Source organism: Arachis hypogaea, chromosome 6 (genome assembly GCF_003086295.3).
Source record: "Arachis hypogaea cultivar Tifrunner chromosome 6, arahy.Tifrunner.gnm2.J5K5, whole genome shotgun sequence".
Classification (NCBI taxonomy): domain Eukaryota; kingdom Viridiplantae; phylum Streptophyta; class Magnoliopsida; order Fabales; family Fabaceae; genus Arachis; species Arachis hypogaea.
In genome coordinates this window covers 3,028,362-3,172,540 of record NC_092041.1, presented here as the reverse complement: position 1 = coordinate 3,172,540, position 144,179 = coordinate 3,028,362, and the positions used below count along the sequence as shown (strand labels likewise).

Below are 144,179 nucleotides of genomic sequence, written 5' to 3'. Positions count from 1 at the left end.
TGAATGCTCTTCTCCCTCAGACATTTTAAATATGAGCAACAAACCTAATTGTAAATTAAATAACTAATTAAACAAAACTAATAAATCGACTTTGCTCAATGCTTGTTCATACAAAAGACACATGTGACATCTAGTCTACTTTAATAGAAAATGGCACATAATTTTTTTCAAAATTCAATGCATTATGAAATTGATCCACTTTTATCGAGAAAAACTGGTATGGCAATCATAAAGGCCACTTCATTTAAAAATACACTTTGTTAACTCTAAAATTGTACATCCTCAACCGATGCAAACAACCAAACAAAGCTTTAAAAAGGAAAATAAATAAATAAATAAAATGACACAAACTATGAAGTAATAAATACATCATTACATGCTAACAGGGTTACTTAGACCTGGTTTGTAAAGTCACTTATATAGAAATACATATATGACAAACATGTTTGAAATTTACTTTTTCTTTAGCAATGCTCTTTAGAAAATAGAAAAACGCCTCCAAAAACTGAAAGCCGCAGGGACCGGTTTGTAAGTCAACAATGCAAGGGCATTCTAGAGCTTTCTGAGCTTTCGCCTCATATAGTCTACAACAACATCAACAATAAGCAAATATAAGAGTACTAGCAGTGAATGAATTAAAGTGTAAGTTGATCACTATCAATGCTGAAACAAAGCAAATGCTTCATTAAGCAAAGGACTCCAAATGTAATAACCATAGAGCAAGACAAGCTAATTGACCAAGGACATATTTGATTTCAATTTATATAACAAAAGTTATTTCACCAAGTCATTATCAATGATAGATAATATAATTCTAGGTAGCACCAACAACTTCATTGCATTAACATTAACCGGTAAGCAACTCTAACATGCACTAATATCACTTGTATTACCTCAACTTCTCTCATTCTATCAAATCCACATTCTCATTTCTTCCATGTATCAAACCTTAACTACTTATTGAATCTGGCAATAAACCATGGGTAACTGTAAAATTGAAATGTAGTTCTTATCTTCACCTGCAATAAGAAATAAATTAAAATAGAAATGGGTAACTGTAAAAATAGCTTACTAATTGACTATGTGAAAAAGTATTGTCTCCCCTACTTCCAATTATAGTAAAACATAATGATAAATACAAATGAAAAACCCAAGTGTAAAGAAGGAAATCAAAAAGTAAAGAGAAAAGAGATCACCTACTGTGTTAGATAGCAACAACAAAGGTTGTAGTGGTGGTGATGATGGCGGTGGTGGGTTGGTAGCGGCGGCAGCAAAAGAGAGACCAGAGAGGAATGGTAGCGGCGGCAGCAAGGGAGAGATGATACTAAGGTATAACTTAGAAGTTGTAGAAGTTGATGACAGTGAGCGACACCGGAACCACGGAACTACCCTACGGAGAGTTGTTTGACGACGGCGGCAATGACGATAGCAGTGGTGGCCTGATGGGTTGGTAGCAGCGGCAACAGGGGAAAGACGAGAGAGGAATGTCGTTGGCCGTTGCTGTGCTAGAAATTGACGACAGTGAGCGATGGAGAATAGTTCGACGATGGCGACTGTGACGGTGGCAGCGGTGGGTTGGTTGCAGCGGCAGCAGGGGAGAGAAGAGAGAGGATGTTAAAACGGTGACCAGGGGTTTTGCATTTTTCACATTTTTCAATTTTTTGAGTTTTGAAGATTGAAGTTATTGATGTGAATAAACCAATTTTAATGTGGTTTAAAACTAAACTGAACTATAAAAATCGATTTTTAATAAACCGATTTTCATAAAAACTATCGTTTCAGTTCAGCTTTTTATTTGAAAAAATTGGTTTATTTAAAACAGTTTCAATTTAGTTCAGTTCAGTTCAGTGAAATCAGATTTTTTTTGCACACCCCTAAGTTACACCTACTTCTACTACTAATCTTTCACATCTAGGAGTCGTAGTTCAACCAAAAGTAGATTATGCTATCTTTTGATTTCTACTTGAACAAACAGCAAAGCTTTCTTAATTCTTACTACAAACTGCACAATAAAAGAATCAAAATTCTAAAATAAAAAGAACCAAAATAAATAAAAAAACAAAGAATAAAATTGATGCTGTAACACCCTAATATTTTTAAATTAGGTTTAAGCCTTATCTGGATTATATTGGTCGTCAATATTCAAATTTTACGAAATTTTTTTATGTGTCTAACTTTTATTAGAATTGTTACTAGTTGAAAAATATAAATGAATCTAGAGATACTAGCATGAAAAATGGGTGTGCTAAACTATAAAGGCAAAAATAATGACAAACTTTACTCATCAAATAATCATAAAAATAGAAACATCATAACCACAATTGTAGTCACTCAATAAAGATAAAACAAGACACACAAAAATCATAATTCTCTCAATTTGCATAACTATGACTAAAACAATCGCCTATTCTCCTTCCTTAATATGAATTTGGGTAAGTGCTTAATATTCCGTATCTACGCCCTTGATATCTCTCTCCTAATAGTGCACTGGTCTTTTCTTTTCAACTCTGTCAAGCTGTGTATTATTTCGTGTCGCGTCGTTCCTGAAGATGGTACAAAGAGAAGGGTAAGAAAACAAAAATTTCTCAATAGTTTATCTATATGGTATCATCGTATCCATCCCTAGCCACTCCGAGTTAAAAAAAAGTGATGATACAATTTTGTTCAATTATTTTTTTTAAAAGTCTTTGTTAGTCGGAGTGGTATAACTTTTAGATACTTCTCATTTACTTATGTTATGACACATGTGACTTATGACTGAATACCGATAACATTAGATCATACATATTGCAAACACATAAACCTTGACTTGGTTTCTCTTAACATTCTCCTAACTTCTCTTTACATGAAAAAAAAAGCAATCCCTTGATGACCAAAAAACTCTTATGTAATGCATGGAATAGACTTTAAATTTTTTTAAGTATTTTTTTAATATTACTTTGATTTTGGAAGGTATTGAGCTTAAATCGGTATAAAAATATGGGAGTCTCATTCCCTTACCGAAGGTTCTTATCCCAAAAGTTTTGGCAATCACCTTTTCTTACCGAAGGATCATCTCGATCGATCACCTTCCCTTACCAAAGGATCATGTCGATATCTTGTCTTTAGGGGTCAACTTCCCTTACTAAAGGATCATTCCTTCAGTTCTTTAATGCACATAAGATGGTTATTATAATGCATAATGTGTATGAAATAAAGAGACATTATATCATGATATACAATGCTAATATCTATATTCAAAAATATTTAAGATATGTCATATAAAAAAGTAGTATAAAACTCCTACCTCAAGTGAAGTTCTTATATATATTTCAATGCAAATAGACACGATTCGTTAGTGAAGAAAGACTTGTTCTATGGCTAGACTTTGTGTATGTTTTGATGTAGGTATGAATCTTCGACTAAATAAAAAGAAAATCTCCATATTCCATAGTATGCATAGTTCAGAGAGGATATCTTTTTGAACAATATATGAGTGAAATTTGTGAATAGTTTGACAAGGGGTTTAGAGTGAGAATAAGGAAGTGAGAAGTAATAATGATTTTTCTTATAATGAAGTGGAGAAAGTATATGAATGATAAATTATAGAAATAATAGAAGATAGATTACCTAAAATGTTTTGTATATAAAAAAGGAAAGAGAATGAAAAAGAAAGGACTCAAATAGCTCTTACGTATGTACAAATCGTGTTAGGAGAATGTAACTCACGTTTAGGTGAAATCTCCAATATGAATCGTTACTTTACAAGCCGTATAAAATTTTCTATGTTTGGAATTTGGAATATCTATTAGATGCAAATTTATAGATAATTGAGTTAACATAAAAAAGAAAACTTTGAATGAAGTCAATTGGATAACTACAGCTTGAGATATTCACGAAATACTGTTAGTATATCAGGCTGGTTGGTTAGAGCGTGATTTTCTACTATGAACGTGTAACATATTTATCTACCTAATTTAATTTGAATTTGAATTTACATTGAACTTAAAGAATAAAGCTAATTTTCTTATCTTTTCATGTAACCAAATATCATTCAAATCTAATAAATATAGAATTAATTATAACTATATTTTAAAAGGTTATTTTTTGTTTGTTAGAAATTTACTAAAAGTAGCATTTTTATATTTTTAAATTTTAAATTAGATATGTTAGTTTTTAAGTGCATTATCTTCTAATATTTTATCATGAAGTTAAAATTCAAATGATTATAAATTTAATTAATTAAATAATAAACATAATTAAAAAAACTGCGAAGTTACATATGCATTGATAAGAGAATGAAAATGAAAATAAAACAAATTAAGTAATTAATAAAAGCAACTTACTTTTAATAAAAAGAGAATTAGGAGCACCGAAAGAGAAGAGTGAAGGGAGTTATGAAGAGGAGAATGAAGGATGATGATCCGAATTATTTTTATCAGTATTTCTCGCTGAAAGGAGTGAGTTTGGTGGGGGTGACGGTGCCACTTCTCGGGGTGGCGTTTATCGACAACTACAGGATGAGGGTGGGTATGATGTGGGTGTTGTGAGTGTTGCGTTGTTGGTGCTCAATGGTGTGGGTGTTAAGTGATGCGTTGTTGGTGTTTATTGATACGGGTGTTGTTCTTTGAGGCAGCATTTGTTTATAAACATAGAATACTAAGACAGAAATATAAAGATATAAAATCATATTTAACAGATGAGACATAAAAAGAAATATTGTGTTTAAAACACTAAAATGTATTTTGTGTCCTTCTTAATAAGAAAGATACTAAGACACTAATAAGAGACAACTTATTTTTTAATTTTTTTATTTCTATTAATTTTTCATAATTATATTTGAATCATTATATTTTTCTTTATAAAGTCTTTGTATGAAAAACATAATAGTAAATTGAACTTTTACAATTTATTTTTTATATTTAATTTATTATCAAATAAAATAAAAAAGACTAATTTTTGTATTTATATTTTTTATGTCTTGTTTTATTTTCATATCTAAATATAACCTAAAAGTTGTTTTGTTTATGTGCGTGAATGCTTTATTAGGTAGTTGATATTGATTGTATTTGTATATGTATAAAAAAAGTGGTGGCTAGTTTTAGTTTGTAAATACTATTTTGTAATTTTTATGTATATTAGCCAATGACATTTGTCTGTTGATAAAGTATTTTCTAAAATTGTAATTTAATTATCAATAATGCTAAGAAACTAAGAGAAAATCTAGCAAAAAACCTACCAACTCCTATTGGGTTGGAACCTTGAAGCCCACTTCATCTCAGCAACATTCAAAATTCATCCCAGGTAAACAAAATTAATCGTAACTAAACCCTCCCCTCTCTTCTCACTGTTTCACCTCAGCATCACTCCAAAACCATTCACGGCAGCGCCATACAACCAGGTTCATTGCAGAACATTCTCCTCTACCGTCAACGGATGTAGCGCCTCCGTCCTTCAAGTGCGGGAAACAGCCGGCCTCAAAGCTTAGCCCAGAACGCTGCAACGCCTCCATCCCATCAACGTGCTACCTGGTGCGTTAACCAGAAGTTCGCCCATCTCCACCGGAGTGACATCGTGCCACCCACGTGCAAGGAATTAAGGGGTTCTCATTCTCAACAAGAGTGCGCCGTTGCTGCTACATGTCGTTGTCACAGTGTCGTTGAAGCCTTCCTGCTCTTAGGGGTGGCAATGAGTAGGGTATGGTAGGATTTGGATCCAACCCTAACCCTACCCGCGGGTTGAGAATATCCCAACCCTAACCCTACCCGCTCTTAACCCGCAGGTACCCGACTCTACCCGTGGGTTACCAAAAATATATAACATTATTATATAACTTGATGATAATTTAAAATAGAACTGATTTTTATGTAAAAAAAATATTAAATTATCTATTATGATTTTCTTTTAGTGGTTAAAGATCTTTTGCATTTAGTGAGAGATCTTTGATTCAACATCCACTTAAAACATATTTTTATATAAGTATATAACATAAACATATATAGAGTGCGGGTTGGTCGGGTAGGGTTGAGGCTCAACCCGTACCCTACCTGACCCGCACGAGAACCCTACCCGTATCCTACCCTACCCCGCTGCGAATCGGGTTGGCAACCCTACCTGATCGGGTGGGGTCGGGTTGGGTACCCGCGAATAGGGTACATATTGCCATCCCTACCTGCTCTGCTCCGACGAATGCAGTAGGACGTCTCCTGTTCCAACCTTGAAACCTTGCCTGACAGTACTAATTGGTTAGTGTTTAATCATTGGTGTTGATTGATGTACAGTTTGAGTACCATGGATAATACTTGTTGGATGTTACTTCTGATTTGGGTATAATTAAGGAATTGTTAGATGTTACTTCTGATTTGGGTCTTATATGGTGTTACTTGATTTGGGTTTTATATAGCAGCAACAATAGTGTATAATTAAGGACTTGTTGGATGTTGCTTCTGATTTCATCTGCAGGTTTTATTAAAAGATTTGAGCAAGGTGTTATGTAATAGTTTCTTGTGAATTTTTGTGTTTTCATATTCAACTATTTTTCCTTTTATATTGAAATTGTGAAGTTGCTGAAATCCTATTTCAATGCGCTGGATGACTAAAAACGGTATGTTTCTTGCCTCTTATTCTACGAGTTTGATTACATTGAACGAACTAATGTTTGCATGTTACTGTTTTGATACGTTTGTTTACAACGCAGTGATTTTTTAAGTGAATGTTACTTCTGATAGGCAATAGGATGTTTTTTTTCATTACGAATTGGATGATTTTGGATATGTTTTTTGAGTTTTCATGTGTTAAGTATTTACGAATGCGTGTACTTAATTAAGAAGTGAATGGCTTTTGTTTTCTTAGATATTCTTCAGCAGGTTTCATGTGTTAAGAATTTGTGACTGTCTGTATTTAGTGATGAAATTGTGGATGTCTCTAGTTCATTAAGCAATGCAGTGCCTTATTATACTAAAAACTGTATGTTTCTTGCCTCTTATTCTAGGTGTTTGATTACATTGAACGAACTAATACTTGTAGATTACTATTTTGATCCGTTTGTTTACAACGTAGTGGTTTTTAAGAGGATGTTGCTTCTGATAGGCATTAGGAAGTTTCTTTTCATTGCAATTTAGATGGCTCTGGATATGTTTTCTGAGTTTCCATGTGTTAAACATTTGCGAATGCGTGTACTTAATTGAGAAGTGAATGACTTTTACTTTCTTAGATATTTCTCAACAGGTTTCATGTGTTAAGAATTTGCGACTATCTATATTTAGTGATAAAATTGTGGATGTTTCTAGTTCATTAAGCAATGCATTGCCTTATTATACTAAAAACTGTATGGTTCTTGCCTCTTATTCTAGGTGTTTGATTACATTGAACGAACTAATGCTTGCATGTTACTATTTTGATAGGTTTGTTTACAATGCAGTGATTTTTTCCCATCTGTATTGATCGTCATTGGTAGTTGTATGCCTTTGAAGTCCCTCAAAAAAGGTTGTGGGTACTGTATAGTATACATTCTAGAGCGCATAATGATGAACAGTTGAAATAGATACTTATGCGGCAAGCATATATTACCCAATTAGTGCAACAATATCCTCACTTGTTAAACATGTAACATAGCTAAAGTGTAGTTGCTTTCTAGGGGAGAATTATTGAAGACGTAGCTAGTGTCGATGCCCGCATACGAGCCCACAGAGAACAGCTTGACTCGTTTCTATGCCAACGTCCCAAAACAACCTAACCGGTCAGTTGAACTGCCACCTATCAATAATCTTACTAGCAATTCACTTGATATCGATACTTAATCGTGTGGTTAAAAATAATATTTCTATTTATACATGTAGCTGTGATTGTGATGTATAAGTGATCAAGTTCATGAAGTACTGGAGTCTAGATAAACCCTTGCAATTTTGGGACAAGGTGAATTTAAAAATCCTATTACAATTAAGATGCACCTCTTTCCGATTAATTACTTTCTCGCTTTCAAATCTCCCGCTCGCATACGATTTTGCCATTCAGGACGTTTTGCAGGAATTCTGGAAGAAAATTAAATTAGAAATAGTGATGGATCCTCATAATTCACTCATTGAAGAGGCTCTAGAGGCATTGGACGACCATCTTGTACGCCGCAACCAGCTGGGAAACAAGACTAAGGCGGTGAAATCACCTTTCACAGCACCGAGCACAAAGACCATGCTGCAGCGTGTGGGGTTACCCATGAGAAAGCCATGCAAGGGAGAAAGACAACGAAAGAAGAAAGATGCCTAGGTAAAAATCATGAAAATACAAGGAAAATGCAAGACCAGAGTTTTTCAAATAAATTAAGTTAAAAAATATCTAATTAGCATGAATAAGAAATATTCACATAACACATTGTCATAAAATTTTCTAGAATGCAAGACCAGCCTATCCAACATACCTTAGACCCCTCTTGAATAACAACTTCACCCACACTCAATTCTTCATTGCCTTCGGTTGAATTGATCAATGTGCTATTCAATCCGCCTTCTGGGGTTGAAAACTCCATGGACGATGCTCTCTTTCGAAAGCCTTGCACAGCAACAGTAGATTCTTTGTGAAGAAAACGCTCGGTGTGATGGTCTTTGCGGGAGAACAAGGACGTTATCGAGTCGGGAACGCAACCTGAACCACGCTCACGAACGTCACCGCCAATGGCGGCACTCACCGGGGAGAAGCAACGAGGGAGCCATGGGGTGAATGATTTGATGAAGAGGATGGGGGCAATTGATGAGTAGAAGAGTGAAAGGTTGCACTGCAACTGAAAACAACTTGTACCACGATCAATCGTAGCACCGCTAATGGCAGCACAGACCGAGGGTTACCGAGAAGGGAGTGCCGGGAGAGGATGGTTAGATGGAGGAGGTTGGCGTCTTTGATGTTTGGAATAGAGAACTGATGCACCGCAGCCATGGAGAAAGAGAGAGGGTGAAGACTCGAAAGCCTTGAGTGCACTTCCTTTATTCCCGTCGAAATTTTTGAACATATCATTCAAAACCTGATTTTGGCATAAAAATCAATTAATAACAAATCTTTTAAATTATAAATGAATAAAATTAATTAAGATAATTATAATTAATTGAGTTGTTCAATTTTTAACGGATTAAAAATTAGTTCTATATATTTTTTCTTTAATTATTTATAAAATGACACATTGCCTTAAAGATACTGAGACATTAAGTAATTATATTTTACAAAATGGTAATCTTAACATTTCTTATTTTTTGTTGGTGAGAATCTATCTTAATTAAATGACTTGCCCGATACATGGACTACTATATATATATGAAATGATAAATCAATTCCCAATTTCCCATCCATAAAATCCCAATAGAGGTTAAACAGGTAGGGGAAGGTATTGAAGAGGCTTCAATGTGGTAGATCCAATCATTAATTCTTTAATTAATTGGTTCACTGACGGAGGCATGGTTGAATGTATATATATTTGTGGGCATGGTTGGATTGTGTGATTGCATAATGGTACTACTACTCTGCTTATTATACATATACGTATACATATCCTAAAAGGACAAATGTACTACGTGGACCTTAATCTCTTTCCTTTCTCTTTATGTCAGATGTGATACACTCTCAGTAAAATTAATAAAATGTCTGCTCTAGTGTCTAAAAATTATTATCTAATTATTAAAAAAATTAAATAATTAATTTTAAGTTTAAAAATATAAAAATTTTAAATATTTAAAATTTATTATATAAAATAAGCTAACTAAAAATTAGAAAAATAAAAAATATTATAGAATTAACCAATTAATAAATACTTTATTGGTTATTAGTTTAAGCTACTTCGATATATGTTAATAAATTTTAATTCCAATTACCACATTTGATATGTAATGCATCTAAGATTGCATATTTAATAGATTTTAAAAAGGAAAGGTGAGTTAAAGTAATTTATAGTTTTTGCTCCATTTTTATTTTCAGTGCATAAATAAAATGTTGCATAAGAGAAAATTAAAAAATGTATCTTCATGTCTAATCAGTAGAAGCTAATGATACATTTTACATTATTGTTGTTCTTAAACAAATAATGAATTATAGCCTAACCAAATGTATGCTCACCTTAATTTTATAGGGATTATTACCAGTGTTTGAAGAGATCATATTAGGGGTGGACAAAAAATTCTGCGTGAGGCATCTGTATAATAATTTTAGAAAAAAATTTCTTGATTTGGAGTTGAAAAATAGAATGTGGCAGGGTGCTAAGACAACTCATTAGAGGAATTGGGAGAAGGAAATGAAATTTCTGAAATTTGTGAATAAGGGGGCATTTCGACATCTAAATGGCATTCCACCCAGGCTTTGGTCCGTTCTAGATTTACTTTTCATTCAAAATATGATAGCCTTGTTAATAACATGAGTGAAAGTTTTAATGTTGTCATAATAGAGGTAAGATAAAAACCTATTGTAACCATGTTAGAGGATATTAGGGTGTATTTGATGACTAGATGGGCTTCCAATAAAGATAGGATCAAAATTACGAGAGAAACTTTATGCCAATAATTAGGAAAAAATTGGAGAAAAAGACAAGGTTAGCTAGAGACTAGAGGCCATACTGGTCAACTGCTAATACATATAAGGTTATGTGTGGATTAGATAAATTTGTTCTGGATCTGGCTGCTGTTGAGTGTTCTTGCAGGAAGTGGCAAATGAGTGGCATTCCATGTTCCCATGCCATCAATTGCATTAGCTTCAAGGGACTTGATTTGGAATCCTATGTGAATGACTTCTACAAGAAGGATGCTTACTTGAAGTGCTACCATGAGATGATACACCCTCTGAATGGATCGGATCTATCAGAGAGAACTCAATATAATGATGTCATGCCACCTCCATATAGGAGGTCAAGTCACAGACCTGTGAAGAAGAGAAAGCGAGGACTTGGAAATGAGGAGAATAAAAGCCAGAATTACCTATCACGGAGGGGTCAAATTCAAAGATACTCCAACTATGGTGCTGTAAGACATAAGAAGGGGGGCTGCAAAAGCCTAAGAATAGTGTATATGCTATTATGTTCTAGGGTTTACTTCATATTGTGCTATGTATATATTTTACTAATTATTTATGTATTCAACTCTTGATTCTTTTTATATAATTTTCATTACCTTCATATGTTCAAATCTCATCCATACTACAAGCTGCCAAAGCTCCTAAGAGAGGGAGAAAGCTTACATCCAAACAACTCCCTGGTCAAACAGTTCAAACAGAAAAGAAAAGAAAGAATTCATTCTCACAACCCAACCTTCTAGCAACTTAGCCCAAGAAACCAGTTTCAAAGCCCAAGAAATCAGCAGCTCAGCCTAAGAAGGCATCAACTCAACCTAACAACCAAGTCTAGTCCAACCCTAAAGCATCTTCAACCCAACCATTGGCTAAGAACAAGAGTGCAATAGCAGCAACCTCCTCTAGCAAGAAATAGTCACTGAGTTAAGCAACTGAGAGAAAGAGGCATTTTTCTGTCATCCAGACTGGTGCACCACATGTTCTTCTACAGAAGCTCAAGCTAATGGCGAAATTACCTCCGAGTGAATGGAAAAATCTTTAGATATTGCTAGTTATGTTTTTTTGTTATCAATGTGTTACTTAGATGAAAACAATGTTTAGTTAGAAACAATACTTTATGCACACTATCTTGATTCCTATTTTTTGGTATTTAGGTATTTCAGCACACTTGGTCTTGAGTCCTATATTTTGTTTCAGTGGCATGACATCCATTCTAAGCTATGGTATCAACTTAGACTTGTGTAATCCATAGGTTGAATTGTGTTTGTTTTAACTTGTTTTTAATTGAAATTGGCCATTAGGTCATTACTGGATTTACAAATCTCATTCCTACAAATTACTCTACTGAAATTGGCCATTAAGGTCACAAAAGAAAACATAACAGATGATACACTATTAAGCAGGTTCACAAATGATACATCATTAAACATCACTTTCAGTAATTACTTCAAACAGGTTCACAAATGATCACAAATTATCCTCAAAATTTACCCATAGAACACAATATTTTCTTAAAATTGCCTAACTAATCATCTATAATTAAAGTGCATTCCATATGGTTGCCTCAACTTATATGGATTCTGTAGCAACAAAAATAAAAATCCAATCCAGCCAACAATCCTTAAAGCAGCAACAATCCTAAGCTTCCATTCAACATCCTTCAATATCGATTTTAAGCTTGTAATCTTCCACCTGGTTCTTGCAATTTTAGCGTCTTACTGAGCTTCTTCAAGTTTTGGATCTGCCCAACGAAAAAAATTACGATCATCTTGAACTTGACAGAAGCCAGAACATAGGTGAAAAAGCATCAAATTCCCAAACTCAACTTCGCAAATGAGGAGGAACAACAACATACCTATAGTATATGCAACCCTAAAATCATTGGCCTGGGTTATCCTTCGTTGATGAAATTCGCAGAATTGGCCTCTCTTTATGTTTGCATAGCAACTCCTTTGCAGCTGAACAACCTCGGGAAGACCGTGAACTCTCCATTGAGCTTCTAAAGAAGACGATTATGTTATCCTCTTCACATGCTGCTCCCTTATTTATTTCTTTCATCATTTATCTATTTATTATTATTATATTAAAAAATGAGTAACGGACACTAAAGAATTAAGGGGTGAAATTGTCTGAAGGACAATTTTGAAACCAACTCGAACCTTAGGGACGATTTTGTATGCAAAAAAAGTTGGAGACAAAAATTTTTTTTAACCTATACATTAGAAACCAAAATCGTACTTAACCCAAATAATATTATTGTTTTCTAAATTCAACAATAGATATTCTACGTATATAGTTTGTTAACAAAGATCAAGTGCAAACATATCAAAGTCATTAAGTAGTATTATTTTTATAATTATCACAATACCTAGGTCAAAATAGTTTAAGTTAACATGTTCAAAGTTTCTTTCAAAATATTTACTGTTTGATCTTGCATTGAGAGTTACCTTATTAAAGCTCAAAATATTTGAGTTTTGGTAATATTAGGTTTACATAGTCTAACAAGTTCGATATATAGCTTGAGTTTTAGTTTTGAGTTTTTTTATTGTATGTATTTATCATTTTCCCCCACAGCGGAGTAATAATATAATCTTTTACTAACTAATAATTAAAGTTAGAGAATAATATAATGAATTAATGATTAAAATTGTCTCTCAAATTTTATCTATTATAATTAAATTAGACTTTTAAATTCTCACTCAATTAAATTAATCTCCAAAATTTTTAATATCAATCAAATTCATTCTTATTCAATCATCCAAACTTCATTATTTTCACTTTTTTGAGGAGGAATTTTGTGTGAGTTTTAAATATCATAAAGTTATGATCTTTTTTGAAATCCTTTAAACTCAAAATTTCTATTTTTATCTTTGTTCTTTGTGAATTTTTTCTAATCTCCTAACAAAAAATATAAATTCGTTATTCGATAAACTTAAATTATTGTCAGAATCATTTTTCAATGGTTTTATTTTAGACTAAAAATTTTTCTCATCTCAATTTATTATATGTCATTTTATCTAGGTTGTTACTTCAGTTATGATGATACTTTTAGTTTTCCACTCTTTTATAAGACTTCTAAAAATTTTTTTCACTAACACTTGTTCGAAAATGGTTCATTCGCATAGAATCCAAATTGTTAACGATAATTGAGAATCTCTACATATTTCATCAATATTTTCTCCTTTTTTCATATAGAACATTTCATACTCTTTTCTTAACATATCAATCATTGCTTCCTTCACTTATTTTGTGTCTTTATGTGTGACTTAGAGTTTATGCAAATCTCTTTTGTTGTTTTGTATCTTGAAACTTTTGAAATTTTTCAAAGCTAATAACATAATGCATCATATTGATTGTATTAGCATTGAGCTCTACCTTTTTCTTGTCTTTATTAGTCCACTCGTTCTCTTCTTCATGAACCATACCTCCTTTTTTGGAATGTCCAGACCATTCATGATTATCTTCTAAATATTGTAATTTATGGATTGCACAAATATTCTCATTTTTTTTCAATAGTTATAGCTTTTGTAATTGAAAAATGATGGTCTGTTGTTAAATTTTTCTTTGGTAAGTGTGTAAGTCACCACATTTACTCTCATGTTGATTATTTGGATCTTTTCTCAAAATTATTAGACTTGATTTTTGAGTTCTTGACTTTTATACTAATTGATGGTTATTAGTGTCTCTGTATACAATGTGTAGAAGATATTTTATTTTTATCTCATAAAAACTTAAAACAAAAAAGAGAAACTTGCATCACCATATATCCGGGTTCAATCACTTAGTACAATGTGATCTATATACAGCCTTTACTACAATAATGATAAATTTTTTATTATAATTTTAAAAAAATTATAATCACCTATTTTTTAGGATTCTTTCTAATCTTACTAAGTAACACCCAAATTTCTAACTAAATCTGTCATTACTAAATTAACCTAACTTATATGTCTCTATTAAATACTCTCTCAACTTATAATAAAAAAAACCTCTCAAAAACTCGTGACACAAAATAAAAAATATTATTAATATTATTATAAAACCTTAAGTTTTTTTTCTTGAATAACCTTAATAAGAGTTGTTAAAATACTTCTTGATAAAAAATTATTTAATTATTAACCTTTGTTTTGAAATGTGTGATATGACCAGAATACCCATCAAAATACTCAAAGAGATGTAGTACGACTACTAGGACTTAATATCACAAGCCGTCAACATGATATATATAAATCAAATTTAATAAATTTGATTTACTATCTTAGTAATTTGAATTTGATTGATTCAATTTTTATGTATTGAATAAATCTAATTTATTTGATTTGATTTTATATAATTATGTTTAAGATAAAATGTATAACCAATTTTAGTTTAGAACATTTGTATAATGTTAATCTTTATCTATTTTAGTAACATAAATTATCTAAATATATTTATCGTCATCAAAAATAATATTATTATTTTCTAAACTCAATAATAGATATTCTGCGTATATAATTTTTTTGACAAAAATCAAATGCACACATATATCAAAGTCATTAAGTAGTAATATTTTTAAAATTATCATAATACTTAAGTTAACATGCATGTTTAGAGTTTCGTCTTCAAAGTATTTACTGTTTCATCTTGCATTGAGAGTTACCTTAAATTCAAAATATTTGAGTTTTGGTAATATTAGGTTTACATAGTCTAACAAGTTCGATATATAGCCTGAGTTTCAGTTTTGAGTTTTTTTTATTGTAAGTATTTATCATTTTTCCCCTCAGAGGATTAATAATATAATCTTTACTGATTAATTAAAGTTAGAGAATATAATGAGTTAATGATTAAAATTGTCTCTCAGATTTTACATGTTATAACCAAATTGGACTTTCAAATAAATTTCTCACTCAATTAAATTAATCTCCAAAATTTTCAATATCAATCAAATTTATCGCTATTCAATCATCAAAACTTTATTATTTTCACTTTTCTGAGGAGGGGTTTTGTGTGAGTTTTAAATCTCACAAAACTTTGACTATGTTGAATTTAAATAAAAAATCAACCACTAAATTAATTATTTAATTTATTTACATATATAAATATAAAATACACATTTCAAATATATAACAATATATATCAAATATGTGGTAGCTAATTTCGTGACAAATTTTTTGGTGTGCGCATAATATTTTTGTTAAACTTAATTATTGTATAATTTTGAACCCTACAAATTTAAAATATAATTTTAAAATATATTAAAATTTTTTATAAATGAGTTTAATTTTTCTAAAATATATATTTTTTTAAAAACTCCCACACAAAACAAATTAAAGAAAAGGAAGAAAAAACGAATCCAATATAAAAAGAGAAAAAATAGGATATTCAATCCCTTCTAGAGTGGTTGTGAACAATAGTGAAGAAACCAACAAAAACAACAAATGAACATTAAATATTTAAGAATTGTAAATAAATCATAAAAATATTTCATGAAAAATTGAAATTATCACAATCCATAAGAAATCTCCCACAAATAAGTTAAAATATGGGATTTTGAACGGAAAATCTGGCAGGATGAAATTTATCGATTTGAAAATTTTGAATGACAAATTTGAATTCATGAATATTTGGACGATTAATTTAATTAAAATTAAAGGTGAAATTCCAAAGATTATTTAACAACTTATTCATAATACAATATTTATTTTTTTAATTAAGTTATGTACCAATTACCATTTGATTAATTTCATCTGAACTAAATATGATCCTGTATATATATATGAGGGACTTTTTTTTTTGCACATCTTATAAAACCCAAACCTTAAATTTCAAGTTAAAAATCCAAATGATCACAACTAATATATACGAATTTAATTTTGGTGCTCTATCAGTGTAAAACTATTTTACACGTACATCTAATCACATTATGCCGTATTAGTAAAAATAATTATTTTTTATATTAATTGCGTGAATGGTCACCTAAAAAATTGGTTGTAATTGCACGATATTTTACACAGTTCAATGCATCAAAATTAAACTATATATATTTAGGTGTATCAAGATTTTAGTAGTAGCTAGTTCAAATAGCATAGTCATTACATACTTAATTAAGAGGTTGTAGATTCAAGTATTCCTATCTTTAAAAAAAAAAAAAGATTTTAGTAGGTGTTTGCAGTATTTTTAATGGTTGATATGAATGATAGAATATATAGATAATTAATATTAATAAGTGAAAGTATGATGCATAAAGTAAAAAAGAGGAGATAGGTAGCTAGCTGTAAGCGATGATGCATTAAACAGGAAATAGGTACATAGATATGGTACAAATGAATAGGTGTGATTTTTAAACAACATCAATAATGGATATGTATCATGTATGTGTATTTATTACAGTCATTTTCTTCGTCAGCTGGTAGCAGAGGAAATTTAATTGGGAACATGAAATGAGGTGTATATATAAAGTTACCTTTCTTAACCCAATTGCTACTACATACTCAATTTCTCATCTGGTTCACTATTCCTTACAATAATATGGACCAAAAGAAGCCACCAATTAGAAACAGTGTTTCTATGTATATTGTGTTATTATTATTAGGGTTTGTGATTGGTGGAGTGAAAGTAGTTGAAGGTCGAGCTTTCTTTGTATTTGGAGATTCATTGGTTGACAATGGAAACAATAACTACCTTGCAACGACTGCAAGAGCTGATTCATACCCTTATGGCATTGATTTTCCATCTCACACACCCACTGGCCGCTTCTCCAATGGCCTTAACATCCCTGACCTTATCAGTTACTTAATTACATCTTTCATTTTCATATTAATTTCACTCAATGCAAATCCATCTATATATAAATTAATAATTGTATGTTTGTAGGTGAGAAACTTGGGTCAGAACCGACATTGCCATATTTGAGTCCAGCGCTTGACGGAGAAAGACTACTCGTTGGTGCCAACTTCGCTTCAGCTGGAATCGGCATTCTCAATGACACTGGAGTTCAGTTTGTAAGTAGTTTTTTTTTTTTTTTTTTTATCAAAGATAAGGAGACTTGAACCCATAATTTTTTAAGTGAATATAGAAAAACTATGTCATTTAAACTATAACTCATTGGCAGTTTGTAAATGATTTAAACTTATATTTATTCTGCATTTTCATTTTTAAGATATTTTATTTACAGAATTTATAAAAAAAAAGGGAAAATATCGAAAATGAAAACATAACATATAAATACAGAGATATATATATATTTCATTAGTAGGTTATTAACTGTATGGTATTGAATTATTATTAATGAATGCAGATAAACATAATAAGAATAATGAGGCAATTGCAGTACTTTGAGCAGTATCAGGAGAGAGTAAGTGGATTAATCGGAGAAGAAGGAGCAAGAAGACTGGTGAACGAAGCATTGGTTCTGATAACGTTGGGTGGCAATGATTTTGTCAACAACTATTTCTTGTTACCCTTCTCTGCCAGATCCAGACAATTTGCCATACCGGATTATGTTGTATACCTCATCTCTGAGTATCGCAAAATTCTTGTGGTAATTCCATTTTATTGGCTTATTTGAACCTTCAACTTATATATTTAAAATGAAATATCCAAAAATGCTATACATATATTTTTTTGGTAGTGGGAAATTATTGCTTTACCCTCAATCATTCAAGAATACTTATACCAAATTTATGCTTTTAAATTAGTAACGAATAAATTCTTCTTTTTTATGAGTAGATTTTGCTATCTTAAATTGATAATACTTTATAATATTCGAATTAAATGATAAATATTATATACCTCACTTCAGTATAAATTACTCTGGTATATTTTATATTTTTATAATAAAAATAATAAATTAAAAGTAAAAAACATAAAAATTTATCTTTTATATAGTACTATAAAAAAATAAAATAATATATATAAGATATCATTTCTCACTAACTGTAGCAATGATAAGTTTATTATTGTAGTACTAATGTACTATGTGTATGTGTAACCATATTATAAAAGTATAAATGCAAAATTAATGTATGTTGTCGACTTGCCGTCTCTCACAAAGTCAAGTTTAGATCCTTGAATTAAAATATAAAATAAATGCATGCAGAGGCTATATGAATTGGGAGCAAGAAGGATTATGGTAACTGGTACAGGACCATTAGGTTGTGTTCCAGCAGAGTTATCTCAACATAGCAGAAATGGAGAATGTTATGCACCGCTTCAAGAAGCTGCTGATTTGTTCAACCCTCAACTCTTTCAACTCATTAATCAACTCAACTCTGAAATTGGTTCTGATGTCTATATTTCTGCAAATGCCTTTGCCATGAATATGGATTTTATTGGTAATCCACAACAATTTGGTACGTCAATATATTTTATTCAAAGGAATTAAGTACAATGACTCCTTATTATTGCATGCATTAATAATATTACCCAACCCATACCCAAGTGTAGATAGATAGATAGAGTTAAATAATTGTGATATCAATAGTTGGTTTCCACTTTACTACTGGAATATAATTGTAGTACAGTTGGGTAGTGGGTACAAATATTGTTTAACTTGGTTGTTGAGTGGAATTAATGTCTCTGTAAATATATCATTCAAATTATTTTATTTAACATTCATTAGCTGATATTTTATATACAAATTAAAGTAAACAATAAAAAGAATAAGCACCCACTCTAAAATAATGGGGCCTTTACGAATTAGGTTTGTCCTATTCACTGACCTTACCTTACCCTTTTGGATATTTTGTTATTTTTCTTGCTATAAATGAAGGAAAGCTAATCTGATTGGAAACATGATGGTTTTTACTTGACTTGGTAAAAAACACAATTATTTTCCCATGACTCCAGAAATAATTGATTCAAGTTGTAACGGTGCAGGATTTATAACATCAAAAGTAGCATGCTGTGGTCAAGGACCGTACAATGGGATTGGACTATGCACACCAATATCAAACTTGTGTCCAAACAGGGATTTGTATGCATTCTGGGACCCCTTCCATCCCAGCGAGAGAGCCAACAGAATCATTGTTGACAGGTTCATGATCGGTGACTCCACATACATGCATCCCATGAATCTCAGCACCGTTATGCTCTTGGATTCATCATCCACCTAGCTACCTACTTATAATAATATTATTATGTTATTAATTGCGTATCATTTGTCTATTAGTTAGTATTATAAGAAATTTATTGGAAAACAGTGCAATTCGTAAAGAATTTTGTTTATTTCAGAAAGACGGATAGAGTAAATCATTGTTGTGTTTCTATAGTGAGCTTTTTTTTTTTTTTTTCTGTTAAGACTTCTACTATTGTAGCTTGATACGCTATAAATATATTCAAATCTATTGTCACTTATAGTTTTTGTCCATTTTGGGTTTTAATGGGCTTTAGATTGGAGATTCAACAATGGGCTTTAATCTTTGAGTTCAACTAACTGAAATTTGTTCTTATTTTCGGCTGAAATGCTGAATGGCCTTTATTTTATGCAAACTTTGACTATTGACCCAAAGAAAAAGAAACACTAAATAAACAAAGAAAAGCCTATCTCAATAAGTACCAAAAAAAAAAAACCCATCTCAATTAAATTATGAATCACGTCCAAAGAAAATAAAAAAATTAAATTAAATTATGAAAACAATAATGTATTACTTATCCTTGACCTAATTTACTTTAGCTTATTTTTTCTTTTTCTCAATTTGACTTGAACGTTGGAATATCTTTTGCATGTATTCTCATTTGTGGTGCTTAAATTCAATCGACGTATATTCTCTAAAAAAGAAGCCTACCAAAATTAAAATTGTTATTGCTCGACAATATCATCACAAACGGAACAATAATATATATGAAAAAGTATGAGAAGCCAATGTTATTAATGTATAGTGTGTACAATAAAATTAAATTATAGTCAATTAATTAATTTTAAATATTTGCTAATTTGAAATTTAAAACAAATTAGGATTGTCGTCCATTATAAGAACACAAAAGCGAAGACCCTCTCTCTTTGACCGGTGTTACCACACAAAAATGAAGACCCTTTCTCTCAACATTGTTACTTCCTTCTCTTCTTTTCTCGTCTTTTTTCACCGGGAGAGTTCCAACTGATGCCGACGTCCGCATCGGCGACCGCCCAGCAGCACCTTCCGATCGTGTGGGTCATACTCGCGGTACCGCATCAATCCTACAACGACTCCGTGCCGACGACACTACCGCACACTCCAACCGATGCTGTCACGGGTTCCGCATATGCCGCTAAAAGCTCAACGACGCTGTTGTTTGAATTAACCGTGTGAGTATGATAGATGTAACATACACGTGCTTGAAGACAATATCAAATCAAACACTCAATTGCTTACTTTTAATTCTCACTCATGTCTCTTCATCTGTTCAAGCTTTTTTTCTATTTTTTGTTTCTCCAATTTTATGGTTACATCAAATTATAAGACTCATGTGTCAAATTATACATTTTTCTTTTTTTTTAATAAAAATTAAATTATTGGATGATCATAGTTGTTTCTTCTGTTTATTCATTTTCTTCTTCTATTTTAATGGTCAATTTAGGATGGTCATTTTAGTAGGTATGCAGATGATTATTTTAATTTTTATGTAGATGCTTATTTCGATTGGATTGGATTTAGTTATATATAATTAAAATATGTTAGATGTTCAATTTATTAGATATGCGGATGATTATTTTTATCCTTAAGTGGATGGTTATTTTTACTAAGGGTGAGTGGCGTGTGGCAAGCCAAGTAACGACGGTAAAATGGGATGATTATTGATAAAGATGGATTGGCCACCGGTTGAAAAAAAAAGTATTAGAGCAAAAAATTTTAGTAAATTAGAATTTCAGATAGTTATTTTTTTTAAAATAATTAACTGAATTTTTAAAAATTTAAAATTTAAATTTGAGAATTTAAAATTTAATGTGAAATAACATTGTACACACTGTCAAAATTCTTCATCGGCTCTCTAACGAAATTCATTATATATATATATATATATATATATATATATATATATATATATATAATTCTAATGTATTTTCTTTATTTATTTTTTGAGTTAAACCCTAAAATTATTCTTGCTATTGGCATTTTTTTATCAATTTAGTTTCTTAAATTCTAATTGTACTACTTTAATTTCTCATATTTAAAAAAAATACAAGCTAGTCTCAACACTTTTTCTGTTAAATATAATCTAACGTTGTGAGGAACTAATTTAATATATTTTTTTTGAATTTGAGAGATTAAAGTAGTACAATTAGAATATCAATAATTAAACTAATGCAAATCGCCAATCTTAGGGCCAGAGGTTAACTCTGAATTCATTTCCCCATTTAAGCTTTTTGGTTTAGGAGGAGTAATTATTAATTAACTAACAAGGGCTGATTTTCACACGTGTGTAGAAAGTTGTTCACTGAAGGTGAAACTAGCTTGAAAAACTGAAAATGAAAGAAACACACAAGTTGATTGAGGTTTGAGGAGGGTAGCTGTAAGTTGCGACCAAACGCCACCTTATTTATGTTGATCACATGACCCAATGATCCCTATCCTCATTGACCCCACCCACCCATTAATTCAATTCAATATTCATTCCTATACTTAGCACTTTAGAACCACATCATGTAGCTTTGGCCCATTTAAATTTAAATTTTACCTCCTAATTCAACAAATTGCATGAGAGTGACCGTAGAGTTTAGCATAATAGAAAACCCACAATGATTAGCCATCAATAGAGAAGTCATGCTCTTAATGTGTTTGATGAAATGTTTCTTTGATCTTTATCGGTTTTACATCGCTGCCTAATTTCATGACGCTTAAGGGAACTTGCGGTTCCCCATAATTTAGGCATGTCTGAGAATTAAGCCACCATTTAGAATCAACAAATTAAATTCATCAAACTAAAGTAAAGCGACTTGAATAAGATTGGATCATGTGATCAACACTACATTGTTTTTCAAGTTTCAACCTGTGGGATCTTCCAAAACTAGTCATCATTATCCAATTATTGTGGAATATTCCGACACCAAGGAGTTAATGTTATTTGAATTTTCCAGTAAGATGCTACCATTTATAATCACTTTCCGTAATATGAATACTGGTCCACTTAGATTTAGACCGAGTTCAGGATGAATCTTTTGAGATTAATTAATTATTAGAATATAATAATATAGTTCAAATTATTATAGTGAAGAACATATACATGAGGCTTTGATTTCATCGCACACTAGCTTTTGAGTCAGTGTCAAATCAACAAACTAGATTCCACAATTGGCTATACACCAAAGCTGGCAGAGCATATAACTCGCATTCTATGCCCCTGAAACTACTATAGTTTTAAATGTATCAACGCACTTTGATATCAACTACTATGTTATTAACTACTTTTCTTATGTAGCTACTCTTTCATTCTCGCATTAATGGATTTAAATCCTCTATCTCCTCTTTTCGACTTTCCATTCCAAGCTCTCAATAATAATAACAATAAAAATAAAAACTAAAGTACTAATTCTTAGTTTCTTACCACTTTATATTACGGTGTAAATTCAAGTGCAGTCGACTTCACGTGAAATTAATACCTGAGAGACTTTAGATGATTTGACTGATTTGACTAAATTTTCATATAACGGCTCTCAGATATCAACTTCACATGAAGTCGACTTCACCTGAGTTTTCACCTTATATTATATATTGAATTGCTACTTTAATTTATTTGGTTAGTCTTGATAAACAATGATGTTAAATATACATAAAAAAATCAATCACTAAATTAAATATTCGTATAAAATATATGTTTAAATACAAAATACACATTAAAAATAAGTTATAAATAGATAATAACTGATTTGATTATTGATTATTTATGAATATATAACTTTTTTGTTTGACAAATTAGATACAAACACAAATAGAAACTCATTCAATTCGTAACATACTAGGATGAAAACTACGTTAACTTCACGTGAAGTTGATAGTTGAAAGCGGTTAAATGATTTGACTGATTTGACTAAATCTTTATCTAACAGTTCTCAACTATCAGCTTCATATGAAATTAACTGTACATGAGTTTTCACTAAATCCTAGTCTTTTGTTTGCCTATGCAAATATATATTACGCGGAATTATATGGCCTATTATTGATGCCATGGTGAAGCAGTAATATTACATGAAGTTGTGGTAACTGATAAAAAAGCATACATAGAATTCCACAATGTAATTTTATTTTTGATGGTTTTGGTGAATTTAAGAATCAGAAACTTAAGAGAGTCAGCAATGCAATTATTTGAAGTACTTTCCCTCCTCCTCTTCCTCCTTATTCTTGATTCGGCGGTTTGCTTTAATTCTTGAGAGGTGGTAGAACAACACATTTATGAATGTAGTTTTACACAAAGAGATAGATAGAGTTATCAATCTCTCACACAGTCACATCAGAATACAACACTACCTAGTACCTTATATTATATTATATATACCCTTTTCCAATCTCCATGCAAACCACAACACCACTTATCATATACAAAATTAAACTAGAATAACCAACCTAGCTATTTGTTCGTTATTCATACACTAAGCTATGGCTAGTTATTGTATAATGATAAGCTTAATGGTTGTGTTTCTTCTTGGTTCTTGTTCTTGTTTTGTTAATGCTCAACCAAGAGCATTCTTTGTTTTTGGTGACTCATTAGTGGATAGTGGCAACAACGATTTCTTGGCAACCACCGCTAGAGCGGATGCACCACCCTATGGGATCGATTATCCGACGCACCGACCGACCGGACGCTTCTCTAACGGCCTCAACATCCCTGATTTAATCAGTATGGTCCAGCAGTTTTAATTTGCATGGTTTATTTGTTGTAACTAAATTAATTAATTAAGTATGATTGATGTAGGTCTTGAGCTTGGGTTAGAGCCTACTCTGCCATACTTGAGCCCGTTACTTGTTGGAGAGAAGCTTCTAATTGGTGCTAATTTTGCATCCGCTGGCATTGGAATTCTCAATGACACCGGAATTCAGTTTGTGAGTATTAGTGCAATGAGTTTAATTTTTATTAAATTCTTGTGTTAGTTTTTATTTATTATGCTTGTCTTTTTTAAGTTAGTTATGTTTATCTTTCTTTAAAAGAATCATCTAGAGATTCTAGTTGTTTTGACTTATTTTAAAGTTCAAAATCAATTTAGCAATTAGTATAATTAGGTATAATTGTTCTTCCAAAACAATAATAAACAATAAAATTTCTTCATCTTTCCTTTTCTTATTCTTTTCGTAGTTTTATTAATTTTGATGCAACAGTAAATTGTTAATCACATTCAATGATTTGGCAGTTGCACATTATCCACATAGAGAAGCAACTGAAGCTGTTCAGAGAATACCAAGCACGGTTGAGTGCACACATTGGAGCAAGTGGAGCAAGAAACCACGTGAACAGAGCACTGTTCCTAATCACACTGGGTGGCAACGACTTCGTCAACAACTACTACCTAGTCCCCTATTCAGCAAGATCACGCCAGTTCTCTCTCCCGGATTACGTGCGGTACCTGATTTCAGAGTATCGGAAAGTTCTGAGGAATCTGTATAATCTGGGAGCAAGAAGGGTGCTTGTGACGGGAACAGGACCAATGGGGTGTGTTCCAGCGGAATTGGCAATGAGAAGCAGAACGGGTGATTGCGACGTTGAACTCCAGAGAGCTGCTGCATTATACAATCCCCAACTCGTTGAAATGATCAATTCTCTCAACCAAGACATTGGTTCTCATGTCTTCATTGCTGCTAATGCATATAGAATGCACATGGATTTCATTTCCAACCCTAGAGCTTATGGTATGCACACAACTACCACTTTTTACCTTTTATTTTATAATAGGTAAAAACTCAGGTGCAGTCAACTTCACGTGAAGGTGATAGTCGAGAGTCGGTTATCAACTTCACGTGAAGTCGACTGGAGCTGAGTTAATAGGTATTGCGATTGATTTTGCAATTTGGGCCTGACAGGATTTGTAACCTCAAAGATAGCATGCTGTGGACAAGGGCCATATAATGGTATTGGGCTGTGCACACCAGCCTCAAACCTATGCCCAAACAGAGACCTATGCGCATTTTGGGACCCATTCCACCCATCAGAGAGGGCTAGCAGAATCATAGTCCAACAGATCCTCAGAGGCACCAATGAGTACATGCACCCCATGAACCTCTCCACCATCATGGCCCTTGATTCAAGGAATTAAATTTAAATAAATAATGCTGATCAATAAATTACATATATAATCTGTGTGTGCTCCCACCCTTTTTTTTTTGTTTGTTTTTTAAGATAAAGTTTAATTAGTGACCCTTTCTTCTTCTCATGATAATGTTCCCAAGCTAGTGTGCCTAAGTTATAATGTACTGGTTTGTTCAACAAAAGAAAAAAAAAATTGTAATGTTGGTGTTTTGCCAGTATAATAAAACGCAAGTCGTCGAATTCCCTTTCATTGCATTGGGGTGCGACAACCTCTTTTTGTTCAGATTAATTATTGTTCATTATTTGTGATTTTATGAATGCGATGTATTTGAAAACTATATAATCGTGTTTTTTTCTTCATTATGAGCCATAAATAGAATATATGCATGCGCTGATGTTAATAGCTAGTAATGTGAGATCCCATTAATTTACAAAAATGAAAATGACACAACGAGATACTTAAGAGGGGAATCGTCGTCATACTAACTCATAATATCAAATGTTAAATGCTGATATTTTAATTTTTGAAAAAATTAGATAATCAATATTAATTAATTTTTCTTTTTTTCCCGCAAGAAGTATTAACTTATTAGATTTCAAGGTGGTTATTAGCTTGTTGGAGAAGAATGATAAACTTTTAATTGATAATATGATTCAATCAAATTGGTGGTGAAAATATTTACAAGAGACTAGAATGCTCAAATAAATAATAGTCTAAAAAATATGAAGATTAAAATTAATTAATGCCATATTATAGACGTCTGTTAAATCATTTATTTATAATTTTTGGACCAAGTCCTGGTAAGAGATAGGCATATATCATTCCGAATAAATTTATTAAAGAATTTTGCTTCTCACAAATAAATTAAGTTATAAGCTTTTTTGTCAACACAAAATTCTGTTAAATTACAATATAATTCTGTTAAGTATTTTGACCCTCTTAACTAGACATCTCAACTCTCAAGTAGTGATCAAAATATATTAATGGAAATATATAATATTTCTATTAATAAAATACAACTGTTGAGTTATATAGTATTAGTCATGTTCTTACTATTAAAAAAAAGTTTTTACTAACCTAGTTATGTTCTAAAAGTACATTTTAAAAATACCATTAAAAGAAATGTTTAACTAAAGTTATTAAAAAATAATTTTCTTTTTTTTTACATTTTCAATTCTTTGAATATATTAAAAACTTAAAAATTTTATTTATTATACTCTTAATATATGTGCTTAGAATATAAGTTAGCAAATTTTTTTTAAAAAAATAATACATATTTAAATGATATATTTTTTTTCTATTTGATAAATGTATACTCTCATTCTTTGTAAGATTAAAATAACCTATTTTTTAATCCTCTTGACCAAAATATCTTTTAATAATCATTATAATGATATATATAAATAATAATTAGAGTAAAGTATCGTTTTTGTTCCAACGTTCGGGATAAATCCTATTTATGTCCCTAACGTTTAAATCGTCCTATTTGTATCCCTAACGTTTGTAAAAGTGATTCAATGTTATCCTGTCGTCAATTACACATCATGAATGCTTTAGTTTGAGTTTTAAAAATCTCTTCTTGAAGTTAGAATACAAATATCTGGGATAGAATCGATGATCCACTCCGAAAAATAACTCATCAAAAGTTAAAACTAATTCCTATAACATTTACATAATTCACTTTTCTATGACATAATTGAATCTAAACACAAATAGTGAGTATAATATTAAAATCGAACACATCCAAGTGAGACCTAATTGAGAATGAATACATCAAAGTGAGAATAATTGAAAAATATAATCTGATTTGTTAGTATAACTGATAGTAGGATAACATTGAATCACTTTTATAAACGTTAGGGATACAAATAGGACGATTTAAACGTTAGAGACACAAATAGGACTTACCCCAAACGTTAGGACAAAAACAATACTTTATTATAAATGATATAAATATAAATACAACAATAAAGCAGCCTTATTCCACTAAGTGACGTTGGCCACATGAATCAAACGACGTCATTAAACTTAATCAAGTATATCATGTCTACAAAAAGACCGTCATTTACGTGTAGATCTCGTTTGACCACCTCGTTAATGGTCTTCTTAGGTCTTTCTTTGTCTTTCACCCCTTATCCATCTTCCATCTCATCCACCCTTCTCACTAGGTGTTCTGTCGGTCTTCTTCTCACATGTCTAAACCACATGAGACGCGATTCTACCATCTTTTTCATAATAGGTGCTACTCTAACTCTCTCTCTCTTATATCTTAGTTCCTTATTCTATTCAATCGCGTATGACTACTCATTCATCTTAACATCTTTATCTCTATCACACTTAGCTTATGTTCGTGCTCTCCTTTTGCCGCTGAACACTCTGTACCATAAAGCATAGCCGGTATGATAGCAATATGATAGAATTTACCTTTAAGTTCTAAAAGTACTTTTTTGTCACATATAAAACTAGATGCACTCCACCATTTTGACCAATCTGCTTGTATCCTATGACTACATCTTGTTCAATCTCTACTATCTTTTATGATGCACTCAAGATATTTAAAACTTTTAACTTTTCGTAGGATGTTTTCTCCAATCTTCACTTCTGTATTAAGATTTTTTCTTCAGCGGCTAAATTTGCATTCCATATATTGCGTCTTGGTACGACTTATGTACAGATCATACACTTCTAGAGCTTCTCTACATAAATCCAACTTTTTATTTAGGTCTTTCCTTAACTCTCTCATAAGGACGATATCATCAGCAAAAAGCATGCACCATAGCATAGGCTCTTGGATATGCTTAGTGAGTACTTCCAAGACTAATGTAAAAATGTATGGACTTAAAGATGATCTCTGGTGTAATCCTATACCATAATACTTATTTTTAATTGCACGAATATATGTGATCTCTACTCTTTTCTTTTCCAAAACCTTCCATAGAATTAAACTTCCCTTGGCATCCTATCGTATGTTTTTTCTAAATTAATAAACACCATAAATAATATAAATATAAATATATATCTATTATTAATTTAATAAAATTTATTTGTATTTAATATTTTTTCAAACATACATAAAAATCAAATTAAATATTTTTATAATAATTTAAAATATTTTTATTATTATTATTATTTGAATCAATCAAATAATTATTATTGAATGATATTTTGGTCAAATGGACTAAAAAATATGTTATTTAATATTATAGAAAAAGAGATGTCATTTAAAGATACTATAGAAAAGAAAAGTGTCTTTTTCTCTAGTATTAATATATAAGATTCGAATAACTATGGTTCAAAATAAATACAAATATATATATATATATATATATATATATATATATATATATATATATATATATATATATATATATATAGAAAAACCTTCATTGTCATTACCTAGTAATCTACACTTTTGTAGGAACAAAAACGATATTTGATAAAAAAGACGTGAAGTTAGTGTATGTATAGTCTAACCGATGATGATGATATATAATTATTGATAGTATATATGTCTAAAACGATAGTGGATTAATGCATGGCATGAAGGAATAGTCAATGTTGAAATGAAGTTTATTATGAGGCTAATATATTTGGAGCAATTAATTAGGGGCAGTGCATGTGCGCAGAGTGTATATGTGACAATAATGTAGGAACATGTTGGCTCACTCATTCATACAAAAAGTGAGGGCATGAAAGCGCAATCTTAGCACAAATTCATTTAAGGAACGCACCAACTTTAGGAGGTGGCAACCTTAGAACATTGCTCACATTATTAATACATAGGTCCAACACACCACTCATCACTCTTTTATTTCACATTAACTCGGCCTCCAAATGCGTTATGGAGTAATTAACATCCTTTTCAATTTTCATTTTCACTTTCAATTAACCCATAACCAAAAACTATAACCCAATCGTGAATTAATCATTTTTTATTCAAATTCCCGCAGCAGTATAACATTTTAATCAAGTTAATTAAATAGAATTAAATAGTGGTATTTTTAGTAATAAATTCTAAATGCTTAATTGTATATAGTTCAATCAAACCTTGAAACAGACGGCATTGTTCATATTTGCCAGGGAATTTCAGAATCTTACAGGAGTTAGTGGGGTAACCAGTGAGTTACGTTGCAGTTCATGTACGTTTAAATTTACGAATTTATTTTTGTACGTGATTGAATAGGCTGAAAAGTTAGTTGAAGAAAGTATCAATTATAGATCAAATTAACACAATGTCTCTGGTTGAAGGAATGTTAGTTGAACCGTTTCTCCAGCCAAATTATGTGAACAAGATATTAGGTGTAGAGTGGTTGGTATTATAAAGTCTATACAGCTCATACTTTTTTTTTTTTACTTTGATCGTATATTATATTACCAATTACAATGAAAAGTGGTCCTTATTAATCATATCATTACTAACTATAACTTGCTTATAACTTCTATTAGTCTTCCTTCCTGATAAAGAAAAAAAAACTAATAATAAACAAAAAGATAAAAAATTAAAACAAAAAAAAGAATTGAAATTGAAGATAGAAAACAAAATAAAAAGTTGAAATTAAATATAAAGAGAATTATTTATTTTTTTGTCCAATTTTTTTTTGTTGATGCAACAAGAAAAAAACATCTCAACCTAACTTGTTGACATTATAGTTTGGAAATTAAATCAAAATAACTTACTCAACTTTCTATCTATATTGCTTGATACAACAATAGAGTGACTTATTCAACTTAATTTATCCACACTATAATTTTATCACAAAACTCAAAAAGAGTTCTTTTTTACTTTTTATACCTATAATCACTTAACAGCAACTACAATAATTTATGAGATATTTATAATATCTTATTAGGTTAAATAAAAAAAAATTTAAATTCTCTAACATAAAATCCAAGTTAGTAACTAAATAAATAAAACTAAAATACATAAAATTAAATTAAATATTCTAATATTTAAAATATAAACTAATAACTACTAAATAATACTTAAATTTATCATATCACGAACATTTAAATGAAGCACATATCATCACTTCTAGAAATCTAAAAAAAATATTCAATCCCAATATAATCTCTATGTGTAATATAACTTTACTATTAAAATTATGGTTGATGAATTTAATTCCACTAATAAGAAAAGCAGTTTAATTTTTCTTCTTCTTTAATTCCGACCGACTTCCAATTAACTTCCAAAAGTAAAAAAAGGTGTATGGAATAATAATTTTGAACTAACTTTTTTTTTAGGTTCAACAATGTAGAACATACATGTCGTTCTTAAAATTCTGAAACCAAGACATAATAATGCTTAATCAACCCAAATAATTATCACTTTTGTATTAACTATTAAGGCTAAGGCTCATTGTTAATAATATCGTGCTAGCTATTAATAAGCTCAACATTGTTTGTTTTCCGTCCACATGTAAAATATGGTAGAATGCATGAGATGCAAAAATTAAAACAAAGTTTTTTTATTTATTTATTTTTCGATTCATTTATGACTTTTTATTGTTAGTAGTATAAAATTTTTGTGGTCTATAATGACAATTATTTTGGTGTGGTCCAATGATAAAGTTCTCAGCTTTGGGCTTTAACTAGTTGAATTTATACAGTAACTTCTACGATACATGTGACTCGGTAATTGCTAGTAGTTGATTCGAAATCCCTTTAATTTCCAGTAAGCAATAATAATATACCATATATCCTCACTTTTTTTTTTTGTTTTTTTTGTGAGGAGAGAGAATGGTTAGATATATCTGTGCTGGGTGCCACCATGGATTCAACCAATCTCTGTAAATGTAACTTTCTTTTTGTTTTACCCCTTTGTGTAAATATGTGTTTGGAATTAATAAATAAATAATAACCGAAAAATAATATATAGATTGAATCTGCGTAAATATAAATGTAATAGTATTTGAAATATATAATTGAGTAAAATACATTATTTCATAAAAAACATAATTTTTCAATAATGTTAATTGTAAATAAAAAAATTAGCTACTAAATTAATTATTCATATAAAATATATATTAAAATAAATTAAATAATATACATTTATACATAAATATATAATAATTAATTTTTTAATTAATTTTTAATATATATGTAATATTTTTATTATTTAAATATAATAGATTTATAAAAAAATAAATTCTCTTTTATATAAATGTCAACCACTATATTTATTTTATATTTCACTTAATTCTTAAAATGTCGGGTGATTTAAGTGATAGGAATACTCATTCAATTAATATAGCGTTTCTTGGTAAATTAGTTTAGAATTGCTTTATTAATAATAAAGACAAGTTATGAATTCAAGTTATAATGCATAAATATTTTTAAATTTATTTTTTTTAGCAACAACAGACAGAACACTTCAGCCATTTGAAAGAATATTCTCAAAACATTTGATGCTCTCAAGGATGGGTTCAGATAGAATATTGGGGATGTGCAGTAATTTGTGTGGTATGTTGCGTAGATTCTTTTTGGAAGATTTTATGATCTTGTTTCCTATGTTCATATATCAGAATCTGATTTTGTAGCGACAGATTTGTGACATGATGGATCTTGGGAGGTAGAGAGACTTGCATCGACAATTTCTTTTGAGGTCAAGCATTTCATTCACTACTTGCACTATTCGACTTTGACTGACATGGAACCGAGGTGGAGTTGGTGGCCTGCAGGGACAAAAAGGTATAGTGTAAAGGTTATCATTGGTTGTTAAAGAATAAATTGAAATAAAATGAAAATAGCAATCGAAACTGATTTTGGCACTTGAAGCTTTCGAAAAAAGATCAAATTGATTGCGTGGTTTGGGTTTATAACGCTCTCCTGATATAGGTCTTCTGCTTCAGGCAGCATCTACCTAGTTCAGTTATGTACCAGAGATGCAATGCGACTCCGAAGATAGTAGAACATTGCCTTAGAGATTGTGTATATTTCAAAATTATTTGCCAAATGCTAGATCCTTGTGTTATTGATTCGGTTGAAGGTTTTTCTATAGAAGCCTGGTTTCGAAAGGTCATGTCTGGTAAAGAGGCTCCTTTAAGAGCCGGAGTGTGGTGGTTGTAGAGGCATAGGTGCAATGACATTTTTAATGCTAAAAATTATTTGACAGATCATAAGGTAGTTGCTCTCATCAGAAGCACGGTCATGAATCTAAAATTATATATGAACATGTGTACTTTTTTTAGTACTTCTAGAAACTGCTTGTCCTTAAAATCTCCTGTATATAATAATTTTGAAGTTAATTATGATACTAGTTTGTTTACTGATTTGAGTTTGGCTGAATTTGGTTATCTTATTAGAAATTCATTCTAACGAGATTGGATTATGAGTTGCTCTGGTAGCTCTCTTCCCTAACCCATTCTCTAACGTGAATTTTTTGTACTTTGGAGGGGCCTTGTTTTAATTTGGAATTGCAAATTAAGAAACATAGTGTGTGAAATGGATTGTTTGAACATTTTTTTATCTTTTGTACGACTCTTTTGATGAGTATAAATATGAAATTGTTGATTTAGTTAATAAAATTTAGGAACTGTTATTAAGATCATAGTACGTGTAATTTGATTGGATATGTAAAAAAGCAAATAAAATTGTTAATTAAATAGTTAGATATAACATTGAAAATAATTTCAATTATGTTATTTGGTATGAGTATTGTAAATTATAAAGTTCTCTAATAAATCATTATATCTGATTTAAGATAGATATTTTATTTTGTGTTTTCTTTTATTATTTAGAAAAAAAAAACACATGCACTAGCTAGAGAAAGTGTTAAGCAGCAATCAAAATTTGCATATTATTTTTTAAAAGAGTATATTATATGAATGAGGTCAAAAGGATGACTAATAAGTCTTTTTAATAAACGTTATTATTAGCTCAATAGTTAATAAATGTTGCTTTATTTACATTTAAGGTTGAAATCTTGTGTACTCTTTTTTTTTTTGTTTAAAAAAAACATTATTTTCTGGTAACTACTTGTGTTATAAATGGTTGTCTTTATTTAAAGAATTTAGATAGTTGCACACTTAATAATGATATGTGTTACATTGAGGTGTTATTTTGATGGCTTTGAATTATTTTCTCCACCTCATGATGGGTCTTGAGATCTTTGTAATATGTACCCCCAAAAAAAAGGTTTTCACATCTAATGTTAAAAAGAATATAAACAAAATTCTTAGAAACCAATATTATCCGGTTAACATTGATAGCTAATATTCAACATAAAAGAATGAAAGTTTAAAGCTCTTAAAAACAAGATCTCTGAAGTTTAATTAAAAAAAATTCAAAATTCAAACTTAAAAGAATCTTAGGTTTAGTGAGCTTCATGATACTAAGTTTGTTTAGCAATCCGTTGGCTGAAAGCCTGAAATTAATTGCTATAATGTTAATTTCTTAGTATTATTCCAATTCAACTTTATATCTTGAAATATTTTTTTTATTATTTTGTCATCAATGACAATATAATAAAAAATATCAAAACATTAAGAGTTTTTAACTATTAATTTTGTTAAGTACATCATGTATATAGCATAGGATATTAGCTCGGTAAAAAACTCAAGACTAATTAATTTCTAAATTGATTATTGTTATGACAGTTATGTTTTTATTATTAGAATTTCTCGTTCTTACCATTAATAGTAAATTTAATGGTAATGTTAACTGCTAAATTTAACGATCAATAATTCTAAACGTATTTCTAACAGTGAAAAGTATAGTGTGTGGTCAATTACTATTCATTTTCTTACCATCCAAGTTATTGTTATGATCTCTTGCACTATTAATTTTTATGTTATGCAATCTTTAATAAAACTATGAAAGGTTAAGAAAAGAAAAGATAACAATTTGTTATTGTAGTTATATAAAGAACAAATACTATCCATTTATACTAAATAGATTATGAATTTTAAAATAGCTAAATGAACTAAATTTTTTAGATAATTTTATTAGACAAACATAAGTATAATAAATTTAGAAAAAGATAAACATAATAAATTTTGTTTATAATAAAAAATAACAATAATTTATTCTATTTGTTGGGCTCACTTTATTGTTAGGCTGATTTTGTTTTGTTACGATGTTTTTTTGGTGTTGTCAAGAGAAGAATGGTTTAATAATCATCTTCTTTATTTATTCTTGCCGCGTCTTCTTGTTCAAGGCAATGTGTACTAAAAAATCTTGATAGTATCAGAGCTTCAAGTTGAAATTAAAGATCTATGGCTTCTCATAATGAAGATTCTGATAACTCCACCAGAAGTAATATCAGAAATTCTATCAACCACATCATATCTACAACTCCTATCACTATGCTTTCTAATAAGAGAAGTGTAACTATCATAACAAAAATCAATTTAGAAACTAACTAATCTTAAGTTTCTTGATATGATGAACTAATCTCACTATATGCATGCTGTGTTTAACAAAATTCACAGGAAAACAACCACATGCGAATTTTTATCATTTTTTTGAAGAATAATATAACCCAATAGAATTTTCATAGGAATTATTTAGTTTAATAATTAAGTTAATTATAGTATAATTAAAATAAAATAAATTTGCCATTTTTTAGTTATATCATATAATAAAAATAATAAAATCAAATTCTCAAATGTTAAATAAAATTACAATAAAATTTTGAAAATAAATAACATTGCTAAATAATTTCTATTTGAAATAATATATAGGCTTTCCTATATTCAAGTATTATATCTTTATCATAAAGAAAATATGATGGCTATTTGAATATTGTTGTTGGGTCTCGATTCTTTTTTTTCTTATTTTAGTTTAATAATATATAATTTTGAGATAAAGATTTTTATTTAAGGATGACAATGGATATTCATAGAAATAGAGATTCTTCTTACACTGTTTGTCTCTATTTAAAAAATTACTTTCTATTTTATATTTTTATTATATTTTTTGTTATAGGTCTCCATTTATTTATGGATTTAGTATCCGTGATTATTAAATTTAAAAAATAAAAAAAATAAAATTATGATAAAATCTTATACAATTCAATTAAAATGTATTAAATTAAAGACAATTATATAACAATATTGATCGACGATCATAATTCGACAATAATACTTTCATTTTATAATAATACAAATTGAAATTATTAATTAGTGCAAATTTAGATATTATACATATCATTAATTTATTTTTAAATAAAAAAATTAAACATAAAAGAATTTAGAATTTTACGTTAATTTATAAGACATATGTTTTATTTCTGTCCTCAACCGATCTGAGATTTCGTAATTCTTTTATTATGTAATTTTAAATATTCACTTAAATGTTTATGAGTTAAAAGTAAAAAATGGAAACAAAAAATTAAATGATATTAACTAATAAATAAAATGACTATTATATGATATTATTTTTATTTGAAAAATAATAATTAAAAACTGTTAAATAATAATTTAATTAATATACATAATTGACCTCCTAATTATACTCATTATGAAATCGTAATAATTGTAAAAAAGTTCATTATTGTTAAGCGGCGGCCTAGCTAAAAAACTTCTTGCATAGAGAGAATAATTATTAAAGGAATAGGAAAATTGATTAACCGAGACTTGCTTGGATCGGACGTGTAACACTGTAACCACTTGAATATGAAAACGAAGGTTCCTTGTAAATTTTAACAGCCCGGAGAATAGAGATAGAGAGAGAAAGATAATAAAATAAAGAATTTATTTAAAAAACAAAACAAAAGCTCAACATATTAAGATAAAGCATCGATACAAAAATATTAGATAGATAAAATAAATTAATTTTTAATCATTTTCAACAAATAATGTCATCAACAATTCAAAAAATTAAATATCATTTAATTTTTTATAATTCTTGATAGATTTGTTGACTACTTTTGTAGCATCTATTTTTTTTATTTAAAAAAAATCTGTCATTTTTTTTCATCTAAATAAAGAATTTAATTTTAATTTATTTATAATATAAAATATTTTATACTCTAATTATATTTATTTTTTCAAATTATTATTTATATAATTAATATAAAAAATAATTATTTTTATTAATTTTAAAATAAATTATAAAATGTTATATACATCATAGAAATGAAAAAAAGATATTTATACCGTAAAAAATGTAAGAAAGATGTATAGAAAAACTTAGTATAAATATCATTTGTCACATAATAATATATATGTTGTCATTATATTAGTAAAAATGATTTTTTTTTTAAATTTAATAGCCTAGAAATAGAGAGAAGACAATAATACAATAATATATACGCATGCGCATGAATATGTATTGTATATAAACAAATTTCAGTAGTCAGCAATTCAGCATTTTTAATAAAATTTTAGCCAATATTTGATAAGTATCAGGGCTTTAATTAATACTTTATTGTATTTAAATTTTATTTTTTGAATTTACATTAAAAAATACTAATACTGATCTATTGATGTTCATCACAAATAATAAAATTTATTGGCCTTCTAGCACTATTAACTATATATATTATATTAAAAATATTATTAGTATATTAAAATTAACTATTAAAATTAGTCACTAATATATTTGTATATAAATATATGTATAATTTAATTTATTTTTAATATATATTTATATTTAACATATATTTTATACGTATAATTGACTTTTATAACTGATTTTAGTATACAAAAAATATAATTTATATATATTAATAAAGGTAGAAACTCAAGTCAATTGACTTCACGTAAAATAATAGTTAAATCAGTCAAATCACTTAACAATTCTTAATTCTCAACTTCACGTGAAGTCAACTATACTTAAGTTTTTAGTGTTAATAAATCATGCATCATCATATGGTGAACCAATAATATGACATAATGCATTTGAGTGGTTTGATATGACCGCCAATTCGAAGGCTTTTGTATCCAATCTACTACCTATGCAACTACCTGCACTTGAATCGTGGGCCATGCACATTTCAATATAATTAATTTACTTTCTAAAATAAAGCCCCAAGAGTATATATAAATATAAGAGGGTGAAGTTGCAGTTACACTCAAGTAGTTCACTATATTCTGATCATCACTTGAAATGGCTAGGTGTATGGTGTGGATATGTTACATTGTGATGGCAATAGTAGGAAGCAGTTTAATAGGAGCAACAGAGGGAGCAAGAGCATTCTTTGTGTTTGGGGATTCACTAGTGGATAATGGGAATAACAACTTCTTAGCAACTACTGCAAGAGCAGATGCTCCTCCTTATGGCATTGATTACCCTACTCGCAGACCCACTGGCCGTTTCTCCAATGGCTTAAACATTCCTGATTTTATCAGTACGCTTTTCATTTCTTATCCATTTTTCGTACTCATCTAAGGAGTTGTGAATTCGAATCTACCTATTTTCAATAAAAAAAATATGTGATTTTTCAGGTCAGGCACTTGGGGCAGAACCCACATTGCCGTACTTGGATCCGGAGCTCAACGGAGATAGATTGCTCGTCGGTGCCAACTTTGCTTCTGCTGGCATTGGAATCCTTAATGATACTGGAATCCAATTTGTAAGTCAAATTATATTATATCAAACTAGGGTTTAATTTCTTCGCCATTAGGTCTGGTCATTATCATAAAGAGACAACTTTTTACGTCTTTATCCATTATATTATTACCAAATATTAATGTCTCTTTCTATAATTTTCAATTCGCTTTTTCTAATACTACTCATGCTTTTTAACGTCAATATTCTCTATTTATATTATTAGGTGGAAACTCAGCTGCAGTTGACTTCACGTGAAGTTGATATCTAAAAACTGCTAGATGATTTGATTGATTTGACTAAATTTTCATATAACGGCTTTCAGATATCAACTTCACATAAAGTCGACTTCATATGAATTTTCACCATATTATTAATGTTCAAATTAAATGAGATATCTGAAGTTTTCTAATTGTGTTAGGTAAACATCATAAGAATATACAGGCAGTTACAATACTTCGAAGAATACCAGCAAAGAGTGAGTGCACTGATTGGATCTGAGGAGGCTCAGCGCTTAGTGAATGGAGCGTTGGTGCTTATCACTCTTGGTGGCAATGATTTCGTTAACAACTATTATTTGATCCCTTATTCTGCTAGATCCCGCCAATACAATTTACCTGACTATGTTAGGTATTTGATATCCGAGTATAAGAAGGTTCTCAGGGTATGTAATTATCATTTCTATTTATGTATTTTCTTCATCATTTATTTATTTTCTTCATCATTACTTCCCCTTTTTTCCTAACACTTTATTACTGGTCAAACTTATGCTACCTACTATATAACTGCACATGTGTTTGCTATACTAATATAATACTTGTCACAATCTTTGTCGTTAGATAATTAGTATTTTTTATATTCATCTTATATTTTAATTAATATTAGTCAATTTATATTTTTAAATTAAAAATATTATTTTTTTAATACTTTTTGGAAAATGTCAGGAATCAACCGTCTTAGTAATAAAAAGTGGATATATAATTAGTTAGTATTAAATACAAGACGAAGATGAGAGAAAAAATATTACTCATTTAATATTTTTTTTCTATTTTGTATAATATAATTTATGGAAAAATCTAGGAGCCAGCAGTTTTATTGAATTTTGGCCAGCATGTAACCAACAGGGGAATGTGAGCCATTGGATGAAATCTCATACCAATCTCACACCATCAAATCATCATTGATAGTTAGTTAATGGCTAACAATCACAAAAATTGCTGGTCCCTAGCATTGCTCATAATTTATTTACTAATAATTAACTTAGTGTGTGATTTATGGCATTCCCGCTAATTTGATTTGTTTTCTCCAAAAGAAGAAGTGATAAGTCAGATCTTATCATTATGACCTAATTAATTAAGAAAAAGTATATCGAACTAATTTTAGTTGGTTAGTATTAATTAATTTTTAATTATAAAAATTTTATTTTTATTATTTTTAAAAATTCAATATTTATCATTTAGAATATAATATTTGAATTTAAAATTTAAAATAAATAAAATAATTTTAAAAAATTAACTAATGTTAGTTGAAAAAAAAGTAAGTTCTATAGTATTATAGATATTCTTTAAGGTGGATTTCACGTGAAGTTAATAGTTGAGAGCCGTTAGATGAAATCATCAAACGGCTCTCAGTTATCAATTTCACGTGAACCATTCCTTAATTTAAAAAGAAAACAAAAAGACGTGTTTAATTTGCTAATTATTATTACATTTGATTTGTATTTCAGAGGCTATACGATATCGGAGCACGGCGGGTACTGGTGACGGGAACGGGTCCATTGGGGTGTGTTCCGGCGGAATTGGCCCAAAGAAGCAGGAATGGGGAATGTGCAACTGATCTGCAAGAAGCTGCTGCATTGTTTAATCCCCAACTTGTTCAAATTATTGGTCAACTCAATAGTGAAATTGGTTCCAACATCTTCATTGGAGCCAACACTCAACAAATGAGCAATAACTTCATCACTAATCCTACAGCATATGGTAATATAATTGCCTACCTCATTGCCTCTTCTATAATATTAATTACCCCACATTAATAACTATTATATAATTTGATAGGGACATATAAATTTGACTTATATTTATATAGGACCACCCGTGCTAATTAATAATAACTATATATATCAAAAGTAGCTGGCTATACGAGTGTTGAACTTATTCTCTTATTAGGTTAGAATATGATATTATTAGGTTAATCTGATAATATATTTTTGAAGAATATTTTTAGGTGAGTGGTCCAATATTATTAGATTAAATGATGCTAATTCTATTCTAGAATAAAGATCGAATATATTTAACATAATTTTAAAAAGAATAAAATGACAAATAAATCTTTTTGAAGATTTATATTTTGGATAGATTAGTTTTTTAAAAAAAATATTGATAAAGTCTTTTAAATTTTTTAGCTAATTTAAAAATAGTGTGTCCACATCTGCTATTTTAAAATATTTTATTGATATTTTGTTTAATTTGTTCGAAGTATAAATTTTAAAAAATTTATTTATCATTTTACATTTTTAAAAATTAATCCGTGAAATAAAAGATATCTCGTCCTTATAAATATTTTACTCATTTTATTCTCAAAAAATGTAGAATTTTATGCATGGTTAAAATTCAGATCATTGAATTACTCTAGATAAGATGATTCACGAAGTTTAACTAACAATATTATTAAGTATCTAGAATCTAAGTCCATGAATAGATTCTTATCATATATATATATATATATGGTGAATGTTATGGTGCCTATAATGTGGTGCCTATTTACTAAAAAGAGTTAAAAGTTATTATTTTATTTAAAAGATATAAAAATAAATAATTTTTAAAAAATTAAAATTTACTACAAAAAATAAGTTAGACAATATTTAGACAAAAACTCATAAGTACCATAGAATTGGCCTACATATATATATCTAGAGAAATTACAAAAATTGATAAAAATCTGAGTACTAATAAACAAATATCAATAACTAGTTCTCTCGATTCAGGAATGGACAACATATTATTATTAATTAGTTGAGACAAAACTAGCTCACCTGTCACATGCATAGGCAGCAGAAAAAGAAATTTCTTAATTTGTCTTAATTAACGATGCTGCCAGCTTTTGATCATTTATGAATACAGGTATAGATAAATGTAGCTAGTAGCTAGAGAGTATAAGACACATATATGATAATAATACTTACTTAAAGTCCAATACATATAAATCAAAGAATTAATTAAGTGTATGTGCAATAATAACAAGAAATGAATTGTTGTGTGTATGCAGGATTCGTTACATCAAAAGTAGCATGCTGTGGTCAAGGACCCTACAATGGAATAGGACTATGCACAGTGTTATCAAACTTGTGCCCAAACCGTGACGCATACGCATTTTGGGATCCATTCCATCCATCAGAAAGAGCCAACAGTATAATTGTTCAACAGATCTTGTCGGGAACCACAGAGTATATGTATCCGTTTAATCTCAGCACTGCTTTGGCCTTGGACTCCATGAAGAACTAGATCAGATAATCAAGGGATATTTATGTCATTTTTAATACTACTCTACTTTTATATGTATGGGTTGTAGTAGCTAATTTAATTTTTTTGGAATAATAATGTCGTCTTGAAAATTAGTTTCGAGCAAGAAAAGCCAAAGTACTCTCCAGGTTATGTGTACCGTATAATGTATTTGATTCATGGATGAAGAAGAATTCTCTCATTTGCACCTTCATTTCTCTTATCTCTTCATCAACCATATAAAATACGCAAAATAATTCATTCTTAATTTTCAGTAAGAACGACTATTTTTTTAGAAAAATGTTAGACTAATATTTTTAGTATTAAAAAAAGAGTTTAATTTTAATATAATGATAGTGTAAAATATTTTACACAGTCGTACAATTATAATCGTTCTTTTGAATGACTATTTATACCGTCAATATCAAAAGTAGTTAATTATTTTTGTTAATATGACATTATGTGATTGAATACAGTGTATAATAGTTTTACACTGATGTATCAAAATTAAATTTATTTAAAAATAAAAATTAGTTCAAAGACAAGATTAAAGTTTAAAAAATTGTAATTCGTCCAATAATTTTATTTTATTTTAATTTGTTTCTTACACTATCCTCTAATCCGACAAGTCAATAAATAATTTATCGCAAATTAGTAGTTAAATTATTGCGAATTAATTAATAAATTACTGTATACACAAGAACAATTTAAACTCTGACATTTGTTAGGTGAATAATTAAATTAATTATTCGAATTTAATTATTTTGTTACTATATATATTGATTGATGATTACAAGTAATTAGCTTCCTTCAACACTTGAATTACGTAGCCTTTTTTTTTAATCATATGAATTGGCTCGTCTTTAATCACAGACATTACGAACTCACTCATACTACATTCACACACGAAATATTTATGAATTCCATTCATTACTCAGCCAAATTTTAAATTCGAATGTATTTATTGTAAGGTAAAAATAATGACCACTACACCAAAATCTTGGTACAATTACTTAGACATTTAGCCTCCTTGATCCCAAATCTAGTCTAAAGTGGTGTGTGAAAAGCAATATATACTTTTCCTTAATAATTCACATTTGATAATTAGGAAAGCTTTGGCGTAGGAGTTCGAAATAAGAGACAGTTGGCTCAAAATACAAATGTTGGATTCGTGAGCGGAATAATACATCAACTATATATATAGCACCCAAAAATAACATGACCTATATTAAAAGCATGCACAATATCCAACAGGAAACATACCAGTTTTCATCTCTTTTTTCTAGTTTTACAATGTCCTCTGGGCGGTGGAAATAATTTCTATTTACACTTGTCACATGCCACATGCACTTTGAGAACCATAAACCCAAATCAGACAACCTAAAAGTTTTCATTTAATAATAAGCAGCTATAAAATGGGTTGAATTCGTGATGTTTGTTCCACATACACACACATAGTGGCTCATCAAATGATGGCATTCCCATTCCCATCAAGTAGTTTTATTATTATGACATGTTTGGTTGTGATTTTCTTAGTGGCGGGAAGTGAGGCGGCTAAGTCTAATAATAAGGCGAGGGCTTTCTTTGTATTTGGAGACTCACTTGTTGATAGTGGCAACAACAACTATTTAGTCACAACTGCAAGAGCTGATTCCCCTCCTTATGGCATTGACTATCCAACTGGCAGACCAACTGGCCGTTTCTCCAACGGCCTCAACATTCCTGACCTTATTAGTTAAGTCTCCCATCTTTAAATACATTAACTGTTTTTTACTATATTATTTTCTTAAACTTAAAAAAATATTTTAAACAAAAAAAAATAATGTAGTTTCTTTAATAAATTTTTTAAATTTATTTAAATTTTTTGGATTAATCAATGCTGAAGGGATTATTAATGCAATTAGAAAGAATGAGAGAATAAAGAGGGAATTGGCTGAATTTGAGTATGAGTAATGCTATATTTTTTTGTCAGTAATAATTTGTATTTATATTTATAGGTATTTTGCACATAAGAAATATATAATTTGTATTTATATTTATTAGAGTTTTGTACATATAAATCAATACAATTTGTACTTATATTTTTTAAAATTTATACACATGATTTAATAAAATTTATTTGTTAAAAATGATTTAATATTTATACTGATCAAATGATAGTCAAAACTATTAAAAATTATTGAGCCCAAAATTTTTTTTAGTATTATTGAATTGGACTTGCAAATACTAAACTATACTAGTCTATGACTTAAATACACAGATCACAAAGAAAAAAGTAGCATTCATTATCTAAACCTAACTAAAATAATATAATTTTTTTTTGAAAAAATCTCAAGAATTAGTATTTTTATTAAAATTTAACTAACATTTAACTATTAAAAAAAATATAAAATTTTATACTATTGAATATAATCTTACACTATTAAAAATATTAATAATAACTACAAATAACAAAATATACTAACCCTTAACACTACTGAATATTCTTTACTAATAAAGTTTCCTAACTAGCTTCCGTCTGTTTACTAATTGTATTCTATCTCTTGTAACTATCCTTTACAAATAATGCATGCATTCAACTTATTTTCTCACTTTTGAGCTAACTAATTTAATTTGGAAATTAATTATATATGACATGTGTTAATATTCATATTTTATAGAAATAGTTGGTAACAAAAAAAAATTTAATCAAAATCAGTTATAATTTATCTTATTTAACATTCATTAATTATTGCGACAATTAATTAATGTTAAATAAAACAAGTTGTAACTATTTTTTTTTTGTTTTCGTAACGTTACCGTACTTTTAAAAGATTTTACTAATAATAAAGTAACAAGTGCATTAAAGAATGCAAATAATATAAATTTTCTTTGTAAACCATATAATAATAAGGTTCTGATATTTTGGTGATATTGAATGCATAAACATCCTTCTTACCACTTACGAGAAAGTTTCAATTTTGAGTTAACTGTTTCCGTTGACTTTCTCAGGTCAACAACTTGGCGCAGAGTCGGTGTTGCCGTACTTAAGTCCAGAGCTAAGGGGAGAGAAGCTTCTAAATGGTGCCAATTTTGCTTCCGCTGGAATTGGCATCCTTAATGACACCGGAGCTCAGTTTGTAAGTCATATACACACGTGATTAAATATTAATCTAGCTATTAGTTAATTAAAAATGAAGTGCTAATAACACTGTTAATGACTTAATATACAACTTGCAGTTAAATATAATTAGAATGTATAGACAATTGGATTATTTTGGAGAATACCAGCGACGAGTGAGTGGTCAAATTGGAGCAGCACGAACTAAGACACTGGTGAATCAAGCATTGGTCTTAATCACTGTTGGTGGTAACGATTTTGTAAACAATTACTACTTGGTACCTTATTCTGCAAGGTCTCGCCAATATTCCCTTCCAGATTATGTCAAATTTCTCATTATAGAATACAGGAAACTCTTGCAGGTAATAAATTAAATGACTTTACAATAATGTATGTGTAATAATAACTTTTATTAGGTAGACAAATGAAATTATGAATTTGAATGCAGAGACTATATGATCTAGGAGCACGTAGAGTACTTGTGACAGGAACTGGACCATTAGGTTGCGTGCCAGCAGAACTAGCCATGCGTGGAACAAATGGGGGATGTTCTGCTGAACTTCAACGTGCTGCATCATTGTACAACCCTCAGCTAGTACATATGATCCAAGGACTCAACAAAAAAATTGGCAAAGATGTTTTCATTGCGGCAAATACCGGAGAAATGCACAATAATTTCGTTAATAACCCCAAAGCTTTTGGTAAACTACCTATCCGATCATAATTAAGTTAGTCTTGGTGCAAATTATAACTCAATCTATTAATTAAATTTAATGCGTATTTTGTAACAATATTATTTTAGTGCAGCAATACTAATATTAGAGAGACAAAAAAAAAGCTAAAATTTATTTTATTTAATATCATTAGTTATTACAATAATTAATAAATAATAAATAAAATAAGTTTGGACTAATTTTAGCTAATTTTTTCTGTTATCAAACATTTTTTATTTTAGTACATGTGACATAAATTAATTGAAAAAGGTACAAAAATACTATATGCGTGCTAAAAATTAGCCAATATATATTTGTATATAAATATATATTATTTAAATAATTTTTAATGTTTATTTTATATTTTAACATATATTTTATGCTGATATTTGATTTAGTGACTGATTTTTTGTGTACACTTAATATGTTCGAAGAAAATAAATCATTTTATTTATTCTAAAGGAACTTAAGAAAGTCTCGTATACTAATATATTTAAAAAAAAAAATTAGCAGAATTTATTATTTTTGACTAATATTTTTAATTATTAATCTAATTTTTTTAGTTTAATAATTTAATAACATAATTTTAGTCTAAATTTTTAAATATTATTATTTAATTAATGACAAAAAATTAATAAATTCGGTTAGTATTTTTCATTTTTCATTTAAGGCACCAATTATAATTGAGATTTATAATTATATCCTTATTTTTGGGCAGGGTTTACGACATCACAAATTGCTTGTTGTGGGCAAGGACCATACAATGGGATTGGGCTGTGCACATCACTTTCTAACCTATGTCCAAATAGAAACTTGTATGCTTTTTGGGATCCATTCCATCCATCTGAAAAGGCCAACAAACTAATTGTGCAACAAATTATGTCTGGTTCTACAAAATACATGAACCCCATGAACCTCAGCACAGTCCTGGCTTTGGATTCTACTTCTACCACATAATCTCCTTTCTTCTCCATATATGACGATATTTGTTTGGAATTGTTTATTTTTATTAATTTGTAATTGTATCAAGTTATTTAATATTTATTGTGTCATGACTCTAATAGTCTTTATGGTTCAATTCATCAATAAACTCTTCACAAGATATATATATTTGAGTATTTGACACACTATGATTTTCTTCCATTTTTTTAATCATCAAATTCACTGGTGAAATTCATCATTGTGCAAGAGATATACATATTAAAGCTAGCTTTTTAGTATAAAGAAACATGCGAAAAGTTATCAAATTGTAATTTCTTTTGATTTTGTCTTGTTATATAAATTGTGATACTATTAAAAATAAAATCATATATATCGGTTATAAATTGATTATACGCTTACGAATCAAAAATTAATATTTGATATATCTGATATAGATCGATTATATACTATAATTTGGCTATCGACATTATAAATCAGAAATTAATATTAATATCACATAAACCGTTTTCAAACATCTTTATTTCTTATTATTAGCATGATTATAACTGATATCAGCTAGTGACATACATAAACTTTATAAAAAGGTAAGTGTTCATACCCTGGCCCAACGACAAAGGCCCAGGTCCAAATAAAAAGCCTAATCTGAAGGATTAGGCCTAGCTAAGTACCGACCTTCACGTAAGAAGTCGGTATCAACCACGACTTGGTCTGAAGAAGTCGGATGTGAGATTAGCTGGCAGATAAACACTCATTCAAATGAGTAACCGCCCCTAAAATCTCTCTAACCGCTTCATAAAGTCGTATCTTAACCTCCCCAAGATAATGGGGCGGTTAACACCCTAAAGATACGGCACTACTCCAACGGTGGTTATTGGCTCACCACTATAAATACACTGACACCCCTCAGGTATCTCTAAGCCCAATACTCTCTAGACCTGCTCACACTCTTGCTAACTTAGGCATCGGAGTGTCTTTGCAGGTACCACCCCCCATTCACTCACGTGTATAAGTCGGAAGGAGGCTCCAGCGTGCAAACCAACTCGGAGCTCACCATCTTTCGGACGATTGGGCCATCCCACGCCATCTATTCTATTAATCTCCGGTTATCCACCGTAACATTGGTGCCGTTGCCGGGGACCCGAGAGATCATCCATTGATGGCGGACAGATCCCACGAAGAAGGCCATGTGGAAACAGATTCCGGACAAGAGAATCTGGACATGAGTAATAACGATGCGGATCTAGCCCTACACCAGGAAGTTAATAATCAACATAGAGAAGGCACCTCCGGAGTGAAGAACCCGAAGGTAAATTCCTCAGATGGGCGCGAATCAGAAAAAGGCGGACCATCCCACGTAGCTGAACTAATGGGATTAGTACACAGCCGCCTGGAACAATTAGAGCAAGAGCGGGAGAAGCAAAAGGAAACTGAAAAGTACCTCAAAGAGGAGATGGAGCGGCGAAAAGAGTTAGAAAGAAAACTCTTACAGCTAGAATCTTCCCTCAAGAATCACAACTCCCGCGACGAACAAGAAGAACAACTCTTGGGCGGAGGAGATCCTTTCAGCGAGGACATAATGAGGGCAAAAGTTCCGAGAAACTTCAAAAGCCTTGATATGGACCTTTACGATGGAACCACGGACCCAAAGCATCATCTAAGCAACTTCAAAAGTCGGATGTATCTAGCTGATGCTTCCGACGCTACTCGATGCAAAGCTTTCCCGACCACTTTATCAAAAGCGGCGATGAAGTGGTTCAATAGCCTTCCCCCAAGATCGATCACTAGCTTTGAAGACCTCTCAAGGAAGTTCTTGATGAGGTTATCAATTCAGAAAGACAAGGTGAAGCATGCACCGAGCCTCTTGGGAGTGAAACAGGAGGTCGGAGAATCTTTACGAGCCTATATGGAAAGGTTCAATAAAGCTTGTTTGGAGATCCAAGACTTGCCCACAGAGGCAGTCATAATGGGGTTAGTCAATGGGCTTAGAGAAGGTCCCTTCTCACAGTCCATATCTAAAAGACACCCCGTTTCTCTAAGTGGTGTACAAGAAAGGGCTGAAAAGTACATCAACATGGAAGAAAACGCCAAGTTAAGAGACCCGAGCTGGCGATCTGGACCCCCTCCATCAATTAAAGAGAGGGAGAGGGAAGCCAAGAAAAAGGAAGAACTCGGTCTCGAGAGGCCCAGGAAATATCACTCTTATACTCCTCTAAAATCTTCTATAGTGGATGTATACAGAGAGATTTGCCACACTGAAAGGCTGCCACCCCCTAGACCCATTAAAAATAAAAAAGGGGGGAGCCGCAGAGATTATTGCGAGTACCATAAAATATATGGTCACTCCACTAACGACTGTTACGACCTTAAGAATGTGATAGAAAAGCTGGCTAGAGAAGGTCGGCTCGATAGATATCTCATGGAAAGGTCGGACAATCACGGAAAGAGAAAGCGAGAAGATATGGATAGAAGAGACCCACCGCCGCAGTCTCCAGATAGACATATCCATATGATCTCAGGAGGATTTGCGGGAGGGGGGCTCACTAAATCCTCTCGCAAAAGACATCTCAAAAGAGTCTATCAAGTCGGGGAAGAGTCACCCGACCCCCCCACTATTTCGTTCACAAAAGAAGATGGGCAAGGGATAATCCCCGGGCACGACGATCCCGTGGTGATAACTATGATCCTAGCCAATGCCCATCTCCACCGAACTCTAGTGGACCAAGGAAGCTCGGCGGACATCCTCTTCAAACCTGCTTTCGACAAGCTTGGGTTAGATGAGAAAGAATTGAGAGCCTACCCCGACACCCTATATGGATTAGGGAACACGCCAATAAAACCACTAGGATTTTTACCCCTTCACACCACTTTCGGAAAAGGGGAAAAATCAAAGACTCTGAGTATAGACTTCATAGTCATTGATGAAGGGTCAGCCTATAATGCCTTAATTGGCAGGACTACCCTTAATCGGCTCGGAGCAGTGGTATCCACTCCCCACCTCTGCATGAAATTTCCGACCTCAGCGGGAATAGCAACGGTGAGAGGAGATCAAAAATTGGCAAGAAAATGCTACAAAGAAAGCCTAAATCTGAGAGGAAAGGGCAAAGAAGTCCACACTATAGAGCTCGGTGGCGCAAGGGCCAGAGAAGGGCTGCGACCTCAACCGGGAGGAAAAACCGAGGAAATGCAAGTCGGTGGGGAGGAAGGAAAAAACACTTACATAGGAGCCAACCTAGGGGAAACCCTAAAACAAGGGTTGGCTGAACTCCTAAGAACTAATTCCGACCTCTTCGCATGGAAGGCTTCCGACATGCCCGGGATTGATCCCGAGCTCATGTCCCACAGGCTCTCGGTTTACCCAGGGTCCCGACCTGTACAACAAAGAAGACGCAAGCTCGGCACGGAACGAGCCCTAATAGTAGAAGAGCAAGTACAGGCGCTTCTGGAAGCCGGCTTTATTAGAGAGGTCAAGTACCCAACATGGCTAGCCAATGTAGTGCTGGTAAAAAAAAAGAATGGTAAATGGAGAATGTGCGTCGACTATACCGACTTGAATAAGGCATGTCCTAAGGACCCTTATCCCTTACCAAGTATTGATACCCTGGTGGACTCCAGCTCGGGGTACCAATACTTATCATTCATGGACGCCTACTCGGGATATAACCAAATCCCGATGTACGAACCCGACCAGGAGAAAACATCATTCATCACACCCAGAGCCAACTATTGCTACGTGGTCATGCCATTCGGATTAAAGAATGCAGGAGCCACATATCAAAGGTTGATGAATAAAGTGTTTTCTCCCCACTTGGGGAGCCTAATGGAAGTATACGTCGACGACATGTTAGTAAAAACCAAGGATGAAGTCGACCTCTCACAAGACTTTGACACCATAAGGTTGCACGGGATGAGACTAAACCCTGCAAAGTGCGCCTTCACGGTTGAAGCAGGAAAATTTCTAGGATTCATGCTAACACAAAGAGGGATTGAGGCCAATCCCGATAAATGTAGAGCCATCCTAGAAATGAAAAGTCCGACTTGTTTGAGAGAGGTCCAGCAGCTCAATGGCCGACTTGCAGTCCTCTCCAGATTTTTGGCAGGATCGGCACTAAAATCTCTTCCACTATTTTCCTTATTAAGAAAGGGATGCCCATTCGAATGGACTTCGGAATGCGAGGAGGCGTTCCAAGAGTTCAAAAGGTTTTTAAGCCAACCTCCTATCCTAACCCGACCACTACCAGGACAAGACCTCGTTCTGTACTTATCCGTAGCAAACAAGGCTGTCTCGTCGGCCCTGATAAAAGAAGACGAGGTCGGACAACACCCAGTCTATTTCATCAGTAAGGTCCTGCAAGGCCCTGAGCTAAGGTACCACAAACTAGAAAAGTTTGCCTACTCCTTAGTGATAGCCTCACGAAGGCTACGACCTTACTTTCAAGCGCACACAATCAGAGTCCGTACGAACCAACCCATGAAGCAAATCCTCCAAAAGACGGATGTTGCAGGGAGAATGGTTCAATGGGCAATAGAGCTTTCCGAGTTCGATTTGAGATACGAAACTCGGACAGCAATTAAAGCCCAATGTCTCGCCGACTTCGTTGCAGAATATGTAGGGGATCAAGAGGACAAACCGACTACATGGGAACTCTATGTAGACGGATCCTCCAACAAAACAGGAAGCGGTGCAGGCATAATATTAGTAGATGAAAGAGGAACCCAAATAGAGGTTTCCTTAAAATTTGAATTTCCGGCTTCAAATAATCAGGCAGAGTATGAAGCCTTGATAGCCAGACTAAAATTGGCAGAAGAAGTCGGTGCTACAAAAGTGATGATATACAGCGACTCACAGGTGGTGACCTCCCAAATAAGCGGAGAATATCAGGCAAATGACCCTAATATGAAGAGGTATTTGGAAAAAACTTTGGAACACCTTGGGCACTTTGCGGAAACCGAGGTCAAACACATAACTCGGGATCTAAACAGCAGAGCGGATGCCCTATCCAAATTAGCAAGTACCAAACCAGGAGGAAACAACAGAAGCCTGATTCAAGAAACCCTCCAAGAGCCCTCGGTAGCAAAAACAGAAGATAAACAAGAAGTACTTGAAGTAGTCGGTTTAAACCTCGGATGGATGAATCCCTTAGTCGAATACTTGAAATTCGACATCCTCCCTAAGGAAGAGAAAGAAGTTAAAAAGATCCGAAGGGAAGCACAGCATTACACCTTGGTGAGAAATGTCCTCTACAGAAGAGGGATATCAACACCATTGTTAAAATGCGTACCGACCTCAAGAACCACCGAGGTATTGGAGGAAGTACATAACGGGATCTGCGGCAATCATCTCGGAGCAAGATCACTAGCCAGAAAAGTAATCCGAGCTGGATTCTACTGGCCGACCTTGCAAAAAGATGCCACAGAATTTGTGAAAAAGTGTCAACCATGCCAGATGCATGCAAATTTCCACGTGGCTCCCCCAGAAGAGCTCATTAGTATCACTTCTCCATGGCCTTTTGCAAAATGGGGAATGGATTTGTTAGGTCCTTTTCCCCAAGCGCCAGGACAAGTCAAATACCTGATCGTGGGAATAGACTACTTCACAAAGTGGATAGAAGCAGAACCATTAGCTACTATCACCGCTCAAAGAAGTCGCAGGTTCCTTTACAAAAATATCATCACAAGATATGGGATACCTTATTCCATTACTACGGATAATGGAACCCAATTCACCGACGCTACCTTCCGAAGCTTAGTAGCCAGTATGAAAATTAAACATCAGTTCACCTCGGTAGAACACCCACAAGCCAATGGGCAAGCCGAGGCAGCCAACAAAGTCATACTGGCAGGACTAAAGAAGAGACTACAGTAAGCAAAGGGAGCTTGGGCTGAAGAGCTCCCTCAGGTGCTATGGGCTTATAGGACAACCCCCCAATCCGCCACAGGAGAAACACCTTTCTGACTAGTCTATGGTATAGAAGCCATGATTCCAATAGAAATCAATGAGCAAAGCCCAAGGGTAATTCTCCACGACGAAGTCGGAAATGTACGGGGACACAAAGAGGAGCTTGACTTGCTCCCCGAAGTCCGAGAAGATGCCCAAATAAGAGAAGCAGCATTGAAACAAAGGATGACTACCAGGTACAATAAGAAAGTCATTCGAAGAACATTTGCCCCGGATGACTTGGTCCTAATCAGAAACGACATTGGAGTCAACAAATCGGGAGAGGAAAAGCTCGCCGCAAATTGGAAGGGACCATACAAAATCAAGGAAGTGCTAGGGAAGGGTTATTATAAAGTAACCGACCTGAACGGCACTGAGCTACCAAGGTCGTGGCATGCTTGTAATATGAAAAGGTACTACAGTTAAAAGCGAACTCTACTCCCTGATGTACTCTTTTCCCAACTTCATGATTTTTTCCCAAAAGGGTTTTTTCTGGAGAAGGGTTTTTAACGAGGCATCATTGTAGAGGCTAAGGGAAAATAGGCTAAAGACCCTTAGTAGCAAGAAGGTACCTCCCCAATTAATAAAGATCTTTTTATTTTACAATATCTCTTATAATATCCTTCTTTATTTTTCTAAGTCTTTCTACGAAACGCGCCGACTTAAGCTCGACAAAACGTGAAAATCCCATGAACCGACCTAAATGGTCGTCAGGATAAAACGACGAGGTACAAGTCGGCGTAAAGAGGTTATATAAGTTGATCGTAAAAAACTCGGGAACAATCCGACTCCTAAGTCGAAATGAGAACCCGAGTAAGACAAACTCGGAAATACTCCGAGTAGATGAAAAACGCATCACAAAAATAACCTAAGTCATAAAAAACTCACTAAATAAAAGTTGAGTACAAAGGATAACAAAAAGAGATTGAAAAACCTGAGAAAAGTTTAAAGGTTGCATAAAAGCCCTTAAACGAAAAGGCTTGGAAAAATAAAGACAAGCCAATAGGAAAGGTTTTCAGAGAAAAGATCATAAGGGCGTTAAAATATTGAAAAGCATGCACGCATAAGGTAACTTAAAACCCTTGTCCAAAAAAGGGCATTTATTTTGATCTAAACCCTTATTCAAAAAGGGTACTCGCCGAAATATTTTGTTTACGGCCTAAAAAGGCCAAGAAAAATTGTTCACACGACCACCAAAACAACATATAAATAAGTCTAAAAAAAAAGGGGGGACTCACAGGCCGAGCCCCCTTATAGCCATGAAAAATAAAGTCATTTTTTCAGAGGAGTAGACGGATCACCACCACCAGATCCAGGAGGAACGCCACCATGACCAGGAAGAGAAGCTGAAGAGGAAGTCGGAGGAACGACTGAAGAACTCGGAGCATCTTTGGAACGAGGAGGAGACTCAATAATCCTCTGCCCCCGAGTCTTCAAGTCCGACTCGGAAACAACCTCGGGGACAGGAGGATCCACGATGGCGCCATCAATAACTACCTTATCAGGATGTAAAGGAGAAAGATCCAAGTCAGGAGCGATAACTCTGACTTGCTCCAGGAAAATTCTCCAAGACTCCTCGGCCCCATCAGCAATAGAGTCCTCCAACTCGGCATACGCGTTCCGAGAATTCAGCAAATCCTTCCTCACAGCCACAATATCTTGAAATAAACTTTGGTAGCTGTCCTGTGCTGTCTTCCTCAAATTCGCCTCCATAGTACATTGGGCTCGCAGCTTACTCTCCTCTTCCCGAAGGTGATCCCTCTCCTCCCTCAACTTAGCTACCTCCTCCCTCAACTCCTTCTCTTGTCTTTGGAAAGCAAGAAAGTTTACCACAAACACCCGCCGCCTTAAAACTCTCCTCGGCCAGAGTGGTGAGGTGGTTTCGAACAGAAACATCATCCATACTTATATAAGGATAGATGTTCTTTCGGACGAATGCAAGAGCATCCGCCTTAACCCCACCATCCAAAGAAGAGCCAGACTCTGAAGTCTTGCGCTTCTTCTTCTCTGGCTCAGGAAGAAGTTGGGCAGAAGGGAGTGGCCGAGACAGGGTTGAAGAAGAAATTATAATGGGTTGAGAGGGAGTGCCCACATTCTTAGGAGGAGGAGGAGGAGGAGGAGGAGAGGTGATCGCTCTGGCACCACCAGACCTAGCCCGGGACTTTGCCTTAGCCTCCTGAACTCTTTGGTAAGACTCCTGAGCATTCTTCCTTGCCATATCTACAAGAGAAACAACTAACAAAAGTTACAAGTCGGTAACACTCAAGTCGACAGAATACAAGTCGGAAATAGGAAAATGCATTTACTACCTAGTTGCGACCGAACAAAGGTCGGCATCCCCTGGAGGATTTTCCTAGTATCCAAGTATGGGGCCCTCCCCCACGCTTCTCGGAAAAACCCCACAATGGCCGCCTCCACCTCGTCCAGGTCATCTAGACCATACTTTTCACAAGGGGAGGCCTCCTGCCAATAAAGGGGAAAGCGAGGGGAAAAATCCTCATCCAGGAAAAAGGGGTGGTGACCCTCTACAGCTTGCACTTTGAAAAAATAGTTTTTGAAGTCATGGAAGGATTCGTCAAAAAGGGTGAAAATCCTCCGACCTTGTATGGCTCGGAAGGATACCCATTGCTGTTTGTTGTTTAGCCCACTAAAGGGCTTAGTCATATGAAAAAGAAAGAAGAAAATCCTCAAAGAGGTCGGAAAGTCCAAAGCGTGACTAACAAACTGATAAATCTTCAGAAAACCCCAAGAATTGGGGTGAAGTTGAGTAGGGGCAACTCGACAGTGGTGTAAAACAGATATTTCGAAATCCGAGAAAGGAAGAAAAACACCCAAGCGGGTGATCATACATTCATACATAAAGAAAAAATGAGGGGCCACCTCATTAACTCTCCCAAAACAAACCCGGTCTTCCGGACCCGGGGTTATCAACTCATATTTTGGCTCGTCCTCCTCCGAAGTACAAAGCCTGTGATGAGTACGAAGATGAGTGATAAACTCAGCATCGACCAGGGGTTCCTCCCCAAGGACCGTGACATCAACCCACTGAGAAAGAACATTTACAGAAGCCATTTTTTCTTTATATAATGAAAAGTGGCGGAAACCTACAAAAGGAAAAAAGAAAAGGAAAATCAAAAAACACGGTCCCTAAAGAGGAGAGATACGAAGCCAGAATCTACAGACCAACCTATCCACCCACAAAACAAACACATGCGAACAGAAGGCATGACGTGAAAGAAATAAAACTAACCTTTATCCAAAAAGTGAAGGTTGGAAAGAGCAGAAATCTTCGAGCACAAGAATACAGCACGAGCAAGGAAAGAAGAAGTTTGAAAGATTGCAGAAACGGAAAAATGAAAGAGAGGGAAAACATTTATAAACATGCTAAGGGGCATAATGGTAAAAGCGAAGCAGTCATTAATGAGATTGCACCGTTACCAAAGCCCTCAATGCTTCCCCAACGGACACGACGCTTGAATTGACGTAACTGTCAGAAACAAAGGGTCGCGAAAATCACGTCGGTTTCTAAGACCCATGTTTTCTCCGAGTAAGTCGACTACGAACCCGAGTTAAGTACTTGAACCCAAACTTTAAAGAGACTTTGGGCTCAAGTAGGGGCACTGTTCATACCCTGGTCCAACGACAAAGGCCCAGGTCCAAATAAAAAGCCTAATATGAAGGATTAGGCCTAGCTAAGTACCGACCTTCACGTAAGAAGTCGGTATCAACCACGACTTGGTCTGAAGAAGTCGGATGTGAGATTAGCTGGCAGATAAACACTCATTCAAATGAGTAACCGCCCCTAAAATCTCTCTAACCGCTTCATAAAGCCGTATCTTAACCTCCCCAAGATAATGGGGCGGTTAACACCCTAAAGATACGGCACTACTCCAACGGTGGTTATTGGCTCACCACTATAAATACACTGACACCCCTCAGGTATCTCTAAGCCCAATACTCTCTAGACCTGCTCACACTCTTGCTAACTTAGGCATCGGAGTGTCTTTGCAGGTATCACCCCCATTCACTCACGTGTATAAGTCGGAAGGAGGCTCCAGCATGCAAACCAACTCGGAGCTCACCATCTTTCGGACGATTGGGCCATCCCACGCCATCTATTCTATTAATCTCCGGTTACCCACCGTCTTAAAGAAAAAGAGGTAAGAGACTAATCTGATAATTATATTTTAAAATAGAGCTCATTATTCACACATTAAATTGAGCGTTAGAGTGCCTTTTGTAGATGTTTACTTTTTCTGTTTTTTTTTTGTGTCGAGGTGTAACTTATCCCAACTAAAAGCTGAAAGATAGCCACTAAAAAATGAGCTATATCAGAGTGAGGCCATATAAGAATAAATTGGCGTCCACCGTAAAGCTTAGTTTAAATTTCCTTTGAACTCCAAAACTATAACATGTACACATTGGCCGATCAACCTCCAACGCTATCCGATCTTCTTCGGATGGTAACAGAACTACAACAAGTTAATCCATGCATGGCAAAAGAAAATCAAATAATGGCAAATCAAATAGCCGAACTTACTAATGTTCGGATAACTAATAATGATGATCATCGTGAACAATCAAATAAGGAGGAAGAAAACTTTGATCCAACTCATGTTTCTAAAACTCAAGAACACAAGGGAGAGCAACCAGCCAATGAAGAAGCAGACTCAATCAATGCAGCTAGTCCATTTACTGCAGATGTCATGAACTTTCAATTGCCTAGAAACTTTGCACTACCAATGACTTTAACTCCTTATGATGTCTTGGGTGATAAAAAAAAGCACTTCAAGAAATTTCGTTCTATGATAATAATAATAATAAACGGTGCTTCTGACCCTATTTTTTGTCATTGTTTTTCCATTTTTTAGATATTCCCGCACTTGATTGATTTTTCTCTTTGCATGCAGAATCTATTTCACGTTTTCAGAAACTACCTAAGCTATTTGAGGATCAATTTGCTATATCTTCCATTTACTTACATGATTCAGATTATCTAAGCATAGTCAAACAAGAACAACATGAAAATTTTCGAGATTATGCTATTCGATTCAAAAAGGTGGCTATGAGCATTACAAACTTTCATCTAGAGGTACATCTTTATGCTATTAAAAGCAGACTATACTCGAAAAAGTTTAAAAAAAACCATAGCTATTGCCAAGTCGAGAACCTTAGCCTAGTTTCGGGAGAAAACCAAAGGTCAAATGGAGATTGAAAAATTTTGACAAGTTCGGAGGTTGGAGAGAGGCAACCCTAGCAAGGATGATGATAAAGCTTGGGATAATAAGAAGTCTTTTCGGTTAACACGTCATGATGATTCTTACACGCAGTTCGATACTAAAAGAGAAAAGATTATTATAGAAATTTTGAATGTCAAGCTTATTAAACCACCAAGGAAGGCGGACACCTATCAAGATCTAAAAATGTTGACAAGATAAAATATTGTGCTTTTCATCAGAAGAATGATCATACCACTGATGAGTGCGTGGTAGCGAAAGATCTTGCTAGAACGGTCAGCTTGACAAGAACATCTGGACAAATACATCGATGGCCACATTCAAAGGTACACGGGACATTCTACTGATCACTATTCTATAGGATATGTTTTTTGTAAGAAAGATAAAATAGCTCATATCCAACGTAATCAACCTCAGGATGTTATTAATTGTATTCTAGAGGATTTGCAAGTGGGGTGTCTCCAATTTTGCTTGAAAACACACATATCAAGCTATGCTTTTGGTAGAGGGAGCTTTTATTATTGTTCAACCTCCCCTACTGTTCTAAACATGGTATCCAAACCATCTAATTTTCACACAACAATAACTAACTTGGATGATCCAGTGGTAATATCTATCCAATTGAGAGATCTAATTGTTCAAAAAGTTCTTTTAGATCCAGAAAATGGCGTAAATGTCCTCTTTTTTCTACATTTCAGAAGATGAAATTAAGCAATCACATCTTACAACCTTCTATTGGTGACTTAGTTGGTTTTTTGGGAGAACATCTCCCTGTTTTGGGGTCTGTGAAGTTACAAATCATATTGGGTGAGCATCCCTTATCTAAAACTTTGAATATTCAACATCTTGTTGTTAATTGCTATAGTCCTTATAACTTAATACGTGGTCATCTTTTTTTAAATAAATTTGGTGCCATAGTTTTCACAGTTCATCTTTGTGTTAAGTCTTTTGTGCATGACGATTTTATTGCCACTATTTATAGCGATCACCGTGAAGCTCGACCCTGTTACAATGCTAGTTTCAAAACAAGTACCTCAAACTGAGCTATAGGTGCACATGTTAATGCAATTCATAACTAGGATGATTTTTCCAAATTAGCTAAATTAGATCCCATGACTGAATTGCAAGATAGACCCACTTCAATGGAAGAATTACAGAAAATATCTTTAACTAATGATATAAATAAGTTTATCTATGTAGGCGTTGCTTTACAAGGAAATGAGAAAGATGAGTTCCAGCAATTTTTTCAACAAAATGTCGATTTGTTTGTTTGGACTTTGGACTCCAACATAAATACCTGGCATAGATCCATCATTTATTTGTCATAAATTGGCTTTAAATCTCTCAATTCGACCTATAGCTCAAAAGAAGTGCAACCTTGAAGCTGATAAAAGACAAACATCTTTAGAAAAAACCAAAAAACTCATTGAAGCCGATTTTATCCGTGGGATCAGATTTACCATTAGGATGGCAAACGTAGTGATGGTAAAAAAGTATAACGGTAAATAGTGTACATGTGTTGATTTCATTGATTTAAATAGAAGATTGTCCTAAAGATGTATACGCTTTAGATTCTATTGATATTTTAGTCGATAATGCTTTTGGTTTTGGTACTTGAAGTTTCATAGATGTTTATTCTAGTTAAAATCAAATATTAATGCATCCCTTAGATCAAGATAAAACTGCTTTTATAATTGGCTATAGTAACTTTTGTTATAAAGTTATCCCTTTTTGTCTAAAGAATACAAGAACTACTTATCAAAAACTCATGGATAAAGTATTTGTTGACCAAATTGGTTGGAATATATAAGTTTATGTTGATGACATGGTGGCAAAAACCAAAGTCGGCCAGTGTCATATTGATGACCTCAGTGAGATCTTTGGGGTTCAAAAAGAATTCTTAGGGTTTTTACTAACGAGTCGAGGAATTAAGACAAACCCTGAGAAATATCGAGCTGTGCTAGAGATGAAGAGTTCTCAAACAATAAAAGAAGTCTAATGATTAAAAGGGAGACTTGCTGCTCTTTCTCGATTTTCGCCTTGTTTAGCTTGCCAATCATCTTGCTTTTTTCAATCATTAAAAAAGAACAATTTTAATTGGGATGATACATGTGAGAATGCTTTAAAAAAAAATTAAAACTACTCTTTCACAATCCGCTATTTTACAAAAACCAAAAAATGGAGAACCACTTTATTTCTATTTATCCATAATGGATTGGGCTGTTAGTTCTATTCTTTTTACATAGCGAAACAAAGTTCAACAACCAGTATACTTTGTAAGTAAATCACTACAGCATGCCGAACTTTAATACCTGAAAATAAAAAAGCTTGCGTTAGCTTGGTGTTTTTCGTAAGACATTTGAGACCATATTTTCAAAGCCATGCTATTATAAGTCGGACCGAGTAGCCACTTTGACAAGTTTTTACCAAGCTAGAATTAGCTGGCCGACTTATAAAGTGGTCTGTCGAGCTCTTTTAGTTTGATATTTAATATCATGCTTGAGGATCAATCAAATCACAGTGCTTAGTAGATTTCATCGTCGAATTTACACCACCTGACAGAAACAAACATCCTCATATATGGACTCTTTATGTAGATGGGGCCTCTAATCTCCAAGGGTGTGGAGCTGGTAATCTTTTGGAAGATGGCAATGGAACTATCTTAGAATATTTTCTACATTTCTCCTTTAAAGCAAGCAATAATCAAGTTAAATATGAAATCTTATTGACTGATTTGTGATTAGATATAGACCTGCATAATTTAGAACTAAAATTTCATTGTGATTCTCTCTTGGTTGTCCAGCAGGTAAATAAATTATTCCAAATCAAAGATTCTCTTTCAATAAAGTATTTAATTATTGTTGATTCTCTCATTTCTAATTATAATCGTTTCTATGGTACCTAACATTTACTTTTATGATTCAAAAATAAAGAAATAGATCTCACCTTATATTTGTAGGAAAATTAAATAAAATTTTATAGACACCAAATAATCTCCTAATAATTATATCCAACACCATGATTTTAAAATTAAAAAAATTAGAGAAAATGACAAATAGGTCCCTGATCTTTTATTTTACGGACATTTTCGTCCCTGACCATTTGAAAATACTTTTAAATTCGTGACTTTCACAAAACTTGGACGGATGAGTCCCTCTGTCCAAACGCCTCCGTCAGATCCAACGGAAAAGTCTGACGTGGCTCCCATTCTGATGACCTGGCGAGACGAATTGACACATGGACTGATGACTGGAAGGGTACTTTTGAAAATTGGACAAATAAGTCCCTGAACCTAAAAACTACGTCATTTTGCGTTTGGTCCTAATTCTTAAATTGATTAGTTTTCTTTGTGAAGGCTAGTGGTGAGGATCCCTACCTTAAATTAATGCAGGTAGAATGATTGTGTTGAGCTGATTTCTGGTTTAGATTTGGGTGACCCGATTGGTTTTGGAATGGATTCGGGTGCAGTGGTGAACAAAGGCTCGTTTGGGAATGGGGGAGGCAATACGGTGCCGTTTAGCTTGGCGGAGATCTGGCTGTTTTTGCAAGCCGTCAACGCTGCTGGAGACGGTGCCTTGGGGCTCAGGAGGCCGCAGTTTGGCTTGGGACAATTTGGAGATTTCGTTGCCGGTCCCAACCAGGAACCTGGACCGATTGCTTCAGAACAGAAGGCGGCCAGTAGTGGTGGTGGCGGTGGTAGTAGAAAGAGGCGTGAATCAGAGGAGGAATCCCCTAAGGGTGTTTCCACCAGCAATATTGCACCTAATGCCGTGGTAATTTTCATTATTGCCTCTGTTTATCCAATTACTACAACTAATTTACTGTGTCTCGAATTAATAAGAGAGAATTAAATGGAAAAATCATGTTCAATGCTAGTATTTTTTTTCTCTGTTTCAGTTGAAATAATGAAAATGGATCTGCATCTAATGATAATCATAGTTCATGTTATATTTTCTAATTGCATCTAGTTGCAATTTGTTTATGTAGTTTGAATTAATTGTAGTGAAATATTGTGAATTGAATTCATGTGTGAGTATCTGTGTGGCTTGGGCAGAATGATGGGGATGGAAAACGGCTTAAAGGAGGAGGAGGAGTGTTTGGGAGCAGGAATGAAAGCCGTGACGCGAAGGTTTAGGGAGGGTCAAACGCAAAACGACGTAGTTTTTAGGTTCAGGGACTTATTTGTCCAATTTTCGAAAGTACCCTTCCAGTCATCAGTCCATGTGTCAATCCGTCATGCCAGGTCATCAGAATAGGAGCCACGTCAGACTTTTCCGTTGGATCTGACGGAGACATTTAGACGGAGGGACTCATCCGTCCAAATTTTGTGAAAGTCAGGAATTTAAAAATATTCTCAAATGGTCAGGGACGAAAATATCTGCGGAACAAAAGGTCAAGGACCTATTTGTCCTTTTCTCTAAAAATTAACCTTAGATAACTAATAAGGGAAATCACCTAAAGAAATGGAATCAATTTCAATATTTACATGAATGTTGTAAAGCATAATGCGTTATGTGAGTGTCCTTATCCTATGTAAATTGAATTCAGTAAAGTCGATTTTAAGTTTCTCCATATAAATTGAATTGAATAAATTTGATTTACCACAAACCATAATAAATCGAATTAAGGAGTTTCGAATTAGTGCACGTATAGTAAATCGAAACCAATAAATTCGATTTACTATTAGAGTCGTTGGGAAGTTGCATGCCTAAGTAAATCGAATGAGGCTATTTCGATTTAATAATTTTGTAGCTCATGATAAATTAAAGCTAATTGTTTCGATTTAAATTAGGTGCTGCATAAGGTAAATCAATGCTACTTATTTCGATTTACTGTTGGCAAGTTCTATAAAAGAGTTCAAATATATTAGATACGAATTATATTTACAATTCTCCACTTCACTATAAACACAAATTTTCTGAGAAAATCTTAAAAATTTTGGATATGGAAGATGACCTGGATCATATATATTGCTTGGATGGAGTTACTTATATTACTGGTAGCATCAATGAAAATGTAAGTAAATAATTTTTTTAATTAGATTAAAAATGTTATTCATATTTAGTGAGTATTATTTTAATAAAAATGTTAGATTGCGTAGTGACTACAAATTTTGTTAAAGCTATTAAATTAGAAATATTAGTGTTGGTAGTGATCTAAAATTACTTTATGAATTAGAAATATTAGTGTTAGTTGAACATAAATTTAGTGAAGATTTGATTTCTACGAATAATATTATATTAGAATAAGATGTATGTTTTTAGATCGGACCTTAATTTTTTGGGGTAATATTGTCTTCGATTTTATCAAGAAGTTTTTAATATAATATAAGATTATAATTTCTTAAACCTTTTTTTTATCATAATTACAGTCGATCCGATGTATTACTAGCATGAAAACAATATATAATTAAAATTTTAAATATATTATTTCTCAAATTACACGTTATATAAATATAGTAAGTTTTTTTATATAAAGCATAACTATCTGTTATTTCTGATTTTAAAAAATTCAAGTTTTAACCTTTATGTCATCTTGCAAGGCTATACTTTATATTAACTTTTTCAACATCAAAAGTCTTAATAATGATTCTTTAGATGCTAATGAGTCAAATGATAATTTTTAATGAAATTTTAGAAGTCATTTATTGTTCCATTTTAAATTCATAAGTTTACAAAACGTAGATTTTTTTGAATTTGAACTAAACCACAAAAGTTAGATTAATGTTTTTATTCGTTTTGATTTTTTGATATTTTATTTGAATCTAAATGGAGAGTATTTTTTTTATTGACATTTATGTTTTAAAGTTAATACAATTAACTTAACAATAGTAAATGTCAATACTCTGTATAAGTAGCGGATCGATTTACTACTGATATAATAATAAATGTTAAATCGAATCTAATTTATTCAATTTATTACTAAAAAGTGTAAATCAAATATAATTAATTCGATCTATATAAAATCATTTAAAACATATATGTAAATTATTTTAGTTTAAGATATTAGTATAATGTTAAATTTCATTTAGTTTGTTTATTTTATTTATCTTATATTTATGTAGAATTTAAGAGAACATTAAATGGTCAAATAAAAATTTATTCTCATGTAATAATGTAATGATTGAGTTAGACACTTAGGCCCGCTTTGATAGTTTCATAAATAATTTTTTTTTTAGTTTTTAACTCATAAAAATATATAGTATTAATGTTTAGTATAATGTTTGAAATTAAATTATAATTTTTTAAAAAATTATTTAAATATTTAAAAGAATAACTTTTTTTATAATAAAAAATTTTTATTATATTTTTTTAAAATAAATATTTTTAAAATTAAAAATTAAATATAAAAATATTTATTATTTAAATTATTTTTTTAAAAATAACTTAATTAAGCTTTTGTTTATTGAAGGTGAACTTTAATTGAAGATCGCATAACAAAAAAAAAAAAATGTAAATCTGCTTTCTGCTGCGTACCTGACAGAACACAGAAAGTATAACGGAAAATACAGCAGAGTAGGAGGGCATTATGGTCCACATAAAACATCATACCTGTTCTTCCTTGCAATTGAAGGGTCCTCCAATGTACCAACCGAATGGTGAAGTGGGGAGAGATTTAGAGAATTAGAGAAAGAGGGAGAGAGAAAAACAAACCAAATCAATTGTAGTTGATCTCACGCTTTGTTTTTCCCTTCAATTTCAACTTCTACAATCGCAACGGCCATGGCTGTGCCCGTTGAGGAAGCCATTGCAGCTCTTTCCACATTCTCGCTTGATGTAACAACACTTCATTTTTCTCTTCCTTTTCAATTTTATTTCTGCTACATTTTCCTACTTAATTTTGTTGCTTAACTTGAAGTTCGCTTATGGATGGTTCTTTGCATTGTTCCTACTCTGATTCTTCTGTAATTTACTTCATCCGAGCTGATTCTAATTGTAGAAACTTTCAATTTGGTTTTTATAAGTTGCACAAGCTTGTTTTAGACGTCCTATCCGAAATGTTTAGTAGTCAAATCACGACTGAAACAAACTACTGATCGATGACTATTAGATTTGCGTGGAATACAATTTGATGCTGAAGTTCCAAAGTAACCTATTTATAGGAACTTGAGGTTTTTGTTTAATTATATTCGAGTCCTTTTTTTTCGCCCTAATTTTGTAGGACGAGCAACCGGAGGTGCAAGGACCTGGAGTGTGGGTGTCAACTGAGAGAGGTGCAACAGATAGTCCAATAGGTACTGTTGTTTATGCTTCCATTGTTCTTTTATGGATATGTTATGAACTTGTGTTGTTATTGTTCTTAAACACTTCATGCATTTCAGCCTTTTTTTTCGAATTACAAATATACAATGCATGGCTGCCTAGTAATTATCATGTACTGGCCTCCTTTTGTAGAGTATAGCGACGTTTCTGCATACCGATTATCTCTATCAGAGGATACGAAAGCTCTCAATCAGCTGGTATTCTGCTTTTGGGCCAACACTTAGATCTGTTTGTTAGATGATTTTCATTTTCTTTTTAATTATAATTTTCTTACTGCTAATATGAAAACAATGTAGAACATCCTTACCCAAGAGGGGAAGGAAATGGCATCAGTGCTTTACACATATCGCAGTTGTGTCAAAGCCCTTCCGCAGGTGAATTTTCTCTTTAGTTACATCTACTTGTCATTCTGCAAGTGAAAAAAGTCGCACTACTTAATTGATAGCTTTACATAATGCAGCATGACGTTTTACACACAGCTATTTTCTATATCACTTTTGGTTTATTGATAACATACACTATTAAACTTCTGGAGGGGAGGTACATTTTAAAGTTTTTCATTTCCATACATGTATACTGTCTCTTGTAATTTATACATTTTGCCACAATGGGGCAGCTTCCTGATTCGATGAAGCAAAGTCAAGCTGATTTATATTTGGAAACATATCAAGTTCTGGACTTGGAAATGAGTCGGTTGCGTGAAATTCAGCGATGGCAAGCATCAGCTTCATCAAAGGTATGAGATGTTGGTCACTTGTTGTATGGACCTTTTTTTAATTGTTTCTTTCCTTTTCAGAAACTGACAGATTCAGACATAGCATGTTAAGTATATCTGTCTATGTCATTTTGAATGCAGTTAGCTGCTGATATGCAACGTTTTTCTCGGCCTGAGCGACGCATTAATGGCCCTACAATATCTCATTTGTGGTGTGTTATGGTGCTTCATCATTTATTATTTATTTATTTATTTTTCCTTCTATTTTTTTTTATCTTTTAATTGATAACCTTATGGGCATTCTTATCTTCAACATCCTATTGGATTATATCACTGGGCTGTGGCCACTCCCTCCTTTCATTTCACACAATTTGTGTCGTTATATTTATGATATTTTTCTTCTTGACTCCAGGTCTATGTTGAAGTTACTTGATGTTTTGGTGCAACTTGATCATCTTAAAAATGCTAAGGCAAGCATACCTAATGACTTTTCTTGGTATAAAAGGTAAGTATTTAACATCTGATTGTGTCACTTTATCGTCAAGTTCAGGATCTTCAAATTTTCTGTTCAGTTTGCCTCTGCTTTTCAATGTATCTGATCTTAGAAATATGGAATCATCTTTTAGTAATTTGTGAAACTATAAAAGTCACTCAGAACATTGGCAAGCTTTCTACTATATATGACCTGCATGGTAATCTTTAGGGTAATAATCATGCAAACGCCTTTCTGATCAGTTTAGAAATTTTAAAACTACTTGGTGAAATTTCACATTTGTTCTTTTTTTTTCTTCTCTACTTCTCAGAACTTTCACACAAGTCAGCGGTCAGTGGCAAGACACTGATTCAATGAGGGAAGAGTTGGATGATTTACAGGTACTTAATTGTTGATATTTCCTTGTTTATGGCATGTTGAATGCTCTGAATTTATTATGTTGTTGATTGCTTAAGAGATAATTTATTTCCCAAATTTTTCCCTTGTTTTTGGCTTTTGTATTGTTACATTTTTTTGGCCATGCCCAACCAAAGGTGAGCTGTGTTTGACATTTTAGTTGTGTGTGCAGATTTTCTTGAGCACAAGATGGGCTATCTTGTTGAACCTGCATGTTGAGATGTTCCGTGTGAACAAGTATCCTATATATGATATCTATTTGATGTACTGGCATAATGTTACAAACAGGAACTAAGAACACCTATCTGTAACTAGTTTTTAGCATGTCACCATTTTTATTATTCTCCTCTTTCAGTTCTTCTTTGATTCCTTGACTTGAAATAGTGTGGAAGACATTCTTCAAGTACTTATAGTCTTTGTTGTAGAGTCTCTGGAGTTGGACTTTGCACTTCTCTTTCCAGAGCGCCACATACTCTTGCGTGTCTTGCCTGTTCTTGTAGTCCTAGTGACATCATCAGAGAAAGATAGCGAGTCTCTGTACAAGAGGGTGAAAATCAACAGACTGATCAATATATTTAAGGTATTATTGTATTTGTACGTTGATGATGTCATTCTATCAACTGGTTTATGAAAGAAATGTTACTATTAGATTATGTGAAAATTTTGCACAGAATTCTTTTCTCTTGTCAAGAAGTTTAAATCTATGTATTTTTCTCTTCTCTTCACTTTTGACAGAATGATGTGGTCATTCCTGCATTTCCAGATCTGCATCTGTCTCCTGCTGCAATTTTGAAGGAATTATCAACATATTTTCCAAAATTTTCTTCCCAAACTCGACTTCTTACCCTTCCAGCACCTCATGAACTTCCACCTCGTGAGGCACAAGAATATCCTTCAAATTGTTTTTGTGTTTTTACACATGATCTGATGCTGATTTGTAATTGTTGAACCAGTATTTCATTCCATGAAGGGATAGATTTTCCATTCTTTTGTGGCTTACCTGTTGTCACTTTCACCGCATATGGTTTATTGTGAATGTGACACATTATACTTAGGATAGTTTTATTATTTGGTTCATTATATGGTTTATTGTGGCTTACCTGTTTTTATATGTCTTGGGTTCGGTATAGTTTTGCAATCCAAGATCTTTTCATAAACTTATGATGTGCCTTCGTTGTAGTACCTTTAGAATGTAACCTTGACATGAGAGACACATATCAGAGACATTATCTGATCATCAATCATATTGGAGCAATTCGTGCTGAGCATGATGATTTCACAATTCGTTTTGCTTCAGCAATGAATCAGGTGCTGCACCTGTGCTCTGCCTGGGCTGCAAAAGAGAAGCTCTTTTTGAAATCTTATTTGTTTTTTTTTTTCTGTTAATTGCTTCATATCATTTAAAGCTTGCTACTATGTTTTTGCAGCTTTTGTTGTTGAAGTCAACTGATGGCTCTGATGTTGATTGGAGCAAAGAAGTAAAGGGTAACATGTATGATATGATTGTTGAAGGTTTTCAGCTATTAAGCAGATGGACTGCACGCATCTGGGAACAATGTGCTTGGAAGTTTTCTCGACCATGCAAGGATGCATCCCCATCATTCTCAGACTATGAAAAGGTGAGGATGCTCAAGATGCCAATTTTATTTTCATGTTGATGACAAAGAATTTTAGTATTTATCACTTGATTAACCTGTTTATTTTATTAGCTAAGAGCTTTTTAATTAACCACTTAGCATTTATCGCCCATTGATGCATTTATTAGGTTATGCTGTTACACCCTTTGGGTGCAACCCTTTCCCGGATTCTGCAAAACATGGGATTCTTGTACTCTGGGGTCCCTTTTTACTATTTACGGCTTTGAATCTAGTTACCATAATCTGGTTTGAGTAAGTTAGCTTCAAAATAACTTGGAGAAATATATTTCTGCAAAATGTTTTCTTGTAGGTTGTACGATATAATTACACTGCAGAAGAAAGGAGAGGACTGGTTGAACTTGTAAGCTACATAAAGAGTGTTGGATCTATGATGCAGCGGTGTGATACACTGGTTGCTGAGGCTTTATGGGAAACAATACATGCTGAGGTTCAAGACTTCGTCCAAAACACATTAGCTTCTATGTTACGGACTACTTTTAGAAAGAAGAAGGACCTGTCTAGGTAGGATCCAATTTCACGTTACATTGTATAAAATAGTTAGTTTTTGCAACTTCATGTTGAAACTATTCATGAAAGTCCTAAAATTGCTCCTGGGGTGTCATGAAACTCTAAGGTACTGGTACCATTGCAGCTAACTAAACAGATAATGCACATAATATAGCAGAATATAGTGTTACTGTAAGCTAGTAGATAATGCAGAGGATAGAGTGGAGAATAGAAGAAGATGGAATGGCAGCTGAGGGGCTGAATGGTATCATTGAGGTATCATGCTCTCCTTGTGATGATGTCATTGAATATAAAGAATGAAATAAGAATGATAGATGGTGGCATTTGAGAGGCCACAGAGCATGCCCAGCCTAATTTCCAAGATCCTTCCCTCTAACTCTCTTCTCCTCTCTTATATAGAATGTTATTTCTCCCTCTCCCCTCTAACAAACACCACTACTGTGTGAAGCTGGCAGAGTTAGTTACAAGACTTTCCACGCCCAAAATACCCTTACTTTCTATTTCTTTCCCCTAAACCATATATAAGGTATGTTACAATAACATCACTTTTGTGTATCAGAAATATATTTTCTTCATTATGCAACTTGAAAAAGGGTTGGTTTGAAGATACAATTTTATGTCTGAGGAAGTAGATAGGATCAAGAGAGAGAACTTGTTGAAAGTACATAAGTGATCTGAGATTTGGGAAAACATTCTCTCTCTCTCTCTCTGGTTGAGTTTAGACAATTGAGTGGCCATGGTTTTCAAATTTGCAATTTCGCACTTGTTGTTTCAGTCATTTTTGAAGTCAATTTTTATTTCTAAAACACAATATTTGATGGTTTAATGAATTTTTTTCTATGATGGTTAACTTCCTGATAGAATTTTGAAAGTGGTTCTGTGTTTGAATAGTATGCATCATATAATAGTTGTTTCTTGCTTAAAAAACTTAAATCACTCGTTTCAATCACCCTGATGTGTACTTTTAGGATTCTTTCGGATATGAGGACCCTTTCAGCTGATTGGATGGCTAATACAAACAAGTCTGAATCCGAGTTACAGTCCTCACACCATGGAGGTGAAGAAAGTAGAGCAAACATATTTTATCCAAGGGCAGTTGCCCCTACCGCCGCTCAGGTTTGCTTTCAAATTTGCTTTCTGAACTGTGCTGTATAACGTGTACCCATTGATTCTTGATATGCTTACACTTGAAGAGCAATATTCATATGAATTCTTATCAAAACTAACTATGTATTCTGCTTGTTGTGTAGATGTTTTGTTGAACTAGCAAGCTTGCATATGGGCTTATGTTTTAATAGAAAGCAAATATGCAGCTTTGTTTTGAAATATTGCACAGACTTAGAAAGTATTTATGGAATCATGCATTCTCTCCCCCTCCCCCCCCTCTTCTCTCTCTCTCTCTCTCTCTCTCTCTCTCTCTCTCTCTCTCAATTTTTGTTTCTAAATTTTAAATTAAATTTTAAAACTCTGGCCTTATGTACGAAATTTTTTCTTCAGGTTTCCATGTATTCACACTGTTTGATTGATATTGTTAGAGGAGAAGTGTATTGAGCATTGTCATGAAAAGCTTCTACATCCCTGCTTGTGCTGCTTTTGGAGTTCTTTTAGTGGATTTCTGTTGTTTTTTTAATTTTATATTTTATTTATTTATTTTTATTAATCGATATTTGGTCCATCATATGCATACACGTCATGTAGATCCTGCTTTTGTGTCTTACATATACTTGAATGCAAACATTGAAAGTGATGATATTCTACCTACTGCGTATTCCACCAAATTTCCAATTGCTTAATTAATATCTATGATACAGGTGCACTGCTTGCAATTCTTAATATATGAGGTGGTTTCTGGTGGTAACCTACGGAGGCCTGGCGGACTCTTTGGTAACAGTGGCTCAGAAATTCCAGTTAATGATTTAAAACAGCTGGAGACTTTTTTTTACAAGCTTGGTTTTTTCCTTCATATTTTGGACTACTCAGGTAATGGTCTTTTGTCGACCCTGGAATATATATTGTGACAAAGACTTATTCTTTGGGCCCATTATCCATTGATAGATCCAAAACCTACACCAACAGTCTCTTCAATCTAGCTGACCCGAGCTCCAAATGGTTCATCTCCAGTATTAGGAAGCTAGTTTGGAAATTGTATATTCTCTATCACATCTCTGTTAACAAAATCATATGGTTGCACAAATACTCCTGGCTTTACAGTGCACCATTTCCAACCAAGGGCTTAGCCCACTCTTGTCTGATGGAGCAGAAGTGTAACTTGAACACTACCCAATAATTGAAACAATAGTAAAGAACACTTGTAGTGGGGTTGACATATGCCTGATTATGAACAGAGTTGCATTGGAATAAAACATCATTTGAAGCAGTTAAATGATTTAGAATGCTTTGCTTCATTGCCTTGTTACTTTTAGTGTAAACTAACTTATGTGATGATTCTTGCAGTGACAGTTGCAACATTGACAGATCTTGGTTTCTTATGGTTTAGGGAATTTTATTTAGAGTCTTCGCGAGTAATTCAGGTAATACTCACACCACTAGATTATTTGAACTACACATCTTTTTCACCATAAACACTCCTTGATGGGAACAGTGTAAAAAATATCGTTGCTACTTGCTACATATTTTCCAGTTTTTCACTCAGAAATCTATTATTCACTTGTATTTGAACTACATGACCAAATAACGGTAAGCTAGCAGCTTGAAATGTGTAATAGAGCTTATTGCTTGGCTTCACATGGATTCGTTTTCATTTATGTTCCCCCTCTTTCTGTTTGTTTGTGTTTTATAAAAATAATTAAGAAAGATGATTGGTATATGTTGTGTATCTGATCTTTCCTCACACTTGTTTATAGCTTTCTATGAATTTACATATGCTGACAAGATGCCATTTTTGTATTTTAGGGTTTTTAATGTTACATTTCGAACTTGGTTATTGTACTGCATTTCACGCTTTAACTGCCTGATTCATGGCCTGCTTACTTTTCTCTCATTTTTTCCCCAATTTTCTTCCATGAATTTATTTTTCTACCACCATGCTTGTACTAAAATTGGTCAAAATGTTCCGTGCAGTTTCCAATTGAATGTTCTCTTCCATGGATGTTGGTGGATTGTGTCCTTGAATCACCAAATTCTGGTCTTCTTGAGAGTGTTTTGATTCCACTAGATATCTATAATGATTCAGCTCAGCAAGCATTGGTGTTGCTGAAGCAACGATTTCTGTATGATGAAATTGAAGCTGAGGTATTAGACACTTCCATCACAATGTTAAATGATTATTTAGTGAATTTTTGTGAAGTACTATAATCTTTTATGCAGCTTCTTTTAGGTGTAGAATCCTCATATTCTACAATCTAAAGTACAGTAAATTAATGGAAGTAACTTGTATTCTTTCTCTTTTCCATGCTCCTGCAATTGATCAAACCTTTCTTGACAGGTGGATCATTGTTTTGATATATTTGTTTCGAAATTGTGTGAAACCATTTTCACATATTACAAAAGTTGGGCAGCAAGGTAGGCTGGGTTTCTAATGACTTATCCAGATTTACTTTTGATTATTTTATGTACTAACCTGTTTTCACCGTTGGTGCCAAAATTGTGCAGTGAATTGCTTGATCCTTCCTTCCTCTTTGCCTCAGACAATGCAGAAAAGTATTCTGTGCAGCCTATAAGGCTCAATATGCTGTTGAAAATGACTAGAGTGAAGGTTAATAGATTACATCATATAAACCTTTTACCTCCCAAGATTTGCTTTGGTGGATCAATGGGTTATCTTGTATTGTTTTGTTGTTTTTTTCTTTTTTGGGATATAGTTTAAATTTGAGTAACTATTATTCTCTCATATGATCAAAATCATTTGATGCACAGTTGCTCGGAAGGATGATTAATTTGCGAAGTTTGATCACCGAACGGATGAACAAAGTTTTCCGTGAAAATATTGAGTTTCTGTTTGATCGATTTGAGTGTCAGGATCTGTGTGCCATAGTGGTTAGTCGTCTACTTTTTTTCCACTTCCCTAAGCCAACAACTATGTTCCTCTTTCAGAATCCATTAACTAAAGCTATACTCTGCTATTTTATTTCAGGAAGTAGAGAAGCTACTGGATATCCTAAAACATTCACACGAACTACTGTCGAGAGATCTTTCTGTTGACTCTTTCAGTTTGATGTTGAATGAGATGCAGGAAAACATTTCTCTTGTTTCATTTTCTAGCCGACTGGCCTCACAGGTATATCCTTTCATACTAAGGATCTTTCAGCTTGATGTTTCTCTGCGTTGTGCATTAATAAGACATCCTGCATTGAGAATTCACATTATTTTTCTAATGTCAAGTCCTCTTGCAGAAACCGCAATCTGATTTCAGAATTGATTCGTTTCCTGCATTTTGACAAGGTCTTCTTTATTTTTTTGGCATGCTAGATTTGGTCTGAGATGCAAAGTGATTTTTTGCCAAATTTCATCCTCTGCAACACCACTCAACGTTTTATCAGATCATCAAAGGCTGTTCCTGTTCAAAAGCCATCCATACCTTCTGCTAAGCCTAGTTTCTATTGTGGTACTCAAGTACGCATTCCTGTTGCAGCAATTTTCATTAAAGAATATTTGAAAATCAATTGTAATAGTGTCGATTGCTTAACTATCTTATGCTATGGTAAACATAAGATACAGATACTTCCACTTTTAGCACAACTGAATACATATGTGTGTGTGAAATAAGTTTATTAGACTGGTGTCTCTGTTCAATTTTGTTTATCTTGATTTCCATTGGGAAGTCTAACAATGTACGTGTGTCTTGTATGAAACCTTGATATAAATGTGCCAAATGGAAGTCTGACCAAATTTCTTGGATTTCAGAGCATTTGTTTTCCGGATCCCCTGCCCCCCTCTTTTTAAACTATCATTCTTGTGTGTTTTTTGTATTAGTTTCTGTGTTTGACACACATCAAGTTATAACTATATTTATATGTGTATATAGTGTATGTGACAGAGGAAGAAGTGAATGTTTGTGTATCTGTATTTGTGTTTTACTAATTTCTTTCCGTGCATACAAGTTCCCCTCTTGTTTTGGTTCCCCCTTTTTATAAAAATCTTCTGAAAGAGATACCACTTTCTTATCATTTTACTCCATCTCTATATGCTAGGATTTGAATTCTGCTCATCAAAGTTTTGCACGATTGCATAGTGGATTCTTTGGAATGCCTCACATGTTTTCTATTGTTCGACTTCTGGGATCCCGATCATTACCTTGGCTTATTAGGGCCCTTCTTGATCACATATCAAACAAGGTATTTCATTTTTATGTCGTCTAAATGAGTTAGTTTGACTGACACTTGCTGATCTGTGAAAACTCCTGAAATCTTCCTTGCTTATTATGATGAAAATTTTTTACATATCAAGGGTAAACCTTTTATCATAACACAACTATTGCATCCATATCTAAGACACCTATGCCATCTGTCAGTAACAGGCAATGTAGTACAGAATTTTTTTGATTTTTGGAGAAATGATGAGGTGATTCTGAATAAACATGTGAAAATGAGTTAGAACATTGAATGAATTCATGTGTTGATAGGTTCAAAATGATATGCTCAGTGCAATGGGATATTAGTGGCAACATGTTAGATCATGGATTAATTCAAATATAGATCCACATTGAATTTCAGAGAAACTTAAATAGTTGTGTCAGAATCTTTTACAAATGCCCCTTTTTTAAACCTTCTAGCTTACTCCTTCTCTTCTCGTCTTAGGAACCCACTAAAACTTTCTAGCTATTTTAACCATTGGGTACTGATTTTGAATTATGGATTGCACATTTATGAATTTGGTGCATATTCATTTGTGTCTGTATTTTTTACATTATATTATAGAAAATCTAGAGGTGGCTCACTGACAATGTACTGCCTGCCATTTTCAGATAACTTTGCTTGAACCAATGATCACAGGGTTACAAGAATCCTTACCTAAATCAATTGGACTTCTGCCTTTTGATGGAGGTGTGACAGGTACAAGATGACATTTTCCTTTCACTGTACCTTTTTTTTTTGGTCTGAAAATTTTCTGTGATGTTTAAATGTAAAGTTCTATCAAGTCACCAAAAAAAAAAAATGTAAAGTTCTATCACATCTTGAAAGAAAATTATCCTTAATCAGTACTCACGGAAATTCCTAAAAACTTGGTATATATTTGTGCAGAAAGCAGAATCATTCACAAAATCAGGGCATGTTTTGTTACATAACCTATGCTAATAGTTCTTATATTTGGATATGCATGTATTGTACTGCATTCTGAATTCATGTAACATAGGCATTAATCATAGGGTGCCTGACTTTCTAAAATGAGCATTAATCATCAGTAGCATATATTTCCTTGTCCTTATATGTATATATGGCTTCTTTCTTTGTCTTGCTTTAGAGTCAAAAGTACTCAACTGATTTTGAATTTGGAGATCATTGGTGGAGGACAATTAAACCTTAGAAGCACAGAAATGTTTTACTAGAAATGCATTAATACAGCTATATTTCACTGTCATCACTCGTAGTGACTCTTAAACAAAATATCTTTTTTTTTTTTGGTAAAATAAACAAAATATCTTTACTATGAAACCTGGTACAGCACATACATGATCAAATCTGTGAAATTAGTTCTTTGATTATCTCTGCAGGGTGTGTCAGACTTGTGAAAGAACATCTTAATTGGGAGACAAAATCAGAGCTGAAAGCTGAGGTTCTTCATGGCATAAAAGAGATTGGAAGTGTACTATACTGGATGGGGCTTCTAGATATTGTATTGGTCAGTAACCTAGTGCAGCTATCAATTTATTTATCATTTGTTTTGACATAACTGGGTGAGTGAATAAATAAGTTTTGTTTCGACACTAAGATTGAACAAATAAATCTCAGAGAAAGGCTGCTTTATCCCTTGCAAATAGGGAGGAATAACCTTTTGTTTCTCTTTACTTAAGGACTCAGCCTCTCTTCTTTGTAAGAGATTGTGACTTTTTCTTTTGAATGTTTTCTTGCTCTCTTTAATGATTAATATGCTGGATCTGTGACAGAGAGAAATAGATACTAAGAATTTCATGCAAACTGCTCCTTGGCTGGGCTTACTTCCTGGAGCCGATGGACAAATATTAACTACTCAAGATAGTGGTGACAGCCCTGTTGTTAGTCTCTTTAAATCAACTGCTGCTGCGATGGTTTCATATCCTGGTTGCCCTTCTCCTACCTCTTTCCACATCATGTCAAAGCAAGCAGAAGCAGCAGGTAATTGGATGATTTCCAACTTCCTTTTCTGTTGACTTGCCGTATTCCCCAGTAAAAATAAAATATAAGGTGCACGTGTTGGATGTTAAGAAGATAGTTGAAAACTGGAGTTCTTGAAGCAATGCTTGTGCAGCAAGAAACTGCTGTAACATGCAGTAGATGATGTTGAACACAGAGATAGATTAACAGAGAAGAAGAGAGTAAGCAAGAGTAAAAGAGAAACAATTTTGATGATCTATGAAACTGAATTGAATTACAAACAGTACCAAACCAAGAGGTATATATATACACAGAAAGAGTAAAGCAAGCTAACTCTAACTACTCAACTAACTAACCACACTACTAACTAAACTTCCAGCTCTATGAGTCATTTACAATATTGTCCTTCACACCCACCTCAAGCTCAAGTCAGACCTTGGTATGACTCTGAGCTTGTGCTTCAACTTCTCAAATGTAGCAGCAGAGAGTGGCTTGGTCAAGATATCAGCCACTTGATCTGTCCTAGGAATATGCATAATATGAAGAGCATTCTTTCTCAATTTATCTCTGATCAATTGAACCTCCAACTGAAAATGTTTATATTTATCATGCATCACAGGGTTAGCAGTGAGTAACACAGTACTCAAGTTATCACAATAGATTGTAGGTGAAGTAGGCAATCGAATTTCAAGTTTTTCTAACAGATTCCTAAGCCAAACAAGCTCAGCCTCACAAGATGCTGAACTCCTGAATTCTGCTTCTGTAGAGGACCTGCTAATCGTTGCTTGCTTCCTACAAGACCAACAAATCCGATTAGCACCTAAAGAAATGCAAAAACCTGAAACTGACCTTCTGCCCTCCAAATCTGTTGCCCAATCTGAGTCACTAAAGCCATACAGCCGTAGTCTTGACATTTGTAAAGAACAAGACCATGATCCTTGGTCCCTTCAAGGTATCTGAGCACCCTCTTGGCTGCTTTCTAGTGTGCCAGCAAGGGAGAGTGCATGAACTGGCTGATCTTACTAATAGCAAATCGAATATCAGGTCTAGTGACGCATAAATATTGCAATGATCCCAACATTGTTCTAAAGAACTTGGGATCTTCAAAATTTACAGAACCAGTAGATAGGAGTTGTAGTGAAGAGATCATGGGAGTAGGCATTGAACTAGCCCCTGCCGTGCCAAGTTTAGAAAGTAAATCTTTGATATACTTGGTTTGAGAAAGGTGCAATTGACTTGAACCAGTATACCAAGGAAGTAACTCAATTCCCCTAAGTCTTTAAGGGCAAAAACAGCATCTAATCTTTTAATCATATCACTGATTTCATCAGATTTATCACCAGTTATAATAATGTCATTAACATAGCATAATATGTACATAGTAGAAGATGCTGTTTTTCTAATGAACAATGATGTGTCAGTTTTAGCATTCTGAAAACCAAAAGTACATAAAGTGTTGCTAAGCTTAAGAAACCATTCTCTAGGAGCTTGTTTCAAGACATAGAGAGATTTGTTAAGCTTGCAAACATGTGTCTCAGCATGTTGTTCAAAACCAATAGGCTGTTTCATGTAAATAATTTGATGAAGGTTACCTTTTAAAAACGCATTGTTAAAATCAAACTGTCTAATTACCCAATTTCTGGATAAAGCAAACATAATACAGTCCTAATTGTTGTTGATCGAATCATTGTGCTGAAGACTTTGATAAAGTCAAAGCCCCCCTCATCTTGATAAAAACCTTGTGAAACTAGTCTGGCTTTGTGTTTCTGCACACTTCCATCAGGGTTTTTCTTAATAGAATAAACCCACTTACATCCTATAACCTTAGCATCTTGAGGCTTAGGAACTAAAGTCCAGGTATTGGTTCTAAGCAGGGCATTATACTCATCTTTTATAACACTTTTCGATTGAGGAAATTGAAGAGCAACCTTAGCGGTCTTAGGAGGTTGTTCATCATATGAATTAGTAGTCACATCTGTAATAAACACCCTAGGCCGCATGTGTGTTTGTGCTTGTGTCAGAAGTTATATTAGTGTTGGCATTAGCAGATTCTTGTTAATTAGATTATTAGAAGAAGGAAGAACTCCAGATATAGGGATAGTGTCACTAGTTGGAGATATGTTAGTGTTGTGATCAATAGAAGTCTGATTAGGATTAGGGGAAATAATAGGAGTGCAATTATCAACATTGCAATTATCATTTTGGACAGATTTAGGCAAGTTAGCAGAAATAGTAGGATGGTTATTAGAATTAGTGAAAGGATCCTGAGGATTAGTACTAGACAAGAAATTTGAATTTGCAAGGATATTGTTATTTGTATGTTGTGGAACACTAATTTGAGGTCCTATGCTGGGAATAACTAAGTCAGATTTAAGTAAGACTGTAGAACTGCAAGAATTAAACAACTAATTATATGGAAATTGATTTTCCTCAAACAAAAATTCCTTGAAATGTAAATCTTTCCATTTGTTGCTAAGCACTTATACCCTTTATACCAAGAATCCCAAGAAAATGCATTTTTGTTATCTAAAGTCAAGATTAGTTTTGTTATACGGCCTAAGCAAAGGAAAACAAGCACTACCAAAAACTCTTAAAGATTGATAATTTGGAAATTGGTTAAAAATAACTTTAAAAGGAGATTTGTTAGATAATACCTCAGTAGGAAGTCTATTTATCAGGTATGTTGCTGTCATTACAGCTTCATCTCAATAAATCATAAAGCTGCCAAACTCATCTCAATGAGATGTCTATGCTTTCTCTCAGCTCTACCATTTTGTTGAGAGATATATGGGCTAGAAAACCTGTGACGTATCCCTTCTTGCACCATATAATCTGCAAAAGCTTTTGAGGTGTATTCACCACATTATCAGATTGCAACTCTTTAAGCTTGCAATTTGTTAGTCTTTCCATAAATGTCTTGTAGTGTTTGAAAGCATTAAGAACCCGTGTTTTATTAACCAATAGAAAAGTGCAAGTATATATAGAGAAAGCATCTATAAAAGTTACATAGTATCTAAAACCAAGGTGAGAAATCAAAGGTGCTGGGTCCCAAACATCAGAATATACCAATTATAGTGGGGCAATATTGTTGTAAGAGATTATGGAAAAGGAAGATTATGCATCTTACATTCATTAATAGCAGAATCTGGAATTTTGTTTGATGTGGTAAGATTACACTTATTCAGTATAGTTTTTACAGTTTTAGTGGCTGGAGTGACCTAATCTCTTATGCCACAAATCAAAGGAACATATAGGTAGCGTTTGGTAGAGAGACAGAGACAGAAAGACTGAGACTAAGAGACAGAGACTAAGAGACAGGGATTGAAACAAATCTCAGTATTCTATTTGGTGCAAAATGGGAGACAGGAATTGAAATAAGAATGAAACTCTAAATTAATTTGCATAAAGGGTAAAATTGGAATTAATTAATTGAAATGAAAGTATTTTAGGTATAAAATGTTATTAAAGTTTCAGTCTCCATCTCTAAAAATTTCAGTCCCCTGTGTCCCTACTTTTTGGAGGTACTGAAATACTGAAATTTTGGAGACAGAGACAGAAATTTTAGTACCAGTCTCTGAACTAACAAACACGATACTGAGTCTCAGTCTCTCAGTCTCTGTCTCAGTACCTGAAAACAAACGCTACCATAGAGACGACTAAAACATGTGGTGACAGATTGGATGAGCAATTCTTTGGCACAAATTGGTAAAGTCCATTCTTTCTAAAACCTTGTTGTAGGAGTTTCTGTGTAAACTGGCATTTCACAGCACAATGATAAGCATAAAATCCAAAATAAACACAATTATCTTTGGCAAACATAGAAACATTAATTAGATTTTTGGTAATTTGTGGAGAATGTGTTAATTTCTGTTGAGAAAACCACCATCTTGAATTTATAGCATAAAGAAAAGAACTACCTGTATGTGATACGGGAATACCTGAGCCATTACCAAGATGAACTTGTTCTGGACCAAGATATTCTGAAGATGTAAGCATACTGGATTGCTTGGAGGTCACATGATGAGTAGCACCTGTATTAGGGTACCAAGAAGGATCTAACACTATGCTAGGAACAGTGAGATATGCAGATGGATTCTGGAATGATGTTGCTGGTGGTAGAGGAGTGGTGTAAGAAGAATTGGATTGTGACGCTATGGTTGACAGATTTGAAGATGAATTGGATGAGTTTGAGTTATTGAATTGGGATTGAGAAGGGTGTGGTATTTCTTGGTTAAATCGATGGAAACAATTCCATGCAATATGGACCAAATCTACCGCAAACTTGACACTGAGGTCTGTTGTTACCATAGAAGGATCTACCTCCTCTGCCAAAACGTCCACCACCTCTACCTCTTCTTCCACCATTAGTTCTCAGATTGGTAGGAATCTGTGGAAAAGAACCTTGTGCAATATATGCCTGAAACATAGAGTTACCAGGTTTTCTGAATTTCTCATTCATATCATCGTGTGTAAGCACCATAGTTTCCACTTCAGCTAAGCTGAACGTCTCAGATTTAGAATTAACCATAGTCAATAGAACATCATAGTCTTCATTTGGCCCTTCCAAGATTGCTTCAATGTATTGATCAGAGGTAAGATGCTCTCCCAAGGCAGTAAGAGAATTTGCAATGTTCTTGATTTGAGAGATATAGTCAGAGGCATTCAAACCTTGATGGTCTTCAGCTGAGTCTTCAATTGCTTGATCTTGTATTTGGTGGACTTTGCAAAATGGTCTTCAATCCTTGCCCAAATTTCAAAAGCAAATGTACATCCAACCATCTTATTCTTGAATGTTACATCGAGCAAGCATCCAAGAAATCATATTATAATTATCCTGGTGCCATTGCTTATACTTTGAAGTTTCAATACCTGCTACTTGATTTTCTGGTGAGTCATGTTGAAGAGGAATTCAATTTTGGTGAAGACGATCTTGCAGATCTTGCCCCCAAATTGCAAATAGTGCTTCTTGTTACCAAGTCTTATGATTTGTCTCTGTCAATTTGTCTGCAATTGGGTTGAAGTGTTTTTGTTGAAAGAAATTAGACGGGAGGGATGCAATTGTTTGAGGTGTGATTTGAGCATTTGATTTGTTGGAGTTGCCCGAGTCTTCATCAGAGTCTACTATGTATCTTTGATCCTCAGCTTTTGATATCAAGAAGGAGTTCTTGAAGCAATGCTTGTGCAGCAAGAAACTGCTGCAACATGCAGTAGATGATGTTGAATAGAGAGATTAACAGAGAAGAAGAGAGTAAGCAAGAGTAAAAGAGAAACAATTGTAATGATCTATGAAACTGAATTGAATTACAAACAGTACCAAACCAAGAGGTCTATATACATAGAAAGAGTATAGCAAGCTAACTATAACTACTCAACTAACTAACCACACTACTAACTAAACTTCCAGCTCTATGAGTCATTTACAACATTGTCCTTCACGAAAACAAGCTCAGATTATGACAGTAGGAAGTATAATTTGGTACAAGGTATTTCAAAAAGATGGTGGAAATTAAATAAACAGAAGTAGGAAGACAAACAATATTTATTTATAGAATCTTGTATCAGTATGATGTGGTGGAGATAGCTGTTCTGGTTCTGGACATATTCCATGCCAGATTGATGGCAAAAAGATTGAAAATGGAATTTCTAACAAAAGAGCTGCAAGCTCCAAAGCGATTTGCTTCTGTGACTGTACCCTCCCAAACATGAAAATGCTTCGAAATTTTTTAGGTGCAGTTTGCTATTCGCACATCATCAACGACAGAATTTCACGCATCTTCAATTTAGTGATGTATAGTGTTTATCCCATTTTTCTTCACATTTTTTCCTAGTGATGATATCGGCCTTAATGTTATGTTATATGTACATTTACTTTTGTTGTCTTGTATAAATGAGCATTTTATTTTTGCTGAGGATGTTATTATTATTACAGATCTTTTATACAAAGCTAACTTGAATACTGGAAGTGTCCTGGAGTATGCATTAGCTTTCACCAGTGCTGCATTAGATAAATATTGTAGTAAATGGAGTGCTGCGCCCAAGACAGGCTTCATTGATATTACAATTTCTAAAGATTTCTACAGAATATACAGTGGTCTCCAAATTGTAAGGGGAAACTTTCCACAAAACTATGTTGATTTTTTTTTAAAGTACATATATACTCCTTTTCCTTTTTAATAGTTTTCTAGTGCATTGAAGGCGTTACATAGGATTTGCTAAACTTAACTTTCTGCATTAGCATTTGTGTTGGGGTTGGACGGGTCCATATCCCTCCCTCCCTCCCTCCCTCCCTCTTTCTCTCTCCCCCTCTCTCTAATACTCTTCTTGATAGAGATATAACCATTCATGTGTCTTTTCTTATCAACTTAAACTTAGAAGTCTAGAGTTTGATTATTGTTGACCCCAAAAGAAAATTTCAGCATAAGACAAATAAAAAGAGAAAAAAGACCTATGCAACAATTCACGCAATTCCAAAAAGCCTAGGTTTCATGACACTTATATTTATTTATTTTCTTTTGGTTAAACTTTAGTTTGACTTGGTCTTTTGCTTGGACCACATAGGGATACTTGGAAGAGTCTGCAGAAGTGTCATCAAATAGTCATGAAAGGCTAGGAGATTCAGTTGCTTGGGGTGGATGCACTATAATATATTTGCTTGGGCAACAGCTACATTTCGAGCTCTTTGACTTTTCATATCAGATACTCAATATTGCAGAAGTAGAGGCTGCATCTGTCATACAAACACATAAGAACTCACACTTTGCTATGCAGGTTTATATTTCTTCCTCGATTCAAAGCCAAAGAACCTTTGCTTATTTTACGTAATTATGATCTGTTATATTTATCAAGTCAATTGCTGCATATGCCTAAATAATTATTGTGTATTTCTTCAATATACTAACCTATTATAATGTCTAGAGGTGAATCGAACTTCATTGATCGCATTTATTATTCTTTCAACAGGGATGGGAAGTCTTATTGGAAGCAATGAAAAAGGCAAGGAGATTAAATAACCATGTATTCTCCATGCTTAAAGCACGCTGTCCGCTTGAAGAAAAGACAGCCTGCGCTATTAAGCAAAGTGGTGCTCCATTGCATCGCATAAAATTTGAGAACACAGTATCTGCGTTTGAAACACTGCCGCAGAAAGGTTCATAACCGATCCGTGTTCCATCAAATTGTGTGCCGTGTCCTCTCTCTCCGTATATATTGTAACCTTGTGGTGTATATGTAATTTAAAGCAAGCATAGTATGTAAAAGTTTCACGAGTCGAGATTGCTATTGGGTGGGGTAGCACTTTTTGCCTTTGATTAGGAAAATGTGTTATAGGGATTTGAATTTGATTTGATTTTTTCCCCCTTAGTGTAATTACGAGTTGTGGTAGTGGTTAGATATAATCTATCAATACATTACAGCTACAGTTCGATTTGCGTTTTAAGTCTTACTTTATTACGATATTAACCACTTTTTGGTCATGGGCTTTCAATTATAACTCGTAATATTGTAAACATTTTGGATGCACGTCGTCGAACCAGGTGGGTGTATAATATCAGTGGTTGAAGGTGGTTCAACCGTTCAAGTAGTATCTTATATGTCTCCAAAACAGCCACATATGAGTTTGAATTTGGCTTTTAGTCAGTAGTGAAAACAAAAAAAAGGAACATATATAATGTATGTGCGTGTGTAGTTGAGCATGTTTGTTGCAAAGACAAAATATTTGAAAAAATTATGGGTGAAATTTTGTACGATGAGATTAGCGTTCAAAATCCTTTTATGCACCTTCGCAACCTTTCAGGTTAGGAGGACTTAGGAAACATGGTATTCAGGTATTACTAGTAAGACCAAGAAGAATAAAGTCTATACCACTTATAAAAGAAAGGTTAACATTTATTTAGGTAAGTTACGTGGCACTGTATTTGATGGTTTCAGAACGTTTGGATCATTAAATGGTCTCGTAATAAAATATATTTTTTAAGTTTTTTAATAACTGCTAAGTAGTCTTTATTTAATTTTAATTATAAATTAATCTTTTATATATTATTTAATTATAAAATCAATTTTTTATTTTATAAATTATTATTTTATCATTTATCGATCATGTTTATTAATAATCAAAAACTAAAACAATAACAAATGAGATCTTCCATTAATCTTAATAAATATTGTGAAGCTTAATAATTTGAGTTAGCCATTTGTTTTAGAATTTGAAGTGAAGTTCGCCTTTGCATAAAAAAATTCGTATTTGAAAAATTAAAGTTAAAAAATTGGGTTTTAAAAAATAATAATTTTTTATTTTATTTTAGAAAAAAATCTATTACTAAAAGATATAAAAAATATTTTTTCGTTACACAATCAATTTCATGAATAAAAAATCGAAACAAAGAATTGCAAAATTAGAGATTATATTCACTAATCTCGATTTTGTAATCAAAACAATGGATTGTTTTCTAAACACTACAGTGAAAAAATTGATTGGATTTCTATCGCCAACTGTGATGATCAATTAATGATGAACAAATATTGGATATTAAAGAGATAGATAAACAATGAAGAAAAATTGGATATTAAGTAGATGGATAAACAATGAACAAAAATAATGAAAAAATTGATAATCAATCAAATTGATAAATGGTTCTAATTGTAGGATTGAGTAATTGTTGATAGATTATTCACCAATTTATAATCTTAATATTAAAAAAAAGATAAAATTAGAATATTTAAATTAAAATAAAAACTAAAAAATTAAAGATAGAATTTTAAAGATAAGATATATGAATAATAATATAATAATTTATAAAAACGATAAGAAAAATGGTTTTGAAACTCCAACTTCTCTCTAAGTTTTGCTAGATTCAATTCAATTTTGCTACTAGTTTTGAATTTTACTCTTGTTTAATTGTAAATTTTGATACTTGATTTTGTGTTCTTACATCCTAATTCTCTTATAATTTAGTGGCAGTTATCTTGTTTTGTTTTGCTATTTTGGAACTTGTGAATTTTGAATTTCCATTAAAAAAGTTGATGTTTTAAGTTTTATATATACTTGTTTAAATTGTTGGTATTAATTTTTTGTATTGGTTAGCTGTAGTTTTTATTAATTTTTGTAATTTATCATATTTTTTTTTGCATATTAAGTGTTTGATGAAATATTTATTTTAATTATGGACATCCTATTGATTTAAGTTAAAACTTTTTATTTGCTTGAATAAGGACTGTGAAACATATATTAGAGCTAAAACACACAGTCAAGTGAGAATTGAGCCTTTAATGTGTCATTACATTATTTTAATCACTATTTTTATTATTGTGTATATTATTCTTTCTATAATTACAATCTTTGACTTGTTAAGAAAAATGAATAAATTTATAAATAAATGATGCTTTTTCTAAAATAATAAATTTACCAACTAAATAGGTGCAATCGTACCAAAGAGCATTGAGAGTGTCAAAACTCACAAAATTAAATTCATATCGTGGGATACTTGACGATTCTAAAAGTCTATACACATCGTTACGTTGGTTTAAATTAACTACATGCTCATGATGCAGTCTTGAAGTTACACTCATTGAGTCCAATAAAGAAATACCTTATTTGGTAAGAAGGAAATATCTTATTTGGTAAGATATTCCTACTTTTAACAAATTCTTAAATGATGCAAAGAAAAAGATTAATGTACTTTGGATTGTAGTGCTATACATATCTCATGACTTATATTTTTATAGTTGACTCATAGCTAAAATTTTTTAAATTTAAATTTGAATTAAATTTGCAGATAAAATAAATAAATATATTAACAATTTTTAAAATTCTAAATCAACGTAAGTATATATAACAGAACGTATGTAGCTGCAATTTTTAAAAAGAATCAACAAAAGTTTAAAAAATAATGCTAAAAAGAATCAATAAAATTTTAAAAAATAATATTAAAATTTAAAAAATAACAACTTAAGTAAAATAATTTAAAATTTAAAAAATAACAACTCAAGTACAACAATTTAAAATAAAAAAACAAACTAAATAAAATAATTTAAATTTAAAAAATAAGTAAAATAACCCAAATAAATAATTTATTTAAAAATAACAAACTAAGTAAATAATAATTTATAATTTATAAATATAAATATAAAAATTTTTAGTGATGATATATAAGCAAATAAATTTTTAAACTTAATAGTCACAAAAAAATTCTTAAACTTAACGTATGAACGCCATGTCAGTATATGAGCTCCCTATTTATATTTATATTACTATAAAGATAAAGATAAAAATAAAGATAAAAATAAAAATAAAAATAAAGATTAAAGGTTTGAATTCTATTTTATATATCGTGAAAAATTTTATTAATAATTTTTTTCTAAAAATTAATCAATCCAAAATATAAATTTACAGAAATTTATTTATCACTTTACTAAAAAAATAGAAATACAACTAACATGATCCATTATGTAGAAAAATGTTAAGATTGAGTCATAGACTCATAGTCTATAGTGGGATGTAGCATAATAATAGCGCCGGTTGGTAAGAAAAGCAAAACAAATCAGATAACGCGGCAAAAGAGATATGGCGGAGTATCATTAAAAAAGGAAAGAAGCATTTAAAAAAGCTTACGTGTCAGTACCAAAACGAATCCTGTCACCTAAATAGCTGAAGAATCTTTTCATCGCCAAAATTAACGGCTATGATCTCACCCAACCTAAGATTGTAAAATAGAAACCCCTTCCATATTTATCGAAATCCCGAGATTTCTCACAGAATCTGCAGAAAACGAAGAACGAAGTGAAACGAGTAGAAGAAACACTTGTGCTTAACCATGGCCGTGATCTCCGTCCACGGCGATGGCCGCCATCACAACCACCTCCATCCGCCGCAGCTCACTGGTTCCGCCGGCTCCTCTCGACCTTTTTTCTCCAGTGATTGCATCGAGCCTTCCTCGCTAAGCCTTCTACCCTTACACGGCCATGCTTCTTCTACCGAAGGTTCGTCTTCTTAGGAAATCAAGCTGATATTAATCAGGAAAAAAAAGAAAGCTTAGTTTGATGTTATAGATTACTAGTTTCGATTTTGGATTATACTACTGCTGTTAGAAACTGCAGTTGTTACTTTTATTTTTAGCTCAGTGGTTTTTAACTTTATGTAGCTGATGAAGAACTCTATTTGTCACTTGCACACCAAATGTATAAATCTGGGAACCATAAGCAAGCGCTAGAACATAGTAAAGCTGTTTATGAGAGAAATCCGCTTCATGTTGACAATTTACTTCTTATGGGTGCAATTTATTACCAGGTTTGTTTTCTGTTCTGTTTCTGTTTCTGGGAGGATTGATGATTTTTTTGTAGACCTTAGGCACCGAATTCTTGGTCCTTCACTCCTTCTGTATTAAATTCTGAGTTTGTGATACCGTCTTTCCTGCAGTTGCGTGATTTTGATATGTGTATTGCAAAAAATGAGGAGGCGCTTGGGATTGATTCCCGTTTTGCTGAGTGTTATGGGAACATGGCAAATGCGTGGAAGGTAAGTTACCGCTGCTCTCCTTTGCTGACTTTAAAAGAATAAAAAAACTTGTGGTGTATTTGTTTTTTATAGTAGGTGAATTACATATGATGGTTTTCTAGAGTTAATGGTTTTTCCTTTTTATGTGCAGGAAAAAGGAAACGTTGACATTGCCATTCAATACTACCTGATTGCCATTGATGTCAGCGAGCAATTCTGGACCTATATTATTGTTCCTTTATAGCAATTCTTTTTGTGTGAATCATGTTGTGAACTTATTATACATTCCAGTGATTTGTTGGTTCGTTTGTTATTTCCTTTATAGTACTTTATTTTGGATGTTTCAGCAAGAAATTTCACATAAAGCCATGGACACATATTTTGCCTTATTTGGGCTGATAAAGTCACTTAACTTGTTTGCTGTTCTTATTTACAGAGTTTCAGGTGTATCTTTGATATAATATATGTTGCATGAAACTTATCTGCTGTGGTGCTTAATCTCTTTGTTTCTTTATTTAATTATTTATTTATTTTTTTGGCTGGAATCTTGTTATGTTATTTATTCTTTATTATGTCCTTTATTGTATGTTGTTATATAATCTTGGGTGAGATAATTTACCTTTGTTTTGGTTTTGTTGTTCTAGATAAATCCAAATTTTGCTGATGCGTGGTCAAACCTAGCTAGTGCATACATGCATAAAGGGAGAGTCGCTGAAGCAGTACGGTGCTGTCGACAAGCACTAGCTATAAATCCTCTGATGGTATTCTTCAGCATATAGTGATTACTGTTTCTTGTTAATCTTTATTGAACAATTGGGCACACATTATAATATTTTATTTGCCATTATGTTCCTTTTCATGGGGGATTCATTTGTTTTGGTGGTGATACAGGTAGATGCTCATAGCAACCTGGGAAACCTAATGAAAGCTCGAGGGTTGGTGCAAGAAGTAAGTCCTAAATGTTTGATACACCATTGTGCTTTGACATTTCTATCCACCAAATAATTCAGATCCTTGAACTCTATAAAAATGTTGCAACATTTCTAGACTTCAATTTTGCTGTGCCGTATCCTTCTGTTCTAATCAATATAGTTTTTCTTGAGCAATCAGCTTTCTCCATTTGAGATTATGCTCTATTATATTCCCCAGTGTGAGCAGTACTACATCCTATTGGATTAGTTTTTCTGCTTATAAAATCAGTTGTTCTTAGAAAACATTTCTTCCATGATATTACTTAACTAGGCTTTGGTGTACAACATCTTGCTGCTAGAACAAATACCTTTCCATTGTTTTCTTTCAATAGTAATTTGTGTTTCCAGCTTGAGCTAAATGAGTGTGGCATCCTTATGTATCTTTCTGACCATCCTCAAGTCGCATTTTATATAGCCATTAAAAGAATGGCTGTATGCTGCCCTGGCGTAGTTTCTTCACCACTTAGTATTTTGTACCCTAAGTGTCTTGTTAATTATTGGTTTTACTGATTTAAATAATTCATCCATGGAACTGTGATCAAATTCACAGTTTGAAACAGATGTCAAGTTGTTGTCTTCAAGCCAGGTCTCAGATGATGGTTGTTGTAACATTTTGTGCAGGCATACAGTTGTTACTTTGAGGCATTGCGCATTCAACCTACTTTTGCTATTGCGTGGTCAAATCTTGCTGGTCTTTTCATGGAGTCTGGTGATTTCAACAGAGCCCTTCAGTATTACAAAGTAAAGTCTTACATTGCATACCTTAGTGATCTGATATTTCATGCTTTTGTTTATTTACATTCTTAATTATTTCAGGAAGCAGTGAAACTCAAACCTTCCTTTCCTGATGCATACCTGAACATGGGACATGTGTACAAAGTAAGCCATTAAACAAGTTTAGCTTGGTTAGTTAGATGAACTAGTACCTTGATTAATGATTATTATATTTGGGGTAGCATGACATTTTTTCTTTATCAGGCTTTAGGAATGGCTCAACAAGCTACTGCATGTTACCAAAATACTCTTCAGACACGGCCTAACTGTGCCATAGCTTATGGTGAGTTCTGTTGTTTCATATCTGTTTCAGGCTAATTTTATTTATTTATAAGACATTAATTCATAACCTATTTTGTTTTCCCTCTTCAAAATATCTCATTATGGTGTCCCCAGTATTGAAAGCTATGATCTATATATCATGAAGTTAATAATAAAAAAACAAGTTAGGACTTTGTTGTATAACCACTAAATTTATATCATTGATTATTTTCTACTGTTAAAGACGCGAGAGTTATGCTTCAGCTAATTACACTAAACAGTGCATAAATTACACATTACACAATGCCACAAGATTGTGGAGTTGGTTCTGAACCTTTACAACACAAAATGACATAACACATATTAGGGGAGATAGCCTTGGCATTACCTCTGTTAAGAACACTGTCCATATAAAGGATTTAACCTTTTAGGGTGCTTTGGATTTCCAAATGGGTTTATTGAGGCAAATGAAGAGTTTTTCAAAGAATATGATGCTTGTTTACATTTCACAATGTGGTAAATCTCAACTTGTGCTGTACTGCTAATCATTACCCTGTATCACATGCGGGAAATAGGTAACTTGGCAAGTATATACTATGAGCAAGGACAACTGGAAAATACAATTTTACATTATAAGCAAGCTATCGCATGTGACCCCAGATTTTCAGAGGCTTACAATAATTTGGTAGGTTTCTTGTTTTGTTATCATCTTGCTTGAAAATAGCCTATGAAATGTTTACATATTTCGTTGGTTTTTTTCTCTTATCCAACATGTAGGGCAATGCACTAAAAGATGTTGGCAGAGTGGAAGAAGCAATCCAGTGCTACAATGTATTCTCCTTCCTTCATCCATTGCATTTAGCTTTTATTCATTTTTCCACTATTATATTTGCATGTCACTGAATATACTTTATTGTGTCTTGAAGCAATGCCTTGCCTTGCAAGATAACCACCCCCAAGCACTGACCAATCTTGGAAATGTATACATGGAATTGTATGTGGTCCTTGTATTTTTGGATAATGGTATTAACTGATGATGGTACATAGTCGAATGATTTTTTTTCTGGTCAAAATTGCTCTTGTTTAGGAATATGGTGTCTGCTGCTGCTTCATATTACAAGGCTGCACTATGTGTGACTACTGGATTGTCTGCTCCTTACAACAACCTTGCTATAATCTATAAGCAGCAGGTACTAAAAGCTGGAATGAAATTCCACCTCAGTTGATCCAGATGCCCTCATAGATGTTGTATATGTTTCATTAACTAGTTCACAGTTGGTCTACGTTCGTGGGTGACAAACCGGGGGCACTGTTAGAATGAGATGCTAATGCTAAATTTGTATATATTCTTTATAAAGGTGTACCTCTACTGATCTATTTTATACTTGTTTGGACAAATTATTTCAGGGGAATTATGCAGATGCCATATCATGCTATAATAAGGTTCTCTGCAATGACCCCCTGGCAGCTGATGCCTTTGTAAATAGAGGCAATACATTTAAGGAGGTTGGTAGAGTAAGTGACGCTATCCAAGATTATATACGGGCAATTGCTGTCAAACCCTCTATGGCTGAAGCCCATGCTAATTTGGCTTCAGCTTATAAGGACAGGTATGCTAACTTCAAGTTTCGCTTCATGTTGTTGAGGCCCATATTATAACAACTCTTTTGCATATCAGCAATGTCTTAAATTTTTAAAGTTTCATTGTCTTGAAACCTTTCATTTTCCTCACAGGACCTGTCAGAGGTCCAATGAGGAATTGATTTTCTGAAAATAATTTGAGCTTGGGAGTGGTCATAGCTCGAAATCAATCTTTTTACAATTGTTGCAGTGGGCATGTAGAGGCTGCCGTAAAGAGCTACGAACAAGCATTAATTCTTCGTCCAGACTTTCCAGAAGCAACCTGTAATCTCTTGCATACACTTCAGGTATATTTCAGTTGTAATACTTTTCACTCTTTTCCAGTAAGCCCTTAGTGGAGCATCTTGCGATAGAGACGATAATATTTTCTTTAACATGAGTTGATTGTTAGTGCTTTTATGTGTGAATGCACAATGCTTACTTCCATTGAACTGGTAGCTTTCAGATAGATGGGTTTGATCAAATCATGCTTGTTATGTTTGCTTTTAGCATACTTCCATGAGTGATTGAATTCACAAATTAGATGATGTGCTACAAAAGCTTACCTGTGGCCCTATCTTAATTTTCAACATGACTAATTTGATGAACCAAGTGTGATTAGTATCACATTTTGGAGAGTTGTGATTCATCATTTCATTTGTCATAAATTGGTGCAATCTTTTGTCATGTTGCAGTGTGTCTGCAGTTGGGAGGATCGTGATAAAATGTTCAGTGAAGTTGAAGGGATCCTCATGAAGCAAATTAATGTCAGGACCTATCCATTCACATTAACATATCATATGGTGCACCATGTTTTGTTGGCTTGAGCATGCTTTATTGTTATTATTTTTGCTTTTCAGATATCAGTTCTTCCTAGTGTTCAGCCCTTCCATGCAATAGCATATCCACTTGACCCAATGCTAGCTCTGGAAATCAGGTATGATTTTTATGCAAATCACATCCAAAATAGAAAGGGAACTGTTCTATTGTGCATCCCCCCCCCCTCTCTCTCTCTCTCTCTCTCTCTCTCTCTCTCTCTCTCTCTCTCTCTCAGTTTATAATGTACTTCACTGTCCATGTTTGCAGTCGTAAATATGCTTCCCATTGCTCCTTAATTGCATCTCGATTTGCTCTGCCTCCATTTAGCCATCCTGCCCCTGTCCCAATCAAATGTGAGGGGGGTATGAGAGATTACGGGTTGGGTATGTCCCAATCTCTTGACTAATGTTCATATATTTCTCTCCCAAACAGTTTTGATGAATATTTGTTTTGTTATATTTTAACTGTGAGCAACTTGATGGATGCAGGTATGTGAGTAGTGACTTTGGTAATCACCCCTTGTCACATCTAATGGGATCTATTTTTGGTATGCACAACAGGAAGAATGTTGAGGTATGTAAGATGGCTCATTCCAACTTATCCCTAATTTCCAAAAGCACTTATTTTTTGTTTACGATTGACAATCTATGTGCAGTTTGGCTAAAGTGATGAAATTACTCTTTTTGCAAAAAAAAGAAGCATTTGAGCAAGTGCTAGTTGGCAGTGTTCTGATGGGAAAATGTTAAAAATACCATTCTTTATATATGCAGGTGCTCTGTTATGCCCTGAGTCCAAGTGACGGTAGTGAATGGAGGCAACGCATTCAGTTTGAAGCTGAGCACTTTGTGGATGTTTCTGCCATGTCATCTGATCATATAGCAAAAATGATTAACCAGGATAATATACATATCCTTGTCAACCTTAATGGATATACAAAGGTTCTTTTCTGGAAATAATTTTTCTCTCATCTATTTTGCAAATGAAAATTCATGATCAACTGTAATAAATCACATTTGTGGTCTGTATTTATTTTATGCAGTAATTTTATGTATTTGATGCTTGGTTTTTCTGAGGGCTTCCATTTTATGTATCAGTACTTTATTCTTTTTATCTGCAGGGTGCCAGAAATGAGATTTTTGCTATGCAACCTGCACCGATTCAAGTTTCATATATGGGATTCCCTGGAACAACAGGAGCAACATATATAGACTATTTGGTGACAGATGAGGTGAGATTCTTAATTTGGTCTACCTAAAAGAGAGAGCTGTTTTTTTCTTCTTTTTCTTTATTTTATTTTATTGAGGGGCTAATCAGTCATCTAACTCTTTCTAATTTTTCTTGTAGTTTGTCTCACCACTTGGGTCTGCTCATATATATTCTGAAAAACTTGTTCATCTTCCCCATTGCTACTTTGTAAATGATTATAAACAGGTTGCTTTTTATGAACTTAATTGGAAAAGCCTTGACAACTTTATTGCTGGTTTATATTAGATGCATGGTGTTGACTTTTCTTTGTGCTGCAAAATTTGTTTGTTAAGAAAAATCAGGATGTATTGAATCCAAAATGTCAGCACAAACGATCAGACTATGGGCTGCCTGAAGATAAATTTGTATTTGCATGCTTCAATCAACTATACAAGATGGATCCTGAGATATTTAGTACATGGTAATAGCAGGATGCTGCTTATTGGCTGGTTTAGATTATATTTTTTTTTCTAATAAAAAAAAGTATTCTCACATATTTAGTTATATAGTTATTTTCTTTTCATACCTTGTCAACAACTAAGCCTTATCCCACTTGACTTTTCTGGGTGCATTGTTCAAGAAACACCATTGTGTTTTATGAGAAACCATACTTCCATTCCTTCTATTTCTGCAAAATGCATATTTGCATGCTATTAACTCTTGTCTCTTGTAGGTGCAGAATTCTTAAACGTGTACCCAATAGTGCACTTTGGCTACTAAGATTTCCAGCAGCTGGCGAAAGGAGACTGAGGGCATGTATGTGGATTTCTGTAATGATATTACTCTTGATGATATATTGTGATTAGTGGTGTCTGTTATGTTTTTTATTATCGCTCCAAAATGAGCGCTGGGCATTGGCCTTCTTTCAGATGCTGCTGCACAAGGGTTACAACCAGACCAAATTATTTTCACAGATGTTGCAATGAAGAATGAACATATCAGGCGAAGTGCTTTAGCAGACTTATTTCTTGACACGTAATTTCATGTCTACTTCTTGTCCTCTCTTTGATGTACTAGATTGTTTTCTGTTATTTGCTTACGGATTCCTTTGTTTTAATACTCTTATTGCATTGTTTTAGGCCTTTATGCAATGCGCACACAACAGGAACAGATATATTATGGGCGGGTTTGCCTATGATCACTCTACCTCTGGAGAAAATGGCTACTCGAGTTGCCGGATCACTCTGTCTTGCTACTGGACTTGGGGAGGAGATGATCGTTCCCAGGTGAGAGATATTTTCTTGATTACTGATATGGACAGTTATTGTTACCTTTCTGTTTATATAACTAACTAACTGTTGTGTGTGAAACCAACCATGTAGCATGAAAGAGTATGAAGAGAGGGCAGTATCACTGGCCTTGAGTCGCCCAAAGCTTCAAGCTCTCACTAATAAGCTTAAGTCTGTTCGCATGACTTGCCCTCTATTTGACACAGCTCGCTGGGTGAGTTTAATACTCCCTCTCCTTTGCCTCAAATTATAAATGTATCAAATTCTTTTTTGTGACAGATAGTTTTAGATAGTATATAGTTTATAAGATGCATTGTTCTGAATTTTGTAGGTGAGGAATCTTGAAAGAGGATATTTTAAAATGTGGAATCTACATTGCTCTGGTCAACGTCCCCAACATTTCAAGGTCACTGAAAATGATCTTGAATATCCTTATGATAGATAGATAGATAGATAGATATAGGTGTTAGACGAGACTGTATATAAGAAAATCAAGAAAAAGTAGACCAATCTTGTGCTTGCTATGTTGATGAATCTGGGTGTAATTCGGTCGTAGCAATCACGAATATATCTATTTTGCTAGTAATCATGGATGAGTAATTTATTGTGTTTTGGCTTCGCAATGCTCTTGATTAATTAACTAGAACATTAACAAGATATACAAAAAAGAAAGAAAAAAGAGGGAGGGGGGGGGGGGGGCTAATAACTTTTCACTAAAACTCAAATGAACCAAAAGTTGAATCAAATACAACAAATTTGTTATTTATTATCATATATGAATTGTCTGAGCCAAAGCAATATATCGTACAAATAGAATGAAATGATGGTGCTTCACTTTATCAAATTAGTTATTAACTTATTATGGTATCAGAACTGTTTTTCAAGGTGGTTAATTACTTTTTTATCCACTTGAAAAGCTTTAGTCAAAACTTCAGGAGAAATAGGTGGAGTGGATCCAAAAATAGCATTTGCAATTGTGATAACACCTGGATTCTGACTGCTAAGTCCAGAAATAGCAACAGCGTTGCCATAACCGACGTTGAATTGGAAATGAATGAGACCAATTGGGAACACAAACACATCACCCTTGTTGAGCACTTTAGTAAAAAGACGGTTGGTGTTGTTTTGATTGGAAGTGACAAATCCAACAAAGAGAGTGCCTTCAAGAACTGTTAAAATCTCTGTGGCTCGAGGGTGAGTGTGAGGAGGGACTAAACCCTTAGGGGCAAAATCTAGGCGAGCAAGTGATATGCCGAGTGTGTTAAGTCCGGGTAGTTCGTTAACACTGACAGGAGTTACGTTTGAGCCAAGTTTGTTGTCAACATTCCCAGGATCTACATGCTTGAAGAAATCTTCAGCTACTACAACTTTAGGGTCTTTGCAAACGTTTCCATTCACAAATACTGCAAAATAAGAAATTAAGAAGAATTAATTATAACGATGCTTAAGCTTAACCATATATATTGAAACGAGCTGGATACTTGAGTATGTAATGATATATACCAGCATTGTGGGTGTCATTGAGAGCCACACAGAAATCTTGCAGTGGACTGGGATCATAGGCAGATGCAAAAGAGGATGCCAAAGCCAACAAACCAACAAGGAAGTAGATTGCTTTCATTTTGTGCCTCGTAGTATACCTTACTATTGATGCCCTCTTCTTTCTTCTTCTTTTGTCTCTGTGTTTGTGAGCGCTAATCTCTTATAAATGATGCTATGTATTTAATTGCTTAGTTGTGATGAGACTTGTAAAGGGAGGAGTCATTGAGTTGGCCTGCAAATTAACGTTGTTGCATCTAATAATTGCTGAACCATTCTATACCAACTATGTGTGTGCTTGTTCAAAGAATATATTAAACTTACCGCGTTAGCTCCAAAAAGAAATGAACAAGTGATCAATTAGTTTTCTAGTTGTTTGTCTTATGACTTGGTCTCAGTTATTGAAACTTGTTAGCTGAGATTTAATTTACTATGCTTTTAGAACTAGAAAGTATATCACATTATATTTCTTGGTTGCCTCTCTTCCAAGTTTATCTACTTGACCAAATATGTTGTAGTTTATACTATTTATATATTATAATAATATGAAAATTTCCTGGAGCCGCAGTTGGGGGAAAAGGATATAGTCATAAGGAAAAGAAAGAGACCACTTCAGATTCATACATGTATATCCCCAAATTGAACAAATGGCGATCCAATGATATTGTGAGCTGATTGCTTGCTTCTTCTACTAATATCACAGTAAAATATTATCCTCATTTATGTGACCTCGCTAGGTTTAATTCCTTCTTGAAAAAGTTATCTATTATAATAGAGAGTTTATTTTTGATACATTTTAGATTATTATTCTGGTTAATATAAAAAAATAATTATTTTTGTTGATGTGACGTTATTTTACACTGATAATGTGTTAAATTAAATTTATTCTATCTATCTGTCTATTTATGAGTAAATAGTCATTTCTGATCATAAAATATTTGAACACTGACAAAATTGACCATAAAAAATTAAAACTAAAATTATACCAATTTAAGATAAATTTCGTTAGACAAAAATAATCAATTATTAATTTTTTCTTAAATTTCGTAAATACTTTTCTTCTTTTTTTTTTTCTTCATTCCCTAATCATTTAACCGCCCTTCCCTCCTTCTTTGTCTCCTACCCTTCACCCTTTGACCCCACCCACCGCCATCTCCTTCACCCCCTTTCTTTTGACCATCACCAACTCCAACACCATCACCGTTAATTTTATCAGCATTCAAATTTTTTATAATTAAAAAATTAACTATTTACTCATCTATTTATATTACATAAAAGTTAATACCAACATTGTCACATAATGAGAAGTTGATAACCTACATTTTACCATTTTATAGTTTTGCCACATAAATATTATTGTATTAGTGTCTATATTTTCTTTATATTACCATCCAAATTTATTTTTCATCTATAATGTTTCTATAAACGGTTACAATTGTATTAATTTTTTTCACTAATTATAATCACTAATCTCACTAATTATCATCATTAACTACATCCAACATATTCTCTCTCATTCTCTGGTTCTCAAATCATGATTACCAAATTCATTCTCTCATTTTTATACTCGCTTCTATTCATATTTATTCTTAATATATAAAAATAGATGGATAAATTTATCCACATTATTTTTAAAACATCTTTCTTCTTCTATTAATACCATATCAGCAACATTACTTATTTGGCAAAATTTTATAATCAACCACGTAATTTTTGTCAAATCAACTATTATTTTAAAATTAGCAAAATAATAAAATATATAAAAAATATACAAGTAATAGAAATATATATAAATTAGGCTGCAAAATAACCAATGACAATAATTAGAAATTAATAGTATCTAACCAAATTTGTAACCTACAAAAATCCATATCTCTATATTTATTATATTTTACTGTTATAAACAACACAATAAATTTATAACCCCAATAATTAATTTATTAATTTCTATAAATAACTCATTAAATATAATAAACATCCATATTACAAATGTCATAATAGTCTATTAATCATAATAAATTTTACGATACAAATATTCAAATTCCATACTATTTGAACTACTTATATAAGTCTCTTATCATTATTTCTTCGAATAACATCAAATTTAGTATAAGAAATTTATTTTTGCACTACACAACATCTCAAACTTACTCAATGGAGCATCATTCTTTGAACAATATCACCAAATAAACAGACAATTGGTTTATCAAAGTTCGCATGGTCTGTCTATGAAAAACATTAACACCCACAAATGAAGAAGGGTTTCTTTGCTTAAAAATGATTATATTAGATGAAAAGGTACAAAACAAACATATTTATTGTATTTTTAAATTGAATATTTTTCAATACTATTTTGAATTTGCAACACTTGAGTCATTATCTGACAAAGTGGGTCAAAGAAAAATATTAACAGCTAATTTCACTTTATACTATTTCAATTATTTTTATTAAAAATAACTTATTCAAAAAAAATCTACACATTTTTATTCTCTTTATTATAGATGTCATTGGAAAACTGCATGCACATCAAGAGATTAAAGAGAAAGAAAACTATACAAATTCAAGACACAACTTCGGAAGAAGAACATACATGCAAAGATGGAACAAACAACATAATAGAAAATGCATATAACTCAACAATTCATAAAAAACATGCCTTCACAAAAATCTACGATAAAAAGAAGAAAGCAACAATTCTAACAATAACCAATAAAGAAAAAGGAGGACAAACGCCACATAAGAAGACTAAGTCTATCAATCAAAACAAATGCAAAAACCAAACTACCAAATAAAAATGTCACTTTGTACAACTCCAACATTCAAATCTTTTGTACTACAAATTATTTTAAACAAAACACCTTTTAAATTTAATTTTAGTTTACACATATTTAATTTAATTCTACAAAACATAACCATTTTTAATATTTATTATATACTATCATTGATTTACCACTCGCAATGCACAAATCTCATTCTAATTACTATATAAATTAATATCCACTTCACACCCATTTTTTTTTATCTTTTCCTATATAATCCCACGCCTCTTGCTTTTTTTTTTCCTTCCATTCTTGCTATTTTGCAAAATTATTTTTATAATCAAAATTCTTTTTTTTTATTTTACTAAACAATTGAATCATTATATATTAGAACATAAATTTGTTAGAATGCTAAAATATATGCTTTTACAATTTTTTATCGCTTTTATTTGTCTAATTGTGTTGATTGATAGGGGTGAGTGCGAATCATATCAAATCAGATATAACCAAAATTTTGATCTGTACTAAAGTCATCAGATCGAATCTAATATTTGCAGTTTTTAAGCTTGAACCGTGGTTTTTAAACTTGGATATATTTTAAAGAATTTATTTTTATTAAAAACATCACTAAAATCCCTTTTTTTCACTCTTTTAAACATGTTTACTCTTAAAATATTATAACATATTTTTTTAAATAATGAAAATAAAATAATACAACATATATGATAATTATTAGTTGAAATAAAACACAAAAAGAATATTTACTTATTTATTTATTTTTGTTTTGGGATCCACAAATATGCAGATACCTATATGAAATTTGCAATCCGATCATATTATAGTGTGTGGATTGGATCCGATCCAATAGCCTTGTGAATCATATCAATATTCGCAATGCAATTTTCATATCAGATTCAAATAAACACCGCGGATATGCATATCCAGTTCGATCCATGAACATCCCTATTTATTGATTTTATATTATCTTTATCACGCATATATATATATATATATATATATATATATATATATATATATATTATTTTTTAACCATTTGAACAATTTATTTTTTTAATGATAATAATAATAATATTAAAAATACATCATGCCGTGATGCATGAAAAATAAAATAAAAAGATGATTATTTTTAGTTATAAAAATATTGTATATGCATTTGTTTTACACTAGATAGTGTTATTCTTGCTTTAGAATATTTAAAAATAAACTACAAAATAAAAAATAATAAACAAAAGTGACTAATTAAAAAGAATAAAAATAAAAATAATTATATAAAATTATAATTATACTAAATATACACTAAAAATTAGTACCAAATTAACAATTACATATAAAATATATGTTCAAATATAAAATATATATTAAAAATGAGTTAAAAATATATGTATTCACATATAATAGATGATGACTGATTTAATGAGTAATTTTTTGTATATATATACATAAAATTTTTAATAAACTTAAATGAATGAATTTCAATTGAGTATTTTCGTAATTTTTCTCATAACTTTATAAATTTTTTTATTACATAATTATTAAATTTTATATTAATTTATATATCCATCTAAATTTTGCGCAATACATCCATCTAAATCTAGTAATATATAAAAAGAGAGTTCAAATTATTATAATGAATACGTGATACGTAAGCTTTTAAGGTTTATATAAAATTACTATATCATTTATTACGCAACATAGAAAAAAATATTTATCATAAAACAACATTTATACTACCATAATTAATATATATATATATATATATTATTCTCATAATTTCACATATTAAATTATTTAATTTTACAAAAAAAAATTATAATATAAAAAATATTAATTCATATAAGTTGTCTAAATTCTAATATTGTATCATTTGGAGAACAAATTTTATTTATATATATATATATATATAATCAAATAATAACCCTCTACCACACCTACAAAATTGGAACTCACATGTTATATCTCGATCACGTCAGGCTGATTGTGGAATCAGATAAGTAATGGCTCATCACGATAATGTTAATCTCCCAAAAATTTTGACTTAAATCGAGATTTAATCCAACAAATTATTAAACGAACTCAATCCAAAAATCTATAAAACGGCAACTGCTGAAATAAGTCACCAAAACAATATCTCGATCATACATATACATAAGTATTTCGTTCTCATATTTAAGCGTTTAAGAAATATTCTTTACTGATTTGAGTGTCGAAGTCCTTTTTGCAGGTATTCCGCTCAGTCCGTGTTCAAGTAGGATATTTCCCGTTGCAGACAAGGTCATCTCCCCAGTAACATCCGAAGTCCGACGTATAACACGGAAACGAGTATCCTTGGCCGAACATTCAGCGCCCACCGTGGGGCTGGAATTAAATAACCACACGACAACCTTTTGTTATTATTTTTGCAGGTCCATGGTTGATAATGTTGTTTCCCCACCTACTCATGATGACTGGTGGCAATGAACATTATTCTCCAAATGGAGGTAAAGAAAATTGCCGATCTTTTAACTGATAGGACCAACGGGAACAAAAACGAGAGAAACAAAAAAAGAGTCGAATATACTAATTTTTGCTCCACCGAAGTTCATAAAGTTGAAATTATCTTTGAGTTTTTTAACCAAATTTAACAATCTTTTACAATATTAAATTTTTATAAACTTATCATTTATTCTATACTTTTAGTGGTGATAGTGAATCTTTTTCATGTTCATTTTAAATTTACATATTACTCGTGATGAATATTCACTTTATTCTTTATTTTACATTGTTATACTCTATTCACCATATTTATTCTTATGCCGATTCTTCTTTTTTCTTCTTATTTTGCCGACCATAAAAATTTTAAGCAACTTACCATAGTAATGACACTTTCTTATTAATTTTTAACAAAACAGCATATTACATAACTACTTATTCCTATTGACACGTTAATAAGCTACATTTTTTCTTTCTCAATTATTTTTATGTATTATTGAAAATTTCTCTATTTGTTGTTTATATTATTATTATTAGCAATTACTGCTTGTTCTTCAACTAATTACTCAATGTTCATGTTGTCTTATTCATATTTTTTCAATTATTCTAAATGACGGAGCTTAATTTTAATTTTAGCCAATAAATTTAGAATATGTATTTAATAAAATTTCTTTTTAATATATTGGTGATTGAAATAGAACATGTTTAATGTGTCTTCAACTTATGACTTATGAGACTATACCTCAATCATAGCTCGTGAGCAAATTTCAGTTATGACTTATGAACCTTACCTATAAGTTGCGGTTGACAATTTTACTTCGGTAAAATTATGTATATGTATAATCTAATTTGTTTATATAAATCTTTTATGTCAACTTTTAATGTCAACTTTCAATACATCATAGCTTCTTACGAGGTATCTGCTATTCTATATATTTGAATTGCTTCACATGTATGTATCTTATCATTTCATATATCAAAATCAATCAATCCATCCGAAAATAAAATTGGCTATTAATCAATCCGAAAAAATGACTTTTTACTTCTATTTTACAATAATTTATGTATGTTTACTTTCAATCCATTCTATTTATGTTACAAATCTTTATGGTGTTTGCTACGGTACAATGATAAATTTATACGTATCGATATGTTTAAAATATGGACAAATAATAACAAGTCACGTGGAATTTATTTTCCAGATCAACATTTAATTTTTATTTTTTTTTAAATATATATTATATCACCACTTTTACTAATACACCCATTTAATTAAATAAAAATAAAAAATATTTTTTATTTAATTTTATAAAAAGTCTTAAACATTCTTCTTTTATTTGATTAGACAAAAATATCCTTTTAAATTAACGAAATGTTAGAATTCAATTAATCCTAATTTTATTGTTTCAAATAATTTAAACAACAAAACAAAAACATATTAAAAAACAAAAAATCAAATTTTTTTCATCTTCTCCAATTTCTCTAATGATTTGTGCCCCCTCTAAGCAAAACATATAAAAAAAAACAAAAAATTGATCGTTCTTCATCTTCTCCCATTATCCTTCTAAAGCAAAGCAGTAAAAGTCCCAAACCAAAATCCTAATTTCTTTGCCGCCGTCCAGTGTCGAAGAACACTTGCCGGGCAAACAACAAGTGTACCAGCAACTGGCCGTTTCCTAGGTTCTGCAATAGGTTTTACATCATCAGACTCTTCTTTATTTTCAAGTTTTTCCACATCAACAGTAACACGATCATCTTCATCATCCAAATTCAAAGCTTCAGATTTATGATTGGATGCATCATCTGTTTTAGATTTTGAGAGCAGTAACCTCTGCATTAGGATGAGAGCAATCATTGAAACTGTCTTGTCAAGACCCTGTTAGAACAAGGGTTTGGTGTTCAATTAAAAGCAATAAGATGTAAAACATCGAGGGCCATTGACTAGATACATAAAAGATGACCTGATCATCAGCCAAAATACCCCCAAGGCAATGCAAACTATTGGCTAGGGTTTTGGTTTGGAATTTTCACTGCTTTACTTTAAAGGGATAATTCGAGAAGATGAAGAACGATTGATTTTTTGTTTCTTTGATATGTTTTGCTTAGAGGGGCCCGAATGATTAGAGAAATTAGAGAAGATGAAGAAATTTTGATTTTTTATTTTTTTAATATGTTTTTGTTTTGTTGTAACTATAAAATTAGGATTAATTGAATTCTAAATTTTCGTTAATTTAAAATGATATTTTTGTCTAATCAAATAAAAGAAGGATGTTTAAGACTTTTTATAAAATTAAATAAAAAATATTTTTTATTTTTATTTAATTAAAGGGGTGTATTACTAAAAGTGGTGATATAATATATATTTAAAAAAACAAAAATTAAATATTGATGTGAAAAATAAATTCCAGATGGATTGTTATTATTTGTCTATATTTTAAACGTATCGATACATATGAATTTATCGTTGTTCAACGAATACATATTTTCGAATCACATAATCGATTCGGTCAACGAATACATATTTTCGAACTTTTCAGTTCACGTCAATCAAATACTATATGCCATCCATAAAAAATTGTTCTTAAGCAGAAAAGTATCCCCACACAGTTATATTGATCGAACACTCTTACCATTCAATTGTTTTTGAAGAAATATCGACTAACTGATTAAGTTGGGGGCTGTTATAATCACAATTCCTATTTATAGGTCGGAAGCTCAACCTGTATAATTGAAAACTTTCACAGGTCAAGCTTGGGGCTATGATCCGTCCGTTGGCTATAATTCGGCTTAGGTAAAAACTATAAATCGGAATCTGGTTAAAACTAAATACACACGTGCCATATCAGGAGTACTAGAGAGTATGTGTTTTGCTCTCCTAATGGACTTATCCTATAAAATCAAATAACTACGTGCCAACCCAGATGGCCACAGAAATCTCTCCGCAAATCTCTCTAAACAAGCTCACTAAAGAGCAGTTATCATATACAGCTCCACAATATTAGAGTAACAGTATCACAACAATTCTATATATAAAACATGAAAGAGGTACACGATTCATTCTGAGTAATTTGATATTTATCTTCTACTCTTATTAACTTGAGTATTGGAGTGCTTTTGCAGGGGTCCATTGCCGCCGTTATTGAAAGAGCTGACGTACATCTCACCCAATCCAAGGAGAAACGAAATTGTCCTTTATAATTTTTTAATGAAATTGTCCTTTTATAATTTTTTTTAAATCATCGTATTGTCACTTTATTTTTTTATGTAGTGTTTAGTCATATATTTTAATCTTTTTTTTGTAAGTTACTCTATGTCTTTAATATTAATGTTATTTATCTTTAATAGATATACAATAATTAATAAAATATAATTTATTTTTTTATTCTCACTTTTATTTATATTTACTATATAAATTAATATTCACTTCATACATTATCTATATTTTCTCTCACAAAATATCATGTCTCTCACTTTTTTTTTCTCTATTTTTGCTATTATTTTACATAATTATTTATTTAAAAATTTTGGTTGATGACCATAATTTTTTTATTTTAGTTTGATGAGTATTTACCCATTTTGATCTTTAAAGAATTTTGAATTGATCAGACACTTTAACCTCCAACTAAAATTAATTACTCAATTGGTCCCTAACAATTAACTCTGTCAGTCACTTAGGTCATTTGTTCTGTCAACTCTAACGGAGTACAAAATGGTCCATGCCAACTCTAACATGGGACAAAATGATTCCTGTCCCCCTCTGTTCGGAAACGACACCGTTCTTCCCCAATTTTCATCATATCTCGCATAACCCTAACATTTATACTTTCATTCTTTACCTTCACAGTCTTCTTCTCTATCTTTTTCTTCCTCCTCTTCAACTCCAAGATCAAGTCATAGTGTAACTGCCATGCGTGTCTTACCTACCTCAACATGTCATGACTCACACACTTCCTAAATCTCTGTGACTAGTACACCCACCTTCTCTACACTTCACCCACCAGAAGCATCCACCTCCACGTCCTCGATAACAGCATCACCTCCAACCTCGACAATGTTCACGACATCCTCAAGACCAAGTTTCATAACTATCCTAAGGGCACGTCTTTTTCTACTCGCACACAAGCAATATAGATTGTTGAACATTAGAACATCATGAGAAGATTCTTCTTCGATATCATATGCAAATTCTCATTTGGAATGGACCTCGAGTGCTTCATTCCTTTTCTCCCGGAATCCAAACTGGCAGACAACTTCGACATCGCATCCAAGCTATCAGTATAGCAAGCAATGTCGCCGTCGCTGCTTATATGAAAACTGAAGCGATTACTGAACATTGGTTCGGAAAAGAAGCTAAAGAAAGCGATCAGAGTGGTGGACAATGTGGCCATGGAGATGATAGGGTAGAGGAGGAGCGAGATGGCAATGACGATGACGGGTCTCAACAAATCAGACTTGCTGTCTAGATTCATGGGATCCATCGAAGACGACAAGTACTTGAAAGACATAGTCATTAATTTCTTGAGTATGAATTGGTTGAGAACAAATTGAAGATTTTTTTCTTATGAACATTGAAGTTGCAGATTGTGCATCGTGTAGCTTGAAGTTGCAATGTTAGACTCTTAGGGTTATATGAGATATGATAGAAATTGGGGGAGAACAGTATCATTTCTGAACAAAGGAATCAGGGCCATTTTGTCCCCTGTTAGAGTTGACAGGGACTATTTTATCCTCCGTTAAAATTAACGGAATAAAAAAACTAAATAATTGATGGAATTAATTGTTAAGGACCAAAATGAGTAAATACTCTAGTTTGATAAATAATTTGTATTGTTCACTATACGTTATTAGGTGATAAACTCTTAAAATATTATAATGTATGATATTCTTATAATATTTTTAATTTTTTTTTATTTTTTTCTTATTGTGTTTCTCAATTATATATATTGTCTTTTTTAGTTATATATAATATTTTTTAATAAGTTATGTTTTTAATATTATTTAGTTATAATAATAATAATATTATATTAAAAATATATTATGTGATAATTCATAACAAAATAAATGTTATTTTCAATTATTGAAAAATTAGATTCATATTTACATTGCATCTAGTGACTTTATTCTTATACTATAGTATTCAAATTTATTACTAAATATATATATTAGATAATGAACTTCTTCAAACACTTGAAAATATAATGGTAAAAGAAAAAAAAATCCTCACATTAACTCCTCCTTTTATAAGCTGTTATACTAAATTTAATTATATAAATAAATGATAAATAGGTTTTCGATTATTTTTGTGAGTCGATCTTGTTAATAATGATATAATACAAATCAATTAATAATGTTTTTTTTTAAAAGTTGCACATCTAAATATTTAAAGATTAAATATCCAAACTTTTAAATTTAAATGATATTTTTTATATTTATCCTTAATTTTTAATAAGAACTTGTGTTATAAAGTTTTCAAAACCTATCATATGTAGTGTTTGTCGCCTATGTCACTACGTACCGTATTCACATTCATATTCCACCAATAGAAATTGAACATTTGTTAAAAGAAATCAACAAATTAATAATAAAAAAAAGAATTTAAATAAATGTATTTTTAATTATTATTAATCTTTATCTTTATAGTAATACAAATGGGGAGTCTATATGCTGACGTGGCGCTCATACATTGAGTCTGTGAGCTTATTTGTTTACGTGTCGTCACTAGAAATTTTTAGAATTGTATTTATAAATTATAAATTATAAATTATTATTTGCCTAGGTTGTTATTTTCAAATTTTAAGTTTGGGTTATTTTACTTAAGTTGTTATTTTTTAAATTTTAAATTATTTTATTTGTTTGGGTTGTTTTACTTAGGTTGTTATTTTTAAAATTTTAAATTATTTTATTTAAATTGTTATTTTTTAAATTTTAGATTGTTGTACTTAGGTTGTTATTCTTTACATTTTAAATTATTTTACTTAGATTGTTATTTTTTATATTTTAACACTATTTTTTAAAAAAAATTGTTGATTTTTTTTTAAATTGCAGCTACATAAATTCTTTTAAAAAAATTTAGAGTTTTAAAAAAAAATTACATGTTAATTATACTTCGGTTGATTCACGTTAGTTTAGAGTTTTTAAATTATTGTTTGTTTAGGTTGTTATTTTCAAATTTTAAAGTTTAGGTTGTTTTACTCAGTTTGTTATTTTTTAAATTTTAAATTAAAGTCAACTAAATTTAAGAAAATTTAGTTATGATGCAACTATAAAAGTATAAATTATGAGAGATGTAAAGCACCACAATTTAAAGTACATCAATCCCTTTCTTTTCATATATCCAGAATCTCTCTACTTATTCCAATTGCTGGTATTCACAAAATTGTTGACATCAATCCTACAATCAACAATTTGTGTGTACGTATACGAGTGATACGGTTATGGACACTACCAAGTTACGGAAATTCTCCATTGCCATACTCAATTGAGATGGTTTGGCTCAACGAAGACGTAAGTTTTCTACTAATATTTATCTATTTTATATTTTAAATTTATTTGTTTATTCCCATTTAATCATTTTTTTTATTTTTGTTCATTAATTCTAGGGAGAAAAAATACACGCCTCAATTAAGAGGGTTTTTGTGTCTCGATTCGTTAATTTGCTGGAGGAAGGAATATCTTACCAAATAAGATATTTTGGTGTTTGGACTCAACAAGGGTTACTTTAAGACTACACATCATGAGTATGTGGTTAATTTAAACCAACGTACTGATGTGCACAGACTTCCAGAATCGTCAATCCCACGATATGGATTTAAATTTGTGAGTTTTGACACTCTCAATGCTCCTGGGTATGATTGCACCAATTTAGTTGGTAAGTTTATTATTTTAGAAAAAAATTTAATCTTTATCTTTATAGTAATACAAATGGGGAGCTCATTTGCTGACGTGGCGCTCATACGTTGAGTCTGGGAGTTTATTTGCTTACGTGTCGTCATTAGAAATTTTTAGATTTATATTTATAAATTATAAATTATTATTTGCTTAGGTTGTTATTTTCAAATTTTAAGTTTGGGTTGTTTTACTTAGGTGGTTATTTTTTAAATTTTAAATTGTTTTATTTGTTTGGGTTGTTTTACTTAGGTTGTTGTTTTTTAAATTTTAAATTAAAGTCAACCAAATTTAAAAAAATTTAGTTATGATGCAACTATAAAAGGATAAATTATGAGAGATGTAAAGCACCACAATTTAAAGTACATCAATCCTACAATCGACAATTTGTGTGTACGTATACGAGTGATACAGTTATGGACACTATCAAATTACGGAAATTCTCCATTGCCATACTCAATTGAGATGGTTTGGCTCGATGAAGACACGAGTTTTCTACTAATATCCTTTTATCCATGACTCCAAGATTATTTATTTTTTTTTTAAATTAAAGTCTATGTACATTTGATTAGATATTGAATAAGTCTATATTTAACTTTTTTTTATGTTATTTTCTTTTTTAAGCAGGTATCGAATAAAGTTTGGTGTCATTGATGGTTCTAACGTGCATGTTATGTAGTCTTTGACAAAGAGGTAAAACAAGTTTTGGGAAAGAGCTGTGTAGAGATACTTGATCCACTCCTATTGGTAAGATCTAACCAATATTTATTTCTAAAAGCATTAGTGAAGATATTTTTATTGGTACTTTTTATATTATTTATTATTAATATATTATGTAATACCCTGCAGAAAGGAGATCTATCGGATACACCTACACTTTTACTCAACCTAATTGATAAGATCTTTCTCTTCATCGTTGAAGTTCAAATATCTGATAATCCACATTTTTCCCCTTCTTATAAAGTTAAGAAGATAACTGATAATGTGGATCTCATAAATAAATTCAAAGAGGCTCACCGTATTCAAATTGTGAGTATATATAAGTGTACTTTCTATTAAAAATTAATTTATTTTTTACTTTCTTGGTCATTAGTAGTATCTAATTTATAAATAATAATTAATTATAATTTTAGGAAGTTGACTACACCGGTGGTTTGCTTCCAATTTCAAAGACATCCTCAATCATTGAAGGGGAGAAAGTAAAAGGTGCTAAGGTATTTGTTCAAAAAATATATTTTTTTTTGTTCTCTCAAAATTAGATCTTAATTTTATTCAAAATATATTAGTGAGATAAAATCAAAGGTTAGAAAGAAGTCTTTAATTTAACGTAGTTTTTTGTACAGAATTTGTTGATTGAATTCTCCAATGAAGTTACGGCCAATGATGAATCCGAATTATTGGAAAATGCTATTACACCAACTAAGCGACTATCCTCGGAGTCAGAAGATTCGAAGGTGGAAGGAGATACCTCAACTTGCAAGAAGATCAATATTGAGAAAGAAACTTGAGAATTTTGATGCACATGTTTTGAGAATCCCATTTAGAGTCTATCTAATAGAATAATGCCAAGTATATGTTTGTTTTGGTGGAAACATTGTATTTTCTTGAGTTGTTATTTTTTTTTTGTTCTTTTCGATTTTTATGTTTGAAATTTCAAATTTTTTTAAATATAAATTGAAGTTATTTGGTTATTACTTGTGGTTTTATTTTTAATTTGATTCTCACCGTTGATATTCTGATAATTTTTAATTTAATATTTAATGTCATAAAGTTATAAATTTCTTCTTTGAATTATTGTTGATACAATTAAGTTAATTATTAATTTTTAATGTGTACTTATTTAAAAAAATCTAATTATAATTTTTAATTAAAGTATTATGTTTAGAATTTTAAATTTAAATTCAAATATACTTTTTTTTTAATTTTTACGTAAGCAATTGAGTTTGAGAATATTTTTTAAAAATTTATATAATTTATAAGCTACTATGCTAATTACAAAGGATTATAATAAAGTAAATAGAATTATCTTATTAAGATGTGAAGTTATTTATACTATTTAAAAAAAATATAATACTGTTTAAATTTTAGAAAAAGTATAATAAAGTTAATACTATTTATGATGAAACTAAAAAAAATAATTTTTAAATTAACAAATTTCTATATTCCTAATGGACAATGGATGTTTGATTAGAAAATTTTATTTAAAAATTTAAAATTTATACTAGTTAATTAAGAAATTCTATTTAAAAATTTTAAATTTGAATTTCTAATACTAATTTCTAATTAAGTAAGTTTTTAACTATTTCGATTTTTAAATTTAAACTTTTTTACTTGCCACACTTATAAATTTTTATTATTATCTTTTAGATTGTCTCTCCACAGTAGAAGTACTTTCATCTTTTTCTCTCTTTTTAAGTATTTTTTTCTAAATTTACGTAATTTATAAGGTTATTAATTTTTAGATTGTATTTAATTTTATTTATTTTTATCGATAAATAATATGATTGATACTATTTATGACGAAACTAATAAAAGTTATTTTTAAATTAACAAATTCCTATATTCTTAATGAATAACAAACGTTTAATTAAAAAAGTTTATTTAAAAATTTTAAATTTGCACTAGCTAATTAGAAAACTCTATTTAAAAATTTGAAATTTAAAATTCTAATACTAATTCCTAATTAAGTGGCTTCTTAACCATTTTTATTTTTAAATTAAAATTTTTTTATTTGTCACATTTATATTTTTTTTTTCTATTTAATTCGTTTATATGGTTATTTTTTAGATTATCTCAGCACAACAATAGAGGTACTTTCATCTTTTTCTCTTTTTTACTCATAAGTTATTCATTTTCAATCTCTTTATTTAAGGAAATGGAAAAAAAGATTTTAACTATAAGTTGAATTTATTGATCGTGAGATTAAACTTATATTTATTTGAAAAAAGACACTTTTATAAAAAAATATATTATTTTCTGTAAAATATGTTTACGTAACTAAATAAATGAGAATAAAAAAGAAATTAAAGCAGCCATTGAAAATAAAACTTGTGCAATTTTACATAGACATAAGAAGACACTAATTTCATATTCTATTTGGTAAGTTAGACATGAGAAAAAATTGTAAAAAATTAGTGTCTCAAGTTAAAAATTAGTGTTTTAGCATTCTAAAGAGACACAAAATACATGTTTTTAATGGGTATTTGTGTATGACTATGTCTTTCATTATTTTTGTCTCAGTAAACAAACACCATATATGTACTCCTGGGTAATCCTGTATCTATGTTTTGATGGACATATATACCAAAATCAAACGCTGTCATATGTGTACTATTTTATTTTTTTTAATAATATAAAAAATTTGATAATAAAAATGTATTATGTATAATGTATATATATTTTTAATTAGTCAAAAATTTATTTATTTGATATTTTTAGGTATATATTGAAAGATGCAAGAAGTCCAAAGAGAAGCAAGATTATATTGAAGAGAAAATTGATATTAAAAGACAAAGAAAATACAAAGTGAAGCACATTTCAAGGTAGATTTCATATAAAAAAATAATTAATTATTTTATCATTTTTTTAGGTTAGAATAATATATTTTTTATTTGGTATTTTTAAGTATGTCAGTTCTATATATTTAGTTTTTATTGGGTATACAAAATAACTAACATGTCATGAGTAGTTTGGTCGAATGAAAGCCCATAAAATACAATATTTTCTATATATTATTTAGCTATTGACAAGTAATAAATTATTAATTTACATTGTCTTCGTAATATGTTACTAAATTTGTTTACGAAAAAATTACAGGAAATTCGAGTGATAGTTTCAATGGTGTGCATTTTGAGTCGGTGTTGTCGAACATTACAAATAGTATTAATACAGATTTATTTTTAGATTTTTTTTTGGAACTTGCTTATGTGACATGCACTTTATGTATTTTGATTTTTCTACTATTTATTCAATTATAAACTTTAACAGAAAATATGTTCAAAAATAATATCTCGAGTTATCTTATTAGGTAATAATCCAACACCATATCGATCAAGGTCTCCAACTACTAATCTACACTCTGTAGATGAAAAAGAACGATGTTCCAATATTAGTGATATTAGTAATTTGGGTATCACACGTGAAGCATATGATAGCCCATGTCATCAGACAAGTCAGCAATATCTTCAACAAACATCAAACCATATCGACCAATTACAAAGCCAGCGTATATTAATATGCTTTTATTACTTAAAGACCAAACATTTAACTTTTCAATTGGTCTATTAAAAACAATCTTTGGTATATGCTACATAATTATTATAGATTCATTGGAGTACACAAATCGAATTAGATTGCAAAGGGATGCAAGACTGAATAGGAAGACTATGCTACTTCAAAAGAGACATGGTAAGATAAGCATGATAGATTGTAATTATCACAAAGCTAAAATTTTACTTCTTTTATCTTTAATATTACCTTCATAATATATATTCATAATTCAGCTGATTCAAATATTTAACATATATTCATTTTTTTTATAATATAAATTACTTGATGTATTATCTCTAATGATTACAGGAGCAAGTACATCTAATTCAAATTTAGATACTAAAAAATTAGAAGAAGCGTGCATAGCCAAAAATATTACAATTAGTTATTATCAGTGTTAAAAATAATTATTAACAATAATTTTTAACACTGATAAGTATAAAAATAATATTTATAAAAGATTACCGAAAAATACAATTTATGGATTAAAAAGATGAGATCATATAATACAATTTTATTGTGCCAACCTCAAGATTTAAGTTTTACATGCACGTTAATCAAACAATAAGAATTACAATAAATCAATGTTCAAATACAAAAATTATAATATATAACCATATCTTAGTTTGAATTTTAAAACTTGAACACTAAATAATAATTGTTTGTTTATAAAAAGCATAACAATAGTAGATAATAAAGTGCTGATATTGCTACTTCTTAAATTACCTATATTCTCAGCAACATCGAATATGGCTGGGTCAGGGGCGGAGCTAGACTAACTATTTAGGGGGCGATGTTTAATAATTTACTAAAATTATTACCTACTGCAAAGTAAAAGTGAGAAATTTGAGTGAATGAAGATATCAGAGAAGTCCAAAACAGGATCCAATTTTGAGTTCTCAATATGTTGTATGCGAGGAAAGGTACAACTGCCATTTTGAAGCACTTGATCGGACGCTCAGGGATCTTATGTCAGTTATCGATCAACATAAGACACATCAACCATTTGGTAGTAAGGTTGTTGTTCTAGGAGGTGATTTCAGACAGATACTTCCGGTGATTTCGAAAGAAAGTAGACACGATATATTGGCATCCGCTATTAACTCATCTCATCTGTGGTCATTTTGTAAGGTTCTGAAACTGCATACGAATATGAGGCTTCTAATGTCTTCTTCGGATCAAGATGAAGGTGAAATAAAGAGATTTGCTAATTGGATACTTGATGTTGGAAATGGAAATATTGGCTCTGTTGTTGGTGATGAATCAGAAGTTGAAATTTCAGATGATCTATTGATTACAACTACTGATGACCCTCTCTCTCATTTGGTAGACTTTGCATATCCAAATTTGTTGCAAAACATGTCAGATTACAGGTATTTTCAGAGTAGGGCAATTCTTGCACCCACGCTTGAGAGTGTCAGAAGGTAAACGATTTTGTCTTGACAATCTTTCCGGGGATGGAAAAGGAGTATTTGAGCTCTGACACAACATGCCAAGCTGATGAGAATGAAGATGTACAACAAGAGTGGTTCACACCAGAGTTCCTAAATGACATCAAATGTTCGGGACTACCCAATCACAAGTTGACTTTGAAGTCAGGAGTCGCTGTAATGCTATTGCGAAACATAGACCGGACTTCAGGTTTATGCAACGGGACAAGATTAATAGTTAACGAACTTGGCAGCAACGTAATTGGAGTGACGGTAGTGACCGGTAGAAATATTGAAAATAAAGTGTACATTCCAAGAATGAACTTGATCCCTTCAGATTCAGGATTGCCATTTAAGTTCCAACGGAGACAATTTTCATTAACAGTATGCTTTGCAATGACCATTAACATGAGTCGGGGTCAATCATTATCACATGTACGGCTTTATTTGTCAAAATCAGTGTTCACCCATGGACAACTTTATGTTGCTTTGTCAAGAGTTAAGAGTCACAGTGGCCTCAGGATTTTAATTATAGACGAAGACGACAATCCAAAGTCATCAACAACAAATGTCGTGTTCAAAGAGGTTTTCAATAATATTTAGGTAAGAATAATATTATTTTTATTTTAATAGCATGTTATGATTTACACTTTTGTACAAATATTTACTATAGATATAACTAATTTATCTATAACTCTTTTTTCAAATTTGAAATGAAATGTGTAACAAGGAACACAACATCCTATGCCAAATGCTTTTCTAATGAAGTTAGTAAGATACTAGGTTGTCAATAAATTTTTATTAGCTTTTTGATATAAAATTTAGGGTAAAATTAACATGCTATTATTACAGTTATATATGTTCTTATTTTTTTATGGCTCCCTCCTTATGGTTCAAGAATATTATAAACTTCAAACTCTTCTATTTATATTTTACTTTGAATAAAGATAAAATAACATATTTAACACGTTTATTATATAACGACGATGATAGTGTTATACTAAATTTAAATATAAGCCCGTGCATCGCACGGGTTTAACACTAGTAAAATATAAATTAGAAGTTAATTTAGAACATAATAACGAGACATGTAATTATTTTATGTTAATATATATTAGAGAAAATATATATATAAGACAATCATAATCAAAGTTAGTTTATTTAAATTAACGTTTATAATTTTATATATATAATATTTATAATAATTATATATTTATTAATTATATTTAATACTATACACAAAATTATTTCAGTGATAATTAATAAATATAAAATAAATAAAAAATATAAAATAAAGTAATTTTTATTGTTTTCAGCTTATTTTGTATAGTATCTCACGTATTTTTGTTTTGTTATATAGTTCAATTTAAATTATTCAATCTTCTAAAAATAATGAAAACTCATGTATAATTATTTTTTTAAAAGTTATTAATTAATTTAATATATTTAATTAAATTATTATTTAATAATTTTTAATTATTAAATTTATATTAATATAAATGAATGTAAGTTTTTATCTTCTAAAATATACCAAAATATCAAATTGTTGTTGACTTCTACTGAAATTAGATGTGATTAGGGGTAATAATGGGGCGGTAGAAGCAGGTTTAATTTTTGCCATATTCGACTTCTCCACTCTACAATGACGCGCACTGAATTCGTTTCATTTTTACTCGTAGATAGTAAAAAGTTAAACCCTAATCCGTTCCTGCGGATATCCGTCCCGCTCCTATTTGCTCTTATAATTATTAAAATTTTAACAAATAAAATTAAATTTTAAAATTTATATAACTATCATTACTTACGTAACAAATTAAAATAAAAATTTAAATATAATATAATATTATTAATTATTTTATTAATTATTTTATATATATTACATATATTATATATACTGGGACGAGTTTAATCTAAATTCGATCCCATCCCGTTCTATCTAAAAATTCGTTCCATTAAAAATTCGCTCCGAGCAAATAAGGGCAGAATGAATACTCACGTATTTGAATAGTGTTGCTATACTTAAATGTGACAAGAACATTAAAATTTAGAAAAAATTTAGAGATTGTTATTTTCTCTCCAGCCGTGTAATTTTATGTTATTCTTACGGTCCAATTTTTGGAATTAATTTGTATATATATATTTTTTTAATCAGCTAAAGGATGGACATAGCCTGAAGTTTAAGTCCATCAAAATTTAGAGTGATAAATGCTAATAATTATGCCATGATCTCTTAAGTCTGCCACACTATGGGAGAGGGATTTAGATTCTCTAAGATTTGAATTTCACTTTAGAGAATAAAGGGTAATTTTTTACCATTGATTTTATAAATGGGATCAAAAATAAATATAAAAGAGAAACCATTCAAGAGTAGAAGATTACACTTTATCTTTTAAAGTACAAATTTAAAATTTAAAAGATCCAAATCCATGAGAGTGTGGTAACGCTTTGAAAAAATGGACAGATTCAATACGAAGAAACATGATTTATTTTTATTAAAAATCACACGCTAAAAATGAAATGAAATCAAAGCAGAACATGAATACAACGTAGTGCATATGAATTATAACCCTCATGCGTTTTATTATTACAGGGAACTACATGAGGCATATGCATAACATACACTAAATCAAAGTACAAGTAGAATTATTCAATGATGAGTGCTCTATGTCGTCAAACTAGTTGTTATCATACCAAAACTGCTTTTGGAGATAGTTGATTACGTTGTTGTCCACTTGGAAAGCTTTAGCCAAAATTTCGGGAGAAATAGGAGGAGTCGATCCAAACACAGCATTTGCAATTGTGATAACACCTGGATTTTGACTGCTAAGAGCAGCAATAGCCAAAGCATTGCCATAACCGATGTTAAATTGAAAGTGAATGAGGCCAAATGGGAATACAAACACATCACCCTTGTTGAGCACTTTGGTAAAAAGACGGTTGGTGTTGTTCTGATTGGAAGTCACAAATCCAACTAAGAGAGTTCCTTCAATAACTATCAATACCTCAGTGCCTCGAGGGTGAGTGTGAGGAGGATTTAAACCCTTAGATCCAAAATCTATGCGAGCAAGTGATATACCCAATGTGTTGAGTCCTGCTAGTTCGTTAACTGTCACTGGAGTTACTTTTGATCCAAGTTTGTTAACAACATTCCCAGGATCTACGTGCTTGAAAAAATCCTCAGCTACCACAATTTTAGGGTCTTTGCAAAATTTTCCGTTCACAAATACTGCAAAGTGAAAAATCTTATATTAAAAACAACTAGTCATAAGATGCTTAAACATAATATTGAAAGGAAACTAATTTGAGTAACAAAAACTATGTGATTATGTGGATAATATGAATGTATATATGCACAGATACCAGCGTCTTTGATGCTGCCATCGGGGAGAGCAACACAAAAGTCTTGGAGAGGGCTGGGATCATAGGCAGAGGCAAAAGAGGCCAGAGCCAAGAATGCAACCAGCAAGTATGCAGCTTTCATTTTTAGTTTTGTATGATGCTGTCTATATAATTGCTTGTTAATTGTGAGAGACTTGAATATCTTCTGCATGGAACGCTCGCTATTTATAGCATGGAACCATTGAAGTGGCTTTGCAATTTATCCACGCTGCAGTAGGTAATTAATATTATTCTATAGTATTTGCATTGTGGAACCATTCTTCAACAACTACGTGTATGCTAGTTCAAAGAATATATTTTAAAATATAAGAAGATGCTTCCCATAAGTTAAAGCCAATGGAATTATTTTTGGTATATAATCTGATCTCACGTTGAATTGGCCTCTTAGCTTGCATTCATTTTATCTACAGATTTAAAATAAGTACTCACTTTAAAAGTGTTATTTGATGGTCAATTTTTTTTCGAAAAAATTAGGTAACATTTAACAAACTTTTTGTTAATTAATTGGTACTAATATAATACATAGGTAGAGAGAGTAAATACTCATATAAATAAATAAGAAAAATGGGTAAGTTTATATAATCAATTTAATTTTAATTAAAATAAAATCTTTATTTTAATTATTAGTTGTTAATTAATTGGTACTAATAATATGTAGGTAGAGAGACAATAAATACTCAAATAAATAAATGAGAAAAGGGTTAAGTTTATATAATCAATTTAATTTGATAAAAAGTTTCAATAATAATTATCTATGTAATTGATTAATTAATTATAATTCGACCCTTTTTAAAACCAAACGTAGTTTAATGCATTGAATAAAGTAAAAGTCAAAAATATTTTTATATATTATTGAATAATAATTTTTTTTGGTGACTATTGAATAATAAATTAATTGTGTATGTATTTAACATAAGAAATAAATATCTCTGTATATTTTATTTATCGATCCTGCTAAGAAACCAATTTGAAATATTTAACTTAGAGCCAACTAGTTAGATAATAAGTTTATTACAACAAAAAAAACAACTCTCACTATCATAATTTTTAAAATTTTAAAATTAAAAATAAAAAAATTTAATTAATTGACTCTTAGTTGGTTACACTTTAGTTGATCTTCTAGACTTTTTCTTTATTTAAATATAGAGTATTATGTAAACTAAATCCTAAATAATTAATTTATTATATTATTTTATTCTCACAAGACTATGAAATATTATTCAGTGGTTTTAGAGTATATTTAATGCATATTTCAAAATCTTATTTTTATTAAACTTTAACTATATATCGAATAAGTTAAATATATGATTATTTTGTATAATTTTAACAAAAAATACATAAGCAATTAGTTAATTTCTTAAAGGCAACTAGGAAACTGAAGTTGAGAATAGCTTCGGAGTTTGTATATATTCTTGAGACCTAGTCGCTAAAATTTGATGTGTCCTTTTAGAACTAATGAATTAGTAAATTACATTATTCTTTAAAGTAATTGGGCCTCTTCTAGGCTTATCCATTTGACCATACATAGTGCGATCTTTATATAGAAAGTTAGCTTGTGTGTCTACAAAATGTCAAGAGCAGTTAGGGTTAAAGGGAAAAAGTTGTAAGCAATTATATGGGTCAAACACTGACCTCCACTAATTTATAGTCACAACTCACAAGGAAAGTTCGTTAGTAATTGTTTGGTGTCCTTTAAATGATTTATTATATTGTAGCGGAAGTTAATTAAATTTGAAGAAATCCAAATGAATATGTAAGGTAGGGTTAGTTATAATGAAAAAAATAGAGAGTTGTTATATGGTAAAGAATTAAAATTTGGATTATATTAAATAATTAATGACTTTTTTGAATAACATGAACAACGAGCTCTAAAATTGAAAATAAAACACATTATATCTCCAAATTACTCATCTAAATCTTAATATTAAAATAACCATATGCACAACTAGTGAATTAAATATCTGATATGTCTATTGTTTATATTGTTTAATATTTTTATTGTTTACCTATATTTTTCTTTAAAATTTTCCTTGAGAGTACAGTAGTTGACTCCAAAGTATGTTTCATGAAGCAAATATATAAATTTAAGCACAGCAGCCTGGAATATCCAATGGAGGGATTGTGATTCTTTTCTGATGTTCCCATTTAAACCTAATTTCCTATATCTATTTCTGATGATTCACTTTAATAATATGAGTTAGCTTACCATCTACTGTCTCTTTGTTGTTGTGCGAATCTCACTATTTATCCTTATCTTTAATCCAACTTATTATATACACATATATCCCACTATTTATTTTTCTTTTTTTTCTCGATGGTGGCGAGGTTATGTTGATCAGCGTCTCCAGTTCAGTGATGTATATTGTGCAACAAACGATGATTGAAAACCTCTTCTAAAAAAATAAAATAAAAAAACTTGTTCAGCCTAGATGGTGCTTGGTGGCATGGATCTATCTTGACTCCATCAATATAGCAGACACTCAAAGAAAAGACAAAATGTATGCAGAGAAGGAGGAATAATAACCAGGCTGATTCACCTACATAAAAGAGAAGGGAGGGGAGAATGGATCCTCTCAATTTTTTTTAACAATTGAAAGAGGAAAGTGTGATTTTTTACTATTAATTGTTATAAGTGAGATTAAAAAAAAATATGAGAAAGAGAGTATATTGAAGAGTTATAGATTACATTTTATTCCTTCAATTTTTTTCAACAATCGAGATGATTTATTCTCGTAAAGAGAAAATTTGATTAGAACAATACACGATTTTAAAAATAGTGCAACTAGATATTTTTTAAAAAGGGTAAAGTATACTTTTTGTCCCTGAAGTTTGACAAAATTTTTAAAAATATCTCTAAGTTTTATTTTGTTTTAATTTTGTCCCAAAAGTTTTCAATTTGCATCAAATATACCCATAACGGCTGATTTTTCAAAAAATTTAAGATCAATTCAACAACAATTTCATAAAAACAACCATTAACACAAGCAAATCAAGCATAATTTTTATACATTATTGTTAGATTGATCTTATTTTTTTTGAAAATTTAGCCGGTAGGGATATATTTGATGCAAATCGAAAATTTTTGGGACAAAACTGAAACAAAATAAAATTTAGGGGTATTTTTAAATTTTTTGTCAAACTTCAAGAACAAAAAATATACTCTACCCTTTTAAAAATTAGTTTTTATTCAGTTTTTAGAGAAGAAAAAAAAATAAAAAGTAAGTAACTTTTTAAATTTTTTGAATAATTAGTACGTAAAAGTGGGTATAAAAAATTAAAATATTATATTGTTAAATTTAAACGCCATCAAAGACTGAAATTTAAAAAATAAGTAGTATTTTCGTTTTTAAAAAATGTGATGTTTGAAAAATATACACTATTTATTGCAAGGAAAGTGACATGTCTTATATAGCTTTTGGTTTAACAACCAAATGGAAAGAACATTACACTACGACCGTATTTGCTTATTTGAAAGAGAGATTAAAATTAAGAGATAAAAATTTGGAGATAGAGACTAAGAGATAAAAATTAAATTAAATTTTTATATTATATTTTATGTAAAGTGTATAGGATTAAATTATGTCTCAATATCCTATTTGATTTAAAATGATTACAGAATTTAAAATTAAATAGCTAAAATTATTAAAATATTTTACTAATAATTAAAAAATAAAATTAAAATAAAACCCTAATTCATATAAGTGAAGATGATCAAGAATTATGTGAAACTGAAAACACTAATAAAAGTGTTATGTTTAACAATGAAAAAGTTTGAGCTAAATAGAAAAAAAAATAATGGAGAAAAATGTGATAATTTATTATGTTCAACAATGAAAAAAATTGAGCTAAATGGAAAAAGAATAATGGAAAAAATGTGATAATTTAGGGCAATTTACTGAAATAAATAAACTGCTTCAAATCTTTACCCAAATACATAAAATGGAATCCTGTTACGTTAATGTGCAAAACCAATTCTATGTAATCCGTGGGAAGTTAACACGGTTTTGAGTTTAAACGTAAACCGTGGGAGGTCCCAACAGTTTAGGAGCAAGGCATAGCATGCATAAACCGTGGTAGGTTACCACGGTTTATGAAGAAAACAATATGAATATAAACCTTTGTGGCCTACCACAATTTATGAAGGAGGAGTGATGTGCATAAAACCCTGAAGGTTCCCACGGTTTACAGCCACGGAAATTCTATATATATGTGAGTGATTCTTGCTCCATAAGAGATCATTTCACAATGGCAAATGAGGGAGAGAGTTTTCTAGCCTTAGTGCATTGCTGTGGCAAAATTAAAAAAAGCAAAAGCGAGGGTGTGAAGTTCACTGACAGAGAACCACTGAGTGTTTTCATCAGTTCGTCAAGCTCCTTATCAGATTTGAAGAACAGCATCCTGCAGAAGCTTGGCGTGTTTGGTAGCAAGTGGGTGAAGAAACTATACTACAAGATCTCCATCGCAGTTGTCTCGACCGGTGTTAAGTATGATACCTTTATGGTTAAGGCTGATGAAGATCTTAGGGTTTTGTTCCATTGCGTAAGGAGTTTTCCGGAGATCAGAATCCATGAGTTGTTCGCGAAGTTGGAGGTCGGTGTTGAAAGCTCTGGGGCATCCGCTCCAGTTCCTGGCTCGACTGCCGCCGGAGGTGCATCTAGTTCGATGCCTACGGTCAGACCGTATCATCCACCAGTAGCATCCCCTTCATTCGCGGCTGATTTAGACCGAACAGAGGTTGTTGGTTCTGTAACTTTGCAGAATGCAGCAGTGGTTAAGCCTCCTCACGATGTCGCCACTGGGGGTGGCCTGTTAACTTATATGGAAGGCTTCGGTGGACCCGATCGATTAGAGAATGCAATGTGTGATGATGACTCTGACCAGGAGCCTGTTGATATTGTAGGGGACAGCGACGATGACACAGGTGCAAATCCACATACGCAGCATATGCGTTCAAGTTCTGCTTCTCAGCAGTACCCTCCACACTTTTCCACACTAAACTTGGATGCTCTGGCTCAACAAGAGGAAGGCGGTAACACAGTCGGGGGCACTTCTACAGAATTTCAGATCGGGCAATCATTCCAGAACAAAGATGAAGCTGTGCTGAGTGTGAAGGACTATAGCATCCGCCGAGGTGTTGAGTACAGAGTCATCGAGTCAGATCATCTGAAGTATCATGGAAAATGCAAGGAATTCGGGAAGGGTTGTAATTGGTTGATTCGAGTAGCCCTGCGTGCACGCAAGGGCACTTGGGAGGTTAGGAGGTACAACGGGCCACACACAAGCTTGGCAACCTCTATTTCGAGTGATCACCGTCAGCTGGATTACCACGTCATCTGTGTGAGGATTCTTCCGTTGGTTAGGGTAGACGCTGCGGTGACGGTAAAGGTATTGCAACAAGCTACAGAAGCTGATTATGGGTTCCGGCCTAGCTACAGGAAGGTTTGGATGGCCAAGCAGAAGGCAGTGGCACAAATATATGGCGATTGGGAAGAGTCGTACGCGGACCTGCCACGTTGGATGTTACGGGTCCAGTCAACAATGCCCGGAACAATCACGGTGTTGAAGACCTCTCCCGTTCGGCTTCGTGGTGAGGTTGACGAGTCGACAATGTACTTTCACCGACTTTTCTGGACATTTCCACCGTGCATTGAGGCATTCCGGCATTGCAAGCCCCTTGTCAGTATTGATGGTACCCACCTGTATGGCAAGTATGGAGTGACGCTTCTGTTGGCGATAGCACAGGATGGGAACTCGAACATCCTACCGATAGCATTTGCCCTTGTAGAGGGAGAGAATGCAGAGTCGTGGTCATTCTTCTTGTCCAACCTACGAGAGCATGTAACTCCTCAGGAGGGTATCCTTGATATCTCCGACAGGCATAATGGGATCAAGGCAGCGCTTGAGGCACCGGAGAATGGGTGGCTCCCTCCCCGTGCTTTCCGAGCGTACTGTATTCGGCATGTGGCGGCCAATTTTGCCCTTACGTTTAAAGGTAAGGACTTAAGGAGAATGCTGGTGAATGCTGCCTACGCAAAGACTGAAGCAGAGTTCTATTACTGGTTTGACATCATGCGGACTGAGAATCCAGCAATGTGTGATTGGGCCAACCGGATGGAGTACGACAAATGGACCCAACATGAGGATAGTGGTCGACGGTTCGGGCACATGACAACCAACATCAGTGAATGTGTAAACTCCGTGTTAAAGGGAACTCGCAACCTCCCGGTCACAGCTTTGGCTAAGTCAACCTACGGGAGGCTTGCTCAGCTATTTGTGGTCCGCGGACAGACAGCAGAGGCACAAGTAGGATCTGGGCAGGAGTTTTGTCAGGCCTTGGTCAAGGCTATTGATCGGAATATAAGAGACTCTAGGTGCTTCACGGTGACGTTGTATGACAGGCATCAATCCGAGTACACGGTCGCGGAGACAACACCAACCGGGAACTTCTCGCTGGGTAGCTATAGAGTTTCCCTTAAAGAAAACAGTTGCGACTGTGGACACTTTCAGGCGCTGCATTATCCTTGTTGCCATGCCATTGCGTGTTGCGCATACTCCCGCCTTAATTGGGCATCATATGTTCACGAGGTATATCGTATGAGTGAGGTGTTCAACGTTTACAAGCAGGGTTTTTTTTCACCTATCCCTGGAGGCGGGCCTCCATATGCTGGGCCAACTGTCATTCCTGACCCTGATTTGAGGCGTGCAAAGGAAGGTCGTCCAAGGGCAACCAGGATCCGTGGTAGTATGGATCAGTCTCAGGAGAACCAACCTAAGCGATGTGGGCTATGCCGTCAGCCTGGGCATACGCGGAGGAACTGTGACCAGCGAAGACAGACTGGTGGAGGGTCAGCCTAGAGATCATGCTGTTTATGATGTCGTCTACATGGTTTTATTTTTTTGTTGCCATCTATGGTTGGTTAAGTCGATGACTTCCAACATGTCAATTTAATGCGCTAATTTCGTATTAATAAATTGCGTTTATTTAAGATGTTTCGTTGATTTACTTTGGTATCATTAAGAACCATAAAAGTCCAAACCGGTTTATCTACCAAGTACAAATAAAAATAACGTTATACAAAACCATAAAGATAGACGTCTCACTAAGATGCTAAGTACATAAGCTTACATAGTTCAAACTGGAGATAAAAATATGACATAACTAATCAGAATCCTCAATGGTGTCACTATCATCATCGTCAAACTGACCAAGCAGGTGACCTCCAGTGCCACACAATGTAGGACGCCTAACCCGCCTCGGTCTCTGATCTGCCGCTGGTGCTGATGGCTGTGTAGGAACAGCGCTAAATGCTGATGCAGGTGTCCCTCCTAACGTGAACCAGGGGTCAGACGGAGATGCTGCAGGCTGGTTGAGGTCAACAGGCATCTGAGGCTGAACGTCATCAATCCGTGGCTGCTGATCAGCGAACTGTGCAGGGTCATCAGGCATCTGTGGCCTGTAATGAGTACCATCGTCATCCCTGAGCATGTCTGCTATATCCCTGTAGAACTCTGACTCAGTAACGGGATCATCGATCTCCATCCCGACAGCCGCCGTAGTAAACTCAGCAAATGCATGTGGGGCCACGTCTGCAAAGACCTGAGAGCTACTACCCACATCGAAGGTAGGCTGATCCATAGCTGAGGCTGAACCAACTACATCCTCACCAACAACGTGCTGAGTGCCATCATCCTCAGCGGATGGTCCTCGACCTCGACCCCCTGCACGACCACCCCGCCCAGGCTGACGTCTGCCTCTACGTCGAGGAACACGATAATCAACTGCATCCACATGCTCAAGTCCAGGGAGGTCCTCCTCCAAACGGTGGGCGAACTCACGCCACTCTCGATCTGTGGTCCGGGTGCCTATTCGGCGACGCCGATCGACTCGCCTGTTGTCTGGTCTGTCGTAGACGTGCACCCTGGGAGGAGCCTGGGACGACCCTCTGTGACGTGCCTCCTCAGACAACAAAATCGGCCTCGGATCCTGGAATGCAACATCCGGGGATAAGAATCTGTGCGCCACACGGCACCACCAATCCAGGTACTCTGATGATGGACCAGGGTCAAGGACTCGATCAACCCATATCACTGACTGAAGCCGATTCTCCCAAATCTGATGCCACTCCCGGTAATACGTGGGGATCCAGCGGTCACCACCCCTGCCATCCTTTGCATGTAGCCAATCAATGTTCAGAGCCGGATAAGGGAGATGCTGAACACCGCCGAACTGGGGTAGGACCCTATCGACCTGATGCCACTCAATCGCCGCAAAATATATCAGGCTAGTGATGGCAGTCCAAAGCCTACGGTGCTCCTCAACTAGTATCTCTGGATGAATAACAGAAGCAACCTCGACAGAAGAATAAGGCTCCCACACAAACTGTATCGAAACAGTTACAATGTCGTTAGAACATGAAATATAGCATAAACCAACGCAAGTAAGAGCAATAACTAAATGACTCACATCATGGACACGCAATCGATCCAATGAAAGGCGTGCATAAGCTAATCTGTGGGCCCCTCCATCATTTCTCGGCATAAACGTGGCCCACCTACGATTTTAATTCAAATGATGTCAAAACAAAGAATAACACATGATGTTTAACAATTCAAGAACCAAAAATATAAAACCAAACCTGGAAGCAAGAGGAAACCCAAATCTATCAAACCCACTCGGCCTAAGAGTGGGAAACCTCCAGAAAATCCAAGACTGTAGAAGTTGTAGCGGCCCAGCCAAGTTAACAACGTTTCTGTTTGTTCCACGACAAAGACATCTATACAGCCAGGCAAGTGCAGCCAAGCCCCAGCTATATCTACCCAAGTCGTCCAACGATGCCAAATAAGGCAACCAGCGAAGGTGGACCCTGTTTGCATTCTTGTCCGCAAACAGCTGAGAGGACAACAGCATCAGAATATAAGCACGAGCGTATACACGCACGGTCTCATCACTAGCATCTTCTGGGAGTACCCGGAACCTTTCATGGAACCATGTGTAGCACACTGTCATCTGCTTAACTTTACTCTGTGGAGGTAACTCCCCAAACAACTCCCGGAACCACACCCATGCTGGTCTACCGTGTTCCATCAGATTCTCAAACTCGGTCAGGCACCCACTAACGGGCTCACCATCGATCGGCAAACCAAGCTGATATGCCACATCTTGCAAAGTGATACTGCACTCACCAAAAGGCATGTGGAAGGTGTGCGTCTCAGGACGCCACCGCTCAATGAATGCGCTAAGGAGAGGCTCATCAACCCAGAACCACTGACTGTTAAGTCTAGCCAAATGATACAAGCCCGCTGTCTCTAGATAGGGTATAATCCGGTCGTGTAACGGCATATTTTGTTGTCTTCTGACGCCGCTAATAACCCTAGCAGGCTGCAAAATGTGGGTAACAAAATCCTTCAACAGACATCAATCACTAATATAAATAAACATAACTTATAAAGAATTACTAGAATAACAATAAAAATAAAAAAATTAAATTCTACTAATAATAACCATGGTAATAGCAATTTCTAACCAACAAGTAATATTTTTACTAACAATAACAATAATAATATTAATATTTATATAAATAACTCTACTAAGAATAACAATAAGGATAAACGTAATAAAATATATTCTTACCTACAATAATCCTAATAATATCCATATTTATATAAATACTATTAGTAGAAATAACATTAAGAATAAAAAAATAAAATATTCTTACTAACCCTAACCATAATAATATCAATTTCTATATAAACAATTATATTTTTATTAACAATAACTATAACAATATCAATATTTATATAAATAATATTAATCAGAATAACAATTCAAATAAACATAAAAAAATATTTTTATTAACAATAACGCTAATAATGTCATCATTTATATAAATAAAATTACTAACAATATTAATAATAATTAATAATAACTTACCTCTTCATCGAGGTATCCTGCTACGTGAGCAACGCCATTTAGTCGGTACAAACGATCCTCAGACTCCATTGGCTCCATCGGATTCCTCCTTCAAACCTTCAAACCTCTTTCTAATTCCTCTCAACACCACAGGCTGCAAAATTTTTTGGGTGACACAAATGATCTGTGAAAGCCTTCAGCGGATTACGTTTTTATAGGCTACAATGCATAAACCGTGGGAGGTTAGAGGGTTTTATGCTCATTGAAACTTCTTCATAAACCGCGGTAGCTTACCGGATTTTATATTCATATTCTTTTCTTCATAAACCGTGGTAACCTACCACGGTTTATGCATGCTATGCATTGATCCTAAACCGTTGGGACCTCCCACGGTTTACGTTTAAATTCAAAACCGTCTTAACCTCCCACGGATTACATAGAATTGGTTTTGCACATTAACGTAACAGAATTCCATTTTATGTATTTGGGTAAGGATTTGAAGCATTTTATTTATTTCAGTCAATTGCCCTAATATTATAAGTTTTTGTTGTAAGAAAAAAGCTAATTGGACGTGGGGTTAAAAATTTGTCTCTCTATTTCGTTCAAAATCGGTAGGAACGTTGTTCTCTCTATTTCTTGTTCGATGGCACTTCTGTCTTTGTTGTCGCCGTCTCCTCTTTATTCTTTCTTTTTTTTTTCTTTTTTTTTTCTGTTTTATCCTTGTTCTTTTCTTTTCTTTTTTTTCTTACAAAGAAGATAAAAAAGAGAGGGATATATTGAAAATGATTATGATAAAAGTGTGATTGATGGTGGATCGATGATGACAGAAATGTGGTAGTTAGTGAGAGTCACATATAGGGTGGGATTGAGGTGAAAAGTAAGAGATACGAGGACTGGGGTTGGAATATGAGATTTGAATGAGAGCATTTTAAGAGGAAAATATTAGTAAAGTTTCAGTTTTTATTTTTAAAAATTTTAATTTTTTATATCTCTATTTTTTAAAGGTGCTAAAAAGACTGAAATTTTGTATTTTAAATTGAAATTTCAATTTTAATTTATGATTACTAAATACGATACTGAATTTTAGTCTCTAAGTGTTTGTTTGGGCGCCATTATTATGTTAAAAAAGATATTTTTCAATGAAAAAATATTTTTTTATTTTTTAGCGTGTTTGGCCAATTTCTAATAGTAAAAGTAAAAACATTCGAAAAATAAAAAAACATCTTTTTTGAGAAGCTGTAATTTACATCTTTTTTCTTTTAAAAAAAAAAGATGTTTTTCATATAATAAATAAACAAAAAAATACTTTTATATTGTTATACCCAAACATAATTGATAGATAAAAAGATATTTTTGCATGAGATATCCAAACATAAAATTACTTTTACTTCTCCATAAGATATTTTAAAAAAAGATAACTCAAAAAAGATATTTTCTTAAAAGTTCACCCAAACAAGTCCTAAATCTCAATCCTAATACTTCAAAACAAACATAACCTTAAAATATAGTGTTTCATTCATAAATAAATTATTAATTAAAGTATTAAAAGTAAATCTAGCTAGATGTATTGTGCTTAATGAAGCCTTGGCACTTATTGTTAGAGAATATTTTTCTTTTAATTTATTCATAATTATTAATTAGTAGTATTTGTTGTATTTTAGCTAAAATTTTCTATACTTTAATTGTGTATTATTTTTTTGATTGTTTACAGTATCTTTTAGTTTGATAGACAAATAACTAATTTGTTGTGAATTTGAGTTCTATTTAATAGTTTATCGTTGGCCAATAAGTTACTATATGCATAATGTGAGATTTGAATTTCCAACACTTATTTAAGCGAATAAGTGATGAAATGACCACTCCATCAATCCAAATTAGTTCTTTAATTGTATATTTTAATATGTTAAAAGTATGCATATCAAATGCAATTATATTCCCAAAAATAAAAATAAAAATATTTGTAATTATAGTATGAAATCAAAAGATTAAATTATTGATTCAATCATAATTAAAGTATAACAACATTGACGGTAACAAAATTTTTTAATATACCTAGGCTTCTTTTTCTTCTCTTCCTTTTGTTTAATTTTTTTTCATTTTTTTCTTTTTCTCTTCTGTTGTTATCATTGTTGTCCTTGTGATTCTCCTTTTTTTCCTCTTTCTTCTTTTTTTATTTGATTTTTTTTTCTTTCTTTTTTTTTCTTCTTCTTTATATATATATATATATATATATATATATATATATATATTTAACAAAATTATTAAAATAAATTTTGGTACACAACACAAAAAATTTTAAAAGACTACATATTCAGACCATTAACTTACCCATTTTTTCTTCATGTTCTTCTCCAATATATGTTCAACAAAGTTTTGAACACATAAATTTTGGTACACAATACAAAACTCAAGTAGAAGAAATTTTTGAGTTGTGCAATGAAACTATCGAGCATAAAAATTTCAGTGCACAAAACTCAAAATAATGGCAATAGAAGTATTTAGTAAAATTTTTTAGACTATGTAAAATTTTTTTATACTATATTGATAAGATTATATTTTATGTCCAAGAATTTTTGTGCTATATATACAAATTTCTATACTATATCCATAGGTTTATGTGTTATATACAAAATTTTTTATGCTAGGAACAGAAATTTATGTACTATATCGATAATTTTATATACTTTTTAACAAAAATTTATGTGCTATATCAATAAGAAAATGCGTGTACGTCTATACACGCGCATGTTAGTTTTATGTTGGACTTTTATCAACTTAGTTGGACTTAATTAGTTACAACAACGTTTGTACCGTAAAATTAGTAAAGCTAATTTTACAAAAAAAAAAAAACAAACAGTGAACGGAGAAAAATACTCTTTAATAATAACCATCAAATTTTGATATTGGAGGGAGATAGATGATGACTAACAATAGTAAGTTATGGATGATTTACATAATAGAAATTCTCCTATAAATTTAACTTTCTCATTTCATTTCTCATCAAGTCATCCAACAACAGCAATAGAAACATTTGAGTTTCTTTAAGAATTTTTTCTTTTTTAAAAGGTATTCTCCTATATCCTATATAATTAGAGAGAAATATATTTTTCTTTTGTCAAAAAAGAGAGTTATTGTAATTTCTTTGTAATAAATTGATAAGTTATAATTCTCAAAGAAATCTAATCAATTCTTTCATATTTTATACATATTTTTAATTTTTTTTCATCTTTATATTTTAACTGCGTCATTTATCTGGTACCTAATAGTAATATCAGAGTTAAAAGTTATTGATTAGTAATTTTTGTTGTTGCAAGTTATTGTATATTAAAAAATAACATCAAAATATGAGATTCAAAAATTTAATTGGAATAATTTTTTCTTTTGGAAATTAAAGATAAAAGCTATTATGAGGAAAGACAACTGTATGGCAGCAAATTAGCAATTGAAGGTACAAATACATACTATAAGAAAAGCGTTGAATATCATCGGATTTATCGTCGGATTTATCAAATAAATCTGACGGTAGTAAAATTATCATAAAAAACAATCGAACGGTATAAACCTCGTCGGTAAACGTTTACTGTCAGATTTATTTCGTGTGACCGTTGAACTTTCCGGCAGATCACCTGCTTGAAAAACCAATGTAATAAGTGGATCTTTCCGATGGTAACAATGGCACCAAAAACATGTTTCACACTACATTACCATAAGATTATTCCTTCGATAATTCCAACGGTAATATTATTTTTTAATTTAAAATAATTGTCACTTTTAATTTTAAATTAAATTTTTTTTGCACAATTAGTGGTCAAATCATGAATAATAAAGAATTTTTATTTAAAATAATTAAATAATACAATATAAAAATTAAATAAAAGTCAAGTATATCAAATAAATATATAAAATAATAAAACAAAAATCTAATATCTACAGATCCAGGTAGTTGTCGTCGACATCAGACTCGTAGCCCTGAGTCGACGGCGTAGAAGGCGGTGATGATGTCTGTGTGCCACCAGCATTACTGCTGCCACCAGCAGGATCAATGCCAGCGGCGCACATCTTGGGAAGTTACTCCTCCATCTAAGCCTCCATACGCTGCTTCATAAGTTGAAAGAGTGACTATGGATTATTTCTTTGAACATCAAGAAATTGCATTATTTCCTAGAAAGAAAACAAATCCAGTAGTACTCTTTCTACCATCAATATCTCCAGCATAATCACTATCACAATAGCCTATTAACTTGCATTCATCTGAAGTTAAATAAAACATGCCATACTCAAGAATACCTCTAAGATAGCAAAGAATTCTCTTGACTGCCTTCATATAGGTTTCTGTTAGATTCTCCATGTAGCGACTGACTAACCTAACTGAAAATAAAATGTCAGGTTTGGTATAGGTCAAATACCTTAAACTCCTCACGAGACTTCTAAATAATATTTGATCAACTTTTCTTACACCCTCTTTCTCTCTGGAAAGTTTGACTCCACACTCCATAGGTGTATTGGTAGGATTGCAGTCTAGCATGTTGAGTTTCTTCAACAACTCTCTTGCATAAGCTTCTTGTGAGATGAAAATTCCATCCTTCATTTATTTCACTTCAATTCCCAAATAATAAGACATTAGTCCCATATTACTCATCTCAAATTCTTGAGCCATTACCTTCTTAAATTTTTCAAACATTATTTGATTGTTTTCTGTGAATATGAGGTCATCCACATAGACACAAACAAAAAACAAATTTCTTCTTTCCTCTTTCACATAGAATGCATATTCATGAATGCACCTAGTGAAACCATTATCTTGAAAATACGTATCAAGACGATCATTCTAAGCTCTTGGAACTTGCTTCAGTCCATATAAGGCCTTTTTAAGCCTTAACACCTTATCTTCACAACCATCAACAATAAAACCCAAAGATTGTTCAATATAAGCTTCTTCCAGAAGATTACCGTTCAGAAAAGCAGACTTCACATCCATTTGTGGATTTTTCAGTGGTTCTGTGCTGTAAGTGACAATAACAACCTTATCGTCTCCAAGCGAGCAACTGGAGCAAACACTTCGTCATAATCTATTCCTTGCTTCTGCTTATACCCTTTTGCAACGAGTCTTACCTTATACTTTTCTACATCACCTTTAGAGTTAGTTCTTCTTAACTCTGTAAATCCATTTGACTCCAATAGCCTAATGACCACTTGAAAGTAATGCAAGTTCCCAAGTGTTGTTCTTCTCAATTTTTTGAATTTCTTCCTCTATAGCTTGTATTCATTTCTTATCTTTGACAGCTTCTTTAAAACTTAAAGGCTCATCATTGGAGAGTAGACACAATAAATTCTCATCCTCTAGCATTATAGTTTGCTCATAGAGATTAGTGAGACTTCGATATCTACGAGGGCCTTCGCTTGAATTAGAGGATGGAGATGACAATGATGATGATAGTGAGGTTAATGCTGGTGTTGAAGGATCAATTTTATCTTGCACTTCTTGCATTGAAGCTTCTTCTTCCTCAAAGTAAAGCAAAAAATTATAAGTAGCTTCATTTTGTGTAGTCCAGTTTCACTTTGTACTTTCTTCAAACTCAACATCTCTGCTTATTATTACTTTATTGTTGTCAGGATTAAAGAACTTGTAGCCTTTAATATTTTCTTCATAGCCAATAAATACGACCTTTTAGCTCTTATCATCAAGCTTTGATATTTATTGCTTAGGAATTTGGACATATGCAATAGATCCAAAAACCCTTAAATGTAAAACATTAGGTTTCAAACCACTCCATACTTCTTGAGGTGTTATATTTCTCAAACTCTTGGTAGGTGAGCGATTTGAGAGATAAACTGCACATGTAAATACTTCTCCCCATAACTCTTTTTGCAATGACTTGCTCTTTAACATCGTTCTCGCCATATTTAGAATTGTCCTATTTTTTCTTTCAGCAACTCCATTTTGTTGAGGTGATCTAGGAACAGTCAGGGGACGTTAAATACCATGGTTTTCACAGAATGCCTTGAATTCATTTGAAGTGAATTCTCCACCTCTATCAGTTATGAGAGCTTTTATCTCATAGCCACTTTCCTTTTCAACGAGAACTTTGAACTTCTTGAATGCATTAAATGCTTCACTCTTTTGCTTTAAGAAATAAACCCATGTTTTTCTTGAATAATCATCAATAAAAAATAGAAAATAAGCACTCTTATCAAGTGATAATGGCTAGCGCTTGATAGGTCCACAAACGTCTGCATGAATTAGCTAAAGTGGCTTGGTAGCTCTTGATTTGGACTTCTTTGAAAAACTCTTGAATATTTTTCAAGTAAGCAAGCTTCACATAACTTATGAGGATGATCAATTGTTGGAATTCCTTTTACCATCTTCTTTGTTCCCAATTCTTTGAGCCCACCAAAATTTAAATGTCCATATCTCATATGTCAAATCCATAATGGATCTTCGATACATAACTTTAAACATATAGCTCCACCACTTCTCATATTGAACAATACTCAAGATATTATTCTTCATCTTTTAGATGTAATAAACATTAGAAAGAATCTTATGACTTCTGTTCTTTAGCTCGAATAGAATCGTCCCTTTGTCATTGATCTCTACTTTTGATTCATCACCAAAACGCACGTGTCCTTTTACGTTAGTGTCGAGTACTACAAATTTACTCCTATCACCTATAATATGATTGCTAGCTCCATTGTCAAAATACCACGTACAATCTTCAGAATTTTGATCTTCCTTGAGCGTAAGGAATAATTTTGGTTCTTCAACATCTTCACTGTGCACAACAAGTGTATTCTCTTTTTCTTTGGATGTCTGACACTCCCAAGAATAATGTCCATTCTTTCCATATGAATAGCATTCAATGTATCTTTTGTCAACTGTTCTTCCTCTTCCACGACCTCGAGAAAAATTTTGATTTCTTCTCTCTTGAAAATAATTTTTCTTATCTTTTCCTCTTCTGTAACTACGTCCTCGTCTTCATCTACGGCCTCGACCTCGTCCTTGTCTTCCACTTTTGTTGGCTTCTCCTCTATCATTCCGCGAAAGTTTTGTTTGCAAGACCTGCTCCACACGTTCTTGCTTGCTTTTATCCATTCTTTCTTCATGGACCTATAAGGAACCATTCAACTGACCAATGGACATAATATCCAAATATTTGAACTTCTCAATGGCTACCACCACATGGTAAAATTTTGAGTTGAGAGAACGAAAGATTTTCTCAACAACACCAACATATTCTAATTTTTCTCCAAGCCTTTTTATTTGGTGCACTATCACCAAAACTTTGGTGAAATAATTCGAAATGGATTGTCTCCTTTATTATTAGAGACTTAAACCCAGCCTTTAGAGTTTGAAGACGAACCTTCTTCACCTTTTCAACTCCTATGACGGAATTTTGAAGAGTATTCCAAGCTTTCTTTGCATTAGTTATATTAGCAATCTTCTCAAATATATCATCATTTAAACCTTGATGAATGATAGTAAATACACATTGATCTTTCTTTCTTTTATTTTCCAATTTGTCCTTCTAAGCTTCTAAGCTTCTGAGCTTCTCCACATTTTTTGGTTCTACATACCCTTTCTCAATTATCTCCCACGCTCCTTGAGCATGGAGAATTGCATTCATTCGGGATGCCCAATTCTCATAATTGAGCCTAAATAATTGTGGATATTGAAAAGATAAAGTGGTTCCACGAAGACAATTTATAAGTGGTTATGATACCATTTTATTAGAAAATAAAAAAACAAAATATAAAATGAAGAGGAATGCATTGAATGTATTTGTGTATTATTTTTTATGAAATGATTATATATGTATTATTTATACTTCTTTTTGACATCTAAACTTAACATATCCTAATAAATAAATGATTTAAAATAAAACTAAATATAGACAACCCATTCAAACTGTAGTTTCTATTCATTCTTAAATTCTAACCATCAAATTTATTTTTAACAACTAAAACATTAAAAAGATATAAAAAAATGTAGAATTAATAATAACTTCTCACTAATTAAACTCAATACATAATTTATTGAACCAAAAATCAAATAATCAAATACAACGAATCTGATATGTATGTTGTGTTTTGTGGTAGCCATTGTTTTGAGCTACTTTGTATTAACGGTTTCGCTATGTTACCAACAGCATATCTGCCAACTTCTGCCAACTCTTATTTATAATTGTGTTTCATGGAAGTGTGTTCATGAATGTGTCTAATAAAAATGTCTTTTTTATAACTGTATTTAATAAAAGTGTCTTTATAGATATATTTTTTGGATGTCTCTCTTTATATATGTATTTAAAATATATTAATTATTAGACACATCTACGAACACAATTCCATGAAACACAAATATAAATAAGAGTTGGCAGATAATATGTTGGTACCCTATACTTTTCCTTGTATTAAACATGGAAAAAAAAGCTAATAATAAAGGTAAACATTTTAAACGGTGGTTTGGGAAAAATAATTTTTTCTGTTAGAAAAATAAAGGTGATCATACTTCTTTGGTGATATGGTTTTGTTCAGAAAGTTTGTGTGACTATTCGGATCAGTGGATAGGGGGATGAAGCATCGGAATTGGACAACACAACTGAGATTGAGTTTAAATTTTATAACATATTTATTAAAAAAAACTAACAAAAAAAATATTACCATATTTAATTGTCATCTTTTTATTAAAAGTACATTTCATAGTCACCACTAATTACTATAGGCATGGGCATCGGATACTTGCCTATATATATTGCTCGTGCATTTTATTTATTGTTCTACATTATATATGAGTTCAAACAATATATCATACAAATGGAATGAAGTGGCTGGTGATTCACTTCATCAAATTAGTTATTGTCATACCAGAACTGTTTTTTAAGGTAATTAATTATTTTTTTATCCACTTGAAAAGTTTTAGTTAAAATTTCAGGAGAAATAGGTGGAGTCCATCCAAAAACAGCATTTACAATTGTGATGACACCTGGATTCTGACTACAGCGTTGCTATAACCCACGTTCAATTGAAAGTGAATGAGGCCAATTGGAAAAACACATCACCCTTAATTAGCTACAAATTGTGGCCTTAGCTATAGGCAGTTATAAACTTATAATACTAACAATCACAATAATCAACGTACAAAAACAATAATAACAAGTAACAATTTTTTTTAATTGGCAAAGGAAAAAATATATTCGTCGTCACATGAACTCCTCCTTTTATAAGCTGTTATACTAAATTTATTAATAATTTGAATAAATGACAAATAGAATTTTCATTATATGTAAATTAAAATGTACATTATATATAAAATAATAAATCTATCCTTATGATAAAATAAGTATAAATATTTTTATTTATTTATTTTTATTATATTTTATAAATATTATATAATATTATAATTTTATATATTTGGTTTAAATTATTTATCTAATATATATAATATTTATATCTGAATCTCTATTATAATAATATATTAGATCTAAATTATTAATAATATAACTAAGTATAGTATTAAAATTACATAAAAGATAATATTTTTTATTTTTTACTTGTGATGGAAAGAATTTTTTTTATGAAACCCACACACAAAAAATTTCTTAGTTTTTATATTTTTAAATAAAAAAATTTCATTTATTTTTTTATTTTTTTATTTTTCTTAAATCAAATAATGTATTTGTTTGGACGCTATTAAATTGATAAAAAATATTTTTTAATAAAAAAATCTTTTCTTTAATGTGTTTAGCAAATTTTTAATAGTAAAAGTAAAAGTACTAGAAAAATAAAAAATATCTTTTTTGAGAAGTTACAATTTATATTTTTTTAAAAGATATTTTTTCTTAAAATTTTTTTTTTTCATATAATAAATGAACAAAAAAATACTTTTATCTTATTTTATTCAAAACATAATTGATAAATAAAAAAAATTCTTTGCATAAAATATTTAAACATAAAATTATTTTTATTTTTATAATAAAATTTTTAAAAAAATCATTAATTTTTTTTTAAAATGGCGTCTAAACGAGTCGAATACCTTAGTGTAGACAATTCTATTGATTCTGTTTTCATATGAAATTTGACGTGTAGTGTGTGTAGTTACATAGATTGAAATCACCTTCTGCTCACTACTTATTCACATTCATATTCCACCAATAAAAATGGGACATTTGTTAAAATTATAAAATCAACAAAAATTTAAATAAATATATTTTTAATTCTTATTGATAAAATATAAATTAAAACATAATAACGAGACATGTGATCTTTCTTTCTGGGTAATGTTAATTAAGAAGATAATAATAATTTAAAATTATTTTATTTTATGTAATACATTAATAATTTTATACATATAATATTTATAATTAAATATTTATTAATTATATCTAATATCACTTAGTTATTTTTATCTAATTTTCTATTATGTCCGAATATGCATTTTATTTTGTTATAAGGTTGTTCAGCTTAAATTATTCATCTATCCAAAATACACCAAATTGTTTCCGCACGTACTGCGGTACGGTGCCTTAAGTTACAACCGAATCCTATTTCTCGAATAGCTAATTAGGTTTGAGTAGCTTCCTCAAGCCACTCTCCCTTGTTCTTAACAATCAACAAGTGTAGGAGTGGGAGCAAATTAAAAACCAGCTTGTGGTCGTTCGGCCACATGGCCACAACTGAACTGAACACACATTTGATGTATGACATGCTATATATTGATGTTGACTTCTAATGAAATTAGATGTGATGACAACATTAAAACTTCGATGGAATTAAGGAATTATTATTTTTTTCCCAGCGAAATAATTTTATGTTATTCTTACTCTAATTTTCCACCGTATCTCCTAATCCGATAGGACAAGGATTAATCTCTCGCGGTACTGAGTTCGAATCTACGACACTTGCTGCGGACTAGTGAACTAACCACTAGACCAACCAAACTTGGTTCTTATTCTCAAATTTTTGGAGTTAATTTGTGTATATATATATATATATATATTTAATCAGCTAAAGGATGGACATGGACGTGAAGTTTATTTAAGTCGCATCAAAATTTAGAGTAATAAATGTTAACAATTATGCCATGATCTCTTAAGTCTGCCACATTATGGGAGAGTGGTAAAGCTTTGAAAAAATTGATCGGATTCAATACGAAGAAACATAATTTTTTATTTTATTTTATTTTATTAAAATCACACATTAAATTAAACTAAATCAAAGCAGAACATGAAATACAACGTAGTGCATATGAATTATAACCCTCATGCGTTTTATTATTACTGGGAACTGCATGAGGCATATGCATAACATACACTAAATCAAAGTACAAGTAAAATTATTCAATGATGAGTGCTCTCTGTGGTCAAACTAGTTGTTATCATACGAAAACTGCTTTCGGAGATAGTTGATTACTTTGTAGTCCACTTGGAAAGCTTTAGCCAAGATTTCGGGAGAAATAGGTGGAGTAGATCCAAACACAGCATTTGCAATTGTGATAACACCTGGATTTTGACTGTTAAGAGCAGCAATAGCGAGAGCGTTGCCATTACCGATGTTAGATTGGAAGTGAATGAGGCCAAGTGGGAACACAAACACATCACCCTTGTTGAGCACTTTGGTAAAAAGACGGTTGGTGTTGTTCTGATTATTGGAAGTCACAAATCCAACTAAGAGAGTTCCTTCAATAACTGTCAATATCTCAGTGGCTCGAGGGTGAGTGTGAGGAGGAATTAAACCCTTAGGTCCAAATCTACGCGAGCAAGTGATATACCCAATGTATTGAGTCCTGGCATTTGGTTAACTGTGACTGGAGTTGCTTTTGACCCAAGTTTGTTATCAGCATTCCCAGGATCTACGTGCTTGAAAAAATCCTCAGCTACCACAAGTTCAGGGTTTTTGCAAAATTTTCCATTCACAAATACTGCAAAGTGAAAAATCTTATATTAAAAACAACTAGTCATAAGATGCTTAACCATAATATTGAAAGTAAACTAATTGAAATTTAATTTGAGTAACAAAAACTGTGATTATGTGGAGAATATGAATGTATATATATGCACAGATACCAGCGTCTTTGCTGCTGTCATCGGGGACAGCAACACAAAAGTCTTGGAGAGGCCTGGGATCAAAGGCAGAAGCAAAAGAGGCCAGAGCCAAGAATGCAACCAGCAAGTATGTAGCTTTCATTTTTAGTTTGCTAGCTTCTATATATTTCTATAGTTTTGTATATAATTGCTTGTTAATTGTGAGAGACTTGAATATCTTCTGCATGGAAAGCTCGCTATTTATAGCATGGAACCATTGAAGTGGTTTTGCAATTTATTCACGCTACAGGTAATTAAGAGCGTTTGAAAGAGAGACAGACACTAAGACTGGGAGATAGAGACAGAAAGATAAAGACGGAAAAAAATTTTAGTATTGTGTTTGGTGTAAAGTGAGAGATAAAGACTAAAATAAAAATAAATCTCTAATTTAATTTGCACAAAAGGTAAAGTTAGAAATAATTAATTAAAATGGAGTATTTTAGGTATAAAATATTATTAAAGTTTCAGTCTCCATTCTAAAAAATTTCAGTCTCTTGTGTCTCCATTTTTTAGAGGTACTGAAATATTGAAATTTTGGAGAGAAAGCCTAAAATTTTAGTACTAATCTCTAGGACAACAAACATAATATTGAGTCTCAATCTTCTAATTTCCGTCCTAGTACCTCAAAACAAACGCTACCTAATATTATTCTACAGGATTTGCATTGTGGAACCATTCTTCAACAACTACGCGCATGCTAGTTCAAATAAAACATTTTAAAATACAGTCATACTACACATCTATGTAATTTTGTATCCAAGTTTATCCAAGTTGGTCCAACACCAAAAAAACCCAATACCATTAAATGAGTGTGTATAACACGCACCCCAAACCCTCCCCAAAACATTAACATTCATTCGTGCTTCATTATGAAAAAATGTTTCTTCTTTTTTAACACGCACGAAACCACTACTCTTCGAATCTCTTTCAAAATCACTCAAACTTCACTCACGTTCTTTGCAGAAACCGTTACTGGAGAAGAATCGCGAGAAGATTTCGCAAGGACGAAGCAAAAACGAAAAAAAGCAACAAAAACTGCAAAAGGTATGAGAAAAACTAATGTTCATTTAAAATCTTGCAATTTCGGATTTCTCCTAGTTGCATTTTAGGTTCACTGGATTGAGTTGCTTCGTTTAGTAGATCAACGTATTCTGATTACATTTTTACAGCGTAACTAGGGCTTGGAATGAAATGTGTTCTTATTTTCATTCAGTTCAGTGGAGTTGCTAATTTTGATTCACTTGATTGGTAGTCTATTCAGTTGACTTTTTTTTCATGGAGAAATACTATACTTGATGATTGAATGTTTATAACGATTTATTCAGGACATGAATGGTGTTCTGTTCAATTGGCTTGGTGATTTTCATTCACTTGATAGTTAGTGTGTTCAGCTAACTTCTTTTGCATGCAGAAATGCTTTTCTAGCTGTTTCATTATTTATCATATTTTATTCATTACGTCAATGGAGTTCGGTTCAGTGGGCTCAGACATTTTCATTCACTTGATTAAAATATGCATGCTTGTACTTGTCGGTGTATTAAGTGAAGTATTGACCAAATTTTTTTGTCCTTACAGAAAAAATGAAGAAGACAATGGCGACAAAGAAGGACAAGCCGCGCTATAACGTAAGCACATTAAATATATTTATCCGCTTTCATTTGAATAAAATCTATTTTGTATTATAAATATATCATCACATTCTGTTTGAAAACTTGCAAAAAACTCACGATTGCAGATGCCAAACAAAGGCAATAGCAACAGTGTTCAAGAATTTGAGTCAGGAAAAGAAAGATATAGTTGAAGAAATGGGATTCGGTGTCCTAGCACATGTCCCGAAAATGAACGTCTCTCATGCTCTCTTGAGAGAATTGATTGATTGCTATGATGAGTATCATGGATGCCTGAAAACTCTCCATGAAAAAATATACATAACACCTCGCAAGATAGAAGCTGCACTAGGCATAAGCCACAATGGTAATACACTTTCTACTTTCTACTTATTTTCGGTTTATTACTTCCTTTGATCTCAGTTCATTAAAGAACATAAAATTAAACTGAGCCTTTTTGGCTGATTTTTTACTATTAAAATATTGTAGGAAATCACTTTCCTGAAAAGGTTGAGTATGGAAAAGTGAATGAGGCAGACAAGGCAATATTTAACAGCCTCAAATGTGGTACATTGGTGTCTTTGACAAAGTTGGACTTGGATATGAGTGTTGAAGGAGAGGAGAACCGGCAAAATTTCGGAGAACTTTTGTCGTCTTTGTACAGAAGTGCTTATTGCTGCCGACGATGGTAAGCATGGCCTCCCCGATCCATAAGCCTCCTATCTTTCATGTGGATAACATCCGATAGTGAGATTGGGCAAATCATGTGCTCAGCTTCTTGAGGAAGGGAATTGAAAACAAGAGAAAAGGAAGGAAACAGTTCATTGATGGCTATGTTTTTGTTTTTATGCTAGTTTATTTCCATGAAACCAAGTTCCTTCGCTTGGATGCACCTGATGCTTCCCCGCCACCGTGGATGGGCCACTGGAAGATCGACCGGATTACTCAAGAAGCAACGAACACAATAGTAAATTAAATAAAAATTTTTTCCTAAAATTTCGTTTCAGATGCTTCTAAAAATACTCTGCTAACTAAATAAGCTTGTGTTTTAGGTTATAATTAATTTATTTCTCCTAGTTACATTTTAAGTTTATTGGATTGAATTACTTCATTTAGTAGATCGACTTATTCTGAAATGTGTTATTATTTTCTTTCTGTCCAGTGAAGTTTCTAATTTTGATTCACTTGATTGTTAGTGTGTTCATTTGAATCCTTGTGCATGAAGAAATGTTTTTCTTGATGATTAAATGTTTATCACATTTTATTCACCATATGAATGTTGTTTGGTTTAGTGAAGTTTGTAATTTTGATTCACCTAATTGTTAGTGTGTTCAGTTGAGTCTTTGTGCATGCAGAAATATTTTTCTTGATGATTGAATGTTTATCACGTATTATTCCGCACATAAATGGTGTTCGGTTCAGTGTATTTGCTCATTTTGATTCACCTGATTGTTACCGTACTTGCTCGTTTCAGATGCTTCTAAAATACTATGCTAACTAAATAAGTTTGTGTTTTAGGGACTTCTATATAAAAAGTAAATAAAGGAGGAAAAAACAAAAAGAAAGAATGCATGTAGGTGATGTCGAATGAAACCACGTCTCCGAAATACTCGCATGTAGCCCTGCTTCTTGCGTCGACCCAGAATGCATGTTTTATGGAGTGATCGCCTTCGAGGTTGAGCTCGAAAAAGAAATTTTGATTCTTCTCTTTCATTCTTAGTAGGTACTTCCTGAATTCGTTGGCATCATCTTGTTCGGAAACATTCCGTACTTCGCTTGTGATGTAATTCCTCACGTCTTTTTCTATAAAACTGAGTTCCCGGTGTTTGCTAGCTGCTGCTACGAACGATTGGTAAGTTTTGCTCGGTCTGATTCTGGCTTCCTTGTTGGTTTCGATGGTTCGACACACAAACATGCTTAGCTCCCTGTGTTGTTTGAGCATCTTTGCACGGTCTGGACAGCAAGGGTGTGAGTGATTCAGAACAACTTTGGAAATTGTTTAGAGACCGACATCCTTCAATATGTGTACGTAGATCCTGGCTGGATAGTTTATGCCGGTTGAGAGGTTTGTCTTCAAAGTAGGAGATATCTTAGATTTTCACCTTCCCTTTCTGCTGCATACGATTAGTTTATTCTTAATCTTGTCTCAGTCCCGAGTTGTGTTCCTTATTTTGGTAGAAAAACTGGCAAGTTTGGAATAATGTTTGTAGAAATCATCCCCACCTTTGGGACAAATTGTTCATCCACAACACACCTAGTCTGTATAATAAACCAAGAACTAGATGAATGGAACATTATCCATTATATAAATTCAAATTCAAATAACTTTCTGCAAAGTGAATCGAACACGTACTCATGGTGAGATAATTGTATAATACTAACTGAACGAAACATAATACATTATATAAAATCAAATTCAAACATCTTTTTGCATAATTAACTGAACACGTACTCATGGAGAAACAATTGTATAGTACTGAGTGAACGAAACATAATATACTATATAAAATCAAATTCAAACATTTTTTGCAGAATTATCAATTCAATTTAGATTCAGAACGCGTCCATTCAAATTCAATTCAAATTAGCAATTGCATTCCATTCAATTCGATTCAAAATTGAATAATTCAAACCTCGTCTAGTTGATTAGTTTAAGAAGAATAATTCAATTCGCTCTCATTCAACTGATTTGAAGTTGATTCATTCATTGTTTCGATTCGGAAGTGCATATCAAAGAATAAAACAAAGAAAAACAGGAAGAAGATAAATGTAATGTAAGAAGATCGAAAGAAAGATGAGCTGCACCAAAAGATTTATGTTCAGCAAAATTTTAGATTACAAAACATTATATGTTGCGCGTGTATGACAAATGAGCGAGGGTGAGATTTGTCTGAACAAAATGACTTGAGTAACTTAGATGTATTTTTTACATAAATATAAAGCATTATTGTTTAAAATATAAGAAAATACTCCCCGTAAATTAAAGTCAATCTAATTATTTTTGGTATATAATCTCACGTTAAATTGGCCTCGTGTATTCATTTTATCTACAGATTTAAGTAAGTACTCACTTTACAAGTGTTATTTGATCGTGAATTTTTTTTTTTCTACAAAGTTAGGCAACATCTAACAAACTTTTTGTTAATTAATTGGTACTAGTAATGTGTAAGTAGAGAGAGTAAATACTCATATAAATAGATAAGAAAAATGGGTAAGTTTATATAATCAATTTAATTTTAATTAAAATAAAATTTTTATTTTAATTATTATTTGTATAATTAATTGATTATAATTTGATATTTTTTAAAACCAAAAGTTACCTAATGCATTGAATAAAATAAAATCTTAAAATATTTCCTAATATTAACTCTTTGAAAATTATTCCAATATCCTTTGGAGATTAGAGAATAATTTTTTTTTTATATATCATCATATAATAAATTTAATTGTATATACTTAACATATAAAATAATTTTTTTATATATTTTATTTGAATAATATAGAG

At 32.1% G+C, this 144,179-nt stretch overlaps 8 protein-coding genes and 2 pseudogenes across 11 annotated transcripts; 6 read left to right on the top strand and 4 right to left on the bottom strand.

Annotated features, from left to right (window-relative positions):
• The first annotated feature begins 16,902 nt into the window (after positions 1 to 16,902).
• LOC112695366 (GDSL esterase/lipase LTL1) lies at positions 16,903 to 19,845 on the top strand. The gene is made up of 5 exons (XM_025747680.3): positions 16,903 to 17,278; positions 17,365 to 17,492; positions 17,789 to 18,031; positions 18,590 to 18,842; positions 19,369 to 19,845. The coding sequence occupies exons 1-5, from the start codon at positions 17,020 to 17,022 to the stop codon at positions 19,602 to 19,604; spliced, it is 1,119 nt and encodes a 372-aa protein (XP_025603465.1). The 5' UTR covers positions 16,903 to 17,019; the 3' UTR covers positions 19,605 to 19,845.
• A 4,131-nt stretch (positions 19,846 to 23,976) lies between these two features.
• On the top strand, positions 23,977 to 25,987 carry LOC112695365 (GDSL esterase/lipase At5g33370-like). Its single transcript, XM_025747679.3, has 4 exons — positions 23,977 to 24,303; positions 24,379 to 24,506; positions 24,812 to 25,307; positions 25,479 to 25,987. The coding sequence occupies exons 1-4, from the start codon at positions 24,063 to 24,065 to the stop codon at positions 25,709 to 25,711; spliced, it is 1,098 nt and encodes a 365-aa protein (XP_025603464.1). The 5' UTR covers positions 23,977 to 24,062; the 3' UTR covers positions 25,712 to 25,987.
• An 11,541-nt stretch (positions 25,988 to 37,528) lies between these two features.
• Positions 37,529 to 41,908, top strand: LOC112695364 (GDSL esterase/lipase At5g33370). The gene is made up of 5 exons (XM_025747677.2): positions 37,529 to 37,994; positions 38,092 to 38,219; positions 38,616 to 38,858; positions 39,921 to 40,173; positions 41,462 to 41,908. Exons 1-5 carry the CDS (start codon positions 37,754 to 37,756, stop codon positions 41,695 to 41,697), a joined length of 1,101 nt encoding a protein of 366 aa, XP_025603462.1. The 5' UTR covers positions 37,529 to 37,753; the 3' UTR covers positions 41,698 to 41,908.
• A 1,177-nt stretch (positions 41,909 to 43,085) lies between these two features.
• On the top strand, positions 43,086 to 46,632 carry LOC112695363 (GDSL esterase/lipase At5g18430). The gene is made up of 5 exons (XM_025747676.2): positions 43,086 to 43,428; positions 44,686 to 44,813; positions 44,914 to 45,156; positions 45,243 to 45,495; positions 46,226 to 46,632. The coding sequence occupies exons 1-5, from the start codon at positions 43,164 to 43,166 to the stop codon at positions 46,462 to 46,464; spliced, it is 1,128 nt and encodes a 375-aa protein (XP_025603461.1). The 5' UTR covers positions 43,086 to 43,163; the 3' UTR covers positions 46,465 to 46,632.
• A 17,396-nt stretch (positions 46,633 to 64,028) lies between these two features.
• On the top strand, positions 64,029 to 83,374 carry LOC112695362 (protein PIR). Of its 4 annotated transcripts, none has more exons than XM_025747675.3 (30): positions 64,029 to 64,397; positions 64,783 to 64,855; positions 65,016 to 65,080; positions 65,180 to 65,257; positions 65,500 to 65,619; positions 65,740 to 65,810; positions 66,011 to 66,103; positions 66,402 to 66,471; positions 66,660 to 66,724; positions 66,872 to 67,067; positions 67,223 to 67,374; positions 67,702 to 67,795; positions 67,915 to 68,106; positions 68,435 to 68,646; positions 69,621 to 69,768; positions 70,464 to 70,632; positions 71,107 to 71,183; positions 71,734 to 71,904; positions 72,098 to 72,174; positions 72,265 to 72,367; positions 72,529 to 72,648; positions 72,746 to 72,889; positions 73,081 to 73,224; positions 73,803 to 73,946; positions 74,576 to 74,663; positions 75,323 to 75,450; positions 75,716 to 75,923; positions 81,832 to 82,004; positions 82,461 to 82,670; positions 82,863 to 83,374. In XM_025747675.3, the coding sequence occupies exons 1-30, from the start codon at positions 64,344 to 64,346 to the stop codon at positions 83,055 to 83,057; spliced, it is 3,834 nt and encodes a 1,277-aa protein (XP_025603460.1). In that variant the 5' UTR covers positions 64,029 to 64,343; the 3' UTR covers positions 83,058 to 83,374. The 4 variants fall into 4 exon arrangements, with proteins under 4 accessions (XP_025603460.1, XP_072052640.1, XP_072052642.1 ...); XM_072196539.1 differs by having other exon boundaries at positions 67,223 to 67,379; positions 67,707 to 67,795; XM_072196541.1 differs by having other exon boundaries at positions 64,208 to 64,397; positions 65,344 to 65,619.
• Positions 83,375 to 86,592: 3,218 nt separating this feature from the next.
• LOC112695359 (probable UDP-N-acetylglucosamine--peptide N-acetylglucosaminyltransferase SEC) lies at positions 86,593 to 94,932 on the top strand (annotated as a pseudogene).
• Positions 94,933 to 95,045: 113 nt separating this feature from the next.
• LOC112695360 (germin-like protein subfamily 1 member 7) lies at positions 95,046 to 96,184 on the bottom strand. Its single transcript, XM_025747674.3, has 2 exons — positions 95,813 to 96,184; positions 95,046 to 95,712 (listed from the first exon to the last, which is right to left on the bottom strand). Exons 1-2 carry the CDS (start codon positions 95,928 to 95,930, stop codon positions 95,177 to 95,179), a joined length of 654 nt encoding a protein of 217 aa, XP_025603459.1. The 5' UTR covers positions 95,931 to 96,184; the 3' UTR covers positions 95,046 to 95,176.
• A 19,964-nt stretch (positions 96,185 to 116,148) lies between these two features.
• On the bottom strand, positions 116,149 to 117,235 carry LOC112695358 (germin-like protein subfamily 1 member 15). The gene is made up of 2 exons (XM_025747673.3): positions 117,042 to 117,235; positions 116,149 to 116,907 (listed from the first exon to the last, which is right to left on the bottom strand). The coding sequence occupies exons 1-2, from the start codon at positions 117,229 to 117,231 to the stop codon at positions 116,357 to 116,359; spliced, it is 741 nt and encodes a 246-aa protein (XP_025603458.1). The 5' UTR covers positions 117,232 to 117,235; the 3' UTR covers positions 116,149 to 116,356.
• A 13,896-nt stretch (positions 117,236 to 131,131) lies between these two features.
• Positions 131,132 to 131,578, bottom strand: LOC112698027 (uncharacterized mitochondrial protein AtMg00810-like). Its single transcript, XM_025751454.1, has one exon. It carries the CDS (start codon positions 131,576 to 131,578, stop codon positions 131,132 to 131,134), a length of 447 nt encoding a protein of 148 aa, XP_025607239.1.
• A 6,656-nt stretch (positions 131,579 to 138,234) lies between these two features.
• LOC112698047 (germin-like protein subfamily 1 member 7) lies at positions 138,235 to 139,294 on the bottom strand (annotated as a pseudogene).
• Positions 139,295 to 144,179: the final 4,885 nt, after the last annotated feature.

Coding starts and splice junctions, on each gene's coding strand:
- LOC112695366 (XM_025747680.3), top strand. CDS start 17,020: ATGGACCAAAAGAAGCCACCAATTAGAAACAGTGTTTCTATGTATATT. Junction 17,493..17,788: donor ATGACACTGGAGTTCAGTTT/GTAAGTAGTTTT, acceptor TAATGAATGCAG/ATAAACATAATAAGAATAAT. Junction 18,032..18,589: donor AGTATCGCAAAATTCTTGTG/GTAATTCCATTT, acceptor AAATGCATGCAG/AGGCTATATGAATTGGGAGC.
- LOC112695365 (XM_025747679.3), top strand. CDS start 24,063: ATGGCTAGTTATTGTATAATGATAAGCTTAATGGTTGTGTTTCTTCTT. Junction 24,304..24,378: donor CAACATCCCTGATTTAATCA/GTATGGTCCAGC, acceptor TGATTGATGTAG/GTCTTGAGCTTGGGTTAGAG. Junction 25,308..25,478: donor TTCCAACCCTAGAGCTTATG/GTATGCACACAA, acceptor TGGGCCTGACAG/GATTTGTAACCTCAAAGATA.
- LOC112695364 (XM_025747677.2), top strand. CDS start 37,754: ATGGCTAGGTGTATGGTGTGGATATGTTACATTGTGATGGCAATAGTA. Junction 37,995..38,091: donor AAACATTCCTGATTTTATCA/GTACGCTTTTCA, acceptor GTGATTTTTCAG/GTCAGGCACTTGGGGCAGAA. Junction 38,859..39,920: donor AGTATAAGAAGGTTCTCAGG/GTATGTAATTAT, acceptor TTTGTATTTCAG/AGGCTATACGATATCGGAGC.
- LOC112695363 (XM_025747676.2), top strand. CDS start 43,164: ATGATGGCATTCCCATTCCCATCAAGTAGTTTTATTATTATGACATGT. Junction 45,157..45,242: donor AATACAGGAAACTCTTGCAG/GTAATAAATTAA, acceptor ATTTGAATGCAG/AGACTATATGATCTAGGAGC. Junction 45,496..46,225: donor TAATAACCCCAAAGCTTTTG/GTAAACTACCTA, acceptor ATTTTTGGGCAG/GGTTTACGACATCACAAATT.
- LOC112695362 (XM_025747675.3), top strand. CDS start 64,344: ATGGCTGTGCCCGTTGAGGAAGCCATTGCAGCTCTTTCCACATTCTCG. Junction 65,081..65,179: donor CGAAAGCTCTCAATCAGCTG/GTATTCTGCTTT, acceptor AAAACAATGTAG/AACATCCTTACCCAAGAGGG. Junction 72,890..73,080: donor CTAGCCGACTGGCCTCACAG/GTATATCCTTTC, acceptor TTGGCATGCTAG/ATTTGGTCTGAGATGCAAAG.
- LOC112695360 (XM_025747674.3), bottom strand. CDS start 95,930: ATGAAAGCAATCTACTTCCTTGTTGGTTTGTTGGCTTTGGCATCCTCT. Junction 95,713..95,812: donor CAATGACACCCACAATGCTG/GTATATATCATT, acceptor CTTATTTTGCAG/TATTTGTGAATGGAAACGTT.
- LOC112695358 (XM_025747673.3), bottom strand. CDS start 117,231: ATGCAGAAGATATTCAAGTCTCTCACAATTAACAAGCAATTATATAGA. Junction 116,908..117,041: donor TGGCAGCATCAAAGACGCTG/GTATCTGTGCAT, acceptor TTCACTTTGCAG/TATTTGTGAACGGAAAATTT.
- LOC112698027 (XM_025751454.1), bottom strand. CDS start 131,578: ATGAAGGATGGAATTTTCATCTCACAAGAAGCTTATGCAAGAGAGTTG.